The sequence below is a fragment of the Harpia harpyja genome, chromosome W (assembly GCF_026419915.1).
Source record: "Harpia harpyja isolate bHarHar1 chromosome W, bHarHar1 primary haplotype, whole genome shotgun sequence".
NCBI classification, from domain to species: domain Eukaryota; kingdom Metazoa; phylum Chordata; class Aves; order Accipitriformes; family Accipitridae; genus Harpia; species Harpia harpyja.
The window spans coordinates 414,409-551,332 of NC_068968.1; the positions used below are offsets into that span (position 1 = coordinate 414,409).

General features: G+C 43.2%; 1 protein-coding gene across 5 annotated transcripts; it reads right to left on the minus strand.

The window, feature by feature from the left end:
* Positions 1-53,472: 53,472 nt before the first annotated feature.
* On the minus strand, positions 53,473-107,295 carry LOC128136098 (NAD kinase 2, mitochondrial-like). Of its 5 annotated transcripts, none has more exons than XM_052775213.1 (13): positions 106,842-106,945; positions 95,211-95,311; positions 81,537-81,625; positions 81,091-81,179; positions 77,849-77,930; positions 73,072-73,155; positions 70,555-70,691; positions 69,426-69,504; positions 61,615-61,710; positions 59,367-59,422; positions 59,230-59,283; positions 58,641-58,764; positions 53,473-56,367 (listed from the first exon to the last, which is right to left on the minus strand). In XM_052775213.1, the coding sequence occupies exons 3-13, from the start codon at positions 81,560-81,562 to the stop codon at positions 56,229-56,231; spliced, it is 966 nt and encodes a 321-aa protein (XP_052631173.1). In that variant the 5' UTR covers positions 81,563-81,625; positions 95,211-95,311; positions 106,842-106,945; the 3' UTR covers positions 53,473-56,228. The 5 variants fall into 5 exon arrangements, 3 of the variants coding, with proteins under 3 accessions (XP_052631173.1, XP_052631172.1, XP_052631174.1); XR_008233254.1 differs by lacking the exon at positions 95,211-95,311 and adding an exon at positions 57,096-57,499 and having other exon boundaries at positions 56,249-56,367; positions 106,842-107,295; XM_052775212.1 differs by lacking the exon at positions 95,211-95,311 and having other exon boundaries at positions 106,842-107,295.
* Positions 107,296-136,924: the final 29,629 nt, after the last annotated feature.

The following is a 136,924-nucleotide window of genomic DNA, read 5'->3' on the forward strand; positions in this document are numbered from 1 at the left end:
GCTCAGTTTGCTATATTTATTTTAAAAAGGTTAAGGAGAGTCTTCATTATCATTAACAAGTGTCCACATAAAAAAACCATATTCTTATAGTGAATGGCTCTTCAATTTACCAGAAGGCATAAAATACTAATTACTGTATAACAAAGCTAGGCAAATTCATAACAGGCAGATCTTTAACTTCAGTTAGGATTTTTAAAATTTACCTATTTTTATTTCAGTTCTACTTCACCATGTGAACAACTTGTGCAGGTGTGTAGCGGACTTTTTATCACTTGACATTCTGATACCAAATTCTCATCTTTGTGAAATATTTTGATTAAGCAGAAGTTACAAGAATGTTGAACAACTTACCAGAAAATTTTGGTAGATCATGTTCTCATAACTGTCCCTTTGGGCCTTGAAATATTTGTATCCAGAGGTAGTTTTATTAAGGTGTTTCTTCCTTTTTTGGAGCCAGTCTGCTGCTTCACTGCTGCATTGACCTTGGTACACTGTGACTTCCCGGTGCAGAGCTAAAGACAAGCTGTGACTGAGTGCAAGAGCTAGGAAATGATTGATAGATGGAGGAAAATGGAAGGAATGCTCAGGAGGTTCACCCCCTCCCTTTCACTTTATTGTATCTGTGTCCACAATCCAGTGAGGTATGAGAATATTGGTACTGTTGTGCTATAAATATATTTAAAAGAATAGTGAGGTTATGTATAATTATATTCATATTTTATATCACATGCTATAAGAAATGTGTTCTGAATACCTTACTGACTTCCAGACCATTATTTTTCAGTGGAATCTGCTGTCAACTACATTAGAATATGTTGAGATTTGATAGTAGGTACTTGCAAAAAGACCTACTTCTTTTCTCTTCTAAAAGAACATTCTCCTCTACATATCAGAGAAGCATTTGGGATTTGGCACCTAATCTCCATTATATAAACCCTATTCTACAGGGTATTTATGTATGTGTCTTCATAGATTAGATTACTCAGTCATGGCCATTAGGGCCTGAATCCAGAACTAAAAGATGTGAGTGCCTTAAGTGCAACCTAAGGAAATGCTGAAGTCCTTGTGAGTTACCTATAAAGCCTTATCCAAGCACTTAGGTGCCTAAGAGGCCATAGGCACCTTTGGTTTTGATAGGCTTTTATCTCTTTTTCAAACACTGTTTGCTTACCCAATTGTATGACCCTTCAGTGTAGGCAGTCCCTAGAGCTAGGACCAGAAACCTAGGATGCTTATCTCTTACAGTAAAGGTCTCCTTAGGGAAAGAAATCTCCCTTCTTTCTCAGTCTTTATGGTTTCCTGAAAACTGGATTGCTTTCTAAATGTTGTTTTCTAACTTCAGCAGGAGAGATGGAAGGTACCTTCCCCCGATGTGGGCCACAGACTATAATGTTAGGCATTTTCCTAGGAGGCAAGAGATATGGTTTGAACTGATTCAGGCTGAAGAAGGTCTTGAAGCCACATCTTTCACTTTCTAGCAAACAGTTTAACCACTACTACTGCTGCCATTTTTTGAAGACAAGAGTAGGACACATCTCCATTTCCAAAATAGATTGTATTGTGAGAAATCTGGCTTTGTGAATATCACTTCTTGAACTGAGCACCTGAAGGGAAAAATGGTAGGACATGACATTGTTATAACAGTCTTCCTTTAAGAAGGAAATCCTTCACCTCTTTTTGGTAGCACCAGAGAAATTAAAGAGGACTTGCAATTTACAGTTGTTTACTATAAACTGAACATATAGATGAGTATAATGATTTAAAGGTAATTACTACATCATTCAGACTGTTTAGACATCATCTTAAAACTAATAACTTGATTATTAAATATGCAATAGTGAAGAAATAGTATCTCTGTGTAATTATAATAGTACAATAGAAATAACTAGAGGTTGTAGTCTGAAAATTAAAAAATAAAATTATCGACAGCACATTCTATAAAACACAGTCAGTAAATTTGCTTTACCACTATCATTGTCAAGATAATGTAATAAACAGATAGAGGATTTAATATAATTTGGTTAGCTAATTTTAACAGGTTTGGCTGTAAGTGCTAACTTATTCTTATATTTGATTTCTACTATATTTGCTGTAGCACTACATTGCAGGAATAAAAGCTAGAATCTGTACACAAATACAGCTGATGAGATAATGTTGTCAGTAGAACATCATATAGTCTCAATTAGAAGAATTTATCTTTCTGTTCCACAAAGCAATTTTGGCCTTGATTTATATTTGTGCAGTTCACAGATATTATTGTAAGCCATCATCTATACTACTGAGGGTCTAAGATCAAAATTACATATGCACATACCCCCATGCACACACCCCAGAATGCTACTAGACAAAAATAGAAGAAATACCAAATAACCAAATTAGTTGGTGCTATTAAATATATATTTTTAAGTCTCCCTGGAAAAGGTGGGCTTCTTTTTGCATGAGTGCTAAAACTGCATCATTTTCATGTCAAATTAAACATGGTGCACTATGTCAAAAATATGACATGGGAAAAAGAGTACAATCAAATGGTTTCTGACAGCAGGTATTCTCCAGCTTCAGTTGAACACTGTGTAACATGTATTACATTTCCTGGGAGGATTTCACTCTATCAATCAACAATAGTAGCCTAATTAGTAACCTAATTGAGAAGCTATTTAGCAATATCCACCTAAATTGGCCATTAACTTCAGTTGCCCTATGATCATAATTCTTATTTGTAGAAAAAGAATTAATAATAATAATAAATATTCAGTAATAACTATTGCAAGAGCAAGCCACTAGCAAAACTTCTTTTGACTTCACATGTCAATTAGACTCTGTAACAAAGAATGGAAGAAACATTTGGAGAATTTGGGCACAAGAAACAGCTGCTGAATCTTGAAGTTAGGGTGTAGCTATTCAGGCTGTCATAACTTTTAGTACTTTAAGGATTTTTGGTGTTTATACTAAGGTCTGAAAGAAATACAAAATGGAAAATGCTAGTACATGTACTGACCAGGACTGGATGCAAGTCCCTCTGATTGATTGTCCTGGTTTCAGCTGGGATAGAGTTAACTGTCTTCCTAGTAGCTGGTACAGTGCTATGTTTTTGAGTTAGGTATGAGAAGAATGTTGATAACACTGATGTTTTCAGTTGTTGCTGAGTAGTGTTTAGTCTCAAGTCAAGGATTTTGCAGCTTCTCATGCCCAGCCAGCAAGAAAGCTGGAGGGGCACAGGACACAGCCAGGGCACCTGACCCAAACTGGCCAACAGGGTATTCCATACCATGTGACGTCCCATCTAGTATAGGAACTGGGGGGAGTGGGGGATCGCCGCTCGGGGGGACTAGCTGGGTGTCAGTCGGCGGGTGGTGAGCAATTGCACTGCGCATCATTCGTACATTCCAATCCTTTTATTATTACTATTGTCATTTTATTAGTGTTACCAATTATCATTAATAGTTTCTTCTTTTCTGTTCTATTAAACCATTCTTATCTCAACCCACGAGTTTTACTTCTTTTCCCGATTTTCTCCCCCATCCCACTGCGTGAGTGAGCAGCTGTGTGGTGCTTAGTTGCTGGCTGGGGTTAAACCACGACACCGGTGGTGGGGAGAGTGAAGGAGTGGCTGCGCGGTGCTTTGTTACCGGCTGGGCTTAAACCAGGACACTCCCCCTCCTCAACTCGACAGGGGAGAGAAAAATATAACAAAAGGCTCGTGGGTCGAGATAAGGACAGGGAGATCACTAAGCAATTGCCATCACAGGCAAAACAGATTTGCCCTGGGGAAATTAATTTAATTTATTGCCAATTAACAACAGAGTAGGATAATAAGAAATAAGAACAAATCTTAAAACACCTTCCCCCCGTCGTGGTTTAACCCCAGCCAGCAACTAAGCACCACGCAGCCGCTCACTTACTCCCCCCCCCACCCAGTGGGATGGGGGAGAAAATCGGGAAAAGAAGTAAAACTCGTGTGTAATGAACTGGTTAACTTTGTTCATGAAATCGCATGTGGGGGTAGAGACATTCCTCGCTTATCTAAAACCACAGTATCCAGTTAAGTACCGATGATTAACGAAAGACGTTCCACCTAACAAACAAATGACGGCGCAAACACACACACAATGCAGAAGATACCAGCCGCCACCTGAAGGCAGATTACGACCACCTAGCAACTGACGACACAAACACACACACAATACAGAAGATACCAGCCGTCACGTAGACAGAAACTAAAAACTGTATAAATAAAGGAACTCTTCCCCATTTTCGGCGCGAGCCTTTGGCGGAGCACTGTCTCCCCGGCCGCCCAGCGCTGTTTTGCTCTCTTATCGCTTGCTAATAAATTCGATCTTGTCATTTAATACAAATTGGCTCCTCCAATTTGTCACGAGCGTCTATAACATCGTGGGTTGAGATAAGAACAGTTTAATAGAACAGAAAAGAAGAAACTATTAATGATAATTGGTAACACTAATAAAATTACAATAGTAATAATAAAAGGATTGGAATGTACGAATGATGCGCAGTGCAATTGCTCACCACCCGCCGACCGACACCCAGCTAGTCCCCCCGAGCGGCGATCCCCCACTCCCCCCAGTTCCTATACTAGATGGGACGTCACACGGTATGGAATACCCTGTTGGCCAGTTTGGGTCAGGTGCCCTGGCTGTGTCCTGTGCCCCTCCAGCTTTCTTGCTGGCTGGGCATGAGAAGCTGCAAAATCCTTGACTTGAGACTAAACACTACTTAACAACAACTGAAAACATCAGTGTTATCAACATTCTTCACATACCGAACTCAAAACATAGCACCATACCAGCTACTAGGAAGACAATTAACTCTATCCCAGCTGAAACCAGGACACCCCCACTCCTCCCTTCTTCCTGGGCTCAACTTCACTCCGGACATCTTTACCTCTTCCCCCCAAGTGGTGCAGGTGGATGGGGAATGGGGGCTGCAGTCAGTTCATAACGCATTGTCTCTGCCACTCCTTCCTCCTCATGCTCTTCCCCTCCTCCAGCGTGGGGTCCCACCCACGGGAGACAGTCCTTCACAAACTGCTGTAGCATAGGTCCTTTCCACGGGGTGCAGTCCTTCAGGAACGGACCTCTCCAGCGTGGGTCCCCCGTGGGACCACAGGTCCTGCCAGAAGACCTGCTGCAGCACGGGCTCTCCATGGGGTCACAGCTTCCTTCAGGGCACTTCCACCTGCTCTGGCGTGGGGTCCTCCATGGACTGCAGGGGGACAACCTGCGTCACCGTGGTCTTCACCATGGGCTGCAGGGGAATCTCTGCTCCAGCGCCTGGAGCACCTCCTTCCCCTCCTTCTTCACTGACCTTGGTGTCTGCAGAGTTGTTTGTCTCACATATTCTCACTCCCCTCTCTCAGCTGCTGTTTTTACCCCTTTCTTAAATATGTTATCACAGAGGCGCTACCACTGTCACTGATTGGCTCAGCTTTGGTCAGCAGTGGGTCCATCTTGGAGCTGTCTGGAACTGGCTCTGTTGGACATGAGGAAAGCTTCTGGCATCTTCTCACAGAAGCCACCCCTATAGCCTCCCCCCCCCAAAAAACCCCTTGCCACGTAAACCCTATACAAGTTTGTTATGCTATTTATTATATTTCCCAGGGATATGGCTATGATATGTTTTATTTGGCCCAGTACTCAAGGAATAGTAATTTACTTCCTTTTACTATGAAAATCCAACAAGCAGGACAGGAAGGCTGGTGTTACAGGCTAATCAAACATGCAAATCAATCTCTTCATATTGATAGAAATAAAATAGATAGATAAGGTAGGGCTAAGTCGTAAAAGTCTTAAAAATGAAACTATAGAGAAAGTGAAGGACTACCAAGAACAGAAAAGGGGGCACAGTGTTCAATATGAAAGTCAGAAAATGAACTACATGGCAGCATTCTGAATATCCATACAAGGGCACGATTGCATTTGTCAAGGCCACAGATGTGTTGTTGCAGTAATCAAGAAGAGATTAAATCATCTTCCAAATAGCTCTGTGGAATGGAAAAAAAGGCTATATCTTTGAGATGTTTTCCAGAGGAAGGTAACAAAAATGAAATGTACTCTGGCTATGGAAAACCTTTGTAATTGAAAAAATGTCCCTGGGCTGTGAGTCTGAGCAACAGGCTGAAAGGTAGTAAATTTGGAGGTGATCAGGAATGAAGGAAAGGAAAATGAGAGATGAGAGAAGAACTAATTGTGCAATCTTAAGGCAGTAGCTAGTCATTCAGGAATGGATACCATTACAGATACTGGAGGAGAAATGTATGTCCGAGCTGTTGGCATAGAGACCTCAGGTGAATTTATGTTTGTGGGCACCCTGTGTACATAGGGAAGAAAAGAAAGGGACCAAGCATTGCATACTACTATATTGTAAGTTGGAGAAGGGATGAGAAGCATCCCTTGAAGGATCCGCTGAAGAAGCAATTAGAAGGAAAAGATATTCAGAAAAATCACAGAAGCTAGTTTCGGATACGGACAATGTCAAAGAAAAGTAAAATTATGATTGTAAGTTTGTTCTGATTAGCAAGAGGTCATTATAAAAATGCATAGGCAAAAAAAAGCATTAAATAGGTTTAAAATACATCAGTGTAGATCAGTGACACTTATGTTTAACTTTATCATGTTGCAATTGGAGTCTTACAACCTCAGGGTCTTATATGCCAATGTATAACTTACAGTAGTTGTTGCTGTTTTATACAAGTCATCATCTTCATAGCAACTTGTGCATGTTCTGGTGCTATTGTACTCCTTCACTCATTGCTGGATTAAGATTTAATCCATCCTAAAATTAAATTTTGTAAACTCCAGCCTAATGATGGGAATAGAATGAAAGAACTAACAGAATATTTTCTTTTGCTGAAAACATCACTGTGTCAATGAGCGTTGTGCCCTGGCAAGCGTGAGGCTGAGTAAAACGCAACACACCTGTCAAATTGACCTTCAGCTTTCAGTTTAGCTGCAGAAGTGATAGTGCATGATAATCCTAGTATACTTTAAATGAATCCCACACAAGGTAGAAAAAGCAGAATGTGGATCTGTCATCTTTTAAAAATTATATTGGCTTTTCAGACTGGCTAGCTAGTAAATGATTTATATGAGCAAGAGGTCATTGGAAGTCCTTACCTAGAATAAACCAGTCCAGAGTCACTCTCAGTCAACTGCTCATTGACTGAGATGATGGTATAGTATTGTAACATTTATAAAAGTCATGAACCATATTCTCCCCTCAGTTATACTTGTATAACTTGATCCTTATGGGTCCCTTCCAACTCGAGATATTCTATGATTCTATGAACTCTGGCATATATAGTCAGTCACATAACTCTTGAATTAGTCTAGCAAAGAATGTTTTATTTTATCCTTCCCATATACTGATCTTCATGATTTTCAGAATATTCATCTCCACTCATAGAAAGTGGATAGCAGTCCGAAACTATGCATTTGTCCCACAGTTGTCAAAGGCTAACAACTACTTTTTAAAATCTTCTTTGTCACTTAATACTAAATCCAAAGGCTCAGAAGTTTTCTATTGATTTCAAAAAACTATCCTGTCTCCTTAATACATGGCTGGAACTCCACCAAACACTAGTTTGCCCATCCTCCCTTTTTACGAAATACAAATTTAATAACATCCATAACACAAAGAAATGTCCAAGCCATACAAAACATGCAGGGACTTACTGTGTCCAGGAAATTCTCTATATTTCAGACATGCCTCTAAAAAGAAGGAAAGATAGATGGGACAGACAAATGTGTTAAATAATTTGTCTTATGTAAAGGATCTGTAAGTATGAAGATGAGCACAGAATTATTGTTACCAATGGATAATAATAGTTGGTAGATCATTTTGCTACAGGAGACATTGTACTACACAGTATCTATACTGCAAGCAACATTTCCTTTCTGTGATCTTGCTAACAGAAAAAAAGATAATGGAGCACAGCTTGTCCTGAAATGCCTGAATAATTATTTCAAAGCAAGATATTGGGAGGCAAGGTCTAATAAATACTGCAATTGAACTCATCCAGAGAACAACTAGATGCATTATTGACTATGCATGCACTTCAGGGTCTTGCAGTTTACATATCAGCATTTGCACTAAGTAATAAACCTACGAAAGTCTTAGCATAGCTGTTTAAAATATCTAAGCAGAAGTCATTTATTCCAGCAATTAAAAATAAATATGGTCATGAGGTTACCACAACAAAGGATATTTAGTTCAGTAATTTAAGGCTTCTATTAAACACTGCATTCTCAAGATGACCTCTAGCTTCCACTCATTAGATAATATCAGACAATTTTTTTGTTAAGAATTGATGTTTCTTTTGCACATCAGTGCACACTGGATAATTTAGAAAAAATATATATTGATTAAAGGAATAGAGTATGCTTTTAGTAGCTTTTGATCTGTGAAAGCTGCCAGTCTAGCTGGCGTTAATATAGCTAGTATATAAAACAAAGAGCCTATACCTCCATATAAGTACTATTTATCTCACTTTTATTAGGATTTTCCTTTTCAGTCTGCAGAAATTTTGACTAGTGAAATGCCAATATTATAACCATCTTTTTATATTTAGTTTATTAGGAAATAAGCTCTTCACCCTGGATTCCTTTAGCCCATTGAGGTATTTGTGGTAGTGCAGGAGCAACCTGCAATGTTCTCACATGAATAGCCTCTGCCTCCCTGCCCCCAATGCTCCACACCCTACCATTGGGTAGATACCATTGCCTGCCTGCCAGCACATCAAATCCCAGTATATTTCCCTCATAGGGGCTTAAAGCCACCTCCACAGCTGTCATTCTTTTCCCCCCCCCGGTAGCCAAAGTTGGGTTTGAGCTATGGGGCATTTTTCTGTCGCCCCTGTTACTCCTCTAATGTTTATAGCCTTTCTTGATGGCCTAATTCCCAGCTCACTAGCTTGTCGCTCATTTAAAACACTAATTTGGGATCCTGTATCAATTAAGAATTCCAAACTTATCCGTTTTGGGCCCACAGGAATGTGTATGTAAGGCTCCTTATCAGCAGACCATTGGCAGGTATTCACCATGCGGACTGGGCGGCCTGAACCCCAAACCACAACTTCTAGTTTTTTAGCCCTTCCAGTTCCCCTCGCAGTGCCGCGAAAGGGTCCCGTTTCTCTTCCCGAGGGGGCGGGGTTGCTGGCGCTTCCCTTTGGTCTCTAGCTTTCCCCTCCAGCAATCCCACCCCCGGGTGCCGCCGGCGGACTGCCCGTGCAGCACGGCTCGGGCTGCCCCCAGTGCCGGTGCCTTCCGCCAGAGATCATTCCTTTCGGGATCGTAATTCCGGTCCGCCCGCCCGCGAGATCAAGACCGCTCGAGGGGGCGGGGCTTACAACTGGCTGCCCGGACCTTCCTGCCGCCCTCCGTGCCACCGCTCGGCTCCGTCCATCCTATCTCGCGCCCGTAAACTACTATGCTGTGCAGTACTTCCTCCCAAGTCATCACATGCGCGGCCGGCCCCTGGGGGTTCTGTCGGTTACGATCAATGGCCCCCTGGATTCTTTCTCTGAGGGACTGGACGTGTATTTTTAAAGCGTCCGGCAGACCTCTAATGAGGGGTCTGAGGTGGCGGGGATCCACCGGTGCAGTCATCGGTATCCCTTGCTGCCCTCTATCATACATGGCCTGAACACAGGCGGCTTTTTGCACTCCCTCTGTTAACTCCGACAGTCCCTTTACCCGGATAGTAATAGGTTCTCCTCTCTCCCTCGGGTGCACACCCCCAGCCCAGTAAGCTACTCGGGACGTTATTGACCGATCCCCCGGCAGTCCATCATTCAGAAATACTCCCGGTCCCCAGTAATTTCTTGCTTCATCATCACTCAACAGTATCCGGTCCCCCCCCCCGTTAAAGAAACTCTCCACAAATAGTTTTGGTTTCACCCGGCTTGCGTGAAAACTTAGCTTGTAACTCACTGAGTTCGGGCCCTGACCAAGGAGTTGTGCGAACAGTGGTTCGGGGGTTCCCACCGTGTGGACCCGTGTGCCTTTCTGTTTTAATAAGGGGTCGCACTTCTCTTTCTTGAAATTCCTCTACCTCTTCAGAGCTGTTTCCATCAGAGTCTCCCCAAATGTTCCCATCCCAATCCTCAGGGTCCATATCCGTGATTAACTTTCTGATTTGAGTGATGCTGGGGGTTTTTTTTGCTTGTGCCAGCATCTTTTCAATCTTTTTTTCCAAAAAACGCGTCCACTCCTTCCCTTTCCTCAATTCCACCCTCAAACAATCTATTTCTCCTTGCTTTTTAACATTATCCCTTTTCAATTTATCCATTTCCCCCTGCCATTGAACAAAATCACTCTTTTGGTTTTGGGCTTGAATCAAGCAGGCGCCCAGGACGGCGCACATAATACCTTTGCCTTTACCATCCCGACAAGGTCCGCGGCACAGTTCTACTCTCTCCACGACCGCTGCCGGGTCGGACCACTTCTCCTTCACCCAGTCCAGACCTGGGGGAGAAGGGCTGCAGCCGTGCCTCCGTAAGAATTCCTCCATTAACACCATCCTGCCGACTACGCCAATTTAAAATGTTACGGATGCACGACTAACCAAATCCAACAGGTGTTAAAACTCTGATTTATTCTTCAGCAAAAGTTAGTTAGAAGTCCGGTAACATTTTATAAAACCACAGGCTCAATGACGTAAAGAGAATTAATACTACACAGCCGACTTAAGAATCCCCAAGATTTAAAGTGATGGCTCAAAACACGCGTATCACTCACCTAAAAGCTGAGGGCTCTCTCCCTCGAGGAGTTACCTCGGGCGGTGCCCCGGCCCGAGGGGGAGTCCCCGACTGCAGACCCGCTGCTCCCAGGAGGACTGCCAACGTGTCCTCCGGGGGGACCCCGTTTCTACCCCTGTCGAATCTGACCTGTGGTCATTTAATTCTATTGGCCAAGAGGGTCACCTCGGTGTACCTGGCGCATCTTGACTGGCCAGTTCAAATTTCAACCTGCAGCCTCCAGGGTTTCCTTCCCCTTCTCCCTTCCTGGAGAAGTTTCGTTTCCTGCTGGCAGGATGGGGGGGGGGGGGCGGGATGTACTGCCACAGTATTCCAAGAATTTCGACTTTTTAAGAAGGCACTTCTGGGAAGAATCTTAGGCCAAGGAATTCACGCTTATGTAAATGCACTTCCTGAAAATTATCCTGAAGCTATTCTCTGGGTTGGTGTTTTTTCCTCCTCCCCATCACAGACCATTATCTTCTGATGCAGAACATTTAGCTCTGAACTGATACCCATTGCCTGAGCCTGAAAAGTATAACATATCCCTTGAGAACATTATGAGTAGGACGTGAGAATCACAGGATCTGAGGATTTCCAATGAGATAGAGGAGCATAAAGGCAAAGAGTTTGCTTGAACAGGTAAACTAAAAAGTTAAATTACTAGGTAGCAAAGCTATCTGGTCACTAACCTAATAGCAGATGTTTGAAACCTTCAGGTAGCTGATGATCAGCTAGTGCTCCATCACGGAGTCATTCAGGGCTAGATCATCAAAATATCTGGTAACATGCACCAATATATGCTGGGGGCCACTGAGCTGGAAAGGAGCTTTGCAGAAAAGGACCTGGGGGTCCTGGTAGACAGCAAGTTGAACATGAGCCAGCAACGTGCCCTTGCTGCAAAGGCGGCAAATGGTATCCTGGGCTGCATTAGGAGGAGTGTTGCCAGCAGGTCAAGGGAGGTGATCCTTCCCTTCTACCCAGCACTGGTGAGGCCACATCTAGACATCTGGAGTACTGTGTCCAGTTCTGGGCCCCTCAGTACAAGAGAGACATGGACATACTGGAGAGAGTCCAGAGAAGGGCCACAAAGGTGATTAAGGGACTGGAGCATGTCTCCTATGAGGAACTGCTGAGAGAGCTGGGACTGTCCAGCCTACAGAAGAGAAGGCTCAGAGTAGGATCTTATTAATGTATATAAATACCTGAAGGGCAAGTGCAAAGAGGACAGAACCACACTCTTTTCAGTGGTGCCCAGTGATGGGACAAGAGGCAATGGACACAAACTGAAACACAGGAGGTTCTGTCTGAACATCAGGAAAGACTTTTTTACTGTGAGGGTGACTGAGCACTGGAACAGTTTTCCCAGGGAGGTTGTGGAGTCTCCATCCTTGGAGATATTCAAAAGCCATATGGACACAGTCCTGGGCAACCTGCTCTAGGTGGCCCTGCTTGAGCAGGGGATTTGGACCAGATGACCTCCAAAGGTCCCTTCCAATCTCAACCATTCTGTGGTTCTGTGCAAGTAGCTTGGCAAGCAAACTTAAGAACCAGGATGGAGATATGCTGAGGAAAATAGTCAAAGCACAGCTCAAACCACTATTTGGTTTTTTCCAATGTCTAGTATTTTATGATTTGTACCATAGATGAAGTATGAAGTTCACCATAGTCTCATAAAAGAATTTAATTTGGACCTTCAAAATAGAAATGCCCTAAGTGGGCCACTGCTTTATACCCTTTTCTTCACCCACTTGAAGATATTTTCAGCTGTCTCCCAAATGTGTTCTTTTCCCCCTTTTTCTACCCTATTACACACGCTGTCCCCCCAAACCCAAGCCTCTTTTTTCCTACTTATCCAAAAAAGCCAGAAGATGAGTAGTGGGATTTCAGGGAAATATGCTGGCTTGTTACTGGAAGGAGGTGTGTAAAAACAAAAAGAGATCACATATGTAGCTCACTTCTTACCATAGCTGGGGAAAGGGAAAGGTGGACAGATAGGGTGGAACTGAATATGGGTTTGTGCTAGAAATGGAACCAATTAAAAGTTTATTTTTCATTTCAGAACATATTTCCCCAAAGTGAAGGTGTTAGATGTGTTGTTTTGGTATGGGTTGAGTTCCTTCTCTCTCTGTCAGGGCTACAAGAAGCTCCCAAAGAGCACTAGTGGTGGTGGGTATGTGGCAACAGGAAAGAGAATGCATTTGAAGGGGCACAAACAGGATAGTAAAGAACTTGGGCACAGAGGGAAGAGCATAACAGGAACAACAGTCTCCCATAGTTGTTGTGTTTGCATCTTAGGTACCTTGTTTATTGGAACTTTCACAGTGTATGGTACAACCCAGTACATTTAAACACCTTGAGCATAATTTTGCTATAGCCTTGGAATGAGGCTTTTCAAAATTGGATGTGAATCTGATAGAATTGGCAAATTGTTGGGGCATATAATGAAAAGAAACACCAAATAAATCAGCACTGCCTGATGCCAGAAGCTAGTCCAACTATTTGAAGAGTAGAAACAGCAACATTATGTCTGTTACCAGAGGCTTTGTAATCTTTAAAAGCCTGTTACAAACATTAATTGAATCTCACTGTATCTGTGATAGTAAAATATTGATGTGAGATGATTAGCAGAGACACAAAGAGGTGAAGGGCTTGACTTTCCAAGGTACAAAGATGCCTAAGACACAGGTTGTCTCCTATGGGGAGTTTGATAAGCGCCTAATTAATTTCAGTGGCAGTTAGGCTCCTGGAAGCTTTTGAAAATCCCATTTTGCACCATAGGTAATTCAATGTTTTTGAAAATCTGGCTTCTTGTGACTTGCCTAGTCATGTATGAAGTTAGAGGTAATCAGACTGGGGGAAGTCTGTCTTGGAACAGCTGCACTGATAACATTCCCTAGCATGACTTGGATTAAGCTGCACCTTTTCTGGAGCTGATATTGGCCTGAATTGTACCACAGAGAGTAGCTCAGTCAGGCTCAGTGCAGCTACTAATAGACTGCATCTACATGATAGCTTAAACTGTATTTTAATGCCAAGAAATGCTTAAGGCATTTTACATTAACAAAGTCTCAAAACTTGCCTTTCTTGAATGTCTACTGCCTTTCCTGAAGGTCTAGGCTTCCTACTGGAACGACAGTCACTTATAAAGTAGTCCTGACTTGAGTTCTGGCTATGAACATGTTTCTTCATGTGAATATAGTGTGACTCCATTTCTTACAGACCAAGTAAATGGCTTCCTACTAGCGCTCCTTTTTGTTCCTCTTCCACATCAACCCTGTCCCACAGCCCTTCCAAAAGAGTGCCATTGACACATTCTCAAACCCATAGAATCTTTTCTGAGATGCTGTTATGTTAAAATATGTTGTGTGCAATTGTATGTAATTGATCTCTGCTCCCAAAAGCCCATCAAGGAGACTCATCAGCTTTTTCAGAGGAGTGCAGGTAGATTGTTAATATTGGAATATCATGGGCCACCTGGATGGGCTTAATGGAGGTTAAAATGTACAGTTTGTGTGCAGAATTGTAGTGCTTGACCCCAGAGCTCATCTACATTCAAGTAGATCTAGCCCAGACATTTGCATTTATGCATATAAGATAGTACAGCTGCTCGATGAGGTACAAACATCCTCAATGTAGTGAAAACTTATATGATAGAGCCATAAATTGAATTCCTGAGTCTTTTTTCCAGTTTCTCTGATTTCTGCATTAACAACAAAACACAAATCCTCTTGTGACCGGTACCCTCTGCTCCTGATCCCTGGTAATATGGTTACCATAACTAACGCCATTTTATAAGGCAAACAGACATTCTCTGTGACTGAGCTGGTCACGTATCAGTCCCCTTTTCCCTCTTCATCAGGCCTTGAAGGTCCTGTGCACCAGGCAGACTTCTTCTCCCCCTCCCTATCAGCCTCAATGTTCCTGGGTGCCAGGCTGACTTCTTCCCTCCTTACTGGCCTTGAAAGTCCCAGGCACCCAGCCAACCAGGTGGTGATGACCCCGTCACAGAACAGGGAAGCGTAACAGCACACAGAGCACTGTCTATAAAATCAAGCAGTTACAAGTCCTAAGTAGGAACTTGGACCAGAACTGCTGCTGGATGGCAAAACCCGTGATCCCCCGGTGGTCAGGGATGCCTCCACCATCATCTGCTTCCTCCGAGGATTGAGTGAGTGACTCATATTCTTTTACATGTTTTTCAAGTCTAGATTATGATTGTTATATTGATATGGCAAGCCAAGTATTAATATTTGAACTGATCTGCAAAGGGTCCAGGTGTGTGGATTGTCTGGCTCATAGTTCACAAATGAGTTTCACCATGTCTAGTGCACACAGGCGACTCATGGGGGGTTACAAAAGTGACCCAGCCTTGGGTTGCCTTGAGGCCCTGTCTCTCTGCAGAGATGACTCACGGGGAGCTGTGTAGACAGCTTAGCCCTGGGCTGTCTGATAAACCCTAAAGTAAACAGGGCGGTGGCTGCACCATTCAAAGAACCAAAACCTGAACTGAGCCTTGAAATCCCTTAACAAATAGTATAGAATCATAGAATCATAGAATCATTTCGGTTGGAAAAGACCTTCAAGATCATCAAGTCCAACCATTAACCATTCCCCCTAAACCATGCCCTGGAGTACCCTATCCACTCGCTTTTTGAATACCTCCAGGGATGGTGACTCAACCACTTCCCTGGGCAGCCCATTCCAATGTTTGACAACCCTCTCAGTAAAAAAATTTTTCCTAATATCTAACCTAAATCTCCCTTGCCTCAACTTGAGGCCATTTCCTCTTGTCCTATCTCCAGACACCTGACAGAAGAGACCAACACCCTCCTCACTACAACCCCCTTTCAGGTAGTTGTAGAGAGCGATAAGGTCTCCCCTCAGCCTCCTCTTTTCTAGACTGAACAACCCCAGATCCCTCAGCCGCTCCTCATAAGACTTGTGCTCAAGGCCCCTCACCAACTTTGTTGCCCTTCTCTGGACACGCTCAAGCAGCTCAATGTCTTTCCTGTAGTGAGGGGCCCAAAACTGAACACAGTACTCGAGGTGCGGCCTCACCAGTGCCGAGTACAGGGGAACAACCACCTCCCTGTTCCTGCTGGCCACACTGTTCCTGATACAGGCCAGGATGCGATTGGCTTTCTTGGCCACCTGGGCACACTGCTGGCTCATATTCAGCCAGCTGTCAACCAGCACCCCCAGGTCTTTCTCTGCTGGGCAGCTTTCCAGCCACTCTTCCCCAAGCCTGTAGCGCTGCATGGGGTTGCCGTGACCGAAGTGCAGGACCCGGCACTTGGCCGTGTTAAACTTCATACAATTGGCCTCAGCCCATCGATCCAGCCTGTCCAGATCTCTTTGTAGAGCCTCCCTACTCTCAAGCAGATCGACCCTGCCTCCCAACTTGGCGTCGTCTGCAAACTTGCTGAGGGTGCACTCAATCCCCTCATCCAAATCATTGATAAAGATATTAAACAGAACAGGGCCCAACACCGAGCCCTGGGGAACACCACTCGTGACCCGCCGCCAACTGGACTTCACCCCATTCCCCACTACCCTCTGGGCTCGGCCATCCAGCCAGTTTTCCACCCAGTGAATAATGCACTTATCCAGGCCACAAGACACCAGCTTCTCCAGGAGTATGCCATGAGAGACAGTATCAAAGGCCTTGCTGAAGTCTAGGAAAATAACATCGACAGCCTTTCCCTCATCCACTAGGCGGGTCACCCGGTCATAGAAGGAGATCAGGTTGGTCAAGCAGGACCTGCCTTTCGTAAACCCATGCTGACTGGGCCTGATCCCCCTCTTATCCTGGAGCTGCCGTGTGAGTGCTCTCAAGACAAACCGTTCCATAATCTTTCCCGGTACCGAGGTCAGGCTGACAGGCCTGTAGTTCCCCGGATCCTCCCTCTGACCCTTCTTATAAATGGGAGTCACATTGGCAAGCCTCCAGTCCTCTGGGACCTGCCCTGTTGACCAGGAACGCTGATAGATGATGGAGAGTGGCTTGGCAAGGACCTCAGCCAGTTCCCTCAGTACTCTTGGATGGATCCCATCAGGTCCCATAGATTTGTGAGTGTCCAGATGGCATAACAGGTCCCTAACTAATTCCTCCTGGATTAAGGGGGGTATGTTATGCTCTTCATCCTTACCTTCCAGCTCATGAGGTGGAGTACCCTGAGGATGACTGGACTCACTATTAAAGACTGAGGCAAAGAAGGCATTAAGTACCTCGGCCTTTTCCTCATCACTGGTTGCTACGTTCCCTTCTGTATCCATTAAAGGATAGATATTCTCCTTGGGATTCTTTTTACTGTTAACATATTTGTAAAAACATTTTTTGTTGTCCCTTACACTAGTGGCCAGATTTAGTTCCAGCTGAGCAGTATGCCCTGAGTCTCAATCCAACCACTATTCAGTTGCCTGAGGAAGCAAGGTAAAAAAACCCCCCAAACCTGGAGGGTTTCAGCTTCAGTTTCAAATGACAACCTTGTGTATTCAAACAATCACAGACCAATGAAGGAAAGATAAGGGGAAACTCCACTCAGATATACATAATCCATTTAGGCATATATCATAATCCACTCAGACATAGTCCTACACACCATTCCACAAGTCAGGGGATAAAAACTCTAAGATTCAGGCTGGAAATGGGGGGGAGTCACTTCTCTAACTATACAGTTGGCTTGCAAAGGAAATCCTTCCCCCCCTTGATCGGGACGCCGGTCAAGGTAACTTCCCTGGGATTGAGAGCCCTTACCTGGAGGGGTAAGTGAATATTGTTTATGCTTTAAGTTTGTAAATGCGTTTGTGGTTGTCTGTGAATCGCTTGTGGTTGTAATAATGTACTACTCTTGCCTTAAAAAATTGTAATAGTGCATTCCTCCATTGTATCTGTAAAACCTGCAATAGTGGCATGTTAAGTCTAAGTGAAGTTCAAATAAGTTGTTTGCTTGAACCTTGCAGTTAAGTCTGCGAGTGAAGTTCAAATAAGTCGTTTGCTTGAACCTTGCAGTTAAGTCCTTTTCCGTCACATTACCAGGTGATTAGGAACCATAAGCTAAGCTGTGCTATAAAATTCTGTGCTACACAACTTATAAAATTGTGCTACACTGATTCTGCTTGTAGAAATCCTGTGCTATTCTGATCATAAATTCTATGCTATGCTAATCATAAAATCCTGTTAAAAAAAATAAAGCTTTAATTGTAACTACAACTTAGTGATGTCATCATTCTGCCCAGGATCCCCAAAAGAACCTGTTTTTCCCTGTAGTTTCAGGTGACACCTCTGAGCACTGTTCAAACATGAATTAAGCAAGAAGGTAAACAACCCTTGATTAGCATTTTAACAGAGTTTTTGGGCAACATTTTATACATCTTGTGGGACACAGCTGGAATCTATTCAGAGTGCCCCAAAATGAGCTTGATAACAAGCTCATAACAATTTGTTGATAGCCGAGATGCTGATTCATAAGGTGCTTGTTACCATTTCATAAGTGATGTATGAGTCACAGATTTAAATAAATTCAATATAATAAGTATTGGGGAGCAAGTAAATCTGATTAATGCTCATGAAACTAGCCCAACAGCTCCTGCACTGCCATTCTGCTTTTTCTCATTTGTCTAAGACCACTGTATATGCAAAACCAGCAGTGCAAGCAAGATAATTGGAGCATAAAACAGAAACACATGCACTCTTCTACGTATTAATAAGTTAGTGGGTGTGGGAGGGAGAGAAAGGGAAAATAAAACAGGCCTCAGATAATGCCAGAATGACTGAAGTGATGTACTGCTGAAATTATAGTCCTTTGAAGTATGCTCTGGGTGAACTAAATGCACAGCACATGGCAAAAAAAAAAAGTGTGGCAACTGTTATGGTAGAATTTGTCTTGATTAAGGCTCCATATGAAAGGATAAATCTTCCTAAATAGGAATAGGAGTTCACTAAATTGAAGCCAAATATTCAGTATGTCATTTGAGTTCAGGAAGTGAACTAAACATGAGTTTGCATAATGTATTCGGAAGGACTATATTACATTAGGAAAATGTACAATGTCTATATACTTTCTGAAAATAAGATACAGCTGTTGCTAAACTCAGATCTAATTGTTGCTAAACTCACTGTTTACATTTTTAAAAATCTGAAGCCTGAGCCTGATGGAAAACTACCAGACAAGACTCTTAACAAGCAACAGCAATGAACTATGTAAACATTGTCTTGTGAGACAGATATGTAAGCACATGGTAATCTTTTAATGGAACTTTTCGAGAACGGAATGCAAGGCCACTATGAGATAGAGGCACAGGATGCCTCAAGACTGCACAGGTGTCCCTGAAACCCATCCAAGGATTATGATGTGCATGTGGAGATGGGTGGTTACTTATGTTAATGAGTTCTCGGAAAGGTCATGAATATGCTAGTTATTTCTCGGAAATTTTATGAATATGTATGTATAGCTTGCATATAAATTGTGTAACTGACTTGACGCGGCGCGCATATTAGGAGGAGTGATCCCCTGTGCATCCAGCGCTGCAATAAAGAATACCTACTTAATAGTCAACCTGACTATTGAGTTCTGATTTCGGCTTTTCACGGCATCAATCAAATCATATTTATTCAGAGTGTGGTCTTAGCATCACTAAAATGTATTAAGATCTTTTCATCACTTTGCCAGGCTTGGGTTGTGTTTCTGACACCATCTGTATCATCAGCCCTATCTAGAATACACTAATATTATGAGGCATGACAGAGGATGATGTTTCCAAAGTGGCTTAAGTGTGAATTGACTTGCTCTTGCTGACCAAACAAAGGGCTAAAACCTGATTTGCTTTGTTATATATGGATTAATTGTATGTGAGAAAAGGATTTAACCAAAAATACACTTACATACTTCAAATGAGCCTTTAATTAAAAAAACAAACACAAACTCAACAATGATCCATCCATATACTTTGAACAATCAGACCAAAACTGGCATGGATTCATACCTGCTGCAGATGCCTATGAGTCACAGCAGAACAAAATATAGCCCAAAGATTTAATATCCATAAAATATGCTAATTAAATTACTATTTTTCCTATTACATGGAGGAGTTATTACTACATCACAGTTGATAGTTACATAATAGGAGATCTGAGGCTAGTGACACATTTTGCAGTCAGTTGGGCAGGCAAATAGAGCCAGAGTTGCCCCTAGAGTGCCTATAGGTTCATGATACTTCTTCCAGAGGTTTCATTTTTGTGTTGATGTAATTCATTGACTGTGGGGTCTTTTCCATCCTCTATGAAGTAGTGATTATTCCCCCACCTACTCTTCAGAGTAGTCTATCAGCTGATCTGATTTTAATCAATAAAGTTTTGCATCTTTGTTCGCTAACATTACCAGAGGCACTTGGCCATTGACATGATTAAATTCAATATTAACATGCTGCCATTCATCCCCAGCAAACTTCTCATGAAGTCAGTAGAATTACATATGTTAATTCTGTATACGTATATTTGATGTCTTAAAACATAAACTTGGAATAGAGGAAACGAGCAAATATAAACAAATGATGCTTTGTGTTCTTCCGTAGGGTTTGGGGGTCTTTTGTGGTCACATCTGTGGAAGCGTGCAAACTTTATACTCCAAGCAAATTTTAACAAGGTAAGCCACTGAAGTAAAGTATTTGCTAGAATATACTATGTCGTGGTGCCCTGGTTTCAGCTGGGATAGAGTTAACTGTCTTCCTAGTAGCTGGTACAGTGCTATGTTTTGAGTTAGGTATGAGAAGAATGTTGATAACACTGATGTTTTCAGTTGTTGCTAAGTAGTGTTTAGTCTCAAGTCAAGGATTTTTCAGCTTCTCATGCCCAGCCAGCAAGAAGGCTGGAGGGGCACAAGAAGTTGGGAGGGGACACAGCCAGGGCAGCTGACCCAAACTGGCCAACAGGGTATTCCATACCATGTGACGTCCCATCTAGTATATAAACTGGGGGGAGTGGGGGTGGGGGGATCGCTGCTTGGAGACTAACTGGGCATCGGTCGGCAGGTGGTGAGCAATTGCACTGCGCATCATTTGTACATTCCAATCCTTTTATTATTGCTGTTGTCATTTTATTAGTGTTATCATTATCATTATTAGTTTCTTCTTTTCTGTTCTATTAAACCGTTCTTATCTCAACCCACGAGTTTTACTTCTTTTCCCGATTTTTCTCCCCCATCCCACTGGGTGGGGGGGAAGTGAGTGAGCAGCTGCGTGGTGCTTAGTTGCCGGCTGGGGTTAAACCACGACGCATGGTTTAAGTGCAGTCGGCAACAAAGCACCGCGAAGCTGCTCGCTCACTATTCCCCCCCCCAGCCCCCGTGTGATGAGGAGGAGAAAATATAAAGAAACGCTCATGGGTCGAGACAAGGACAGGGAGGGATCATTCACCAGTTATGGTCACGGGCAAGAGACAGGCTCAACTTGGGGAAGAAACAAAATCAATTTAATTTACTACCAATCAAATCAAAACAAGGATAATGAGAAGTAAAACCAAGTCTTAAAACACCTTCCCCCACCCCTCCCTCCTTCCCAGGCTCAACTCCACTCCAGGTTTTCTCTACCTCCTCCCCTGAGCAGCGCAGGGGATGAGGAATGGGGATTGCAGTCAGGTCGCCACACATTGTTTCTGCCACTCCTTCCTCCTCGGGGGAGGACTCCTCACTTTTCCCCTGCTCCAGCATGGGGTCCCTCCCACAGGAGACAGTTCTCCACGAACTTCTCTGGCATGGGTCCTTCCCACAGGCTGCAGTCCTTCAGGCACAGACTGCTCTAGCGCAGGCTTTCCCATGGAGTCACGGCCATTTTCAGAGGCACTCACCTGCTCCAGCGTGGGGTCCTCCACGGGCTGCAGGTGGGCATCTACTCCACCATTCACCTTCATGGGCTGCAGGGGGACAGCCTGCTGTCTCACCACGGGCTGCAGGGGAATCCCCTCCTCTGGTGCACCTCCTCCCCCTCCTTCTTCACTGACCTTGTGAACACCTGCATAGGTGTTTCTCTCACATTCCACTCCCCTCTCTGCTGCAGGTTTCCCCTTCTTAAATATGTTATCCCAGAGGCGCTACCACTGTCGCTGATTGGCTTGGCCTTGGACAGAGGCTGGTCCGACTCGGAGCCGGGGAATCTTCTAGCATCTTCTCACAGGAGCCATCCCTGTAGCCCCCTCCCCTGCTATCAAAACCCTGCCACACAAACCCAAAACACTATTGGATGAAAATTTGAATTTTTACTTATTCAGAATGCGCAGGGCCCAAATTTTGCAGGTGTAAATCAGCACAATTCCATTTAATTTATTACGGTCATCTCATTTGAGCCCCCTGATAATTTTGCATTGATTTTTTTTTTCTTTTTTTGGGATCATCCAACTTACCTGTACTTGGCTAGAAGTCTGTCATATTGCTTAGAGGGCTATATCGAACATGGGTGGAGAGGAGATGTGATTGTGATATGAGCCAGAGCAGTCAAAAAAAGATGGTCTTGGAGAAAAATAGACATATAAGGTACCTGAAAAGATTTGGTTTTGCATCTTAATCTGACCACAAAGCAGAATTAAGAGATTCTGTACAGGTTTCCTTTCTATTACTCTTTAAAATTCCATAGAAGGTGGAACATGTGACAAAGACCCAAAAGAGAAAGCACATAGTAGCTATTTATTGTGGAAATTTCAGTTATATATGGTTCTTTTTTAACAGAAGAAGTGTCTTCAGAAGCTCCAAGTGCCCAAATTATGTCAGTCAAGTAGAAAAATGGGTATCCAACTACAGATTTTAGTAATGCTCTTAGAAACCCTGGTTATAATGATATTGCTCAATAATCATTCAGTAGACTTACTGCACTCTTGTGAGGACTACTTGCTCCCTGCTGCTATTCTCACTGTCGTGGTTTAACCCCAGCCAGCAACTAAGCACCACGCAGCCGCTCACTCACTCCCCCCCCACCCAGTGGGATGGGGGAGAAAAATCGGGAAAAGAAGCAAAACTCGTGGGTTGAGATAAGAACGGTTTAATAGAACAGAAAAGAAGAAACTAGTAATGATAATGATAACACTAATAAAATGACAACAGTAATAATGAAAGGATTGGAATGTACAAATGATGCGCAGTGCAATTGCTCACCACCCGCCAACTGACACCCAGCTAGTCCCCAAGCGGCCATTCCCCGCCCCCACTTCCCAGTTCCTATACTAGATGGGACGTCACATGGTATGGAATACCCTGTTGGCCAGTTTGGGTCAGGTGCCCTGGCTGTGTCCTGTGCCAACTTCTTGTGCCCCTCCAGCTTTCTCGCTGGCTGGGCATGAGAAGCTGAAAAATCCTTGACTTTAGAGTAAACACTACTGAGCAACAAATGAAGACATCAGTGTTATCAACATTCTTCGCATACTGAACTCAAAACATAGCACTGTACCAGCTACTAGGAAGACAGTTAACTCTATCCCAGCTGAAACCAGGACAGTATCTACCCCTTATTCTATACCACTGACGTCATGCTCAGTTCCCATACCTTTAGTTACATCCTGGTCAATCATTATCACCTTTTCCATCCCTTTGAGACATATGAGCAATGAGATATATATATATGTATATGTATACACACACAGAGATATCATTCCTTTAGTTTATGTGTCGTGTTCATAAAACGTTCGTTGTGTTCATTTAGTTCCCGACTCTGGGCTCCATCTGTCATACCAGTCTTTCTAGGCAGGAGGGATGATGCAAAGTCCTCTCAGTCGGCAGAGCAGAATTGGGCTTCAGTGCGGTGTGACGAGCAGGTGACATTTGGTGCAGCAGGAGGATGGTGTGCACCGTTGGATTGTTGCATGCTGGAGTCAGTTCTGGTTCCATCACTACTGCGCTTTGCTCACTTTTATCACAGTTCATTCTTGCTTGATCTAAGTGATTCTTACTATAGTACTATGGATATAGCATATAACAATTATAGTAAGGATAACATACACTAGCAGGGTTATACAGCAACTAATATAATACAGTTTAATTCTGGCTATTCTCACCTAAAATCAAATCCCCTTGAGGCACACATCGGACTTCCCCATCTTTTCGCATCACCCACCAAGTGCACCCAGACCCTTGAGCAAAAGCAATCCCACAAATGGGTTTACCTTTGCCTGAGGCAGGACTAACCCAGACTGTCTTCCCTAACATATTTTTTATGTGCACTACAGGGACTTTATCCCCTTCTACAGTACGTAAAAATTCTGACTGGGCAGGGCCACCCCAATTGGCAGATCCTCTGGTGTTGACTAACCAGGTGGCTTTTGCCAAATGTGTATCCCAATGTTTGAAGGTTCCACCCCCCATTGCTCTCAATGTAGTCTTTAACAGTCCATTGTATCGCTCAATTTTCCCAGAGGCTGGTGCATGATAGGGGATATGATACACCCACTCAATGCCATGCTCTTTGGCCCAGGTGTCTATGAGGTTGTTTCGGAAATGAGTCCCGTTGTCTGACTCAATTCGTTCTGGGGTGCCATGTCGCCACAAGGCCTGCTTTTCAAGGCCCAGGATAGTGTTCCGGGCGGTGGCATGGGGGACGGGATATATTTCCAGCCATCCGGTGGTTGCGTCCACCATTGTAAGCACATAGCGCTTGCCTTGGTGAGTTTGTGGGAGTGTGATATAGTCAATCTGCCAGGCTTCCCCATATTTATATTTCAGCCATCGCCCTCCATACCACAGGGGCTTTAACCACTTCGCTTGCTTAATTGCAGCACATGTTTCACATTCATGGATAATATGTGCGATAGTGTCCATGGTCAAGTCCACCCCTCGATCACGAGCCCATCTATATGTTGCATCTCTTCCCTGATGGCCTGAAGCATCATGGGCCCACTGAGCCATAAATAGCTCACCCCTATGTGGCCAGTCCAGGTCCACCTCAGCCACTTCAATCTTGGCAGCCTGATCCACCTGTTGGTTGTTTTGATGTTCTTCAGTGGCCCAACTCTTGGGTATGTGAGCATCTACGTGACGTACTTTTACAACCAGATTCTCTAGTCGGGACGCAATATCTTGCCACAGTGTGGCAGCCCAGGTGGGTTTACCTCTGTGCTGCCAGTTGCTCTTCTTCCATTGCTGTAACCACCCCCACAGGGCATTTGCCACCATCCATGAGTCAGTATAGAGATAGAGCACTGGCCACTTTTCTCTTTCAGCAATATCTAACGCTAGCTGGATGGCTTTCACCTCTGCAAACTGACTGGATTCACCTTCTCCTTCAGCAGTTCCTGCGACTTGTCGTGTAGGACTCCATACAGCAGCCTTCCACCTCCGATGCTTTCCCACAATGCGACAGGAGCCGTCAGTGAACAGGGCATATTGCCTCTCATTTTCTGGCAGTTTATTATACAGCGGGGCTTCTTCAGCACGCATCACCTCCTCCTCTGGCAACATTCCAAAATCTTTGCCTTCTGGCCAGTCCATGATCACTTCCACAATTCCTGGGCGACTGGGGTTTCCTATGCGAGCCCATTGTGTGATCAGTGCAATCCACTTACTCCACGTGGCATCAGTTGCATGATGTGTAGAGGAGACTTTCCCTTTGAACATCCAGCCCAGCACTGGCAGTCGGGGTGCTAAGAGGAGCTGTGTTTCAGTACCAACCACTTCTGAGGCAGCTCAAACTCCTTCATATGCTGCCAATATCTCTTTTTCAGTTGGAGTATAGCGAGCCTCGGATCCTCGATATCCTTGACTCCAAAACCCCAGGGGTCAGCCTCGGGTCTCCCCAGGTGCTTTCTGCCAGAGGCTCCAGGTAGGGCCATTCTCCCCAGCTGCAGTATAGAGCACATTTTAAACATCTTCTGCCCAGACTGGCCCAAGGGCTACTGCATGAACAATCTCCCATTTAATTTGTTCAAAGGCTTGTTGTTGTTCAGGGCCCCATTCAAAATCTTTCTTCTTCCGGGTCACTTGATAGAGAGGGCTTACAATCAGACCGTAATTTGGAATATGCATTCTCCAAAAACCCACAACACCTAAGAAAGCCTGTGTTTCCTTTTTATTAGTCATTGGGGACATAGCTGCTATTTTGTTGATCACATCCATTGGGATCTGACGATGTCCATCTTGCCATTTTATTCCTAAAAACTGGATCTCCCGTGCAGGTCCCTTGACCTTACTTTCTTTTATGGCAAAACCGGCTTTCAGAAGGATTTGGATTATTTTCTTCCCCTTCTCAAAGACTTCTTCTGCTGTGTAGCCCCATACGATGATGTCATCAATGTACTGCAGGTGTTCTGGAGCTTCACCTTTTTCCAGTGCAGTCTGGATTAGTCTATGGCAAATGGTGGGGCTGTGTTTCCACCCCTGGGGCAATCGATTCCAGGTGTACTGGACGCCCCTCCAAGTAAAGGCAAATTGTGGACAACAGTCTGCTGCCAGAGGGATTGAGAAAAATGCATTAGCAATGTCAGTTGTAGCATACCACTTGGCTGCCTTTGACTCTAGTTCGTATTGAAGTTCTAGCATATCTGGAACAGCAGCACTCAGCGGTGGCGTAACTTCATTCAGGCCGCAATAGTCAACTGTTAGTCTCCACTCCCCATTAGACTTTTGCACTGGCCATATGGGACTATTAAAGGGTGAGCGAGTTTTGCTGATCACTCCTTGGCTCTCCAGTTGGCGAATCAACTTGTGGATGGGAATCAGAGAGTCTCGGTTGGTGTGATATTGCTGCCGGTGCACCGTCGTGGTAGCATTTGGCACTTGTTGTTCTTCAACCCTCAGCAACCCCACAGTCGAAGGGTCTTGAGAGAGACCAGGCAGGGTAGACAGCTGTTCAGTGCCCTCCATCTCCAAGGCAGCTATACCAAAAGCCCACCGATACCCCTTTGGGGCCTTAAATTACCCTCTCCTGAGATAGTCTATGCCAAGGATGCACGGAGCCTCTGGACCAGTCACAATGGGGTGCTTCTGCCATTCATTCCCAGTTAGGCTTACTTCAGCTTCCAATACAGTTAACACTTGGGATCCCCCTGTCACACCAGAAATACAGATGGGTTCTGCCCCTTTATAACTTGATGGCATTAGAGTACAATGTGTGCTGGTGTCTACTAGAGCCTTATACTCCTGTGGGTCTAACGTGCCAGGCCTACGAATCCACACAGTCCAATAGACCCGGTTATCCCTTTCCTCCACCTGGCTGGAGGCAGGGCCCCTCTAATTCTGGTCAGAGTATCCAGTATTCACTTCTCGTAAAATTGGCTCAGGAGTCCCTTCAAGAGGATCAGAAATAAGATCAGCCCTTCTACTCTGTTTGGAAACCGGAGCGACATTTTTCCTGGTAGAATCCCCTTTTGTGGTGGTTTTTCCTTGCAGCTCACGTACCTGTGCATTTAGGACCGAGGTAGGTTTTCCATCCCATTTCCTCATGTCCTCTCTGTGGTCACATAGGTAAAACCACAGGGCACCTCGCGGTGTGTACCTTCTATATTCTCTCTCTTGGGCAGAGGAGCGCTCACTCCTAATAGCTGAGACATTGGTCCTTACAGCTGGGGAGTAGGACATATCCTCTTTGAATTGCTGGAAATCCTCGGACAGCTTCTCCACAGCCGAAATGCAGGCTTGTAGGGAGGAGGAGAGATTTTCTTCGTATTGACGGAGTTGGCGAGGCACTTCATCCACTGTCGGTGCCTCTTCGTCTTTCCAGGTCATTATTGCCAGTGAGTTGGCATAGGACGATGGTGTGCTCCGTACAAACTTCCGCCACATGGGTCATGTGCATTGGACTTCGTCTGGATCTTTGGGTAATTGTGGGTTGTCCGGGTCATAATGAATCGTCTCTAGCATGGCTAATTCCCTCAGATATTGGATACCTCTTTCCATGGTGGTCACTTGCTTGATTGACATATAACATCTTCCTTAAAGGGGTACCTTTCCTTCACACTTGACAGGAGTCGCCTCCAGAGGCTGATGGCTTGTGTCCCTTTTCCAATTGCCTTGTCAATGCCACCTTCCCTGGCAAGCAATCCCAGCTGCTTGGCTTCCCTACCTTCTAATTCCAAGCTATTAGCCCCATTGTCCCAGCATCGGAGGAGCCAGGTGATAATATGCTCACCTATACGGCGGCCAAAATCTTTTCGCATATCCCGCAGCTCACTCAAGGATAGGGATCGGGTTATTACCTCTGGTTCTGCCTCTTCCTCCTGTTCCCGTGATGACCCGGGTTCACCTTCATCCTTCGCTAAGCGAACTGATTTTTTTGTATATTTCTTTTTATGTACGGGGGCAACTGATACTGGTGCAGGTTGGTCCGCTGGTTCAGTTGCAGTACCGCTCGCCAGGTTTTGGATAACCGCAGTGTCTGTTGCCAAGGTTTGGGTAGCAGCAGTGCTCGTCGCCAGGGCTGGAGGGACCACAGTGCCTGTTGCTAAGGTTTGAGTGACCGCAGTGCTCATTGTTTTGTTGTTAGGTCCAGAGACCTTCTCTTCCCCTTGAGGGTACTGAGTGGTGTTGAACAGGGCTCGATAGGCATGGGCCAGGCCCCAGCACATTGCAGTGATTTGTATCTCTCTGGAGCTGCCGGGGTGACAGCATACCTTTTCCAAATATTTTACTAGTTCTTCCAGATTTTGCACTTGTTCAGGGGTGAATTTCCAAAACATTGGAGGTGCCCACTTCTCTAGGTACTTGCCCATAGTACCCCACACACCCTGCCACTCATAATTATCCAGCCTCAGGGCAGATCTCTGGGTGATCTTCTTAAATAGTTGTTTAACCTTAAACAAGAGCTGAACCACATTCAGGAGCATGCTAATTCCTAGCAGTAGGGCTAGGACCATGCTGGTCCCAACATCCCAAGAGTATTCAAATTTTTCAAAATTCTCAAACACCATTGTAACTGGACTGAAGGAGAAAGGAGAAGGGAAGAAAGGTACCCCACCCATAGACTGGTTTTCCAAGGAGGAAAGGTAAATGGTATAATTATTAATAGTTTCCCACAGATGGCTCCCAGAATATAAAGGTGACAATGCTGAGTGCAAGTACCGGATTAATCCCACAGCCGATGACTTTATCATACCATAAACCAGTGTTACACAATACATCAAAGCGAAAACCTTAATCCACCTCCCACGGATGATAAGCAGCAGAAGAGGGACTACATACAGCAAGTGAGGTGATACATAACAGAACTTTAAAAACGAGAGCAACAACTCTAAGAACACATAAATCAACATAGTGACCAGCGACTATTAGACCAATATAATGAATGCTTATAACAAATTTGTTTTAACAAGCTCTGGTCAGGTTTGTCGTTATCTCAACCCTTCGTGCCCCACGTTGGGTGCCAAAAAGGACTGTCGTGGTTTAACCCCAGCCAGCAACTAAGCACCACGCAGCCGCTCACTCACTCCCCCCCCACCCAGTGGGATGGGGGAGAAAAATCAGGAAAAGAAGTAAAACTCGTGGGTTGAGATAAGAACGGTTTAATAGAACAGAAAAGAAGAAACTAATAATGATAATGATAACACTAATAAAATGACAACAGCAATAATGAAAGGATTGGAATGTACAAATGATGCGCAGTGCAATTGCTCACCACCCGCCAACCGACACCCAGCCAGTCCCCGAGCAGCCATTCCCCGCCCCCACTTCCCTGTTCCTATACTAGATGGGACGTCACATGGTATGGAATACCCTGTTGGCCAGTTTGGGTCAGGTGCCCTGGCTGTGTCCTGTGCCAACTTCTTGTGCCCCTCCAGCTTTCTCGCTGGCTGGGCATGAGAAGCTGAAAAATCCTTGACTTTAGAGTAAACACTACTTAGCAACAACTGAAAACATCAGTGTTATCAACATTCTTCGCATGCTGAACTCAAAACATAGCACCGTACCAGCTACTAGGAAGACAGTTAACTCTATCCCAGCTGAAACTAGGACATTCATGAGTATGGAAAATCTGCAGAGGTCTGATGGCTCTGTAGCTTGCTGGGCAGGCTATTTCAGGATGTTTCACATGAACTTACTGTTATCAATTAATATGTATAATATGATTGAAATAACCAGGGAGCTGCTGAAGTCCTCTGTGCAGCCCCCATCAGTTAATATTTAAAATAGTGAAACAATAACTAGACATGATTTAGGGTTTAGGAACTGACTACTAGACAATGGGGCTTTATGTTTATGTCAGAAAAGGTAATGGATTGTGGTCTGGTCAATAAACCTTGAAGAACCGCTTGGAACTGCCAAGATTAGAGAAGAAGTAGGTAAAAGGTAATTCCTACAGGGGGAGATTGCAACCACCTACTCAAATGATACCACCTACTCAAAAGAAGACAATGAAGGAAGAAGACAGAGTCTGCGCACTAATTTACATGAGAGGCAAAGAAGAAAGAACCAATCATTAAGGGAAATAACAATGAATATGTATTAGTGAAGTGTATAAATGTGAGGATTTTTGAGACAAGGGTGTGCTGTCTTGAGACCCGTTCATGCACATCAATGAAATTAATTTGAAAATACCTCAACTCTGTATGTTATTGGCTTGCACACCGGGTAAACGAACCCCATTTGAGGGACAACATTACTGCTTGAATTCTTTTAGGCTTTTTTTCCCCCACAGACTCCTTAGTGGTGGCTGTGTACCAACCCATAACATAGTTCTGTGCTGGTTTTCCCTTTGTTTTTGCAGGATCCCTCCTCCCCATGGGCAAGTCCTGCTCATTCACCACGTGAAAATGGTATAGATAACCGCTTGCTGAAGAAAGATGCCTCTAGTAGTCCAGCATCTACAGCCTCTTCAGGAAGTTCCACTTCCCTCAAATCCAAAGAAATTAGTTTGGTGGGTATTATAAGCAATCTGTTGTCCAGAGAAATGTTCTTTTTGTGGGTAAGGTCTAACTCTTCCTTCTCTTGCAACTATATTTGGCAGAAAGCATATGGCTTTAAACATTTGAAGCTGAAATAGATTACTGTTTTTTCCAGACCTTTACAGTACTGGTCAGCCTTCTTTCTCTGCAATAATTTCTGCTTCATGCTGATTTCTTGCATTTCCTGCATTTATGTCAAACGAGTTGCAAATTTGTTGCATAACACAAGATTCACTTAAGCATTGCTTTTTTCCCTTGAGCAATGGCTTATGTTTTAACCCCTATATGGATCTGCACATAGCCACTAAGAAGTTCTCCAGGCTCCTCTCACATTCTTCTAAATAAACTGTTACTCTTTGAAGACTTTCATTCTGCAGTATCACTAATAATTTGATCAGATTTTCTGTAGCCTTTAATTATCAGAATTTTTTTATACTATCAGCTGTAGTGGTACTTTGCTTTTCTACTTAAATTTGTTGTGTCCAATAATATTTGAGACAATAATGATTTCAACCTAAAATATTTTGGTAATGCCAACTGTATTGTCCTGAAGAAAAATTAGCTTATGCATTTTTTTCCATGCCAATAGAAGAAGGAAAAATAACTTTCTACATTTCTTTGCTTATTTTAATTTTGGCAATAATCAAAAAGATCAGCATTTCTCTCTCACAAGTTAATGTTGTCAGCATTGTGTGGGTTTATGAAAATTGGCTGACGGAGTAGGTAGTAGGTGACCAGCATCCCAGCTGCTGTTGTGATACATTGTGTAATATGGCCTGAATTAAAAATAATGCTAATTTAATTTGTTTAATGATACCAGCATGAAAAAGCCAGCACACCTATTCTGAAATCCAGCATACCAACTCCTCAAAGTGATGTGCCAACCCCAGGCACTAGTGCAACTCCGAGACTTCATCCAGGCCTTGGCAAGCCTCCAACAATGGACCTTCTGATTAACCAAGCTGGTAATGCACTGCCTATCATGTTTTTATGGTTTCAACATTATCTTTTTTACATACGTAGTTCTATGTGAATGTTAATTAAATTTATTGCTTTATTCTTGATATTAAACAAGGCTTGATGAGAAGCAGATGTTTGGATTATCAAGAGTTTGAATATCTTTCTATCTTATCTTTTCCTTTGTTTGCTTTTGTCTTTATCTTTTTTTTGCAAATAAGACAGACTGCAATGTAAAAAGACTTCTTAGTTTCTGGTACTTATTCTGAATGCAGTCTTTTCTCCAACTCTTTGTCTGGGATTACTACTGTTTGCTGCAATGTAAATCTTGACAAATGCAGGATGAAGTTTACTTTTGCTGTTCAGGCTGGTACAGCACAGTTGCTTCAGATGTGAGCTGTGTAAACCATGTCTGTCAGCCCTACTCCTTAATTTGGCAAAGGAGATATTAATGTAACCAGGGAAAGTATTAGACATGGAAATAGTCAATGTTAGAAGAGCTTGTTAGAAGTAATCAGCAAGTTCAGACTTTAGTAGGTCTTCTTTACACTTAGTGGGAAGAGGTGGTAGTGATGAAATATGGCAATGTTTCTTGTCAGTGTATGTGTGTGTGGGAAGGTTAGGTATTATAGGAAAAAAAAAGTGCTGTTTTCTTCTCTGCATGCAGGGAAATATAAATAAAACTACTTGATTTCATTATTCTGCAGCTGCAGGTTTGCAGACACCTTTGGCAGTACCAGAACCATACCCTGCTCCATTTGGAATGGTACCTCATGCTGGCATGAATGGAGAGTTAACCAGTCCAGGGGCAGCATATGCCAGTCTGCACAGTATGTCCCACCAGATGAGTGCTGCTGTAGCTGCTGTGGTTGCCTATGGAAGATCTCCTATGGTAGGCCATATGTTCTTTACAATCTCAGTCATGTGGGTTATGGTTCACTGAGAAGAGCTATATGCTTCATTTAGCATTGTTGAACTCCCAAGTTATGAGAACGCCAAAGGCTTGACTGCTTTATTGTGTGGTGTTTCATTTTGCTGCATGCCTGGAGAAACAAACTTGCACCTTGAAAACAAAGAATCTCATAGTTTTTATGTATGTTTCCTTTTTTGTTAGCCTTCAGCAGTGCTTTGGTTTGTTAATAAATGCCAAACTATTTATGCTTTAAATGAAAAGGTAGTTTTGGTAGCTACAAAGCACTTCATTGGTGCTCTGGACATCTATTTTTCTCTTACTGAGTCAGATTTCTGTGCTGTACAGACATCCCAAATTAATCTTGAAGCACATACAAGGAGAGAGAAGTAGAGAAAAAGACTTAATTTTGATGGAAATCAGAATGAGAAGTTGGTAGGTACATGTCTTGAAGGTCTGTGGTAAGGTGTGTTAAGAATAGTCCTTGTTGCTGTTGTGGGTGTAATTGATACTGAAAAGCCAGTCGTAGAAACTCTCTAAGACTCATTTTGGAGTTTTAGAAAGCAGACATTCTTTATTGCAGCGCTGGATGCACGGTGGATAATTCCACCTAGCGTGCATGCCACAGCTTCAGCACAAACAGGTTATATAGAATAACTAATTGCATATTAATCAGATTAGTATACATATACATTAAAATTATTGTAACTGATTATCATAGTACTGCCTACATCCGATCATGCAGAATGAAGGATCCATTTGAGTCGAAGGGCTGCTTTTACAACCACTGACCCATTTGAAGTTCTTGTTGGCTGTCTGTGGCAGTACATCCCGCCCCCCCCCCCCCATCCTGCCAGCAGGAAACGAAACTTCTCCAGGAAGGGAGAAGGGGAAGGAAACCCTGGAGGCTGCAGGTTGAAATTTGAACTGGCCAGTCGAGATGCGCCAGGTACACCGAGGTGACCCTCCTAGCCAATAGAATTAAATGACCACAGGTCAGATTCGACAGGGGTAGAAACGGGGTCTCGTTGGAGGACGTGTTGGCAGTCCTCCTGGGAGCAGCGGGTCTGCAGTTGGGGACTCCCCCTCGGGCCGGGGCACCGCCCGAGGTAACTCCTCGAGGGAGAGAGCCCTCAGCTTTTAGGTGAGTGATACGCGCGTTTTGAGCCATCACTTTAAATCTTGGGAATTCTTAAGTCGGCTGTGTAGTATTAATTCTCTTTACATCATTGAGCCTGTGGTTTTATAAAATGTTACCAGACTTCTAACTAACTTTTGCTGAAGAATAAATCTGAGTTTTAACACCTGTTGGATTTGGTTAGTCGTGCATCCGTAACACTGTCCTTGAAGTCTTTATTCTTGTCCTTGTTCTTTGATCTTGAAGCTTAATGCAGGTTCAATCACATGTGGTCAGTTTCAACATTGTTCTCATCTAGTGTACAGGAACATCTAGTCATAAGAGCCAAGAACTGCAAAACTTATGAGGAACTACCTCAACTAGTTAATTGCTTGGCTATACTTTTGTCTGTTGTTTCAATCATAGTGTTAGTATAAGATTTCTAATAATTATTTACCAAATCTCACTTTTACAGTCACCTAGCAGCAAACCAGTTTCCACGGCTGGTACAAAATATTAAAACCATCAAAATATTTAGACATACCATACAGAATGTATGGAAATATGCTATCAATTCCCCCCTTTCTGTTTGAGGCTACTAATTCTTTTAGTAGTCTCACTTAAACATAGATTGTGTCACAGCTCGTTTAAGACAGCTAAAAGCGACACAGATTATAACAACGATGGTAACTACTTCTCTTGCTTTGTTGGTGCGACAAGGGAAAGCCTCAGGCCACCCAGTAAAGGTATCAACTAGAACTAGGATATATCAATATCCCTCTTTTTGAAGCAATTCTGTAAAATCAATTTGCCAATATTTTCCTGGAGAATTTCCTTGCTTAGTAATTCAAAAAATGATTTTATTATTGGTTTTGGGATTATTACGTATACAAATTTCACATCTACTTGTAATTATTCGAATACTTTTTGTCATATGTCTATTCAAAATACACTTTTGTAAATGCTTAACAAGGTTTTCTGTTCCCCAATGTACTTTGTTATATTCAGCTCGGGCAATTTCTGTCATTATTGTGGGTGAGACTATTATTTGACCTGTCGGTGTTACAGACCATCCTGTTTCATTTTTGTTAGCCTGCAATTTAATAATTAATTATTCATCTTTTTCATTATAATTTGGAGCTTCTTTAGGCAAATTTACATTTTTCTCTGGAACTAGTGCTAGGATGCCTTTTTCTGCAGCCTCTTTAGCAGCTTTATCAGCCAATCGGTTACCTGTTTCAGGGACAGTCCTACCTGACTGATGTGCTTTACAGTGCATTATCGCAACTGCTGTTGGCTTTTGAATGACTTATAACAATTTCAGTATTTGTTCTGCATGCTGAATGGTGGTTCCTTGTGCAGATAACAGTCCTCTTTCTCTCCATATCGCTCCATGCGCATGTATTACTCCAAAAGCATACTTTGAGCCTGTCCAAATGTTGATTCGCTTTCCTTGACTTAGTTCCAGTGCTCGAGCAAGAGCTATCAATTCAGCCTTTTGGGCAGATACATTCGAAGGCAAAGCTCGTGATTCAATTACCTTTTCAGTAGTGGTTACCACATATCCTGATAAACGTTTTCCTTCACGGATGAAACTGCTTCGGTCGGTATATAGTTCCCAATCTGTTTCTTCCGGTGGCGCATCTTGGAGATCCGGTCGGCTGGAGTAGACTTCTTCAATTGTCTGCAGGCAGTCGTGTTCCAGTTCTCCTTTAACTTGATCAGTTGTTGAAAACACAGCAGGGTTAACAATGGTAGTAGTTTTTAAGTAAACATCATCTTGCTCCAGCAACACCACTTGGTATTTCAGCATTCTACTAGGGGATAACCAATGCCCCCCTTTCTGTTCGAGCACAGCAATTACTATATGGGGAACATACACAGTAATTCTTTGTCCTCAGGTGAACTTTCGAGCTTCATGGATCAATAGCACAGTTGCAGCAACGGCTCTCAGACAACCAGGCCATCCCAGACTCACATTATCTAATTGCTTCGAGAACTAGGCCACAGCTCGCCAACTTGGTCCCAGATATTGGGCCAGGACACCCAGAGCTATACCTTTTCTTTCATGAGTAAAGAGTTCAAATGTCTTTGTGAGATCTGGCAGGCCTAGGGCTGGCGCCTCCATTAAAGCCTGTTTTAGTTCTTTGAAAGCAGCTTTCCTGGCATCAGTCCAATCTATAAATCCATTGTTTGAGATTTTGAGCTGCTCGTATAAAGGTCGGACCAGCAAGCCATAATTTGCAATCCACAGGCGACACCACCCAGCCATTCCCAGAAATGCTTGCAATTCTTTTAGAGTCTTAGGTTCAGGGAGACGACAAATTGCCTCCTTTCTCTCAGTTCCTAATTGTCTCTGTCCTTTCAGGATTTCAAAACCCAAATAGGTTACTTCTCTCTGGGTTATTTGGGCTTTTTCTTTTGACACTCGATATCCACTGATTCCCAAAAAGTTCGAAAGGCTAATAGTTAACTTTGTGCATTGTTCTTCTGTCTCAGCTGCAATTAACAGATCATCCACATATTGCAACAAGATTCCTTGATTATTGTCTTTCTTCCAAATCTCTAATTCTCGTGCCAATTGATTTCCAAAAATGGTAGGGCTGTTCTTAAAGCCTTGAGGCAAGACTGTCCATGTATATTGTGGTTTTTTCCCAGTCTCAGGATTTTCCCCTTCAAAAGCAAAAAGCTCTTGACTATTGGGATCCAAGGGAATACAGAAAAAGGCATCTTTTAAGTCTAACAGTGTGAACCATTCTTGTTTCTCTGTTAGGGTTGTTAACAAAGTATAAGGATTTGCTACTTCTGGGTGAATATCTTGTACTATTTGATTTATCGCTCTGAGGTCTTGAACTAATCTGTAATCTTTTCCATTAGCCTTTTTAACAGGCAAGATTGGGGTGTTATATTTGGATTCACATTCTATTAACAATTTGTACTTTAGAAATTTTTGTATTATCGGTACTAACCCTTTCTGACTTTCCAGTTTTAGGGGGTATTGTTTAATTCTTACTGGACTCGATCCTGGCTTTAAATCAATTCTCACAGGCTCTGCTCTTTTGGATTTACCGGGAACCTTCCCCAGCCCAGACGACTGGAATTACAGCATTATTTACTTCGACTGGTATGATCTTCTGCCTTCAGTAACCGTCCTGTAACAACAAAGCCACTGCCTCGATATGTTTAGTTTCTGGAATTAAAATTTTAATCTCGCCATTTTTAAATTTAATTTCTGCCTGCAATTTCTCAAGTAGGTCTCTCCCTAACAGGGGTTTAGGAGAATTTGGCAAATACAGAAACTGATGAGTGACCCATTGTTTTCCTAATTTCATTGTCAAAGGTTTAAAGAAGGGTCTAGTTTCTCGTTCATCTGTGGCACCAACACCACTAATTTCCTCAGAACTTAATTCCCCCTCTAAGGTATTTAAAACTGAAGAGGTGGCTCCAGTGTCAACTAAAATTCAATTTTCTGTTCTCCCAGGTTAGCTGTAACCAGAGGTTCTGCTGGGAGACTCCCCTCCAGTCCCCGTCAAATACTTTCACTCAGCTTTCCCAAGAAAGGGGGAACTTGCTGAGATTGCGCAGTCGAAATTGGGATCACTTGTGACCTTGTAGGTCTCGGGACATTCCCCTTTCCAGTGTCCTTCTTGTTTACAGTATGCACACTGATTCGGTCCCAGGGGCTGGTTTAATCCCACTGGTGACCCCAATCCAGTTCCTCTCCCTCGTCCCATTCCTCGACCACGTCCCCTTCCTCGGGGGATAACTCCTCTGCCTCTTCCCATGCCAGCTCCTACTTCCAGAGCAGCTACTAACCTTGCATTCATTTTACTCTGTAATTCATCTCTATTTCTATATGCCACCCAAGCAACTTCTAATAATTTTCCCCAATCTCGAGAATCTGCTCCTTGTAATTTTTGTAATTTCCTTCTGATATCATCAGAGGATTGTCCTATAAATAAAGGAGCCAATTGAGCTTTTCCTTCTTCAGACTCAGGATCCAGATTAGTATATTTCCTAGCAGCATCTTTTAATCTACTCAGAAATTCAGTGGGAGACTCTTTTCTATCTTGTTTAATTTCATATAATTTAGACATGTTAATTGCCTTAGGCATAGCAGTTCTAATTCCGAATAGAACCCATTTTTGATATTGATCTAGCAGTCTTCTCTGAGCCAAATTATTAGGATCCCATTTGGGATCTGTAGATGGAAAATTTTGTTCCACTGTTCATTTTAATACTCCAGAAGCTACTTGTGTTTCTACCTGGGTTTTAGCAGTTCTCTGGATCATTTCTCTTTCTGCACTATCAAAAAGTATATCCATTATTACTTGTATGTCCTTCCAATCAGGATCCTGAGTCTGAATCATTGTTTCAAAAGTGTGGGCTGTTTGATCAGGGTTTTCTCGATAGCTCCCAGCTGCTATTTTCCAATTATTTAAATCCACAATAGAAAAGGGTACTTTAATAGTTGCCACACCCTCAGTCCCAAGCGCCTGACGAAGAGGAGCTTGAATAACTTCGCTCCGTTTAGCTCTTGTTCGCCCTGCGACAGGACTGTTCATGGGCTCTCTTTCATCACTATTTCTGGGAACAGCTCTAGGTGGGGCCCTTCAAGATCCAATTATCATTTCAGTATCATCCTCTCGTTCTTGCTCATATAACTTTAAACATCTTTGCCCAATACTACATGCAGAACAACACCTTTTGAGCTTATTGTCACCTTTTTGTTTTTCTCTTTTTCCAAAGATAGTGTAAAAGGATCGCTGGGTGGCATATTAATTCCACAATCCTTTTGCCACTCAGGATGATTCTTTAAGGTAAAGAACAAATCACAGTACTTAACTTCATCCCATTTCTGCTCACGTCTCAAAAATAACATAAGTTGTAACATGGTGTTATAGTGTCCCATTCACAGGCCACTTTTCCCCTTCATCAAGTTAATTACCTTCCTAGTAGCTGGTACAGTGCTATGTTTTGAGTTCAGTATGCGAAGAATGTTGATAACACTGATGTTTTCAGTTGTTGCTAAGTAATGTTTAGTCTAAAGTCAAGGATTTTGCAGCTTCTCATGCCCAGCCAGCAAGAAAGCTGGAGGGGCACAGGACAGAGCCAGGGCAGCTGACTCAAAGTGGCCAACAGGGTATTCCATACCATGTGACATCATGCCTAGTATATAAACTGGGGGGGGGGAAGCTGGCCAGGGGCTGCTGCTCGGGAACTGACTGGGCATTGGTTGGTGAGTGGCGAGCAATTGCACTATGCATCACTTGTTTTGTATATTCTAATTCTATTATTATTATTATTATTATCATTATCATTATTTTCTTCCTTTACTGTCCTATTAAACCATTCTTATCTCAACCCACGAGTTTTACTTTTTTTTTCCCGATTCTCTCCTCCATCCCACTGGGTGGGGGGAGTGAGTGAGCAGCTGCGTGGTGCTTAGTTGCCCGCTGGGGTTAAACCAAGACAGTCCTTTTTGGCACCCAACAGGCCCAAAGGGTTGAGATAATGACAGATCTGACTGGAACGCGTTAGAAATTTGTTATAAGCATTCATTATATTATTTTAATAGTTGCTGGTCACAATGTTGATTTATTTGCTCTCAAAGTTCGTGTGCTTGTTCTTAAAGTTGCATTATGTAATACCTTACTTGCAGTATATGCTCCCTGTTGTGCTGTTTATCACCCGTGGGAACTGGGCTGAAGTTATCATGTTGTTGTGCTTTGTAACACTGGTTTATCATAGACTCATAGAATCATTTAGGTTGGAAAAGACCTTCAAGATCATCGAGTCCAGCCATCAACCATGCCCACTAAACCATGTCCTGGAGTACCCCGTCTATGCGCTTTTTGAATACCTCCAGGGATGGTGATTCAACCACTTCCCTGGGCAGCCCATTCCAATGCCTGACAACCCTCTCAGTAAAAAAATTTTTCCTAATATCTAACCTAAATCTCCCTTGCCGCAACTTGAGGCCATTTCCTCTCGTCCTATCTCCAGCCACCTGACAGAAAAGACAAGCACCCACCTCACTACAACCCCCCTTCAGGTAGTTGTAGAGAGCGATAAGGTTTCCCCTCACCCTCCTCTTCTCTAGACTAAACAGCCTCAGCTCCCTCAGCCGCTCCTCATAAGACTTGTGCTCCAGGCCCCTCACCAGCTTGGTTGCCCTTCTCTGGACACACTCTAGCAACTCAATGTCTTTTTTGTAGTGAGGGGCCCAAAACTGAACACAGTACTCAAGGTGCAGCCTCACCAGTGCCAAGTACAGGGGAACAATCGCTTCCCTGCTCCTGCTGGCCACATTATTTCTGATACAGGCCAGGATGCTGTTGGCCTTCTTGGCCACCTGGGCACACTGCTGGCTCATATTCAGCCAGCTGTCAACCAGCACCCCCAGGTCCTTTTCTGCTGGGCAGCTTTCCAGCCACTCTTCCCCAAGCCCGTAGCACTGCATGAGGTTGTTGCGACCGAAGTGCAGGATCTGGCACTTGGCCTTGTTGAACCTCATACAATTGGCCTCGGCCCATTGATCCAGCCTGTCCAGATCCCTCTGTAGAGCCTTCCTATCCTCAAGCAGATCAACCCTCCCTCCCAACTTGGTGTCATCCGCAAACTTGCTGAGGGTGCACTCGATCCTCTCATCCAGATCATTGATAAAGATATTAAACAGAACTGGCCCCAATACTGAGCCCTGGGAACACCACTTGTGACCAGCCGCCAACTGGATTTAACTCCATTCACCACAACCCTCTGGGCTTGTCCATCCAGCCAGTTTTTTACCCAGCGAAGAGTATACTTGTCTAAGTCGTGAGCCGCCAGCTTCTCAAGGAGTATGCTGTGAGAGACAGTGTCAAAGGCCTTGCTGAAGTCCAGGTAGACAACATCCACAGCCTTTCCCTCATCCACTAGGCGGGTCACCTGGTCATAGAAGGAGATCAGGTGGGTCAAGCAGCACCTGCCTTTCATGAACCCATGCTGGCTGGGCCTGATCCCCTGGTTGTCCTGCACATGCCGTGTGATCACACTCAAGACAAACTGTTCCATAATCTTCCCCGGTACCGAGGTCAGGCTGACAGGCCTGTAGTTCCCTGGATCCTCCTTCTGACCCTTCTTGTAAATGGGCATCACATTGGCAAGCCTCCAGTCCTCTGGGACCTCCCCTGTTGACCAGGATTGTTAAGTTATTTTCTTAAATATGTTATCATATAAAACAAAAGTTTTATCAGACTTTTTTTTCCTTCTCTACAGGAGCATTTTTAAGAATCCCAGTTGGATGCAACTAAATCTCTGTGGGTGCTCAGGGTTTTCTGCAGAAGCCTTGGAGTTGATGTTGAGCAGCTGTTCTACATAAGACAAAAATAGTTTTTGCAATTCCTGCTTACTGCTATTCCTGAGAAAAAGGATCCTTTTCATTTTTTTCCATAGGCATCCCAATTGTAATTGTCTCTAATTTTTTTTTTTAATGAGCCTGTTTGTTTTCCCAAATGCCTAACAGTTGATTATTAGCTTAATAGTCAGATAATTTCTTTCCATCAAGCTATTTTCTTCTTTAATAGCAAAGCTGTACTTCAGTAGTTTTTTCATGAGTTTCCTTAATCATCCTTAAAGGAAGTCTTGTTGGTGGGCAAAACCCATATACGTCCTTTTGATTATCATGTAAATTTAATTTTTCTCAATGAAAGCAATATGTGATCCTCACAAAGCTCCCTTTGCAATCAGAGAGTACAGCGCGAATGGCAGAAAACTGTGCCCTTCCATCCATGATAGAATAATCCTTCAGTAACCTTTTACTTTATGAAGCACTGTGTTCAGATTGACAGTTCCAGTGATTAAACCATATGCTGGCAGGAAGTCACTGAACTGAGCCCCAATCAATCTGGGATTTATATCCTGATCTTTCCACTGACTTCCTGTGAGATGTTGGACAATTTACTTAATCTTTGCTTCAGCAAAAGCATATTTTTAATCAAACTGCTGCAAGTTCATGGACAAACAAAGCCTTAATATTTCTCTGCCTCTCAGGGGTAGATAATGCTATCTATTGCTTGGTCTGATTACTTAGATCATGAGCTCTTTAGAGAATGGCACTCTGTATAGTGCACAGCGAATAGCAGATGGCAAACCTGATGTGGGCTAGGAATGCTAGTGGCAACCTAGGACCATTGCTTTTATGACAGTACAGTATGCATTGGCTTCACTGCTGTGTGTTCTCCAGTGATATTCTGGGAGAGGGAGAAAGCTTCTAATTTCTTTTAACTGTTTGTTTTTTCATTTACATAGAGATTGCCAGCTAAAGGCTTTAGTTGTGCTGTTTTCTGTGTCTTTGTCCTCTGGTTACATCTACAACACCTGCACACAAAACAAATACTTTGTCCCAGCCCCGAATAGTGATACGCTATAGGTAATCAAGCATGTAAAGAGAATTAAGGTCACAACATGGCCAATGCTTATATAAAACTATAAAGTATTTTATGCTAAATAGGATTAATTGGTCATCTGAATAATACTAATAAGGGATAGCCAAAGGCCTTTTTTCCTCTCAGTATAAACATCTGTTCAGTAGGAACAGATTCAGGTCACCAACCAGAAGCAAGATGAAAAGACAGTGTCTCCTCTTGGCAGTCCCCTGAGAACACCATCTTACTTCCTAAGAGATTATTGAAACATTATGGTTGGAAGTGGCCTTGGGAAGTCACTTCAACTCCTTGCCCAGAGCAGGGTCTAAATTCAGCACTGGCCAGGTTGAGGAGGACTTTCTCTGCTTGGGTCTTGAAAACCTCCAAAGACAGATTCCACAGCCTCTCTGGGCAACCTGCTCCAGTGCTTAATTATTGTCATAGTGAAATTTGTAGTCATGAATACAGGAATGTGGTAGTAGGTGTATTACAGTTTGAGTTCTGATATTTATCTAATACAGTTGATATTTTTAAGGCAAAAACTTGTATTTCAATCATTCTTCCAAACAACTCTTTGTTCATTTGTGTGTAGGTTGGAGGAACTGAACTTGTCCTGGTGTGACTTCACAGCCACCCATGTCAAAGCAGCAGTCAATCATGTTACTTCAAAAGTAACCCAATTAAATTTAAGTGGATACAGACAGAATCTGCAAATATCAGGTAAATAGCAGCATGGCATATATTTATCCCACTATGGGATAATGCAGCAGGCTTTATATTTTCTTCTGGTTGGCATACGCTGTGTGTAGTAGAAATATCATGCACTAACACTGATTTTGTGCTCTGTATAGCTTGATGTTCTTGCTGTCAGAGAATCTTCCTCATGTCTCTGGCTCAGCCATGAGGGGTGAGATAATTTGTCTTCTGAATTTAAAAATAGTCAGGTGAAAGCTCATTTCATCTTCAGTTGAAAGGTGTATAGCCTGCACTTCCGAAGTAAGCCCTGGAAGCAAGATACACTGGATCCCATATTCCACTGTGAACTAGCCTTCCAGATACTGTGGGAGGGAGCTCAGTTCTTGAAGCCTTCTTAAGGCTTCTGCTATTGTTGCTGCTGAAGGCAACTTCCTAAAGAGAAGTCATAATAACTACTTGAGTTTCAGCCTGACATGATGTCCTACAGATACCAGTTAATTTGGAAGGCAAATAATCTCAGCAATCAACATAACTATTCACTTGCTAATACTTCTAGGAGGGAAAGCTGGGTAAAGTTTCAGGGTAAAAGAAATTGCAGAAAAATCTGGATTTGGGGAGAGGGTACAACAAAATGGACAGGAGCATAGATAAAGGGTGAAATGGCTTTGGTGATGAAGAGAAATTAATTTTCTCAATGAGCAAATGTGACAACAGGGCATTGGCTGATAAGCAAGTAGGTGGCACACAGGCTGTGACCTCCCTTTGATCTGTTTAAATGTCACACAGACCTCAGCATGCATTCCCTTGTGGGGAAATACACCAGTCTACTTTTTATCTCAGCTCTAAAACCATAAATAAATGTGCTACATAATCTCCAAAGCAAGAATTTGAACCTTCTGTTGGTCTGACCATTAGAGACAATGTGCAGAGCTTTTCTATTTGCAAAACACTTTCTATGAGTAATTTTACTGTTTCAATGAAACTTATAAGGCATATGATTTGAAGAGTTTACTAACCATCATAATTTAAGTATTGTTTTCTTTAGTTTTTGCATGTGAAATCTGAAATACCAAAATCTTCTTGTATGTTGATATTGACCTTGCTAATACTGGCCTTTTAGATGATATCTGAGTCATAGGTGATTCTATGCTATTTGCAGACAATGAAAAAATGGTCTCAAGAATTTACAGTTTAAATCAGGAAAACCATAATTTTCTGTCATGAGAGAAGAACTTTCTGTGGGTAAAAATGGAGACCACCTAAAGTACTTGATGCTCTAAAACTGTATTTGAAGTGTGGAAAGTTTTCGGTGTTTTTTTACTACGTGTAAGAATTTCAGGCATCTCAACTTTACTGTGACTCAGATTTCTGCAGCAATATGATTTGAATTACTCACTTGCTAAGTTGCTGGTGTGTATTGGGTCTAGCTGAGATGGAGTTAATTCTCCCCATAGCAGCCCTCATAGCACTGTGCTCTCCATTGGTAGCTAGAAAGGTGTTGATAACACACCAGTGTTTTGGCTACTGCTGAGCAGTGCTGGCACAGCATCAAGGCTGTCTCTCCAACATTTTTGCCCCCCTCAACGGCAGGCTGGGGTGGGCAAGATCTTGGGAGGGGACATAACCAGGACAGCTGACCTAAACTAACCAGACAGATATTCCATACCATATGACGTCAGCTCAGCTATAAAAGCTAAGTAAAGGGAGACAAAAGGGGGGGCATGTTCGTCTTCCGGAGCAACCACTACGCGTACTGAAGCCCTGCTTCCCAGGAAGTGGCTAGACATCGCCTGCTGATGGGAAGTAGAGAATAATATCATTTGTTTTTCTTTGCTTTCGCGCGCGACCTTTGCTTTCACTTTATTAAACTGTCCTTATCTTGACCCACAAGCCTTTTGTTATATTTTCTTCCCCCTGTCCAGCTGAGGAGGGGGAGTGATAGAGTGGCTTTGGTGGGCACCTGGCGCCCAGCCAGGGTCAACCCACCACAGTCCTTTTTGGCGCCCAACGTGGGGCTCGACAACGACAGCTTTGCATTAAGCATGCCATAGCTAGTTATTAAGTGGCAAGCTCCTGTGCAGGTCACGGAGCTTGTTGGCTGCTTGCTTATCTCTATCTTGCTGAGTTTGGGAACATGGTAATGCAAATAATGGCTATGTGCTTTGTCCTGGCACTGATGGCTTTGCTGTGTTGTGGGAGCTATCTTGTGGAGGAGATGAGGGAATACATCTCCCTCTCCCTACCGGGCATTGATGTGAATGGCTTTATTATGCAGGCTCCTGAGGTCCTTGTTCACCCTTATGTGAGCTGTTCAATACTAATAATTAATACTGGTGGTATATTATGGGTATTGTGGAATCTGGTCTCGTCCTGGTATAAGAGAAGACAAGTTTCGGGTGAGGCAATACTGAAATGTGCCCTCAAGCGACCAGTCCCTGGGTGGCAGGGTATATGGAAGGATTTGGGCAGGTTCCTAGAATGGTTATCACCTCCCATAACCTGGGACTTTACACCCGAACAGGCAAGTAACCCTGGCAAACTGACGCGCCACCTGATAGAAAGGTGCCTTGCCTACCCCAATGAAAACCAGCAGCTTCTCGCACTGTACTGGGGCCTGGCCTATGCCTACCGAGCCATAGTTCAACACTCTCAGAGGACCACGGTTGAGGCAGGGACCCAGACTGCATCTGAGGACACCAAGCTTGAGATAGGGACCCAAACAACAATAACTACAGTAATTGCCCCAATAGTGAAAAAGAAACAGTGGACAAGGAGATCAATGGGTCCATATCATCAATTAGTAAGGGAAGAAGAGGAAAGGTTTGATCTAGAAGCCGGTCCTTCAACAAAGAAATTGGAGGAAGGAGTGAGGGAACTTAAACAGGAAGTGGAAACTACCCGGTCCCTGACCTCCTCAGAACTTCGGGACATGCGAAAAGACTACAGCCGCCAGCCAGGTGAGTGGAATGCTGCCTGGCTGCTCTGATGCTGGGATAACGGGGCCAACAGTCAGCAATTGGAAGGCAAGGAAGCCCAAAAGCTGGGATCCCTCGCTAGAAACCGGGGAATTGAAAGAGGAATTGGAAAAGAGGCAGCAATTTGCAGTCTCTGGAGCCGGCTCCTCTCAAGTGTGAGGGCAAGGTATACATTTAAGGAAGATCTTGTGAACTCCTCAGGAAAGCAGACTACCGCAGATGAAGGCATCCAGTACCTGAGAGAGTTAGCAGTGCTGGAAGTCATCTACAGTGATCTATATGGTGAGGAGGTCTCAAAAGATCCAGAGGATGTCCTGTGCACACGGGCCATGTGGAGAAAGGTGATTCAAGGTGCCCCAGCGTCATATTCTAACAGCTTGGCAGCAATGTATTGCCCAGATATGGAAACACCAACTGTGGAGAAAGTGTCGTCTTGGCTCCAAAACTTTGAGGAAAATCTCTGTGTCTCCTCATCCCTACAGGACAGTGCCTTGGCTCTTAGGGACGCTCCAAGAAATCAGTCCTCTCCTGCCCCGGTCAGAGGGAAAGGGAGCCTGAGGTGTACACCGTGTGGTACACTCTGGTTCTTCCTGCACAACCAAGAGGAGGACATGAGGAAGTGGGATGGTGAACCCACCTTTAAGCTGGAAGCCCGTGTACGTGAACTGAGAGGGAAGACAGCTGTTAAGAAGGGGTCACCCAAGAAGGCGGCTGTCAGCGTAGTTGCTGTAGAGGCCCAAGAAATCAATCAGCGATCCTCCAGGCATAGAAGAACTGAAACCACCTCCCTTGACTCTGGTGAGGGGACTTCTGGTCTGGCACCGCAAGGGTCAGACAGTGAATACTCTGATGAGGAACAGCAACAGAGGGTCCCTGCCTTTGGCCAGGAGGAGGAAAGGGATGACCAGATATACTGGACTGTGTGGACTTGATGGCCTGGCACATCAGACCCACAGAAGTATAAGGCTTTGGTAGACACTGGTGCACAGTGTACGCTGGTGCCATCAGGGTACAGGGGCACAGAACCCATCTGGATCTCTGGAGTGACAGGGGGATGCCAAGAATTGTCTGTATTGGAGGCTGAGGTGAGCTTAACAGGGGACAAGTGGGAAAAGCACCCCATTGTGACTGGCCCAGAGGCCCCTTGTATCCTTGGCATAGACTACCTCAAGAGAGGGTACTTCAAGGACCCAAAGGGGTACCGATGGGCTTTTGGTGTAGCCACTGTAAACACAGGAAGATCAAACAGCTATCTACCCTGCCTGGCCTCTCGGAAGATCCCTTCATTGTGGGATTGCTGCGAGTTGAAGAACAGCAGGTGCCAATCGCTACCAGGACGGTGCACCGGCGGCGATATCGCACAAACCGAGACTCCCTGGCTCCCATCCTTGGGCTGATTCATCAACTAGAGAGCCAAGGAGTCATCAGCAAGACTCATTCGCCTTTTAATAGTCCTATATGGCCAGTGCGAAAGTCTGATGGAGGGTGGAGGTTCACAGACTATCGTGGCCTGAATGAAGTGACACCACCACTGAGTGCTGCTGTACCAGACATGTTAGAGCTCCAATATGAACTGGCATCAAAGGCAGCCACGTGGTATGCTACAACTGATATTGCCAATGCATTTTTCTCCATTCCTTTGGCAGCAGAGTGCAGGCCACAGTTTGCTTTCATGTGGAGAGGTGTCCAATACACCTGGAATCGACTGCCCCAGGGGTGGAAGCACAGACCTACCATTTGTCATGGACTAATCCAAATTGCATTGGAACAAGGCAATGCCCCTGAACATTTACAATACATAGATGACATCATCGTGTGGGGCAATGAGGCAGAAGAAGTGTTTGAGAAGGGAAAAAGAGTAATTCAGATTCTTCTGAAAGCTGGTTTCACCATAAAGAAAAGCAAGGTCAAGGGACCTGCACAGGAGATTCAGTTCTTGGGAATAAAATGGCAGGATGGACGCTGTCATGTCCCTATGGATGCGGTTAACAAGATGATAGCAACTATGTCTCCACCAGCTAACAAGAAAGAAACACAAGCCTTGTGGGGTTCTGGAAAATGCATATTCCAGGTTATAGTCAGCTTGTGAGCCCTCTCTATCGAGTAACCCGGAAAAAGAACTATTTTGAATGGGGCCCTGAGCAACAACAAGCCTTTGAGCATATCAGATAGGAAATAGCTCATGCAGTAGCTCTTGGGCCTGTCCGGACAGGACCAGATGTACAAAATGTACTCTACACTGCAGCTGGGGAGCATGGTCTCACCTGGAGCCTCTGGCAGAAAACACCAGGAGAAACCCGAGGTCGACCATTAGGGTTTTGGAGCCGGGGGTACTGAGGATCAGAAGCCCACTACACCCCGACTGAAAAAGAGATACTAGCAGCATATGAGGGGGTTCGAGCCGCTTCAGAAGTTGTTGGTACAGAAGCATATCTTCTCTTGGCACCACGATTGCCCGTGCTACACTGGATGTTCAAAGGAAACATCCCCTCTATACATCATGCAACCAGCACTACATGGAGTAAGTGGATAGTGTTGATCATGCAATGAGCTCGACTGGGGAAATCCAACCGCCCAGGAATTCTGGAAGAGATCACAGACTGGCCAGAAGGCAGAGATTTTGGAGCATCGCCTGAGGAGGTGGCTCGTGCCCAAGAGGCACCACCATATAATGAGTTATCAGAAGATGAAAGGTGTTATGCTTTGTTTACTGATGGATCCTGTCGTGTGGTAGGGAACCATCGGAAGTGGAAAGCTGCTGTGTGGAGTCCCACATGACAAGTCGTTGAGGCCACTGAAGGAGAAGGCGAGTCAAGTCAGTTTGCAGAAATGAAAGCCATCCAACTAGCCCTAGACATTGCTGAACGAGAAAAGTGGCTGGTACTCTACCTCTATACCGACTCCTGGATGATGGCTAATGCCCTATGGGGGTGGCTACAGCAGTGGAAGACGACCAATTGGCAGCGCAGGGGTAAACCCATCTGGGCAGCTGCATTGTGGCAGGACATTGCTGCTCGTGTAGAACACATGACTTTAAAGGTACGTCATGTAGATGCTCACATGCCCAAAAGCCGTGCCACTGAAGAACATCGAAATAATGAACAGGTAGACAAGGCTGCCAAAATAGAAGTAGCTCAGGTGGACCTGGACTGGGAGCGTAAGGGTGAGCTATTTGTAGCTCGATGGGCCCATGAGAGATCGGGACATCTAGGGAGAGATCATAGAATCACAGAACATATAGATGGGCTCATGATCGAGGAGTGGACCTGACCATGGAGGCCATCACACAGGTCACTCATGAATGTGAAACATGTGCTGCAATCAAACGAGCCACCAGAGTAGTCTCCCTGGAACAGAGGGTGGCGGCTGGGCTTTCGATATGGCGAGGCCTGGCAAATTGACTACATTGGACCACTGCCAGGAACACGCCAAGGCAAGCGCTACATACTCATGATGGTGGAAGCAACTATTGGTTGGCTAGAAACATATCCTGTAAACCATGCCACTGCCTGAAACACCATCTTAGGCCTCGAAAGGCAAATTTTATGGCGACATGGTACCCCAGAAAGAATTGAATCAGACAATGGGACTCATTTCCAAAATAACCTCATAAGCTCCTGGGCAAAGAAACACGGCATCGAGTGGGTGTACCACATCCCCTATCACCCGCAAGCGTCTGGAAAAATTGAGAGATATAATGGACTGTTAAAGACTATGTTGAGAGTGCTGGGCAATGGGGCACGGAAGCATCGGGATACAAATTTAGCAGAAGCCACTTGGCTAGTTAACACCAGAGGATCTGCTAACCGTCCTGGTCCTGCCCAAACAAAACCCCTACATACTGTGGGAGGAGATAAGGTCCCCGTAGTGCACATGGAGAAGTGGCTGGGGAAGGCGGTGTGGATTTCTCCTCCCGTGGGAAAAGGCAAACCCATTCGTGGGATTGTCTTTGCTCAGGGACCTGGGTGTACTTGGTGGGTAATGCGGAAGGATGGGGAGACCCAGTGTGTGCCTCAAGGACATTTAACCTTGAGGGAAAAATAATCTGTGATGTGAGTTGTATGTTGTAGGAAGTCATGTAGCAGGAATGACCTGAACTGCAGAGGAGTGAACTTCGCAGGGAACCAGACAAGTGCATCGGTGACCCAAACCAAGCCGGTGTTGGTGCCCAACAATCGAACATACTGCTTCTCCTGTCCTGACCACTCATCTTGATGGATGGGGCCCAAGTCATAACCTGTGTGTGAACATCTGGAGGAGTGGAAGAAGCCCATGGAATATCTATCTCTTAAAGGACAGGGGATAGTAATTAATAAGAATGTATAAATCTGTATGTTGGGTATAAAGGTGGTTTAAGTATGTAGTTTCAGTTGTAAGTGTTGGTAAGAAGGGATTTCAGTAATGAGAATTAAATACAATGGCGTGGTTAGAAGATATATGCGTATTAAATTATGTGGGACCTGAGCATGACGCAAATGGTATGGAATAAGGGGTGGAGATTGTATTGGGTCTGGCTGAGATGGAGTTAATTCTCCCCATAGCAGCCCTCATAGCACTGTGCTCTGCATCAGTAGCTAGAAAGGTGTTGATAACACACCAGTGTTTTGGCTACTGCTGAGCAGTGCTGGCACAGCATCAAGGCTGTCTCTCCAACATTTTTGCCCCCCTCAACAGCAGGCTGGGGCTGGACAAGATCTTGGGAGGGGACATAACCAGGACAGCTGACCTAAACTAACCAGACAGATATTCCATACCATATGACATCAGCTCAGATATAAAAGCTAAGTAAAGGGAGACGGAAGGGGGGTATTTTTGTCTTCTGGAGCAACCACTGCACGTACTGAAGCCCTGCTTCCCAGCAAGTGGCTAGACATCGCCTGCTGATGGGAAGTAAAGAATTATATAATTTGTTTTTCTTTGCTTTCACGCGTGACCTTTGCTTTCACTTTATTAAACTGTCCTTATCTTGACCCACGAGCCTTTTGTTATATTTTCTCCCCCTGTCCAGCTGAGGAGGGGGGGTGATAGAGCAGCTTCAGTGGGTACCTGGCACCCAGCCAGGGTCAACCCACCACATGGTGCAACTGACTTTTGAGGATATTTCTTTGGACTAAGTGGATCTATTTTGCTGAGGATTTAAAAAAGTACCCGTAAGGTATCTTGATAGGCAGACTATATGCTGTAAGTCTAAATGTATATCTTTTTAACAAAAAGTTGTGTTTCAAACATGGGGTTCCAGTAGAGAAGATGTAAATGAATGTACATGGAAGTGAATAGGCTGTATAAAGCATGTTCATCTTGTTACTGAAAGATGGGCTGACTGTGTGTGACATCTTCAGATGTTAAAACACTGGTGGAAAGATGTCCTTCTCTTGTCCATTTAGATCTAAGGTAAGAAGACCTGTGCAGCTAGTCCTTGAATCCTTATGGTTCAGAGGATTGCTAATTCTATTGTTGCGCAGTAATTATAGAGCAATAATGCATGATTATGTAGGATTGCACAACCAGAAAATGCTTTCTATGCTAAACCTACAAAAGATTTGCTATTTGGCATGACCTAATCTGGAGCAGGTAACTAAGATTTCTGTTACCTCAGCATAAATGTTACATACATATAGGATTTGTTAACTAACAAGTGATTGTAGTTGAAGGAAGTAAGCAGCAGTATAAAGGAGCTATAGTGAAGTTTTTCTTTACCAAGCCACAAAGATAACATCTATTTTTAGCATTCTTTATTGTTAGCAAAATATAGGCTGAAAAGCCCATTTAGAATAAGCATGGGTAAAAGTAGATGCTAGTTATCAATTGTTTCATGTTATGCTGGTAGGTTTTCTGATTAAATGTTACAGAACATTAATGTAGCTTCTGTGAGTTTGAATGTCATCTCAGGTAAAACTTCTTACAGAAGTTCTTTTTTTAAAGAATGAATTTTTCAACTGCAACTAGTAAACTAGCAGAAGTCTTGCAGGAAGAGGGCTCAAATGGTTCTAGATCTCAGACCAACAACAAAACCTGGGACTGCAGCATAAGAGCAATGAAAGGAATAGATCCTTTGGTGCTATTTTATAATAGCTTATGTTTAGTATCATTTTAGTATAAATTTACTACTTTAATCTGTAACACTAGACTGTGGTGGTTAGTGTTGTTTGGGTTTTTTTAAAGTCATCATCAGTGTCCTCCTGCATAAGCCTGGAATGTTCCAGCAGGTATAAGCATTAGTTTAGAAGTCCTAGGGCAAAACTTGTACCCTGTAAGCACAGGTAGGGCATGAATGTGCTTGCAGTAAGGAAGTGGTAAATTTATTTGTGGATGTTTAAGGTTACACTACAGCATTACTGTAGGGCTGTTGCATAGGTGTAGTGTTTTCCCATCTCAATTTGAAGAAAAGAGCTCAGGAATAAATATTTGGTAGTATAGAACAGATTAGTTACTGTGGAAAGATTGTATGAGTATTAGAAGTTGATATTTAACTTGGTTTTCTATAGTAGAGCAAATACAGCATTATCTTGTCAATCTGTTCTAAGCTTTTTTTTTTTTTTTTTAAAAGAATAAAATATTTCAGTTGGAAGGGACCTACAACAATCATCTAGTTCAACTGCCTGACTACTTCAGGGCTGACCAAAAGTTAAAGCATGTTATTAAGGGCATTGTCCAAATGCCTCTAAAACACTGACAGGCTTGGGGCATCAACCACCTCTCTAGGAAGCCTGTTCCAGTGTTTGACCACCCTCTTGGTAAAGAAATGCTTCCTAATGTCCAGTCTGAACCTCCCCTGACACAGCTTTGAACCATTCCCATGCATCCTGTCACTGGATACCAGGGAGGAGAGATCAGCACCTCCCTCTCCACTTCCCTTCCTCAGGAAGCTGTAGAGAGCAATGAGGTCACCCCTCAGTCTCATTTTCTCCAAACTAGACAAACCCAAAGTCCTTAGCCACCCCTCATAGGACAATAGAATCCTCATAGGATTAATTAAATTTAACAGGGAGTAAGTAACACAAGTCACTAATCAGCTTGTGCTCCTTACAAAGGGGTTAATGGACAACCTACCTTGTGAAATCTGGAGTGGAGAAGCAATGAGAGGTTGGAGGATACCAGATAGTCTACTGCTTCAGTTTGCAGCCTTAGGTTTATGCCTTAAATTACTTCAAGAAAAAGAGTAAATCTTTGCAGCACAGCACTATTGTAAATTCTTCTTCTCCCTATACACAATGTAACCCCATACAACTTTTCTTGTATTTAATGAAGATCTAAGGAATTGCTCTATTGGACAAAACTGATGGATGGGAGGACACTTTCCCTGACCTGCCACCAACTTTGTGTCATGGGTTAAAAAAAAAGGAGTGTCTAAACAATGGTGGTTTAAAGGACAGGGTATCACCAATACATGTAGCATTCAACAGACTGCTTTAAAACCCTGTACAAAATTGGGATAGTAACATGGCTTTAGCTAGGAGGAATAGTCCTGAACTTGTTGTTTTAAATACCAGGTTCAGTGCTGAAAGAGGACAAACATTTCTATTGCAGGTTTGTTACGATGGCAGCTGTAGCAAACACATAATGGAAGTCCTCTGAGTAAGGTGCAGCACTGACCTTTTCCTAACTGAAAAGGTTAGTTGGTAGCTCCAAGCAATCCATACCAAAAACTGCCACATAGATAAGTCTCTATTTTACCTACGGAAAGAAAGCATGAAGGCTTAGAAACCATTATTTAAAACAAACTGCATAGTAAGCGAGAGGAAGCTGAACACATGAAACATTTTTGAAAGTTGAAATAAGGCACAAGACAGCTACATGTATCTAAGTTTTTAATTTTTATTACATAATGTATAAACACCACTTTTTTTAAAAAAAAAGCAAAGAATGACAGGTCTAGTTTAGCAGAACACAGAATTGTGGACTGGCACTAAATGAAGAGACCATGGATTTGATTCAGCAGGTAGAAGAGGTACAGAGTTCAGTGCCAGTCCAGGCAGATTAAATCAGTGTTAAACCAATACTCAGTCCTTTCACAGAACACTGTCTACCAGGTAAGTTGTCTGTATTGCAATCCTTTGTAATAAAGCATCCTTAAAAAGGATTCTACAAGTCTTTAATTAAAAAAAGAAAAAAAGGTAGCTTACTGTTTATCTATTATAGATCTCTGAATCATCCTAGTTATTTAAATCAAGCATTCACCAGTAAATGCTTCAACAGAAGTGCAGTTAAATACAGACACAAAACCAGTAGAGGCCACTCATGAGTAGGTCAGGTTTCCATTTTCCTAAGTAACAGTTAGGAATTGAACTGTGAAATCTCTTACTAAGCCCTAAACCAGATCATACTTTGGGTCTCCAGGGCTTGAAAACATTGCCTTTTAGTCTCAGCATTCAGAATAAGGAATGAGAGACATCTTTAAGAGGTATGCACCCTGATCAGACTAATCAGTCTCCATTAAAACATTACAGCACACAAATGCATCTAAATAAGTAGGGGACAGAGTTTCTGCCATAAATTTGTCTATGCAGGTATTCAAGGACATTTTCAATACCTAAACCTCTGATCTAACACAGTAGTAAAGTCCTAGAAAGTCATAAATTAGCGTTACTGGCATTGGGGGGGGTGGGTTTTTTTGTTTGGTTGGGTTTTTTTTAATCTTAACAGCATATTGACTAGTGTATTAGACAGAGGCACATAAACTATCCTTAACTGGTTATAGATGGATTAACTAAAACACCCTAATCTCTGTGCAGCCAACTTTCTAAAGAAAGATTAGTCTTTTGCATCTTCACCTTTAGGCCAGTTTTGCAGATTATTTTAGACATTAAGAGCTTTATTCTGATAGTTCCTGAACTTACCAAGTTTTGAAAGAATATTTGGCTACTTTGATTTTCCCCTTCTGGTCTGCAATCCAGATGACTCAAGCAGATACTCAGTCTGCAGCACACTTAAAAGGTGAAATGTATACAAATAGTGATAAGCTTATTCAAAAAGCTCCATCAGTGTCACATTTTTCTAAAATTGAATGGCCTGGTCAAATCCATTTCCTCCAAATTCTGTTTCAGAGTAAATAAAAAACCTAAAGTAGTAAATAGTAATATAGTAGTAGAAGCAAAAAAACCCATAACCCTTTATACACTTCTTCCACCTATAAAGGTCAGTTTACATTTTGTGATTGGCAATAAATACAGATTGGCCACATTGGAGAACATTCCCATTAGACCTGAGAACCTTTGTTACAGGAATCTCTTCACTCAAAAGTAGTTTGAGGAAAACTCACTTTTGGAAATAGATCTGTAGTAGACAGGACAAAAATAATTTGTTTCAAGTCATGTTGCAGAAGAGTTCCTGCTGTAGTAGTCTTCATTTTGTCAAAATCTGCCCTCTCATCTATGCATTAATCAGCACAAACTTTCAAAGGCAAAGTTCACAGTTTGTCTAAAACATTATCTAAAAAGTCACTTCCTCTTCTATAATCAGAGCTTTTTTTCCATTATCAACTTGCAACAGAGGCATATAAAATTAAAATTAATTTTTTGCCAATTAAATATCAGTAGAATTCAGCACAGGATTGTAAAATTAAACTTTCTGGAGAAGTTAAACTCATACTTGGAAAACTGGGAGACATATAGGTATTAACTTGAGCTCCAACTACTAACTAGCACCCAGCACATCCCATTCTTCTTCAGTTATAAAGAAACTCAGAACCTAAAATTCCAAATCATTCAACTTCTTAAGGCCAAATATCTTTCTTAAGGATAGCCACCTGCATACACTACTGTGACTGAACACCTGCTAGCCAGCTAATCCATTCAGTGAAGGAGTATATCTTACTTCAACATATTTTCTATAGTTTGTATATTCCTATTAAAGGGCTCAAGAAAACCCTTGGGTTTCAAGTCCCTCTCTATCCAAAGAGAAAAGGTAAGAGCTACCTCATTCAAGATGTGAAAAGAGCTTCTAGAAATTAAGCCAGACTTTACTTTTGATGTAAATCTACAAAGTAGAAAAAAAATACTGGAAGAGGAAAAAAAAAAAAAAGCACGTCACAAGTTGTATGAAACTAGAGAGTTATAAAATTTTTTTAAAAGCATACAAAAGGTTTGTATTTCCATTTTGATTATGTCAACAGCAGGACTTACCAAAATCTATATATCCTTGCATCAAATCGCTAGATTGACAGTCAACTTTTCTATAAAAGTATATGTATGAAATGTATGAAGGTGTTTAGTTTCATCAGTCCCAGACTTACTAAAAAAACTGTGCATCTGAATATTTAATGCTACTGACTTAATACTTGAACCCATCTATCTGTGTTTGAAAAGATGTTCTTTTATGTTTGCCTTACGGGTTAAAAATGTTGAGGTAAGACTTCAAATATATTTCCTTTACACCAGATGCAAAAAGAACTTAAATATCAGGCTAAGATTTCCCCAACAGAAAGAATGAAAAGCATCTCAAGCTTCCTCCAAATGCTCTTGCATCCAAAAAAGCCAACTTCCAACTTAATGCAGCATTGTGATGTGCTGTCTCCAGGAGTTCCCTCTCTGGATCCAGAATTGTTTCAGCAGAAGACACTAGGGTCCTTCATTCTTCCAGCAGAACAGTGCACAGTGCATCCTCTGTATCAATCATTATTGAAGCTATTGCCCCATCATTGAACTCGAAAGATGTTCCTCCATCTACAACCATACATGCATCCCAACAACGGGAACGCACACAGACTCTGCAAAACCCCAAAAAATAAGTTTTTACAAAATAGCTTTAAAAAATTAGGTATTTCACACAAACACTTATCTGAACAATGAGACTGGTTCTTGGACATTCCTTTGTGTGGATCAGTAAATGCTTAATCACACAGGAGTATGCTTAGAGAAGGATTTAGCATAGTACTAAGCACTAGAATCCCCCAACCTATCAGTACTTTGTATAGACATAGCAAAGAGTCCAGAGAGAACTGAAGGACCTGTTCAAATAGAGACTATTACTCCAAGAGTCTGAGAACAGCCTGTAACATAACACTTGATATTGAAAGCGGCAGTTTAGGTGTATTTTTAAGCAAGCTACTGATTATCCCATTTAATAGTGATTTGCTTAATCTTTCACAGAAAAGTTTTATATTAATTTACAATTCTAGTGTATGGTCTTCATGTTAAGTGGAACATGCAGTTTCAACTAGCAATGCTTGAGATTCAAATAATTTGGATATTAATATAGTCTGTTTTGTTACATTAATCATTCACAGAGAGAAGGGAAAGTCACTTCAAACACAAAGCTGAAGGTCAGAATGCTAACCAGGCAACATCATGAATAGGTATGGCAGCATATTACTGTCAATATTAGGGTTTTACTACTATATCTTTAAGCTAATAAATTTAAGCTTATAAAATTTAAGGCAGCTCTTCTACAGCTAGACAAGACAGAATAAAGCTAACCACCATATTCTTCACTTACCTTTAAAAAGAAAATTAACTCAACCATTGGGATTTATCCTTTCAAATATGTAGAAAGTGAAAACACTATTAAATGAAGAGTTCTCCAAACTTTTTTCATATTGCTAGATGGGAACTAGTAGTGATGCCAGAGCAGCTGCAAGACTTCAGTCTCACATGGATGTGCTTGATTGTTCCTGACTTAGGCCTTGGTCTAGACAATCTTCTGATCTCCAAAATTTAATCAACAGTTATCCAGTGACTTAAATATTCATGAAGACACATCTATCATAAATATGGAAAGCTGGGAAGCATGGCCACAGTGTCAAAGCTTAATTGGTCTGCACATCATTAAAACACAGCCAAGTCTGGACACTGCAGAAGAACGTGGAGGCATGCTCCACTCCATTTCACTCTGGGCAGCTACTATGTCAAAAAAGATAAAGAACAACAGAGGGGAGACCTCTAGTATCAAGAGCTAAAGACCAACTGTGACAGGCAGCAAATTCTACTCCAAAAAGGAAAAATGGGCAGATATCCCTCATAGGTATGCAGACATTTGTTGCTCCAGTATAGTTTTTACAGCATATCCCATGCTGAGGACTCCAAATAAGACAAGACTTAGTCCTGGAGAACCCATGGATGAAAATGCAATTATTTGTTCCTATTTTAGCCTCTCCTCTTACAATCTCTTAAGATTTTCTCACCCTTGAGACCTCCCAGATCAAAATGACTAAGCAGCAGTAAACATTTAAAGACATGACTCATACACAGTAGGCCTCTAATATCATAATATTTAGCCCCTGTAGACAGAGATGTCCTTTATTACCAGGTCATAAAATGTTTTTGCAACACTGATGTGGCTCAAAAGGAGTGGAATTTGAGTCTCTCTCCACTCAAAGCAGGCCTTACTTGAAAGACAGGTTAGGTTGCTTAGGGCCTTGCCCAGTCAAATTTTGACTATCTACAAGGACAGTAATAGCACAATCTCTGGGTAACCTATTCTACTGCCTGACCATCCTTACTGTGAAAAATTTTTCCTTTTATTTTTATCAGAATCTTACATCCCATAAAATCATGGCTGTTGCTTCATATTCTGCTCTGAAAAGAGTTTAACTCATCCTCCTCTGTAACCATCCATTATGTAGCTGAAGACAGCAACTGGATTCCCCCTGCTTAGTCTTGTCTCCTCCAGGCTAAACAAAAGCACCCTTTGAGTCTCTCCCTTATACACCATGTGTTTTGGACCCCTAATCATCTCAGTGGCCCTTTCCTGAATTCACTCCAGTTTGTCAATGCCCCTCTCATACTTGGGGAAATGGCACACACCCAAAACTGGGAACAGTGAGATTATTTTATTCTGTAAGACTGTGCGTGGATCAAACATTAAAAAGGCATAACCCAACTTGGAAACTTTCTTCCTATTCTTATGAGGACAATACTCAAAAGCCCCTCAAAACACAAACTGGATGTTGAAACACTTCAAGTGAAACTCCTGGATTACTCATACTTTGACAAACACACAGAATGAAATAACTCTTCAGTGACTGCTGCAGCCAATGCTTACTTTGAAGAGAAGCCACGCTGCCGACTACTTGAGAGAACTCTGTTTACAATAGGTTCTCGAATACTGAAAAACATCTTTGGTTCTTCTGGACTGTAGAGCAGGGAGTCATTGAAATCATTTGTTACTGTAAATAGAGAAATCAGCCATTAGTTTTTCCAGAGAAAATTAGTTATTCTCAGAAACACACATTCCTCCAGAAAAGAGCAGCTTCCCTATCAAGAGGGAATATTGAGTCTTGCCAGATGTTTGATAGCCTTCACCTTCAAAATAATTTAATTTTACAGAAGATTCCTTTCAGTTCTATTGCATGACTAACACTCACCAGCCCTCTTCATGTGATTAAGTACTGTTTCAAATCTTAGGAGAACTGAAATTCTCCTGAAGATCTATACATATGAAAATCTAAATAAGTGCTTTCATATTGAGTCAGACATTTTTCACCAAATGTGCCTACTAAATAATGGTTGTAAGAAAGACTAATATTGCAAGAGCACTAAAATACTGAAAGCAGCACTGAGTACTAGAGTACTATCAAAATGAACTGGTCAAAGTTATGATACCTTAAAGAAATCTTGCCTTTTTCACTAACCTTTTTGTACTAGTTCTGTGTTCAACGGCATATTCAAGCTTCCATGCTTTTTAGCTGTTGAGCCAAGAGAAAGAGCCCCAATTAGATAGGAGTATCTTTATATAAACTTAGCCAGTAGTGCCACACTCTTCACTCACCAATCTTAAGGATCTCTTCAACAGCTTGATTTGCTACCTTGTTAATATTATAGGACCTAGACAGAGAAGTAGAAGTCTTGTTTGCTAAGCAATACAATTTGGGAGGGGAAAAAAAACCAAACCAAAACAAAACAATCTTGCATACAGATGAAGAACCAGGCTCCGTAACAAGAAGAAAAAATAAATAAAGAATTCTATTAACTGTGAGCTGACATCAGTCTCCAAAAAAATGCCTTAAAGTAACTCTTGATTTGACATCTACCTGTGGTTTTGTAAACCTTAATAAACCATTAAGTAAAGTCTTCAGGAAAAAAAAGCATGATACACAGGCTGTAGTCTCCTTATCAGTAATCCTCCTGCCTTAAAACCCCAATAATTGGTGATTTAAGTCTGCATTAGAAAAATTGAAACATGACAGTTCAATAGATTATGTGTTTTTATCCCTTCTATCCACCTCTTGCTAATTAATTCCTTCTGTTAGCTCTAATTTATGGGACCCAACGCTTCTTTACAAATATTATGCCTCTCTGTCCATACCATAAGGTGTGGGCTTGAATCTCACAAGAATCAGTGTATATAAAAAAGGAACAGTTAGATCAGACACTTTTGCATTTGCCACATTTGGATGCATGACAAGTCAGCATAAAGCCTCAGTCTGAACCAAGTCTAAACTCCAATAAAAGTCTCCCTCCTGTACCCAGGATCAAAAGGGATTAGGTACTAATCACAGCCTCCATGCAGCAGTACTGTGAACATCTCAGTTGCCCAGGTCTCAGCCCAGCACTTCTGTTGTGGCAGTAAAATACCGCAGACTGCAACAGACGTCCACTATACATCTAACAGACTACAGAGCTGAGAGTGGTTGTTCAAAGCTCTTCCTCTTACACTCACTGCCTACCTGCAAGCCTGAACAGATGCTTGGGAAAAATGGAGATGCACAGTATGAAATCATTCTCTCTCAACTACATATCCTTTTATGTAAGTTTTGACAGCTGAAGGAAGCACTTGGACATTTAAATGCATCTCAGGCTGAGGAGGTCTGAAATCCCAAGAGAGCCCCTAACCCACAGGCTAAGGAAGATCACCCCACTGAGGCTTGGCCTCAAGTTTAGAAAAGTCCAGCAGTACACACTGATTACAGCAACGAAGATGGGCAATCCTGGAATTTGGTCCCTGGTTCTGGGATTGCTCAGTACAGAATGTATAATCAAATGAAATGCATAAGAACAGCTTTGAACTAAGACTATAAGCTCCCAAGGTACTAAATACTAGGAAAGTTCCCCTAGCAGTCTGCCAATTTCATCCTTGGCAGCCTCCAGGACCAAGTTATGCTGACTGAATACAAAATTCTGAATTACAAAGAAGAGTAAACCCCAGTAACCATGGTTACAGCATGAATATTCATTTTTTAATTTCATTAAAAGCTTTGGGTTTAGTTCATCTTAGCTTGTCACATAAATCCAGGGCCTGTTGTACAACTTTAAACTATAAGCACAGCCAGATTTCCAAATGAAAGAGGCTCTCACTGCACACATCTCTCATCTCAAAACTAAATTGATTAGACAGTACTGCAGCTTGTTTAAACTGAAGTTAAGAAAATTTACCCCTTTGATTAAGCTAGCACAGCTCCACTTAGATATGCCCATCTTTAAGGGGAATATTTTGGCAAAGAGACTGTGCCCTTTCAATTAAGTTTTAAAGAGGCTTGGAAGGAGAATGGACAGTAGATGTGCCAGAGAACATTTAATACTGTTTCCAAGTACATGTTTTCCCAATTCTTCTTAAAGCTTAGATTTTTATAAGAGTTTTCTGAGGTACTTCATCTAAACATTTTAATTTTAGCCAACAAGAGTAGCTCAGACACCACCATCCCCACACCCCAATATGCTCTGCAAGTCAGACAGAGAAGAGTCTCTTTCCCTCACCACCTCTAACCATTCATCTCCATGTGGGACATGCAACTCTTTCACCAAAATTACACCTAAGGTAAACTTCTGTCTCAATGCCTCAGCTCCTCATCCTTTCAACTCTTCTTTCCATACCTACAAGTGAGGGGTGCTCTGCTCTTCTCATACACCTGAGGCAGCTTTGAACCATACCAACAGTGAGAATATTTGGACATAACTGACATGCACTGACTTACCCATAGCTTAAGAGAGTCTCAGTACAGACAAAATGCTTAAGCTAGATGGACCTATTTTGCTTATCTGAAACAATATTTTATATCAAAGCAGCAACATGTACTTACCATGCTTTTGATCCTGTTCCAGTACACACATTAAGCCCTGAACTCTTCTGTTTTTCCCAAGGACCATCATCAACTGATATCTCATAATAGGAGGCCCTATGAAGCGAGAATTTAAAACTTGGTTTGCAGGACTTAAAGTTCTCCCTGAATATGACAGAATACACAGCCTTATCAGGCACAAACATTTTGAGGGGCTAGCTTCAAATCTGGATGACAATTTCACAGGCTTTGTACAGTGTTTCCGATTTGGCAGCCACTTTGGATTCACTGTTTTATAGCAGTTTTTATAATGGACAAAAGTGATTTGCAGCATGAGCTTTTAGGCAGTTTTTCTGCAGCTACTTTTACAAATGAAATGCCATGCAAAGAACTCATATGGGAATAGCTTTGTATACAAGCAGGGTTTTCTGGACTTATAAATGAAACTACAAATACATTACCTTCCTTACATAATTGTTGAACTATCACATAAACTGTGTTTATGCTGTGATTGGGTCTCAAAAAATTACATCAGGGAACACTAAGAGGTAAGGAATTCCAACATCAGTAAGTAATAGCATGGCTTCAAGCTGAATTCTTTATCACTTCAGTAATTAAAAATCCACTGTGATTCTTCACACACAGTTTTACAACACTCAGCAGGCTTAAGTTTCTCTCCAGGGAAAATTCTTCATAAAACTCAAATGTAGTAAGTCTTGGGGCACAATCATCATTCTGCATGGTATTATTCATATATCAGGGGATTCCTAATGTTAGGCCTATGGCAACCAGACAATCTCTCTCCATAAGCTTCATAACATCCAGGTGTATATTTATGAACTAAAGTTGTTGATGTTCATAGTGCCTAATCCAAACAGTATGATATAGTCTTCAGATTAATAGATACCCTCTTAGAAAAACGCCACATTCACTGTGTTTGGCATGACTGAGTTCCACCCTTTTTAGTAAAAGGAGCTTACTGAGCTGTTTTAGGTGATGAACTTCAGTCTGGATCGACTAAGAATACACCTCTTCCATATTTGGTGTCAAACAATTTAGGCTCTTAGTAACTAAGAGCATTGTGTTTACTCACTCTTGAGAAGATGGGAAGATTAAAGAACTGGAAGCAAGTTAAGAACACAGATGCACAGCTTGATTCAGTTTAAGAATTTTTGCAAGCTGGGTATGAAAGGGTTTTTTTCCTTCAATTTCCTTGTTTAACTGACATGCAGAATAAGCCCTTGGAAGAAGCACTGTTGTGGACACATATTTAGCTAACAGTCGCAAGAGCGTTCCAGATGCCTCTAGAAGGCCTTGAACAGAATAAACAAGAAGACAAAAAAAGAAAGTTACCAATTAGAAGAACACAGGTGCGCATTCCACTATAAAGGGAACTCGGCACAACCAACCTCAATTCGGCAGTTTATCTTGACCAATTAGATTGAGACAAGTTTCGCATGTTTTAGTTAATATAACCAATTATGTCTTATGTTTATGCGCGTGTACAGAGTTAGTATAACCAATTATGCCTTATGTTTATGCGCGTGGACACTATATGCTTGCATGCAGCAACCAATCAGAGCTTTTAAGGAACTTAGAGAATTGTATAAGAATGATCTGCTATGCTCAATAAACTGGCGACTTTGATCATCATATTGGTGTGCTGTCATCCGTCCCCGCATGGAATTTCCCTACATCTGGTGACCCCGTGTGATGGGTTAACCCTGGCTGGACGCCAGGTGCCCACCAGAGCTGTTCTATCACTCCCCCTCCTTCTCAGCTGAACAGGGGAGAGAAAATATAACAAAGAGCTTGTGGGTCGAGATAAGGACAGGAGAGATCACTCACCAATTACCATCACAGGCAAAACAGACTCAGTTTGGGGAAAATTAACTTGATTTATTACAAATCAACCAGAGTAGGGTAATGAGAAATAAAACCAAATCTCAGAACACCTTCCCTCCACCCCTCCCTTCTTCCCAGGCACAACTTCACTCCCGGATTCTCTACCAACCCCCCAGCGGCACAGGGGGACGGGGATGGGGTTTACGGTCAGTTCATCACACGTTATTTTCTGCCGCTTCATCCTCCTCAGGGGCAGGACTCATCACACACTCTTCCCCTGCTCCAGCGTGGGGTCCCACCCACGGGAGACAGTCCTCCACGAACTTCTCCAAAGTGGGTCCTTCCCACGGGCTGCAGTTCTTCACGAAATGCTCCAGCATGGGTCCTTTCCACGCTGTGCAGTCCTTCAGGCACAGACTGCTCCAGTGTGGGCCCCCCATGGGGTCACAAGTCCTGCCAGAAAACCTGCTCCGTGGGCTCCTCTCTCCACAGATCCGCAGGTCCTGCCAGGAGCCTGCTCCAGCGCAGGCTTCCCACGGGGTCACAGCCTCCTTCGGGAACCCACCTGCTCCGGCGTGGGGTCCTCCACGGGCTGCAGGTGGATATCTGCTCCACCGTGGACCTCCATGGACTGCAGGGGGACAGCCTGCCTCACCACGGTCTTCACCACGGGCTGCAGGGGAATCTCTGCTCCGGCACCTGGAGCATCTCCTCACCCTCCTTCTTCACTGACCTTGGTGTCCGCAGGGTTGTTTCTCTTACATGTTCTCACTCCTCTCTCCGGCTGCCGAATACCGCCGTCCCAACTTTTTTTCCTTCTTAAAAATGTTATCACAGAGGCGTTACCACTATCACCAATTGGCTCGGCCTTGGCCGGCGGCGGGTCCGTCTTAGAGCCGGCTGGTATGGGCTCTCTCGAACACAGGGGAAGCTTCCAGCAGCTTCTTACAGAAGCCACCCCTGTAACCCCCCCCCCCCGCTACCAAAACCTTGCCACACAAAACCAATACACCCCGACGTGATCCGGTAAGGAACAAGAGGGGAACGCTAACAACTGAAAAGGCAGGGGAGATTGCCGCGGATGCCGGTGGGCTTATAAGAAAGCACCGGGCTGCTCGAGAGAGGCAGGAATCATAAGCTTACGTGATAAAAGGCGGCATGGGTATCGCAGCATCTGCGAAGGAAAAGGCAGCTGTAAAGACATTTATGAGGCTGGTTAAAAAAACAGACACGGATATTAAAAAGGACAGAAACCTTTTAATTAGTGCGGGTACAGCTTTTGAGCTTAGTACCTGGGAAGCTATCGGAACCTCCCTATGGGATGAAATTAGCGATAGGTCTAAAGAAGTTAAAGGTCTTGGAACTTTATGGAAAGTAATTAAGACAACTCTGCAAGAAATGAAAGCAGATCATAAAGCAGCTGCGTCTGCTTTTGCTGCTCTCTCTCCCACCGCAAGCAAAGGAGAAACGCGGGGAGAAAAACATAATGCAGCGAGAGAGACTTTTGGCTTCCCTGGAGCTTGTCTGCCTGCTCCTGTGCCCTTGACTTCTACTCCACTCCCTGGGACTGCCGATATTAATCAGCCATCTGACAGTTCCCAAGCCTCCCTAACCGTATGCTTAAAGGAAACCCTACAGAATCAGGAAGCGAGTAAAAATCCGCCTACGAGAAAACAGCCCCCAGAGATTGCCGCTCAACATGAACAAATTATACCTAGCATATACCCTCCGTTGCCTCCGTCTACGCCTGGATCGCCTCAAGAGCATGAAGAGGGGCCGGAGCCTACTTCGCAGCAGTTGCAGTCAGTAATAGAAAAGCTGGCACAGCTGGAGGCTGCTGTGAAGCGAGAAAAACGGCCAACCGTATCCTTTGATGCACCCCCTTTACCCCCCCCCTCGCTTTCCTCCTCCTCGCTGCATTTGGCCTGTTATGGGTGACACACATAAGTGACGAATGGATGATCCAACAACCAAAACAGAATGTATGGGTAACTTTGGCAAACATAACGCATCAAGAAGCTATATGTCTTTCTGTCGCTACCCCTGAAAACCCTTTTTCTACCTCTTTGGTGGGGTTACCTCTAGACACCTGGCCAGATCCAATGCCTGAATTTTCCCTTTGTACTAACCCACAATCCTGTGTCGATAATTGGGACGGTGTGTATGCACACCTGCCTCAAGTAATGCAAGAACCTCAAGAGTTAGAGTTGTTAGGATCAGTCATCATGAATGCCTGTGTGATGTTTAATTACACCTATAACACCACTCGAAAGGGTCAGAATGTAAATGCTATTTTGCCTGTATATAGAAATGCTACAGCTTGGTGTAACTATATCTATTCCAGAATATCACGCTCTTTTTTCTATTCCAGCTGCTTTACCTGCAGGGATGTTTTTAATTTGTGGGGATAGAGCGTGAGGGGGAATTCCATCGAAACTTAATGGGAGGCCATGTAGCCTCGGACAACTTACATTACTAACACCTGATATCAATATGATTCACAGTAAAAAGGCTCACGATAACTAACACAGGGTTAAGTAGATGACTAACAAGTTTAAGAATTACGAGATGGTTGAAAGATTTGCTTATGCATGGCTTAGTTATTTTAATTGTAATATTAGCAGTTGTAATGATTGTACCATGTATCATAAAAATAGTTGAATGTATGATTGCTTGCACAAAAACAAAAAGGGGGAATTGTGGGAGATTTCATGGAAAATGGGGGACAGTTCTTTGAGCCTGATTATTTAGAGTTAGCATAAGTAGGCCACAGTTAGCATGAGTGGGCCAGAGTACGTGACAGCTGCAGTATGAAAGGACTTTGAACCACCAGAAAAACAACGGACATGAGGAACTTGGACAGTGGAGCAATTAATAAACAAGATAACAGAACTGCAGAGGCAAGAAGGGGCTGCAAGAGCTTTAACGCAATTAAAAAAGCTGTCATTTCGGCTTAGAGCATTTAGCTGCAGGATGGGGACTTAGGAGTTGGTTTGTATCTTTGTTAAAAATCGGGGTTTCTTTTATTCTTGTGTATTTTATTAGGTATAATGTTGCTTTTACTGTGTTTAATTAATTGTGTCCATAGATCTTTGCAAAGGGCAATACAGCAGGTGTTAATTGATAAAAAAAAAAAGAAAAAAGGGAGTAGGGAATCTCTCTCCACAAGAAAAGTTAGCTAAAGCCACTTATGTTTTAAATTTTCTAAATCGTTGGTCTGATGCAGGTGGTCCACTGATATTTAGACACTTTTTATCCACATATCAGGAGCGGCCGGAAATTAGGGATACAGGCCCACGATGGACTCCCGCTCGATTTGTACGACCATCATCATCTGGAAGATCCTAGATGGTGTGGCAATATGAATACCACCTCAGCCAAAAACTAACGTGTAGGTCACCTTGGCCAACATAACAGGTCAAGATTCTCTGTGCATTGCAACCGCATCACAAAGCCCATGAACCAGTAGACAGGATGGCTATGACTCGTGCAGCGCGCCTGGCCAGCGAGCGCATGCGTCATAGGCTCCCCATGTTGCAACCGAGGCGGATTTTGGCACCCGCTGGCCACGTGCGCTGAAATCCGTTCCTCTGCAAATGTATAAATACCGGGATTTTCCAAAGAGCATCGGGCTGGTGTATGGCAAGGCCATCGTTGCCTCAGTGGGGACGCCCATGTAAAGCTGGCACCTACCGATTGCTGGGCTGAGTTTGCGGCGCAAGACGGCACAAGAATGTACAGATGGTCCATCTTCCTCACAGTCCTCGGATGGATGTAGTCATGGATACCGCCGCAAGCCAAATAAAACATCTGGATGACCCTGGCTGACGTGACCGGACAAGATTGCTTATGCCTCTGTACAGCAGCACCAAGCAATCCCTTTTTCACAGGTTTAATAGGGGGTTCCACTGGCATCAACGAAGTTTAAGAACTTATTGATGGAGACCCCTGTGCAGCAGGTCATGGACTCAATGGATGGGAATGCCTGGTTTCCACGGATCGGGCATTCACCCTCATTGCCACCCCAGGAATCACAAATTCTGGGGTCCCTGAATACAGATTGGTGTAGTATTATCTGATTTACTGTTAAATGTAGATAGTATTAGACACACAACCTTACAAAATAGAGCTGCTCTTAAATCATTAGTTAAGATAGTTTTGATTTATCTCGTAGTGTTTTTTTGTATTTTAATTTGTGTGCCTTGTATGTTGCAATGTATTTAAAAATTAATTGATAGATGAAGTAAGGCTGTGTTAATTGACGAAAAACAAAAAAGGGGGGAATTGTTGTGGACACATATTTAGCTAACAGTCACAAGAGCGTTCCAGATGCCTCTAGAAGGCCTTGAACAGAATAACCAAGACAACAAAAAAAGAAAGATACCAATTAGAAGAACACAGGTGCGCATTCCACGATAAAGGGAACTTGGCACAACCAACCTCAATTCGGCAGTTTATCTTGACCAATTAGATTGAGACAAGTTTTGCATGTTTTAGTTGATATAACCAATTATGTCTTATGTTTATGCGCGTGTACAGAGTTAGTATAACCAATTATGCCTTATGTTTATGCGCGTGGACACTATATGCTTGCATGCAGCAACCAATCAGAGCTTTTAAGGAACTTGGAGAATTGTATAAGAATGTTCTGCTATGCTCAACAAACTGGCGACTTTGATCATCATATTGGTGTGCTGTCATCCGTCCCCACATGGAATTTCCCTACAAAGCACCTAGAGTCATTTTGTCTTAATATACAGCAGACTTGTGTATTTGAACCTTACAGAAGGTTCACCTGTGTGACATCATTATTTAAGTCTTCAAGAGTAAGGCCCTATTAACACAAAATTTATTACTAGAGATTTGTTCCTACAGGCACTGTGTTCCCCCATGCTTCTCAAATATACTGGAATCAAAGACCACAATGTATTTGTGACATTCAGAAGTAGAGGGCTATTGTAAAGTGTTGGAAAGCAGCTTTGTGTTCCTCTATCACTGTATGTTAAAGAAACTTTTTAGAATCTTGATAAAATTAGGTTTGATTTGGTAGAGAGCAAAATTTGTATCTCAGACTAATTGCTTCTGCCAGTCTGAGGTTGCAGTCCAGGTGGAAGATAAAGCACTCATGGAACACTTATACTGCTTCCAGCAGCAAACACAGTGTCCCAGGCACTGTACAAACACAAGACTACGTTACACTCTAAAGTTTAAAAAAAAAAAAAAAAGATATAGAATAAAGGGAAAAGGAATATAAAATACAAGTAAAAATTCAGCCAAGTCCTGACTAAGGATCATGTTTTAACTCCTTTCCCACAGCCCCAATCACATTCCCCACATCCTTCTTGTTATAGTTTGGCTAACACAAGTGTATTGATCTTCAGGACAGAAAGGACAGTCAAAGGTATCCCAGATAATGCAGTACCAGGATCTGATACAAACTGGTTTCTTAAAAAGAAGAAATAAGTATTGGACATTTTCCCACAATAACAAAGCTTCAGCCAAAGGAAGGCTGATACCTTTGCCTCTAACGACAGAAAGGCAGGGAAAGAAGAAGTTACTAGGATTTCAGTTTGGTCATGCTAAAAGTTTATGAAAAGATAATTAAGAAGATATGCAGGAGAGGAGACAGTTTAAGGACAGATATTTAAATCTTCAATCCACTATAAAGATAGTAATTGAAGGTATTTGATTATGTAAGAACTAGCCAGGAAAGGAATAAAACAATGAAGAAGCAAGCAAGCAGCCAGGAATAATGAAAGATGGAAAGGCCAGACAGGAAGGTGGAAAACCAGAAGTTAACATCACTGCATTTAAATCTCTGAATATACACTTTGTAATCAGCAACAATACAATCAGTGTTATATATTCATGGACTAGAACAGAAATTTGACAGCAAAGACATCCCATCACTGCATTGCCCATTGCAATGTCATAAAAAGAAATTAAGTCAATTGTGCCTTGCTGCAACAACAAGCAATTAAACATACCTGGATGAAAGAGATTCCCCAATGAAGACTTCATTGAGTGCTCTCACTGGTAAAAGATGTGGACCAGAAATGTCAGATCCTGCAGATATTGAATATAACAGTTATAAATCATGGCTCTAAACCCCAAATTTTCAAAAACAATTCACAACTCATTAGAGGACACACTCTGCTGCCTGGGTTTGCATTCTAGACCTATCGCTCCATCTTCTTCAAGGACTCGCTTTTTCCCTTTACTGGAGACTACAAGTATTTGAACCAAAGTCAATAAGGCAATGACACTTATTTTCAGACACTGCTTTCCCCAAAAAAACTCGTGGGCAACCAGACAGATTGAAGTCTTCTCTTCTGTCACTCTAACCTAGTTAAATTCACTGACAATGACTTAACAGACATTTCTGATAAAGTTCAAAGAATTACACTTTATACCACAGGGTAATTAAGGGGGATTAACAAATTGTTCGTGTTGACTAAGGACTTCTCACTGAGGAAATGCAGGGCTAGACACAGGTTTAGGATAGAACTGTGCATCTTCAATCCATCATAAAGAAAACAGTTGAAGGTGTCTGATGACCAAGGAATTACCCAGGAAGAGATTCTAACTTCTAATTTCTCATTTGCTTGCAAGCAGTCTGTGACAGCTTTTTCAATTGAGGTAACCTACCTCAAATTTAGCACAAGTTAAGAACACGCACACACACTTTTAGTGTGGAACAGCTAAACGCATGGTAAATTATTCACGTGGTAACCTGAAGTGTCTATAGTGACCCTAAGATATACCATTTTAAAAGAGTTCAGGTATTTTGCCAGCAGATAATACTATTTAAAAACATCTCTATAAATTAACTGTTAATACTGAAAACTAGTTCTAAGTTTACAGTCCAGAATAAACATATAGAAACTAAAAATACTCCCTTCTTAAAAAAAAAAAAAAAACCAACAACAAAAAACACAACACACCCCACAAAAAACCAAAACCACCTAGTCTGGGTCTTCAGCTGACAAGAACCATCTCTCCCTGCCTCTCAAATACAGCAACCAGACTTCAAATACTTCAACTCTTACAAAACTTTATCTCCTATTCCAAGTTATCATAGCAAAGTGATTATTCTTGTCACAGATTTTAACCTACTTTGATCCTGGAATCTTTCATTTATGTGAGCCCTGCTGTGTTGCTCTTGGCTTAGCTGCTGTTCATGTAAGTCTACAGGGGTAGGGTTAATACCAGTTCCTTCAAGATACAGTCGGATTCTTTGCTGCCACTGCCACCTTAGAGAGGAGAAAGAAGATGGTATCAGTAGCTGAAATATTTGTTACAGAATTAGATAGGATCAGAGAGTCTTCACTCTCAAAGCAGACCATCTTAAGATTAAAAGTTAAATATATTTGAAGTCACATTTCAAGTTTTATAGCTTCTGCTATCACTTCTAAATTCAGAAAGTTAATCATACTAAAATGTAAAACACTTTACGCTTACTAATTTGCTACCTAATGCTTTTTTATATGCATAAAGTAAGAGGACACTGGCCAAAAGTAGTCTACAAACATTACATTATACATAACAACCCATCTTTTTAGGCACGTGATTCTAACTTATGAATTCATGACTGATGCAATGAGTTTGAGAACAAGCAGCTCTCAGGAATTTATACAGCAATACATGCTGTATTTTTACCATCTTTTGTTTGTATTTGCAGATGTCCAGAAAAGCAGCTCTATCTACCTCTTTATACATAAGGGCCACAAGCATCCTCTCATTTTAAGAATCTCTCCTGGCCTAGGAACTTTAAGATGCTTAAGAGGAGTTCAAATTAAGAAAGAGAAGGATATAAAAGGCATTGTTCCTTAAGCTATTACATCATTTTTTTCTACCTTTTTCCTAGAGAAGATATCAATTCCTTTTTCTTCTTACAATTTAGATATTATATAAAAAATAGTAATCATGGTTTTGATTAAGAAAGCAAATCACAAGGAAGTGTTTTGAGCACATCTTTTCCCAGTTCACACTGTTGATATCCAGGTGACAGTAACCAGCTTACATGTTTCCTGAAATTACAGCAAGGAAGACTTACACATTATATGAATACATTACTAGTTTTCCCTCATCGTCACTAGCTTCCTTACAATACTCATGTCAAAACCCCTATAAAATTAGAAAATGGGACTGTACTCCTATTGTACCCCTATTCTGAGATCCTGTTACACTGTTTACCATCAAAAAAAGAAACATGGGTAGTCTGATATAGTTTGTCCTTTATAAACCAATGTTGTTGGTTGTTTCATGGGACAAGGTAAGTGCTTACACAGATTGTTGCACTAAAGTGGCTGACACACACTTCAAGGATAAGGACAAGGAGAAAAGACAATCCCCCTTTTCCAGTCTCTGGCACCTCACCATCCTTATGGAACTCTGAGCTACCAAAAGCTCTTTCAGACAGGCTGATCCACTTATCCACCCATTTTAAAGTTTCCTTAGGTCCGAATAAGTCTGGGAACTGCCAAGCCAAACACCCATTCAGGTCCTTGCTTAGGAATACCAGTTCTTATTATTCTGAAACAGTAACTAGGAAGATCCTTTCTGTTTCACTCTGGTGAGGCTTCAGCTTCATAATGAGCAACAACAGGAGTGTCAGCAACAACAATATAACATCCAACAAAACATTAGAAGTGGCTAGAGTATCAAGGGAAGTTATGTGCATCAACACTACCAGTTTTACCTAAACAACTTAGCATGATGGAGAGTTAAAATATTCTGTTTTCTAAGTCTCCGAATATTTGATTTGAAGGTACCTTTTCATTTAGTAATACCCATTGAAACACCTTCAGTTATTTATAATCAATCCTGATGAATGTATTCACCTCATTCTACAACTTTTCTATGGCACAAATACAGTTACACTTCAAGCTACAAATTAAATATCCTAGAAGTAAAAACAAAAAACCCAATTGCAATATATTTTCATGTGAATGACTTATTTCTGTTTGATGGTTTGCCATCATGAAAGTATCCTGGAATGTTATTACACCACAGAACAATGTCTCTTTTTAAGAATTATTGAAAAAAACCCTCTTTCCTAGTCTGTCCTTTAAAATTCAAATTGCTTCCTTCTCAATTCAAGGGAAATTCTTCTATTTTAAGAATATCTAGTATTGAAAACATCAAGCTATCTTCAGCATAAAGAAAAGCTTTGCCTAACATTAATCTAGTAAAAAAATTTAAGCCACTCTACTGTAATCATCAAAACCCCAGATGCATCACACTGACCATTTCCTAACTGCATAGGCTTCATTAGCTTCTATTAGTATGACCCATCACAAGTGCTTCTGAGTGTTAAAATAAGTAAACCAATACATCCTTTACAAGAATACAGTTCCTCATTTATGTATTTGCTAAGTCAGAAAAGGAGATCAATTACTGAAGGTCATACCAAAAGTCTTTTTGCAGGAATTGGTAGTCAATTTCATCCTTTATATTCCAATCCCACTCTCAACCACAAACCCATTTTTCAACACTATAAACATCTACACAGAATTCACGATTTGAGGCATTAAGTTTTTACTAAGCATCATCTCCTTAGGAACTGCACATCATTAAGTATTTTCCAATCATAATATGTTTTTTTAAAAACCAATGATCAGTGAATCCTACCTGAAATCACCACGATAAAGCTTCTGTAGTGCTTCAGGAAATGATTGCGTGTATCTCGCAGGCAAGCATAAGTGACCCTCCGATCTGGAATCAAAAAAGGACAATGAAAATGACAGTATAGCTATTAGGATTTGGTCCCTTTAAAAAAAAAAAAAAGCAAGCAGCAGCTCTTTCTGTTACATAAAGCAAAGCTAGACTTTGACCTTTATGAACCTATACTATTCTTTACATACATAGCACATCAGCAACAATATACCTCAGCTCCTGGGGCATACATATGTGAGACATCAGAATCTTTCTCCCACATTTCCCCTAAAAACTGGCTGTTCAGCTAGTAATCCTGCAGGAATACGTAGGTACTGATATAGTTCACGTCACTATAGTTCTAGGCAAGGAATTCAAGCTTAATAAACCTTGCAAGTTAGAAAGAATATTTCCTCAATTTACACACAAGTTAGTGATACAAAACAGGTAAGTAACATGCCTAAGATCAAAAGAATCTCAGGTCAAAGCCAGAAGACTAAACATTGTTCCCCTTTCATGAGGGATATTTGATAACTTGAAGGCACTTTGTTATTAGAACCCTGCTATTCAGGCTTGATACTTGTCCTAGTTTAACCCCAGCCAGCAACTAAGTGCCACACAGCTGCTCGCTCACTCGCCCCCAGTGGGATGGGGGGAGAATCATAAGGGTAAAAGTGAGAAAAACTCATGGGTTAAAATAAAAACAGTTTAATAATTAAAAAGACATTTAAAAAAAATTGTAAGAAAAAAAAAGAAAAATAAAACCCAAGAAAAACAAGTGATGCAAATGAAAACAATTGCTCACCACCAACTGACCAATGCCCAGCCAGTCCCCAAGCAGCAGCCCCCCCACCAACCTCCACCCCAGTTTTATTGCTGAGCACAACACAATATGGTATGGGATATCCCTTTGGCCAGTTGGGGTCAGCTGTCCCAACTGTGTCCCCTCCAACTTTTTGTGCACCCCCAGCCTCCTCACTGGTGGGACACTGTCTCTCACGGCATACTCCTTGAGAAGCTGGCATCTCGTAGCCTGGATAAGAGCACTATTCACTGGGTGAAAAACTGGCTGGATGGACGAGCCCAGAGGGTAGTGGGGAATGGGGTGAAATCCAGTTGGTGGCGGGTCACAAGTGGTGTTCCCCAGGGCTCGGTGTTGGGCCCTGTTCTGTTTAATATCTTTATCAATGATTTGGATGAGGGGATTGAGTGCACCCTCAGCAAGTTTGCAGACGACACCAAGTTGGGAGGCAGGGTCGATCTGCTTGAGGGTAGGGAGGCTCTACAAAGAGATCTGGACAGGCTGGATCGATGGGCTGAGGCCAATTGTATGAAGTTTAACAAGGCCAAGTGCCGGGTCCTGCACTTCGGTCACAACAACCCCATGCAGCGCTACAGGCTTGGAGAAGAGTGGCTGGAAAGCTGCCCAGCAGAGAAAGACCTGGGGGTGCTGGTTGACAGCCGGCTGAGTATGAGCCAGCAGTGTGCCCAGGTGGCCAAGGCGGCCGACGGCATCCTGGCCTGTATCAGGAACAGTGTGGCCAGCAGGAACAGGGAGGTGGTTGTTCCCCTGTACTCGGCACTGGTGAGGCCGCACCTCGAGTACTGTGTTCAGTTTTGGGCCCCTCACTACAGGAAAGACATTGAGCTGCTAGAGCATGTCCAGAGGAGAGCAACCAAGTTGGTGAGGGGCCTTGAGCACAAGTCTTATGAGGAGCGGCTGAGGGATCTGGGGTTGTTCAGTCTAGAAAAGAGGAGGGTGAGGGGAGACCTTATCGCTCTCTACAACTACCTGAAAGGGGGTTGTAGTGAGGTGGGTGTTGGTCTCTTCTGTCAGGTGTCTGGAGATAGGACAAGAGGAAATGGCCTCAAGTTGAGGCAAGGGAGATTTAGGTTAGATATTAGGAAAAATTTTTTTACTGAGAGGGTTGTCAAACATTGGAATGGGCTGCCCAGGGAAGTGGTTGATTCACCATCCCTGGAGGTATTCAAAAAGCGAGTGGACAGGGTACTCCAGGGCATGGTTTAGGGGGCATGGTTAATGGTTGGACTCGATGATCTTGAAGGTCTTTTCCAACCGAAACGATTCTATGATTCTATGACAGTGTGAGGAACAGAAAAGGCCTTGACACTGTGTAAGCACTGTTCAGCAGTAACTAAAACATCAGTGTGTTATCAACACTATTTTCAGCACAAATCCAAAACATAGCCCCATACAAGCTACTATGAAGAAATTTACCATTTTTGGTTTGGATAGCGTTACAGTAATGTAGAATACCTAGTCACAGCATTTGAAAAGTTTTGGAAGAGGAATAAGGTATGGAAAGAATTAAAACTTTTTGGCCACAACTTTCCTATCTATTAAGATTAAATTAACTGGTAATATCAGAAGCAGAAACCTAAATCTGGAAATCTCAGCAGACAGAGCTTTGGTGAATTCTGAGGTTTTACTTGCCATCCATTTGAAGGTTATACCAACCAGGCAGCACTAATACACTGCATCCACCTGCCCAAATCAATCTTATGGCTAGGTGGATGCAACTTGTGTGTTTATAAGAGGACAACTAAATGCCATTAATCAGCTGAGAAGGCAGCATCCTCTGAGGTTTGTGTGACAGTGTGCTTCCCCCCACCACCCCAACCTGACCTGTATTTCCCATAACCCTGCTCAAGTGATAACCACCAGTGGCAGTTGTAATGGACGCATCTGGTCATGATGGCTGCATCCAGCTCAAAGTAGATTCAGGGGAGACAGATAACACAATAGACAAGGGCTAATTTGAGCAATGCACTCACCTAACCACAGTACTGGTCAATGTCTGACTCAAGCCAAATTTGGAAGAAGCTAACACCTGTAGTTGGTATGCAAATATGACTAAGTCAATTATCTTACTCCATAAATAGTGGACAGCCCAGGGCCTGTGAGAGACTGAAAGAGTTAATGTCTCAAAAATTGTGGTGGGGCAAGTTCTGCATAACAATGAACTAACCACAGGTGAGAAGTCAGTTAGCAACAGGGCATGGAGGGCATGCCAGAGGGTGCACAGTTCTGTGTTCTGATACACTGAGCAGGGCAGCTCACCATATATGGCCAAAGGTCAAAGAACGGTCATGCCTGCAGGGAGGGAGAAGTTACTCCCCAAACGACCCCCAAGACCACCAACCCATTTCCCAAAGGTTCTGGAAGCACAAACCTCACGTGACAGCTAATTAGCCTAATGAGTTCGAGTGCCTGCCCGAAGGAGGGGCAAGGAGATTATGAAAGGGCACAAATTGAAGCTCCATGTGCACATGCCCTCCAGAACTGGACATCTAAACTGGCTGGACCAATGCTGGACCCAAGACTGGTGAAATCTTTCTCTTTTCTCTCTCTGTCTCTCTTTTTCCTTAATCCCTACACCTCATCCCTTATTTTACATAAACTGTTGACCAAGTCTGGGACTAAGAGTGGATCTAGCCACCCCCCTAGGCTCCTCTCTGAGAAGGAGTCTAGAAAGCAAGAGGGTCCACACTGAACCTCATGACTCAACAGAAGGGCTCTCCTTATTGTCTTCCCTGAACTGATCCCCAAATAAGCAAGGCTTACAGTATATGTTCGGTGACATATGGTTAGCACGTGTTACACAGTTTACTGACATAGTTTCATGCCAATTCTTGTTGTGAGCGAATAAAAGTTGAGTTTTGTGAGTTAAAGGATCCCTGGTGTTGTTTCACCTTAATCCTGACCTGGGAATCAGCAAACCTGAGTCATCGTCCTGAGAAATTGGGACATGACAGGGCCTGTTGAGCTCTCCTGCACAGCAGCAGGCTGCACGCCAGGATCTCCCCTTGAGTAGGGACGCCTCTCAAGGTTACTGCTCGAGGTTGAGAGATTCCTTGCCACAACAGATACTCGGTAAGTGAATTGGGAATAAAAGCGCTGAAACTTTGAAATCTTAGCTAAGTGATATAAAGGATTTATTGTGCATATATAATCCTTTAGACATAAACTGTTGACCAAGTCTGGATCCAGCCACACCTAAACTCCCCTCTGAGAAGGAGTTTAGAACACAAGGGGGTCCTTTCTGAACCTCATGACTCAACAGGAGGGTCTCCCTGACAGTTTTGTCTGACCCTGTCCTCTATGCAGTAAATACTCAAATGTACCTTGCCATTGAACCTTGTTAAACCACTGTCACATTTACCATTGAACTTTAACACACTGTCTTACGTCAATAAAATATATTGTTGCTTCTCTCTTGCAAGTGAAGTGCATGACTCCATCCGTGACAATATGGCATGGTTTACATGAAAAAACCAGAACAAACTTCATTTGAGGCCTTATCAGATTTCCAATAGGATTCACCTTCGTAAAGAAATGAAGTTTCTGAACGTTCAAGCACCACACTTGTTAGTTGCTTTGTTAAGTCCCTTTTCCTGTCACTGTTCTATACTGCCATCTCTAGCATCAAGCTTCTGGTTAGTAATACAAGTTAACTAGCTCCAAGTGCTGTTACACTGGTATGTGAAAACAGCTGTGGCAGTTTAACACAGTCATGCTCATCCAATATTACTTAGTGTCCTCTCAGATGAGACAGAAAAACTCATTATGGAAACTTTTCTAATAAAACAGCAGGTTCACTTGATATCTACAATCCACTAAAACAGACATTTATGCTACCAAATGCCACAGGCATGTAATGTACATCATGAAAACAAATGCATACTGTGCCTGATATTTAATAAAGCATTGCTTTCCCAAATGTGTTTTTACCTCTCAGGATCAGTATTTACTCCAATAACTGGTTTAAATTTATCAAAGACCTTACTGGCTGCCAGCAACATTGTACCATCACCTACAGAAAAAGCAAAACAAAAGTTAGAAGTTAGTTTCACTTGACATTCTAGTATCCCAAACAAAATAGTCTCACACATACTGCAGCATTACCATTACATGCTTTTGTATCAACAAACAACCAGGTAAGCTACACAAAAATAAAATGGGACCAGAAAACTACTGACACCTTGTATTGGGTTTGCATAGCAAGGCTTTGGTAGCTGGGGGGGCTACAGGGGTGGCTTCTGTTGTCCTAAAAGCGGATTTGTTACCTGGTGTGCAATAGACTAATCTCACACACTCAGGAGAGATATTGCTTTATTCTGCGCAGGGTGCCCAATGGACTTTCCACAAATCAAGCACACCAGATTCATCAGGTGTGTCTCTTTTATACAGTAACACTTGCATCTAATTTATTAAACTACTCCTACCTAGTACATATTCAAACTATCTAATGCATATGCATAGGATTACATAACCATGACACATCAGATGCCTTCTCCGCATGCGCAGGGGTCTCGGGTGGTCTTCAGTGGTCATTTGAGGAGGTATCCCCTCCTTACTTTGACTGCTAAGTCACTCTGCATCAGGTCAGTGGTTCATTTTCCTGCCAAGAGGGACACACCATCAATCGGGAAGAATAGAAAGGATCAGAATTGGTGCTCCAGGTAAGGCACCATTAATCAGGAAGAATAGAAAAGATCAGAATGATCTTGGCTAACTAAATTTAAAACAGGAATTTCTGATCTACCACAGGATTTTCTGTATCTGACATCACTGTGAGAAGCTGCTAGAAGCTTCCCCTATCTATAGTAGAGCCAATGCCAGCCAGCTCCAAGTCAGACCCACCACTGGCCAAGGCTGAGCCAATCAGCAGCAGTGGTAACACCTCTGTGATAACATATTTAAGAAGGGGAAAAAGTTGCTGCGCAAGAGAAAAACTGCAGCCGGAGAGAGGAGTGAGAACATGTAAGAGAAACAACCCTGTAGACACCAAGGTCAGTGAAGAAGGAGGGAGAGGAGGTGCTCCAGGTGCTGGAGCAGAGATTCCCCTGCAGCCTGGGGTGAAGACCATGGTGAGGCAGGCTGTCCCCTGCAGCCCATGGTGGAGCAGATATCCACCTGCAGCTCCATGGAGGACCCCACGCCAGAGCAGGTGGATGCCCAAAGGAGGCTGTGACCCCGTGGGAAGCCTGCACTGGAGCAGGCTCCTGGCAGGACCTGCAGCCCCGTGGAGAGAGGAGCCCATGCTGGAGCAGGTTTGATGGCAGGACTTGTGACCCCATGGGGGACCCATGCTGGAGGAGTCTGTTCCTGAAGGACTGCACCTGGTGGAAGGGACCCATGCTGGAGCAGCTCATGAAGAACTGTAGCCTGCGGGAAGGACTCATGTTGGAGAAGTTCATGGAGGACTGCACCCCATGGGAGGGACCCCATGCTGGAGCAGGGGGGGAATGTGAGGAGTCCTCCCCCTAAGGAGGAAGGAGCAGCAGAGACAACATGTGATGAACTGACCACAACCCCCATTCCCCATCCCCCTGTGCTGCTTGGGGGAGGAGGTAGAGAAAGTGAGAAGTGAAATTGTGCCCAGGAAGAAGGGAGGGGTGGGGAAGGTGTTTTAAGATTTTGGTTTTATTTCTCATTACCCTACTCTGATTTGATTGGCAAATTTCCCCAAGTCAAGTCTGTTTTGCCCATGATGGTAATTGGCAAGTGATCTCTCCCTGTCCTTATCTCGACCCATGAGCCTTTCATTATATTTTCTCTCCCCTGTCCAGCTGAGGAGGGGAGTGATAGAGTAGCTTTGGTTGGCACCTGGCATCGAGCCAGGGTCAACCCACCACACACCTTTTAAAGCAGAGTAGTGACAACTGAATTCAAGATAACAAATGTGATTGGAAAAAGTACTATTTATCTGACACACCCAGGCAACTGAATTTGGCAGAAGCAAGTTTGAAAAGAGATTTATGGAAGTTTCTGTATGTTTATGAGCTGGTAAGAGAAATTCTTTTAGAAAATAAATTTAGAAAGTATCACTAATCAAAGCCACAAGAGACAGGGAACAATATCAAGTTTTACTGTGAATCACATGAAAACAATTACTTTAGTTCCATCTCAGTTGTTCTCCTAGAAGGCACAATTTAAAGGTCTTATTTGGTCCCAAACAGGCATCAAAAAGTAGTCTCAGATAAAACTGCTGAAGTAGAAATCTTATTCTTTCCTGTCTGTTAAACAGAAGGGCAACTATAATCTGAATCAGTCTTTGCACCAAGATATAAGATGCAAAACTGTTGACTATGTACCACTTCCCAGTTGCTTGCCTCATTCATAACCATGACAGACATTGCCACAGCCAAACTGGCAGAGGAAACATTCCCACCTCACTTTAATCTCCAATTTAGAGGAGTTCTTTGAAGTCTACAGGAGTATATTAGGATGTTTCAGGAATGAACACATATCCCTTTCTACCCATTCGGAGTGGTAACCAGTAGCTAAGGGCAAAGTGAACCAGTGGTCAAGTCTAACTGCCACAGATGATCAAACATTAAGTTAGAGTCTAGCAACACACTGCAGTATTTGCAGCAAGTCACAAAAGTGAAACTGAATGAACTGCTGTAATCCAATGTTATAAAGAATCAGTCCAGTTATAGTTGCTCTGTTGGTTCATTTAAAAAGCTCTAAACAGTGGCACGTGCTGCTCAGAAGTTGCATGCTTTTACCTGTACCATCCAACTAGTTACTCCAGTCACTGGAATTAAGTGTGAAAGCAAGACAGTCAGTTTGGGCAAGGGAAGGAAGAGGTAGCATGTTAGTCTCCACTCCTATACCTAAAACCGGAGAGTAGGGTTTAGGGCTATGTATAACCACATGACAGCAAGCATTTTATCCTCTTTAGTTGAAAACTATAGTAGATTCCACAGTTTATACTGTTTTACATGAGATAATACTAAACTTTTCCAAAGTGTCCATGCACTGGCACACGCTTTAGTGCTACAACTTTAGATACCAGAGGGAGAGGATGGTCACCACCACTGCATTTTGTCGTGTTTTCTGACAATTAGATCAGCAATTTGTTTTCAAAATGTGCATACCTCCAGATGCTTCACACACTGCAACTTTTTAAAAAATTATCTATGAAAACATACTGAAACAAATACTTCCCTTCCATAAAGTCATACCTCCTGCTGATATAACAGCATCTGCCCACCGAACTGTCTCTTCATTATATTCTCGACGTTCAACAAGACGAACTTCTATCCTCTCATTCCTATAAAGTACAGGAAAAAGCCTGAATGTGTCCTATATTGTTCCTTGTCACAACCTTCTGAAAAAAAGTGACGCAAAATTAAGAACTAATTACAGTGGTATTTGGTTTACAAGCATTTGACCCTCACAAATCCTTTACATCTTTTTCATTTGTTTTCAAGATGATAATGCACTGCGTTAGTTAACTGAACTGAGGTAGCTCATATTACGATTGTTTCAGGAATGATTGTTCATCTGCATCACCTTGTTTTCAGTATTCCTATTTTATTAGGGCTTGTAACAGTTTTCTTTCATTGTTTTACACAATCCATGGATATTTGCACTGTTTCTTAAATTCTCAACACCCATACATTCTTACCGTAAACTGTCTATGACATGTTCCATGTTTTTTGTATGAATGCGATGCCGCTCCAGTAGACCAGCATAGTTAGATCCCTTCAAGGCAAGCTGTAAGACAGAAATTGATTTTGTAGTAGTTAATCACTACAATAAGTGCTCAAGTAATACAAATAGAAGTGTCATGGTTTAAGCCCAGCCAGCAACTAAACACCACAGGGCCGCTCGCTCATTCCTCCCACCCCCCTGGTGGGATGGGGAGGAGAATCGGAAGAAAAAGGTAAAACCTCATGGGTTGAGATAAGGACAGTTTAATAGGACAGCACAAGGAGAGAAGAAATAATAACAACAATACTACTAATAAAAGAATATACAAAGCAAGTGATGCACAATACAAGTGCTCACCACCCAGAACCTGATGCTCAGCCCATTCCTGAGCCTCGATCCCCTCCTCCCCCTGGCCAGCTCCCCCAGTTATATACTGGGCATGACATCATATGGTATTGAATATGCCCTTAGCTAGTTCAGGTCAGCTGTCCTGGCTGTGCCCCCTCCCAGCTTCTTGTGAAAATTAACACTATCCCAGCCAAACTCAGGACAAGAAGCTATAAAAAAAAAAAAAAAAAAAAAAAAAAAAAAAAAAGGCAGCACATATTTTATCTCAGTAGACAAACGTGCTTTTGTAAGCATTCCATTAGTTACATCTATATATACATGCCAGTCAGCTTACATTCACTAGTTTATTAAACTGGTTACATGGCCACAGCAGCCAAGAGTCACAGACCTTTTAAGGGCTCTACACAAATATGCAAACAAATATGCTATGCTGACTTCTATGCCACTTCAGACACTTTGCTTTCCCTGAATTTGCTAAATAATTTGAACTCTAAGTAAATCTACATAAAATAGTTATATTAACTACACTCCTCTGTCATGTGCTAAAAGCACCCAGACAAACAGTTACCTAATTACCTGAAGAGTTATAACATTGTGCTACAGAGAAAGAGGACAACAGAAAAAGCAACAGGAACAATAATTAAGAAAACAGGCATCTTTGAAATATGTAGAACATTAACCTTCAGATTGTATTTGAGCTAAAATGGAAGACTGCCAAGTGGTGACAAAGGTGACATTTCCCCTGCATCAAAAAAAGCTTAAGGACAACCCATCTACTGCCTTTGATATTGGCCCCTGGATTATAGACCAGATTTTTCAAATTTGTGTCAATAACAAGACAAACGGTATTTAGCAGTTGCATTCTAGCATCATTCTTCCTGGAAGCCAGAGAAATTAAATACTTAATTTTGACACACTATTTAGACCATGGAAACATTTCACAGTTCACACAGATAGACTCAAGTAAGCAGGCAGGTAAGGCTTCTGGCTGAAGATTAGTTTTTTTGGTTTGTTTTTTTTTTTTGCAACAGATTTCTGTGCAAGTAATTCAGTCACCATCTGTATGCATTCATTCTTCACCTCACTTAGTCTGCCCATTTGGGGCTGGTACTGCCAAATATATGTTTGTATGGAGATGAAGCAAGTAGAAGAAAGGGTAAAAATGTTAAGCAAATGGAGTTAATAAATACATTCATAACAAAAGAGATCCTGCTTTGAGCAGTAGGCTAGACTAGATGACGTCCTGAGGTTCCTTCTAGCCTGAATTATTCTATGATTATATTGTCATTGCTTCCTTTTCCCCAATCAGTTAAAACCAATTTACCAGCACAGAAACAAAACTTCTCCTAGAGTTTGTGTAGAGAAATTCATCTGTGCCAGAAGCTTTGAATAGGCACTTCCAGCAATTTATTCACGTGCCTTTACTCAAAGTTGCACACCCTTCTAAGAGCAAGTACATTGTGCAAGACAGCCACATCTAATCTTATTTCCATAGAGACTCCCACACCACAGAACTCCACAGCAAAGGAGAGAAGACTGGCAGGATATGACAATTCCAGTTAATTGCAATCCAATACCCAACAAATGCAATCTTTCTTCATCTGACACCTGTCAGTGTCAAGAAATCCAACCACGAGCTAAGTGCAAAGACAGACTCAGTGCTGAAGAAATTATAGAAAAGAATGGAATTGGGCATTCTGGAACTGCATTGCTGTCCTGCTCAGCGTGTTTAGAATCAGTGATTAACTTGCAGGAACAAAATCTATAGCTGGTCTTCCAGCTGGGATCAGGAAACCATCTCCAACAGAAGGGGCTCCTAGAATTTGCCTGGGTGTCACCAACAGCACTACAGGCAGACAGTAGTAGTTGCCAGCTGTGCTTAGTCACACACACAGATAAGCATGCGGGTGATCAGAAAACATCCAAAGCTTTCAGGTCATTTCTATGAAGCTTGTTAGTACCGGTTTACCAGGGTAAAGGGTGTTAAGTCCTATTAATAGCCTCACACACTTTAACCCCTTGTTTCTACTCCCCAGCTACAATGCTTGTGCACTCCCGTACACCTCTTGCTCCTTGAGAGCCCATGGTGTTGCACTGGGAACTTGAACACTGGCGCTGTGGGGAGGGAAAGGGTAAGCAAGGCTATGGCCAGTTATAGTACTGCCCATTGCTGGGTCTGTTGTCAGCCTCACATGATCCATTTAGAGCAGAAAGAAGAAAGTGGAAAGGAGAAAAGAAGGTATTTGCCACCCACAGACAATATCTGCTGCTGAGCGCCACAGGTCTAATTTGTTAAAAGAAGATTTTCAATTGCACATTTGAAGCAGAAATTGACCTTGCTTTACTACCAGAAAGAACAAGAAATCCACAGCAAATAACCTCTGCACTCAACAACAACAAAAAAATTTAAAAAATCAACTGTGTTACTAAAATCAGGGCTCCCATTCATGCCTCCTCTAGAAATATCTGCTGCGAATGAAACACTGTTGCCAAGAAGCACCTGACAAGCAGACAGCTGCTGCAGCATGTGTTTTTCAGGCTGTTATTTCCACAGACTATTACTTCCACACACAACAGAAACTGCAAACTCCATCTTGCAATTTTATTTACCTCATTTATTTGGCTAATTTGTCAGCATGCTATCTTTCAACTTGGTCAAAGAGAACTTCTCAGAACAATGACAGCATAATGTATCTCTGTATGATCATTTGCAGGCTTTTGAGACACCATCATCAGTGGCAAGCCTACAGCTAACATTTCATTGGCATTACTAGCAAGAGGTGGTATAGGTAGTTTCATTGCTGTGGAACTGAGTGTTCTATAACTTAGATTTGTCTTAGGTGTGTTATTTCATCAACAGCTTCAGAAAGCAGAAGAGGATGCTCGTCAAATAAGCTGTCAGTATCCTGATAACTGGCTGAACAATTTCCATGGATACTTCTATTCTTGCTAAGAGCAGCATTACAGAACACATATCTAATGTGTAGAGGTCTCCTCTTTGAATTTAGCTCTAAAACAAGCAAGCAGGTATCACTACACAACAAGACAAATGAAAAGTTAGCCATTTAAACTCAAGGCCCTGAGCTACATCTATGAGGTTAATGAATCGTCCCAATTTGCAAAAGGCTCCAGAGATTAAAACAGTCTGCTCATCTCTAGCTTCATCCCTCTAGCTCAGATATCAATAACAAGTTCATTCACATAAGAACTCACAAAGCAACAGCCTGCCTGAGCCCAACCACAGTAAAGTATATTAAACATAAATGCTAATCAACTGCTTTTCACATAACTACTCCAAAGAACCAGAGAAATGCTTATGGCCCTCGTGGTCAGAGACCACAGCATCACAGAGTTCTTGAGGTTGGAAGGGACCTTTGGCAGTCATCTAGTCCAACCCCCCCTGCTCAAGCAGGGTCACCTGGATGGAGCTGCTTGCGCAGGACCATATCTGTGTGTCATGGATTAACCCCAGCCAGCAACTAAACACCACGCAGCCGCTCACTCACTCCCCCCCACCCAGTGGGATGGGGGAGAAAATTGGGAAAAGAAGCAAAACCCGTAGATTGAGATAAGAACGGTTTAATAGAACAGAAAAGAAGAAACTAATAATGATAATACTAATAAAATGACAACAATAATAATGAAAGGAATGGAATGTACAAATGATGTGCAGTGCAATTGCTCACCACCCGCCAACCGACACCCAGCCAGTCCCCCGAGCAGCGATTCCCCGCTCCCACTTCCCCATTCCTATACTAGATGGGACATCACATAGTATGGAATACACCATTGGCCACTTTGGGTCAGGTGCCCTGGCTGTGTCCTGTGCCAACTTCTTGTGCCCCTCCAGCTTTCTCACTGGCTGGGCATGAGAAGCTGAAAAATCCTTGACTTTAGCCTAAACACTACTGAGCAACAACTGAAAACATCAGTGTTATCAACATTCTTCACATACTGAACTCAAAACATAGCACTGTACCAGCTACTAGGAAGACAGTTAACTCTATCCCAGCTGAAACCAGGACAGTATCCACCCCTTATTCTATACCATTGACGTCATGCACAGTTCCCACACCTTTACTTACATCCTGATCAATCATCATCACCTTTCCATCCCTTTAAGACATATGAACAATGATATATATATATATGTATACACACACAGAGATATCATTCCTTTAGTTCATGGGTCATGCTCATAAAATGTTCATTGAGTTCATTTAGTTTCCAACTCTGGGCTCCATCTGTCATACCAGTCTTTCTAGGCAGGAGGGATGGTGCAAAGTCCTCTCAGTCTGCAGAGCAGAATTGGGCTTCAGTGCGGTGTGACAAGCAGGTGACATTTGGCGCAGCAGGAGGATGGTGTGTATCATTGGATTGTTGCATGCTGGAGTCAGTTCTGGTTCCATCACTACTGCGCTTTGCTCACTTTTATCACAGTTCTTTTCTTGCTTGATCTAAGTGATTCTTACTACAGTACTATGGATATAGCATATAACAATTATAGTAAGGATAACATACACTAGCAGGGTTATATAGCAACTAATATACAGTTTAATTCTGGCTGTTCTCACCTAAAATCAAATCCCCTTGAGGCACACATCGGACTTCCCCATCTTTTCGCATCACCCACCAAGTGCACCCAGGCCCTTGAGCAAAAGCAATCCCACAAATGGGTTTACCTTTGCCTGAGGCAGGAATAACCCAGACTGTCTTCCCTAACATATTTTTTATGTGCACTACAGGGACTTTATCCCCTTCTACAGTACGTAAAAATTCTGACTGGGCAGGGCCACCCCGATTGGCAGATCCTCTGGTGTTGACTAACCAGGTGGCTTTTGCTAAATGTGTATCCCAATGGTTGAAAGTTCCACCCCCCATTGCTCTCAATGTAGTCTTTAACAGTCCATTGTATCGCTCAATTTTCCCAGAGGCTGGTGCATGATAGGGGATATGATACACCCACTCAATGCCATGCTCTTTGGCCCAGGTGTCTATGAGGTTGTTTCAGAAATGAGTCCCATTGTCAGACTCAATTCTTTCTGGGGTGCCATGTCGCCACAAGACTTGCTATTCTAGGCCCAGGATAGTGTTCCGGGCGGTGGCATGGGGGACGGGATATATTTCCAGCCATCCGGTGGTTGCGTCCACCATTGTAAGCACATGGCGCTTGCCTTGGCGAGTTTGTGGGAGTGTGATATAGTCAATCTGCCAGGCTTCCCCATATTTATATTTCAGCCATCGCCCTCCATACCACAGGGGCTTTAACCACTTCGCTTGCTTAATTGCAGCACATGTTTCACATTCATGGATAATATGTGTGATAGTGTCCATGGTCAAGTCCACCCCTCGATCACGAGCCCATCTATATGTTGCATCTCTTCCCTGATGGCCTGAAGCATCATGGGCCCACTGAGCCATAAATAGCTCACCCTTATGTTGCCAGTCCAGGTCCACCTGAGCCACTTCAATCTTGGCAGCCTGATCCACCTGTTGGTTATTTTGATGTTCTTCAGTGGCCCAACTCTTGGGTATGTGAGCATCTACGTGACGTACTTTTACAACCAGATTCTCTAGTCGGGACGCAATATCTTGCCACAGTGTGGCAGCCCAGGTGGGTTTACCTCTGCACTGCCAGTTGCTCTGCTTCCATTGCTGTAGCCACCCCCACAGGGCATTTGCCACCATCCATGAGTCAGTATAGAGATAGAGCACTGGCCACTTCTCTCTTTCAGCAATGTCTAATGCTAGCTGGATGGCTTTCACCTCTGCAAACTGACTCAATTCACCTTCTCCTTCAGCAGTTCCTGCGACTTGTCGTGTAGGACTCCATACAGCAGCTTTCCACCTCCGATGCTTTCCCACGATGCGACAGGATCCGTCAGTGAACAGGGCATATTGCCTCTCATTTTCTGGCAGTTTATTATACAGCGGGGCCTCTTCAGCCCGTGCCACCTCCTCCTCTGGCGACATTCCAAAATCTTTGCCTTCTGGCCAGTCCGCGATCACTTCCACAATTCCTGGGCGACTGGGGTTTCCTATGCGAGCCCGTTGTGTGATCAGTGCAATCCACTTACTCCACGTGGCATCGGTCGCGTGATGTGTAGAGGAGACCCTCCCTTTGAACATCCAGCCCAGCACTGGCAGTCGGGGTGCTAAGAGGAGCTGTGTTTCAGTACCAACTACTTCTGAGGCAGCTTGAACTCCTTCATATGCTGCCAATATCTCTTTTTCAGTTGGAGTATAGCGAGCTTCGGATCCCCGATATCCTCGACTCCAAAACCCCAGGGGTCAGCCTCGGGTCTCCCCAGGTGCTTTCTGCCAGAGGCTCCAGGTAGGGCCATTCTCCCCAGCTGCAGTATAGAGCACATTTTTAACATCTTGTCCTGTCCGGACTGGTCCAAGGGCTACTGCGTGAACAATCTCCTGCTTAATTTGTTCAAAGGCTTGTTGTTGCTCAGGGCCCCATTTAAAATCGTTCTTCTTCTGGGTCACTTGATAGAGAGGGCTTACAATCAGACTGTAATTTGGAATATGCATTCTCCAAAACCCCACGACACCTAAGAAGGCCTGTGTTTCCTTTTTATTAGTTGGTGGAGACATAGCTGCTATTTTGTTAATCACGTCCATTGGGATCTGACAACGCCCATCTTGCCATTTTATTCCTAAAAACTGGATCTCCTGTGCAGGTCCCTTGACCTTACTTTCTTTTATGGCAAAACCGGCTTTCAGAAGGATTTGGATTATTTTCTTCCCTTTCTCAAAGACTTCTTCTGCCATGTTGCCCCATACGATGATGTCATCAATGTACTGCAGGTGTTCTGGAGCTTCACCTTTTTCCAGTGCAGTCTGGATTAGTCCATGGCAAATGGTGGGGCTGTGTTTCCACCCCTGGGGCAATCGATTCCAAGTGTACTGGACACCCCTCCAAGTAAAGGCAAATTGTGGACGACACTCTGCTGCCAGAGGGATTGAGAAAAATGCATTAGCAATGTCAATTGTAGCATACCACTTGGCTGCCTTTGACTCTAGTTCGTATTGAAGTTCTAGCATATCTGGAACGGCAGCACTCAGCGGTGGCGTAACTTCATTCAGGCCGCGATAGTCAACTGTTAGTCTCCACTCCCCATTAGACTTTCACACTGGCCATATGGGACTATTAAAGGGTGAGCGAGTTTTGCTGATCACTCCTTGGCTCTCCAGTTGGCGAATCAACTTGTGGATGGGAATCAGAGAGTCTCGGTTGGTGTGATATTGGCGCCGGTGCACCGTCGTGGTAGCAATTGGTACTTGTTGTTCTTCAACCCTCAGCAACCCCACAATCGAAGGGTCTTGAGAGAGACCAGGCAGGGTAGACAGCTGTTCAATGCCCTCCGTCTCCAAGGCAGCTATACCAAAAGCCCATCGATACCCCTTTGGGTCCTTAAAATACCCTCTCCTGAGATAGTCTATGCCAAGGATGCACGGAGCCTCTGGACCAGTCACAATGGGGTGTTTCTGCCATTCATTCCCAGTTAGGCTTACTTCAGCTTCCAATACAGTTAACTCTTGGGATCCCCCTGTCACACCAGAAATACAAATGGGTTCTGCCCCTTCATAACTTGATGGCATTAGGGTACACTGTGCGCCGGTGTCTACTAGAGCCTTATACTCCTGTGGGTCTAACGTGCCAGGCCATCGAATCCACACAGTCCAATAGACCCGGTTATCCCTTTCCTCCACCTGGCTGGAGGCAGGGCCCCTCTAATTCTGGTCAGAGTATCCAGTATTCACTTCTCGTAAAATTGGCTCAGAAGTCCCTTCAAGAGGATCAGAAATAAGATCAGCCCTTCTACTCTGTTTGGAAACTGGAGTGGCATTTTTCCTGGTAGAATCCCCTTTTGTGGTGGTTTTTCCTCGCAGCTCACGTACCCGTGCATTTAGGACCGAGGTAGGTTTTCCATCCCATTTCCTCATGTCCTCTCCATGATCACATAGGTAAAACCACAGGGCACCTCGCGGTGTGTACCTTCTATATTCTCTCTCTTGGGCAGAGGAGCGCTCACTCCTAATAGCTGAGACATTGGTCCTTACAGCTGGGGAGTAGGACATATCCTCTTTGAATTGCTGGAAATCCTCGGACAGCTTCTCCACAGCCGAAATGCAGGCTTGTAGGGAGGAGGAGAGATTTTCTTCGTATTGACGGAGTTGGCGAGGCACTTCATCCACTGTCGGTGCCTCTTCGTCTTTCCAGGTCATTATTGCCAGTGAGTTGGCATAGGACGATGGTGTGCTCCGTACAAACTTCCGCCACATGGGTCGTGTGCATTGGACTTCGTCTGGATCTTTGGGTAATTGTGGGTTGTCTGGATCATGATGAATTGTCTCTAGCACAGCTAATTCCCTCAGATATTGGATACCTTTTTCCATGGTTGTCCACTTGCTTGATTGACATATAACATCTTCCTTAAAGGGGTACCTTTCCTTCACACTTGACAGGTGTCGCCTCCAGAGGCTGATGGCTTGTGTCCCTCTTCCAATTGCCTTGTCAATGCCACCTTCCCTGGCAAGCGATCCCAGCTGCTTGGCTTCCCTACCTTCTAATTCCAAGCTATTAGCCCCATTGTCCCAGCATTGGAGGAGCCAGGTGATAATATGCTCACCTATACGGCGGCCAAAATCTTTTCGCATATCCCGCAGCTCACTCAAGGATAGGGACCGGGTTATTACCTCTGGTTCTGCCTCTTCCTCCTGTTCCCGTGATGACCCTGGTTCACCTTCATCCTTCGCTAAGCGAACTGATTTTTTTTGTATATTTCTTTTTCTGTACGGGGGCAACTGATACTGGTGCAGGTTGGTCCGCTGGTTCAGTTGCAGTACCGCTCGCCGGGTCTTGGATAACTGCAGTGTCTGTTGCCAAGGTTTGGGTAGCTGCCGTGCTCATTGCCGAGGCTGGAGGGGCTGCAGTGCCTGTCGCTGAGGTTTGAGTGACCGCAGTGCTCATCGTTTTGTTGTTAGGTCCAGAGACCTTCTCTTCCCCTTGAGGGTACTGAGTGGTGTCGAACAGGGCTCGATAGGCATGGGCCAGGCCCCAGCACGTTGCAGTGATTTGTATCTCTCTGGAGCTGCCGGGGTGACAGCATACCTTTTCCAAATATTTTACTAGTTCTTCTGGATTCTGCACTTGTTCAGGGGTGAATTTCCAAAACATTGGAGGTGCCCACTTCTCTAGGTACTTGCCCATACTACCCCACACACCCTGCCACTCATAATTATCCAGCCTTGGGGCAGATCTCTGGGTGATTTTCTTAAATAGTTGTTTAACCTTAAATGAGAGCTGAACCACATTCAGAAGCATGCTAATTCCTAGCAGTAGGGCTAGGACCGTGCTGGTCCCAACATCCCAAGAGTATTCAAATTTTTCAAAATTCTCAAACACCATTGTAACTGGACTGAAGGAGAAAGGAGAAGGGAAGAAAGGTACCCCACCCATAGACTGGTTTTCCAAGGAGGAAAGGTAAATGGTATAATTATTAATAGTTTCCCACAGATGGCTCCCAGAATATAAAGGTGACAATGCTGAGTGCAAGTACCGGATTAATCCCACAGCTGACGACTTTATCATACCATAAACCAGTGTTATACAATACATCAAAGCAAAAACCTTAATCCACCTCCCACGGATGATAAGCAGCAGAAGAGGGACTACATACAGCAAGCGAGGTGATACATAACAGAACTTTAAAAACCAGAGCAACCACTCTAAGAACACATAAATCAACATAATGACCAGCGACTATTAGACCGATATAATGAATGCTTGTAACAAATTTGTTTTAACAAGCTCTGGTCAGGTTTGTCGTTATCTCAACCCTTCGGGCCCCACGTTGGGCGCCAAAAAGGACTGTCGTGGTTTAACCCCAGCCAGCAACTAAACACCACGCAGCCGCTCACTCACTCCCCCCCACCCAGTGGGATGGGGGAGAAAATCGGGAAAAGAAGTAAAACCCGTGGGTTGAGATAAGAACGGTTTAATAGAACAGAAAAGAAGAAACTAATAATGATAATGATAACACTAATAAAATGACAACAGTAATAATGAAAGGAATGGAATGTACAAATTATGTGCAGTGCAATTGGTCACCACCCGCCGACCGACACCCAGCCAGTCCCCCGAGCAGCGATTCCCCGCCCCCACTTCCCCGTTCCTATACTAGATGGAACGTCACATGGTATGGAATACCCTGTTGGCCACTTTGGGTCAGGTGCCCTGGCTGTGTCCTGTGCCAACTTCTTGTGCCCCTCCAGCTTTCTCGCTGGCTGGGCATGAGAAGCTGAAAAATCCTTGACATTAGCCTAAACACTACTGAGCAACAACTGAAAACATCAGTGTTATCAACATTCTTCTCATACTGAACTCAAAACATAGCACTGTACCAGCTACTAGGAAGACAGTTAACTCTATCCCAGCTGAAACCAGGACACTATGTGAATAGATTTTCACAGATAGAGCCTCCACTACCTCTCTGGGCACCCTGTTCCCATGTTCAGCCACTAACACAGTGAAAAATTATTTGCTGATGTTCAGAAGGACCCTCCTGTGTTTCAGTTTGCACCCACTGCCTCTGGTCCTGCCTCATATCCGTCTTGGGCTTAGCGACCATGAAATGATAGAATTCTCAATTCTTGGGAGAGGCAAGGAAGGTGGTCAGCAAAACCACCGCTATGGACTTGTGGAGGGCAGACTTTGGCCTCTTCAAGGCACTGGTTGAGAGAGTCCCTTGGGAGACAGTCCTGAAGGGCAAAGGGGTCCAGGAGGGATGGACATTCTTCAAGAAGGAAATCTTAATGGCTCAGGACCAGGCTATTCCCATGTACTGCAAGTCGAACCGCCGAGGAAAACGACCGGCCTGGCTGAACAGGGAGCTTTTGCTAGGAGTCAAGAAGGAGAGTTTATCATCTCTGGAAGAAAGGGCGGGCAACTTGGGAGGAGTACAGGGATCTTGTTAGATCATACAGAGAGGAAATTAGAAAGGCAAAAGCTCAGCTAGAACTCAATCTGGCCACTATCGTAAGGGACAACAAAAAATGTTTTTACAAATATGTTAACAGTAAAAAGAATCCCAAGGAGAATATCTGTCCTTTAATGGATACAGAAGGGAACGTTGCCACCAAAGATGAGGAAAAGGCCGAGGTACTTAATGCCTTCTTTGCCTCAGTCTTTAATAGTGAGTCCAGTCATCCTCAGGATACTCTACCCCATGAGCTGGAAGGCAAGGATGGAGAGCAGAACATACCCCCCTTAATCCAGGAGGAATTAGTTAGTGACCTACTACGCCATCTGGACACTCACAAATCTATGGGACCTGATGGGATCCATCCAAGAGTACTGAGGGAACTGGCTGAGGTCCTTGCCAAGCCACTCTCCATCATTTATCAGCAGTCCTGGTCAACAGGGCAGGTCCCAGAGGACTGGAGGCTTGCCAATGTGACTCCCATTTACAAGAAGGGTCAGAGGGAGGATCCAGGGAACTACAGGCCTGTCAGCTTGACCTCAGTACCGGGGAAGATTATGGAACAGTTCATCTTGAGAGCACTCACATGGCAAGTCCAGGACAAGCAGGGGATCAGGCCCAGTCAGCATGGGTTTACAAAAGGCAGGTGCTGCTTGACCAACCTGATCTCCTTCTATGACCAGGTGACCTGCCTAGTGGATGAGGGAAAGGCTGTGGATGTTATCTTCCTTGACTTCAGCAAGGCCTTTGACACTGTCTCTCACAGCATACTCCTTGAGAAGCTGGCGGCTCACGGCTTGGACAAGTGCACTCTTCGCTGGGTGAAAAACTGGCTGGATGGACGAGCCCAGAGGGTTGTGGTGAATGGAGTTAAATCTAGTTGGCAGCAGGTCACAAGTGGTGTTCCCCAGGGCTCAGTATTGGGCCCGGTTCTGTTTAATATCTTTATCAATGATTTGGATGAGGGGATTGAGTGCACCCTCAGCAAGTTTGGGGATGACACCAAGTTGGGAGGGAGGGTTGATCTGCTTGAGGGTAGGAAGGCTCTACAGAGGGATCTGGACAGGCTGGATCAATGGGCTGAGGCCAATCATATGAAGTTCAACAAGGCCAAGTGCTGGGCCCTGCACTTCGGTCACAGCAACCCCATGTAGTGCTACAGGCTTGGGGAAGAGTGGCTGGAAAGCTGCCCGGCAGAGAAAGACCTGGGGGTGCTGGTTGACAGCCAGCTGAATATGAGCCAGCAGTGTGCCCAGGTGGCCAAGGCAGCCAACAGCATCCTGGCCTGTATCAGAAATAGTGTGGCCAGCAGGAGCAGGGAGGTGACTGTTATGATGGTTGGACTCAATGATCTTGAAGGTCTTTTCCAACCTAAATGATTCTATGATATCCAGGATCTGAATGCCATACTGAAACAATCACAAATACTGCTTCTTAAAAGAATTCTGCAATACCAATGATAAAGAGTAAGACAGACAGACCACCACTTTCTTTTTACTTTAAAAGAGCTGAAAGCAAAGATCAGACAGTCCAGTCACTGTGCGTACCATCTCCCCAAAGAGAGCCTGGGAGGAATTTGTGACATACAGAAAATCTCAGACTGCAGGACAGCCTGACTTCCAAGCCCACCGATAGGACAGGCCCATGAACCAATGCCAAACTTCAGTCTTACCAGACCCCTCAAAAAGGCCCTTATGTTTTAGCTTCTGCATGAAGACAACTTGCAAATTCTACCCTTCAGAGGAAACTCTTATTTACAATTGTCATAGCCATCCTTCAAAAAGGGTTTGACAGGCCACTCTCCGCTTTCAACATCTAAGAGCAAGTACAACAGTCTCCCCACTTGCACAGAAGAAAATAAGATGCAAAGGGAATTAATTGTCTCCCTCAAAACCTTCTCTATAACAGTTAACACTACAACTAGAGCCAAGAAAGATGAGCAGAACGTGCTCTATGATGGAGTTATTTTTCCTTATGAACTTCAAGGAGAAAAGGCCTAGACTGAATGCCTAAAAAAAGCTCTTATCTTTCAGCCTGATCTTTTTTAATGAAAGGATAATTTTTCACAGAGCTCCTTTAACAGTCATTTAGGCAAGAGACATTTGCTTGACTGCCTTCCTTTTGGAGTCTTAACTCTCATCTTTGACAAATCTCACATCACTGGGTTTGAACTGTGGGACTGTTGTTCTGGAATAATGCTGGCCCTCAAGTAACAACATTGCACAATTAGGACATGGCTTATAGCAACAAATACAAAAGCAACACAAAGCCAAGCAACATCCAAATACCTGCTGTTGTCTACATACATGGATTATGATCCAACATTCGGAATGATGGCATTTTGTCTTCCCAAGTAACCGTTACACATGATGAGGCCCTGCTTTCCTGGGGATGGCTGAACATCTGCCTGCCAATAGGAAGTAGTGAATTATTCCTTGTTTTGCTTTGCTTGCACAGTTTGTTTTAGCTATTAAACTGTCTATCCCAACCCATGAGTTTTCTTACTTTTATCCTTCATATTCCCTCCCCCATCCCACTGGAGGGGGAGTGAGCAAGCAGCTGTGTGGTGCTTAGCTGCCAGCTGGGGTTAAACCACAACACTCATGCAGGAGTTAAACTAAATATCTGACTAGAAGATGGGGGAAAAAAAAAAAAAAAAAAAAAAGGCAGCATAGATCTAGAAACAATTACTCTCTCAAATTTCCACAATGAACTTGCCTACACACACACCCCAGCAGGAAAACAAGAACAGATCACTGCTTTCCAATCTATCAAGTTTCTACAGAAAGAACCACCAAACAAATGGATTTAGAAAGCAACAGCTAAACACAGAAGTTTGAATTTTAACCTGAAGAAAAAAAATACTATGACCACTATAGGTAAAAATCATCTAGCCATTTCTAAGCAGAGCACAGCATTATTAAAATTCTTGTAAGTATTTACCCATGTTCTCTTGTGGATCCAAATGTACAGTGGAACATTTGAAGGTAGTATCTTTACATTGTCTCTCTAGATTAACCACATCTCCCAAGTATAGACAGCTAGTGCTCTCAGTTTTAAAAGAAACAAGCATTTATTTTGACAGGGCTATGGAAAAAAAAAACCTCTTCTTTTTCCAAGTGTTAAGTTTTGAACTAGAAACAGCTTTGAATATAGCATGTTGCTTCAACTAATACACTCTTTTTTACTTCCCTGACAAATAAGGAACACTGACTAAAAAATTGCTTTAAGTGCCAAAGTCTAAGACTGACAATCCATAGTTGCATGCAAGTAGTTTTCCTATGTTCTAGTGTTAACTACTAGTTAAGTTAAATCTTCATCTGTCACGTTAAAAACATATTCAGTTTTCCTCACAGGTCAGGCAGACATTGAACTTTCTCATTTCTCCTCATCTGTATTTAAGAGCTCCGATCGCATATTAAGCTTTCCTATTTTGTAATGCAAAAATAATCCACATACAAATAAAGTGGGATTAAAGCATGATTCAGTTTCTGAACCTTAAAAAAAAAAAAAAGCACAAAAGACAAAGAAAAATAAACTAAGCAGTTAACCATGACAGAACCTGCCCAGTAGAAATCTGTACCTTGGAGGCCCATTTCAAGTGCTCCACAGAAAAGGGCCTGCTAGAAGCACAGCCACAGCAACCTTGAACCACAAACCTGAACCTTCAGTGAGTTTTCCAGCATCAGCTGGAACTGATGGGAGAGTTGAATTTGGTGGCTGTATACAACAGGTGTCCAGGTTTGGATATGACACTAACCTTCACAGTAAGTGTTGGACAGCATGCCCACTCTCAATTTCTTCTAACTAGAAAGGAATTAAGACAAATACCATTTATGAGCTTCAGTTGCTGTATTTATACTAATGACCCTGCTTTCACAGAAGTTGCTCAACTTCTTAAACTTCTCAAACTTCTTAAAAGGTGAAGTGTGTTCTCCTACTTACTTTTGCATTAGAAACTCTAAATGCATCAAGTCTGATCTTACATGGTTTTGCTAAAGGAAAAAAAATTAAAAGTGAGATGGTAGGGTCACCACATTTGGGGAAAAAAAAAAAAACAACACTATTCAAATTTAAGTCTTTATTGAAAAATTCCAGACTCAGTGAATTGATGCTTTGTTTGATAAGCCTCTGGCTGAACCTTTTACTAACAACAGGGCAGGCTTCAGCAGAATCATGCTTGCAGTACTAGTGGATTAAACCATTTGGGACACTCAGCTCTTTCAGGGACCTGCAGTCCAGGTAATTGAGACCAGCAGGAGTGCTCCAAGGCCCTCGCTGAAGTGAACCTGAGAACCAGTTTCACTGAGCAGCAGCAGGTCCTAGGTGAACTTAAAGCACATTGGTTTCAGATAATTTAATAGTTAAAAAATGCAATCCACAAACTCAATGCCTTGTTTACAAGATGGCTTTAATAATGAGCATTTGCCTTAGCTAAAGTAGCAGAGAAACATGCAGCTTCCTAAAACAAAGCCCTACTAAGAATCAGCACAACCTAGGCCCCAGGTTCAAATTCTCTATAAAGCTTTAAACATGAATCAAGTCTTCAATTTCAAATTACTGCCGAGTTGCAAGCTGCAGGCATTAAACGCAGTTCCTCTGGGTTATTAGATATCATACAGACCATTAATTGCTTGCTTATAAAAAAATGTGGTAGGTTAACCCATATAGTAGGTCAGTACCTACCATAAAAGAAAGGTAGTAGGCTGGTCCTACCTGACCTGTCTACTGTTGACTGCTGAACTAACCAGTTGTCAATTGCTCAGAATTGTTCCTAATAGTTTGGCCATTTGCTAGGTTTCTACCAGTTTGGTACTTCACCCCTCGTGCTGTAAAAGCCCAGTAGGCTGCTTTAGCTAGGAAATTTTTTTTTTTTTTTGCTTATACTTTCCTCACTGTTTTCTTCAGCAACTTAGACCCCTCACTTTCATTATATAGTCACAGAAGCCTTTCAAATGTTGCCTTTATATCTGCAATAGAGTAATGATCATAAAGTGTTTTGCATATTGCAGCATTTTGTATTCCATTACTTCTGTAGTAGCTGACTTCAATAATTTCTTCACTTGGTAAATGAAACTGACAACATTATGTTCCTGAAGCTTTATAAAAATGCTGCTTTGGGGCAAGAGTTCGATCTACACATGAAGTAAAAGTGCCATAAACCATTTTCTAATTCTTCATCTACCACATTAAAGTATTATTGTAATTTTAACCACAATTGAAGAATACACAGTGGTTTGTAATTCAAAGACTAATGCAGAGCAAATTGTGTTAACTATAAACAAATCAGTAACTATTTTCTGCACTAACAGGTTTCTAGAAATCCAGTGCAATCCAGACAATTCAATCATTCAGTTCTCATTACTTCAGCAGGACACTAACATAACAATATCATAAATCACAACTAGCTAAGTACTTTAATATTAAAGTCACTTCCAAAAAGCAGCCTTTTTCAGCTGTATAAAGTACCAGATGCTTGGTGAGATAGTCCATGAAGTTTAGTTTAGCTACACTGAAATGCCCTACTTCTGCATCTATTTGCTATATATGACTGAGTATACTTGAATGGGGTGCTGGAAAAAACCAAACACTATGGAAAAAGGAATTACTCCATTCCATCCATTTGTTTCCATTTTCCAGACTCCTCCTATGACAGAATGACAAACTAGAAGGAACTTTTTAATAAAGCAGAAGCAACTAAAGTTACTTAGCATTGATGCGAGTATATCAAATTTCAAATGTAAAGATAAACAAATGCACACTGTGGTTGTGTAACTTGAACAACATTTAATACCCATCTCAGTTTCCAATGGACTAGCTCAAAATTTTTATTTCTAAAAAAAGTGTCTTTAGCTTTATATAATCTTGGTGTACTACAGTCTGTCTTGACTTCTGTATGCTTCAAATTCAGTAGATTGAGACAATTCCCCCCCCCCCTTTTTGGGAAGAGGTAGAGCCAACTATAGTCCTACCAGTTTTTAAATGCTTTATGCATTCCCTAGAAGAAGAAAATCTGCAAGAATAATTCACATTACAAAATAAGCAACCAGAGATTGGTAGTCTGAAATCATCAGAATGATGAAAAGCTTCACGGTACCACTTCATTCATTAAATAAGTTTCCATTTAAAGATACTATCTTCAAATGTACCACTGTACCATTTGGATCCACAAAAGAACACAGGAATAAATACTTAACCCAATACTTACTGCTTTTTAGAATAGCTCAACTTTTTTTTTTTAATTTAAGAAAACTCAAGGTCTTCTAAATTTTTTAAGAAAAAAAGACTCTGCTGAGTTATCTGATTTCATTTAAAAATTAGAATTCAGTTGAACTTTTTCTTTCTGCTACCTTCCTTGCATCTGTAAAAATCCTAGTGTTTTGAAAATATTTAAGTAACCTCTTCTAATGAGAGTTCTAGTGGATCGCAGGCATCTGGATTTAAGTACAAGCCTCTAAAACAGAAATCTAAGAACAAAATGCCTGGCTAGTTTCCAAAAGTGTACCTTGGAGCAGTGGTGTGAAATTCACAAACCCAAAAGGCTGGCAGTTAGGAAAGGTAATTCAAAAGTGATACAAAAAAATACATCTTTCACCATTTAATGTAAAAGAAGGTAAAGAGTTTTTTCTGTAATAAAAAAATCATTTATCAAGTTTGAGGTAAAATAGTATATTTCCCAAGAGAGAATTTTAAGAAACATGAAAACTTTAATGCACAGATTAGTAACAGCTGGTGCTGTAAGCATCTAAATTGGGGGGGGGGGGCTGCTTACACACACACCCCCCCACACACAATTCTGTGGGTTTTGTTTTTGTGTGCAAGAACATACAAGCTCCAACTGAAGCTCTCCTACCTGTTGGGAGATACTCCTTCCTGACCAGCCTGGCTCAGTATGTTGTTGGTGCCCTATATTAAAGATGAGTTCACATTGTGCCTGTTTCAGAGGAGGCAATACCCTGCTAACAGGATACCTTTTCTCTACCCAGATACCAGTTTTCAAGAAAGCTGTATGAGCTTCACATTTCCGAGATGACCATCCCTGCCAATTTGTTGCAGTGGTCCAAAAGAGCCAAAACTTGTTTCAAACCTCCAACTCCTTGCTTTCCCTCCCCACTCCAAATAAAGGCACATAAAACAGTCACAGTAGAGTATCAACTGTAGTCCACACTGAATCATTTTCTTCCAATTAAGACCAAAATGAACATAACTTTTCATTTGACAAGACATCTTCAAAGGTAATTAAAACTGCATATGAAGTGCTAATTTTGTTGACCTTCCCTAAACACCCTCCAGCAGCGAGAAGTTAGCAATTGCATCTCAATTCTGCTATCAAACAAAAAAATAGGACTCAGGAAGTTAGCTTTATCTATTACTGGGACATTAAGTTCTCTTAGTTTATATAAGGACAACAGCAATGCTTGCTCTGTATAGGTTTTCTGAGAGCGAAATAAGCAGTTGTAAGTGTCCTTGAAATTCTTTCAGGACACACAGTAGCTTTCAGTATTAGTTGACTGGATCATTGTCCTGGTTTCAGCTGGGATAGAGTTAACTGTCTTCCTAGTAGCTGGTACAGTGCTATGTTTTGAGTTCAGTATGCAAAGAATGTTGATAACACTGATGTTTTCAGTTGTTGCTCAGTAGTGTTTAGACTAATGTCAAGGATTTTTCAGCTTCTCATGCCCAGCCAGTGAGAAAGCTGGAGGGGCACAAGAAGTTGGCACAGGACACAGCCAGGGCACCTGACCCAAACTGGCCAACAGGGTATTCCATACCATGTGACGTCCCATCCAGTATAGGAACGGGGAAGTGGGGGCAGGGATTCGCCGCTCGGGGGACTGGCTGGGTGTCGGTCAACAGGTGGCGAGCAATTGCACTGCACATCATTTGTACATTCCAATCCTTTCATTATTGCTGTTGTCATTTTATTAGTGTTATCATTATCATTATTAGTTTCTTCTTTTTCTGTTCTATTAAACCGTTCTTATCTCAACCCACGGGTTTTGCTTCTTTTCCCGATTTTCTCCCCCATCCCACTGGGTGGGGGGGAGTGAGTGAGCGGCTGCGTGGTGTTTAGTTGCTGGCTGGGGTTAAACCACAACACTGTCATTTCTGGTAAGCAAACTGTAGGGACTTAGGAAAATTACTAGTATTTTTATTTAACTTATAGCTGGTAACTGCAAGTGTTAGAAATCCAATAGTCTCTTTAAATCTCATGAAGGCAAACAAAATTGTTCCTTGTGTAATTCGATGCATGGAATTTATTGATGCAACACTTTTTAAAAAAGTGCTGGGTCATTTTGGGGCATTTTTCTTTCCCAATATTAGAAATCTCTCATTTTTATAGGGCTCTAATCTCCCTTCTGAACTAAAGGCTCTGAAAACCTGTACAACAGCATTCAGAGCACTTAATCACACTTTTCAGAATAGTTCAGAATTAGAATACCAATTATGATAGTCAGATGTGTTTAAATACAGTTATCAATAGATTTAAGACTCATTTGTAAGTGTGTAAGAGCATTTGCCACAAGATATATTAAAAATAACCACCTGGAGCAAGCAAGCATAACATGTATGTAGAGATGCAATGAAAGATTTAATCTTTTACAGATCTACTAAATACTCTTTCAAGAGTGTTTGCCCTTGCTCTCCATCTCTCCCCCATCTGTTCTGCTTTTCTGCTGTCTAGACTGTTTATTCACCTCGCCCATCTCTATTTGCACAGAGAAAGAATTCAGGAATTCTGACCTTGCAACCTTTAATAGTGTTTGTATAGTACAACTCACTTGGTGTGTCCAAAAAAAAAAAAAAAAGCCACAGAAGTATTTAGGCCACAGCTGCTCAGGGCCTCTGTTTTCTATTAAAAGTGTCAGACAGCCAGTTTTGATATTCAGATATTCTGCTTCTTGAAGTATGCTATGATTTATATAGCATATCATATATATGATATGATTTCTATCATATTTTAATATATATTGGTGTATGCCAATGATTCATCTTCAGCCTCCTTAAATATGGAACAAATCCTATTTAATTAGAGGCCCAAAGGCACACATGCAGTGTTGCTTGTGCATTAAGACAGAAAATGCAGTAAGTCACTTAATATGTAAACACACTGATTGCAACAGCCAAGTTCAGGTCTGCTCTCCTGTCTCAGTGATCATGCACAACTGATTAAGCCTACAATGATCATTATTTGTGCTATACTAAAATCTGAAGCTTTCAAGTAGAGATGTCAGTTATCTTCCAAGAACTTGCAAACATCTCTTCTGCCCACAACTGGTAGGCAAACAAGCCCAGGTACAGCTTCCCAAATCTAAGCCTCCAATATTGCCCTGAAATTGAATTTTTGTATTTAAGATAACCAGCATCTGGACATCTGAAGATCTGTGACAAATGACAAAGGCACCATGCCCCTCTGCTGGTATGGGCTCCCTCATGCCACAACACTGCCACTCCACAAGCCAGATCTAGGGTCACCTGAGCTTGAGCCCCTGCAATATAACATCATCAGGTGAGCTAAGCTTTTCCTATACACTTCTGCTTTCACTCTTTGCTGCTACCCCAATAGCAGCCTTTCACACGAGCCTCAATTCCTACCCTGCTCTCTGTATGGCTGTTCTGCATGACTGAGCTCCCACACCAGATTCATGACTGCTTCAAATCATGACCTTCAGGATAAATTGAGCATCACCCTGGGTAGCAGCAGTAGGGACTCGCTGCACATCCAAGGACAGTGTCTGGTCTGTTCCTCAGAGACCAGTAGTCTTGGGACCAGCTTCTCAAGCCTCCCCAGGAGAAGCAGGGACACAGGGAACACAGAGTGCCACTAACCTCAGGAAGCAAAAAACATCACGATCCCAAGCTGCCCGCAAAGGATACGACACAGAGAGGGAAGGACACTTTGCAGCACTCTGCTGAAGAAGTGATCTCTGTCTACAGTAGAGAGGGTAAGAGTCTCCTGAACCTTCATCTAACATATTTACTGAGAATGCCGTTAGCTCAGAGTTTGAGGGAAAAAAAATTGAGACCAGAGCCATAGCAAAATGTAAATACAGAAATTTTTTACAGGTCAGCTAAAAAAATGTGAAAAACAGAAATTCTCCTTACTGCACTGACTCTCTTATTTCCTATTTCAAATATATAATTTCAGAAGAGCTTTTCAGTGTGTTATTGCACAAATCTCTGTTTTCCCACCCACGCAGCAAGAACCTAACAATATTGCTAAACACAGTTAGGCAAGTTAGCGTTGCCAGGTAGACAAAGCCTATGAGTTTTATTGCTGCAACTCCTCACGTAGAGGTATTTTGAGAGGAAAGCTAGATTTAAAAAAGCACCAGTTTTCTAGAATAAAAAAAAAAAATGGAGAATTAACTTCTTATACCTGCAAGTTTCTCCAAAAGGACAAACTCTAAGGTGCTTCTGCAACTACTACAATCAGACACTGTGCATTTACAGGTGGTGGTGGTGGTTTGTTTGTTTTGTTTTTTTTTTTAAACACATCTTCAGACTGATACAAGTTACCAATCCTGCAAAACATTCATTTGTGTGAGAAGAGAAACTGCAGCTATCACTACATCCAATGGAGAGCACCTTTAGGGATGTTCAACACTCACTAACCAATTCACTATTCCAGTCTTGCCTGTACACAAGCAGTTAAGGAAAGGTGAACAAACAGGCCATTTTGGTTTTCTTGGTTTTAGCTGTGCACTGAGGACAACCTGACTCTCTATACTTAACACCAAGAAATGCTTCCTCAATAGAAGCTTAAACAGAGACAGAAAAGCAGTCTTACAGATGAGCTGAAAGAGACATTGCTTTTCCATAACTACCATATGAAAGGAAGTACAGGGACATTTTGGCAACAGGAACCTACATTGTAGGTAAGAATAAGAACACAAGGTGAAGTTTCCACATTAAACTTGATATCATATGAAATTTGATTAGAGAGCTTTACAAAACATGTAAAAATGTTTGGACAGGAATTCCATACGAGATGGATGACCAACTGAAGTATACAGGAAAAACAGAAGAACTATCTTACTTTAGATACTGTACTTTTTAACCTAGTTCTTTACAAAGGAAGGCTATACAAGTGTATTGGGTTTGTGTGGCAAGGTTTTGATAGCAAGGACTACAGGGGTGGCTTCTGTGAGAAGCTGCTAGAAGCTTCCCCTATGTACAATACAGCCAATGCCAACTGGCTCTAAGACAGACCCCGCAGCTGGCCAAGGCCAAGCCAATCAGCAACAGCAGTAGTGCCTCTGTGATAACTTATTTAAGAAGCTGGGGGGGAACTGCGCAACAGGAGCAGCAGTGAGAAGAGAGGAGTGAGAATATGTGAAACAACTAAGCAGACACCAAGGTCAGTGAAGAAGGAGGGGGAGGAGGTGCTCCAGGCACCAGAGCAGACTGCCCTGCAGCTCATGGTGAAGACCATGGTGAGGCAGGCTGTCCCCCTGCAGCCCATGGAGGTCCATGGTGGAGCAGATATCCACCTGCAGCTCCATGGAGGACCCCACGCCAGAGCACCCCCATGGGAAGCCCACACTGGAGCAGGCTTCTAGCAGGACCTGTGGAGAGAGGAGCCCATGCTGGAGCAGGTTTGATGGCAGGACTTGTGACCCCACGGGGGACTTGCACTGGAGCAGTCTGTTCCTGAAGGACTGCACCTGGTGGAAGGGACCCATGCTGGAGCAGTTCGTGAAGAACTGTAGCCTGTGGGAAGAACTCATGTTGGAGAAGTTCATGGAGAACTGTCTCCCGTGGGAGGGATGCCACGCTGGAGCAGGGGAAGAGTGTGAGGAGTCCTCCCCCTAAGGAGGAAGGAGCAGCAGAGACAACATGTGATGAACTGACTGCAACCCACATTCCCCATCCCCCTGTGCTGCTCAGGGGGAGGAGGTAGAGAATTCAGGAGTGAAGTCGTGCCTGGGAAGAAGGGAGGGGTGGAGGGAAGGTGTTTTAAGAATTGGTTTTATTTTTCATTACCCTACTCTGATTTGATTGGTAATAAATTAAACTAATTTTCCCCAAGTCAAGTCTGTTTTGCCCATGACAGTAATTGGTGAATGATCTCTCCCTGTCCTTATCTCGACCCATGAGCCTTTCATTATATTTTCTCTCCCCTGTTGTCCCAGTTTCAGCTGGGATAGGGTTAATTTTCTTTCTAGTAGCTGGTATAGTGCTATGGTTTCGATTCAGTACGAGAAGAATGTTGATAACACGCCAATGGTTTCAGTTGTTGCTAAGTAGTGTTTAGACTAAAGTCAAGGATTTTTCAGCTTCTCATGCCCAGCCAGCGAGAAGGCTGGAGGGGCACAAGAAGTTGGGATGGGACACAGCCAGGACAGCTGACCCAAACTGGCCAAAGGGGTATTCCATACCATGTGATGTCATGCCTAGTATATAAATTAAGGGGAGTTGGCCTGGGCAGGGGGGGATCACCGCTCAGGAACTAACTGGTTATCGGTCAGCAAGTGACAAGCAATTGCATTGTGCATCACTTGTTTTGTATATTCCAATTCTTTTATTATTATTGTCATTTTATTATTGCTGTTATCATTTTTAGTTTCTTCTGTTCTATTAAACTGTTCTTGTCTCAACCCATGAGGTTTTTTGGGGTTTTTTTTTTCCCCCCCTATTTTCTCCCCCATCCCACTGGGTGGGGGGTGGAAGTGAGTGGCTGCATGGTGCTTAGTTGCTGGCTGAGGTTAAACCACAACACCTGTCCAGTTGAGGAGGGGGAGTGATAGAGCATCTTTAGTGAGTACCTTGCATCCAGCCAGGGTCAACCCACCACAACCACTATATCATTTGTCCCTGCTACATAAGTGCATTTGAAAGTTTACTCCAAATGCAGTAAGTGAACAGAGGTCTAACATTTCCCATTGTAGGAGACCAAAGACTAGACAGACCCAAATTAATGGTCTTATTCAGAATTAAGACAGTAGTATGAGCTCATGACCTGGTCTGCACAGACTGCTGACAACCAAAGTAACTCCAGCAGGTACCGTCCTTTAGCCCACCAGTGGCAGATGACACAGAGCACTGAAAGGAGACAGTCACAGGGTACACATAAGACAGGACAGGGTCACTGAGCTTGGTGGAGATGAAGACACAAGACACTGGGTACACATATCAACTCTTAAAGATACCTGCTTTCCTTAGTATACCTTCATTAACATAATAGCCACTGTTTTTGTACTGAATGTTTCTTAAAGACCAGATAAAAAGGCAAGACAGACAGATGTGAATGAGAGATTTAGCTGTTTAGCTAGAGGAGTTCAAAAAAAAACCTGAAGGATGAAGTGAGGAAGCAAGACAAGGATACAGAGCAAAGGAGCAGGAAGAAACGAGAACAAGTCCTCTCTAAGCCTCAGAGGGGATTTTCACAACATAGTGTTTTCCTCAGCATGCACTTCCCTAAATATAGTCTTTATATTACACTTTACAAAAAAAAAAATTGTAGCTTGCTGAACACTACTGGAATTACTCCGGGAATAAAACCCAAACACGCTTACTACACAAATACCTCAGCAATTTGCAGTAGATGAATAAAGGGAGGTTAAGCTCATAACCCCTCTCCTAGCCTACCGCAGCGAGCAGCGCCGCTCACCACCTCACAGAGACGGGCTTAAGGGCCTCGGGAGGCGGCGAGATGGACACAACCTCCCGGCAACGGCCGACCGCGGGGAGAGCGGCCGCACCCTCGGCCCACGGCGCCGCCCCACGCACCAAAACAAGGGGAAGCCTCGGGCCTACTCCGGACACCCCTTCCCCACGCACACGGCCCAGCAGGCCCCTCCAGGGCCTGGGCATCGCCTTCGTAACTCCTCAAACCTCCCCGCGCCCGGACACGTCCCCACAGCCCAGCCCCACCGCGACCCCAGCGGTAGCGCCCGGGGAGGCTGGGACCACCGTCCCCTCCCACCGCTCACCAGCTGCTTAAGGTCCTCCTCGGAGAGCCCAGCGTAGCGGTACCGCTGCTGCTCGAACTCGTACCGCGTCGTCTTCACCACCACCGCTACCCGCGCCGGCCAGAATCCGCCACCCGCCGCCTCGAGCCTACCGCAGCCCCGTCGCCGCGGCACGCACGGCCCAGGCCCCACCACCGCACAGCGGGCAGCGGGGCTCAGGCCGCAGGAGACGAGGAGACGCCGGCGAGCGCCACCGAGCAGCGGCAGCCCCGGCAGGGCAGAGGAAGCCCCCACCGCCCGCTGGCAGAGCAGCGAGGAACAGCGGGCTACCACCCGGCTGACAAAGCAGAAGTAGCCGTAGAAAAAGCCCCGGAAAGAGGACATCGCCCGAGCTCGCTCTCCCCCAGGGCAGGAGCCTGCAGCCAGCACGCACAACGGCTGCTCCCACTCAGCACACGTGACGCGGTCGTGCCGCAACACCCCGCCCCTCCCCGCGCGCAGGCGCTACCCCCACCAATGCCGAAGAACGCCGCAACGCGTCTACCCTTCGCGGGAGTGGCGGGGAGCGCTTCTGAGCTGGGCCTGGTGCAGTGTGCACATGCGTCCTTCCCGACCAACCGAGCCGGCCCGAGGAAGGGAAGGAGGGGAGAGTGTGTAGCGAGTGCTTGCCTTCTAGTGCTTTGGGAGCATGGACTGCGCGTGCAACTGGCGCACAGCGTCTTCCCCCCGCCATCTTTCTATGCCCCCGGCTCTACCTCCTCGCGGGTTTGGCGGGTGGATTGCGCGCACCTGGTGCTAACGGCCGTTGTGAGGGGCTGGGTCCTCTCAGCTGGGCTGCTTTGGCTCCCCTGCCTCAAAGGGACACCTCCTGTATCCCTTCCTCATGGTCTTCCGTGCAGCTCTTTTCTGTGCTAACAGTTTGTAAAACAAAGCCAGTTGCATCCTCTGTTTTAACTCATGGAGACAGGACTTGGTATTAAGCAGACTCTGGAAATCCTGAGGTGGACCTCAGTGAGGTGCCTTGCTGGGAAGCTGGCTTGCTTCAATGTTAAATGTCTGAGGAGAAGGATTTGGAAAGTTAGAAAAACACAACAGGTCCTTTATTTAAAAAGGACTAAATACTGCATCATGTGAGGATCTGATGAGAAACATGTAGTTTGAAAGGTCCACCTCTTATTCATGACTATTCTGGTCTTTATTACATTTATTACAATGTCTGAGGAAGCAAAGAAAAAGGCAATATGGTGAAAGCAGCAGGCTTGGGAAAAGACCTGTGCAGCAGCGCTGTGAATGCATGTGAGCAGGACAAGTCTGCATTTTGCAAGTCCAGGGGAAAAAATGAAATAATAGATCCTAAGCTACTTTTTAATATTGTAAGCAAGCTCTCTGGAAATACTGTTGGTTGTTTGGGGTTTTTTTATATCAGTGTATTGGTTTTGTGTGGCAAGGTTTTGGTAGCGGGGGGGGTTACAGGGGTGGCTTCTGTAAGAAGCTGCTGGAAGCTTCCCCTGTGTTCGAGAGAGCCCATACCAGCCGGCTCTAAGACGGACCCGCCGCCGGCCAAGGCCGAGCCAATCAGCGATAGTGGTAGCGCCTCTGTGATAACATTTTTAAGAAGGAAAAAAGTTGGGACGGCGGTATTCGGCAGCCGGAGAGAGGAGTGAGAACATGTAAGAGAAACAACCCTGCGGACACCAGGGTCAGTGAGGAAGGAGGGGGAGGAGATGCTCCAGGCGCTGGAGCAGAGATTCCCCTGCAGCCTGTGGTGAAGACCATGGTGAGGCAGGCTGTCCCCCTGCAGTCCATGGAGGTCCACGGTGGAGCAGATCTCCACCTGCAGCCCGTGGAGGACCCCACGCCGGAGCAGGTGGGTTCCCGAAGGAGGCTGTGACCCCGTGGGAACCCCGTGCTGGAGCAGGCTCCTGGCAGGACCTGCGGATCTGTGGAGAGAGGAGCCCACGGAGCAGGTTTTCTGGCAGGACTTGTGACCCCGTGGGGGGCCCACGCTGGAGCAGTCTGTGCCTGAAGGACTGCACAGCGTGGAAAGGACCCATGCTGGAGCAGTTCGTGAAGAACTGCAGCCCGTGGGAAGGACCCACGTTGGAGAAGTTCGTGGAGGACTGTCTCCCGTGGGTGGGACCCCACGCTGGAGCAGGGGAAGAGTGTGATGAGTCCTCCCCCTGAGGAGGATGAAGCGGCAGAAAATAACGTGTGATGAACTGACCGTAAACCCCATCCCCGTCCCCCTGTGCCGCTGGGGGGTTGGTAGAGAATCCGGGAGTGAAGTTGTGCCTGGGAAGAAGGGAGGGGTGGAGGGAAGGTGTTCTGAGATTTGGTTTTATTTCTCATTACCCTACTCTGGTTGATTTGTAATAAATTGAGTTAATTTTCCCCAAACTGAGTCTGTTTTGCCTGTGATGGTAATTGGTGAGTGATCTCTCCTGTCCTTATCTCGACCCACAAGCTCTTTGTTATATTTTCTCTCCCCTGTCCAGCTGAGAAGGAGGGGGAGTGATAGAACAGCTCTGGTGGGCACCTGGCATCCAGCCAGGGTTAACCCATCACAATCAGTATTAATAACTGCCTTTTCAGGTGTTATCTTTCACACACAGTACTTCTACACTGAATGCTTCATTTATGCACGTTTTTCTAATTACTCACTTTGTGCCTGTTCTTTCCCTGGGGGAAGTTACAGCTTCTCACTGTGGGGAAAGATTGAAGCAGCAGCTTTTTACCTGTCAGTGCAGCACTCTTCTGCAGTGCTTTGCTAAATACGAGTCTTAGGAAATCAGACTAGCTAAAGCCATTCAGCCCTTCCTTACTCTTGTATAACAGCACAAAAGCTCCATCCAGTCTTTACTGACAGGTAGGAGGATTTTTTTATCTACTGATTAACTTAGCCTTGAAGGAAACTACCACAAACCAGATTACCAGGAAAGTAATTAAACATAACTAATTCCCTTGCTAAACAGAAAATGCCTCATTCAGTATAACCATTAATTTTTGGATTGTACAAAGCAGTAGATAATACAAGATCCTGGAGACCAAAAGGGATATAAGAGGTTTTGAAAATTTACAGCTCTGTTCTGAATGGTATCTCTTTTATAACTTATTTGACCGTTGAGCTGCTCCTCTAGGATTCTGTGCTTCAGACATTACTTATTTATATTGAACTGTTTTGATCTTTGAAAAACAAATCATCTTCAACCTCTAAGGCAAGCTTGAATATGGAGCAGTATTTTACCCTGAGGCCATGCGATTATCATGTTATGGTATTTTGGATTAATGCCCACAGCAAGCATTATAAGCATAAAATATGAAAATATATATTTTAAAATGTAAATTCAAAACAGTATATGATATCTTAATGTTCTGGAAGCAGAGCTGAGGCACAGAACATGAAGTGATTCATCCAGGGTTCCCAAAAGGAAGTCTGACAGACTAGCTGAAGGGTACACAGATCATCTGACACCCCATTCTGTATGTGGAAAAAGGTTTAAACTTTCCATAACACATAAAATAGAGTTTGTGGAATGTTACTCACAGTTTACACCTTACTCTGTAGATGGACCTACTTACAAAATGTTCAATAGACACTACTTAACCTCTCCCTTACTGCACCTTTTGATTTGAATGTATACCCGATACACAGGAACAAGACACAAGTATCTGTCAAATGACACTTTGCTTATTTTGAAATATATTTACAATTTGTGACATATGACACGTGTTCATGCCCCATCTTCAATGACTTCAGAGCAATACACCCAGTGCATTAATGGACAGATTAGTTCATAATAAGCATAGACATTTTAGCCTGGTATTCTTATAGGATACGAGTATGGAGCAGGGGTGAATTCCCACTTTAATAATTTTTTAAACCCTTGGCTGACCACAACAAAATTTGTTTGGGGCACAGAATACTTAAAAATTCCTTATGGAAATGGACACCTCAGTACTGCCTGCAGCAAGGAAAATGCTTAGGAGTAATACCCATTTTAGTACAATACATGAGGTAAATTTCAAGACAAATCCATAGAAAACCAGGCATCCTTAGCTTTACACTCTTCAAATTATGTAATGGACTTACAAAATACCCTATATAATAAAATTATCTATTCTGTGTTACAAAAACAATGTAACTGGAAAAATGTCTATGTAAAAACTAAATTATTCCTAAGTTGTTACACTAGCTGCAAAACTGGTAATGCACGACTGTACCAGCAGTTTTACATAGGTTGTTCTCCAAATGTAGCTTTTTTTCATCCAAAAGAATTTATATATTGCTTCTAGTGCAGTTACAATCTAGGACAACTGCTCATTTCTACTCCTTATTAAAGTCTGTAATGACCTCTTGTGGTTATTTAATTAATAACTAGTTATATAATTAGCTAATCCAATCATTTACATTCTCTAGATTTTCTTTATATGCTCCTAAGTACTACTGATAGCTGAAAATGATAGTGCTATCTTTGTGTTGAAAATTATAATGCTATCAGTGTTAGTTGCATTCACAGAGGAGGAGGTAAACAGACCATCATGGTAACGTTTCACAAAACTGAGTCCTCAAATTTTGAGCCCAGCTGACCACAGCTGTTAATTCTGATTATTCAGAGGAAAACTCCAGACTAACACTTAGAGAACACGTCACTTGTTCAAGACATCAAAATCTTACAAGGCAGGTACATGAATACATTAGCAGGTATATTCTGATTTAATTTCTGATCCCAGATTCTATCCATGTGTGTTTGCATTTTGCTTGCAACGTATGTACCCTCATCAGTGATTACATAGTTGGGTCATATAATTTGCTTCATAAATTCCAAAATAGAGGAGGATTCTTCAGAAAAAACAAAATAAATGCAGTTATTCTTATGAATACAAATTATTGATTTTTTTTCACACAAAACCAATGAGAAGGGGCAAGCTTTCATGTCTACACTTTCATTAGAATGTGTCTTAATTAACAGAAATGTACTATTCTACTTTTCTTCCCAGTCTTTGTTTATGCAAAGCAAACTACACCATCTAACACAACTGACTTCAACATTTCAGAAGCAATTTGAAAATGCTCAAACAGCTGCACACATTTAGTGTTTCTGAAAGATGACTCTGGAATCTGAATTCCACTTTTTAGAGAGACTGATGCCTTGAACAAAAGCAGGAGAAGGAAAATTTTACTGTATTGCTGTAGTGACGAACTTTTGCTTGCTTGAAAACTTCAAAATTTTGGTATGTACTAATTAGATAAGAAAAACCTTGAGCTTTGTCAATGGTATGCGCTGCTGGAGGCGCCAACAGACAGGAGGCCTCGGGCCTGATGTGCCTTGGGCCCTGATGATAAGCTTTGAGTTCTGCTGGGTTTTTGTAATTAAAACTTGCCAAGGCCAGCTAACTAGGAGAAAGAGATGACCCACACTGCGCGTGATCAAAGGGTGGACACTATGTAAATGATAATATGAATATGTATGACTGGAATAATATAAATTTTGCTTGCTGTAGGTAACGGTGTGCACGATAGGTGGAGCGATCCCCCGTGCACCCAGCGCTGCAATAAAGAATGCCTGCTTTCTAAAACTCCAAAATCGAGTCTTAGAGAGTTTCTTTGACCAGCTTTTTTTGGTAACAATTTGGCACCCCAGATGGGACCCTGCCTTTGAACATCGACGGCTCCGTGGGATCTCTGGACCTCCAGCCGGCACCGAGGATTTCTCGGGGAGAACCTCTGATCCCCGGACCCAAAGATTTCAAGGCAAGTCCCCTGGAAAGGTGAGAAGGCATTCTTTCTTTTCCCTTGGGGTTAGAGTCCCCTGACTGTCTGGGGTTAGAGTCCCTGGACTGTCTGCCTCATCAGAGAGAGGGCTCCTAAAGCCCGCAGAGGTTGGACTAGGTGCCTGCGGGGGTTAGAGTCCCCTGACTACCGGGTTAGAGTCCCCGGCTCTAGAGTATCTACGGGGTTAGAGTCCCCGGCCGGCCGGCTGGACCGGTAATAAGCTTGCTTGGGGTTAGAGTCCCCCCAACCAGTAATACTGTTGTGATTGTACAGGGTTAGAGTCCCCGGCCAGTTGGACTGGTAATACTGCTGTGGTTGTGAATGATATAATTGTGCCTGGTTATCGGAACTTGGTTATTGGAAATACAGATTTGTTTTGTTTGCTTGGATCATTTAATTGTTCTGTTATTCATATTTAATATGGGTGGGGTCCCGACAAGGGAAAATTTGATTAAGTATTGTAATCAATGCTGGCAACTGTATAAATTGGATGATGGGGAAAGTGGCCTATGAATGGTACGTTAAATTATAACACCTTATTATAATTAATGTTATTCTTGAGGAGAGAAGGAAAGTGGGATGAAGTGTTGTATGCGGATATGTTCTTTACTTTGAGGAGACATCCGGAGTGGCAAAAGGAATGCGGTATAAATCTTGCACCTAGTGATCCCCTCGTTTTAGCTTTGGAAAAGGAGAAGGGTGAGTTAAATTTCCCTGAGCAGAACTAGCACAACAGGCTAGGAAAAAAAATAAAAAATCAAAACTGGGACTAAAACAATGTAGGAGACTGAGCCGTTTGTCAGACAGAGCTCTGAAATTTAATAGAAGCCATTAGGGCATGTGGAGAACAAGAGTAAATTGGTAAATTGGACTAAAAGTGCAAGAATGCAGGCAGAGACCTGACGAGCATCCCAGTGATTTTTTGGAGACTCAGACAAGCTCTGCTAACAAAATTTTAATGATGCACTCGCAATTAGTGTCCTTGTGGGTCAAACGGCCCCGATTTAGAGAAATAATTTGAGTGTTGCTGTGTTTGTATACGATGAGCATGAAGAAAAGCAGAAAACTGAGCAGAGGAAAAAAAAAAGAGGAGCAAAGCAACAAGAGGCTGATTTACTGGCAGCCGCTTTTGCAAGGAATTTACAAGTGAGATAAGGATTAGGAATGTTAAAAGAAAAAGGAATCAAGTGTGTTTGTGGCTGTGCTGAGAGAAGTGTTTGAAGTAAGCAGTGAGAGAGGACTGATAGGGACCGGAGGAATATCTCCCCCAGTGGGACCCCTGGTTATAGCTAAGCTGGGAGATGAGGAAATAGAATTTTTAGTCGACACTGGGGCTACATATTCGGTCTTAAATACACTAGAAGGAAATTTAAATAACAAAAGCGTAAATGTCATTGGTGTGACAGGGACTCATGAGACCTGGCCATTTTTCAAATCCCTGAAATTTAAACTTGGAAAACAATGGGTTACTCACCAGTTTTTCTATTTGCCAAATTCTCCGAAAACTTTATTGGGTAGAGATTTACTTGAAAAGGTAGAAGCTGAAATCAGATTCAAGAATGGGGAAGTTGAAATTTTAATCCCAGAATCTAAATATGTCGAAGCCATAGCCTTGTTGTTACAGGATACAAATCCCAAAAGGGACAAGATACCTCGAGAAATAGAAGATGCAGTGATTCCCATCGCTTGGGCAGGAGAAGTTCCAGGAAGGTCTAAGAGAGCGGAACCAGTAAGAATTGATCTAAAACCAGGATCGTCACCGGTAAGAATTAAACAATACCCTTTGAAATTAGAAGCGAGAACTGGCTTGGTACCAATAGTTCAAAAATTCTTGAAATGTAAGTTGCTGGTAGAATGTGAGCCAAAATACAATACACCTATCTTACCAGTAAAGAAAGCTAACGGAAAAGATTACTGTTTAGTCCAGAATCTTAGAGCAATAAATCAGATAGTACAAGATATACATCCAGTAGTCACAAACCCGTATACATTACTAACTACCCTCACCAGTGAACAAAGCTGGTTTACGGTTTTAGATCTGAAAGATGCCTTTTTCTGCATCCCTTTGGACTCTAAAAGTCAGGAGCTTTTTGCTTTTGAGTGGGAAAATCCTGAAACAGGGCGAAAGACACAATATACTTGGACAGTTCTACCACAAGGCTTCAAGAATAGCCCAACTATTTTTGGAAATCAGCTGGCGAAGGAATTAGAGATTTGGAGAAAAGAAAATGGACAAGGAACTGTGCGGGAGCATAATAATGGACTCAACGACAGATCAATATGATCATAGTTGAAGACCCTTTACTAGAGCATCAGACATCATTTTTATACATTGGTTACATCCGTACATGCGTTTAGCTATTTTACTATTGGTTACACACATTATTCACGCGTTTTCCACGCGCCTAGTTACACTTAATGATTGGTTATATCAACACTGTACACACGCATAAACATAAGACATAATTGGTTATACTAACTAAAACATGCGAAACTTCTCTCAGTCTAATTGGTCAAGATAAACTGCCGAATTGAGGTTCTTTGTGCCAAGTTCCCTTTATCGTGGAATGCGCACCTGTGTTCTTCTAATTGGTATCTTTCTTTTTCTGTCTTCTTGTTTATTCTGTTCAAGGTCTTCTAAAGGCATCTGGAATGCTCTTGCGACTGTTAGCTGAATATGTGTCCACAGAACTGTATTACAATATGTAGATGACATCTTAATTGCAACAGAAACTCAGGAAATTACTGTGTATGTACCACATATGGTAGCCACGGTTTTGGAACAAAAAGGGGGGCATTGGTTGTCCCCCAGCCGTATGCTGAAATACCAAATGGTACTACTAGAACAAGATGACATCAATCTCAAGACCGCTTTAGTTGTAAATCCTGCAGTGTTCTTCTCCACTGATCAAGTGGAGAGCTCACCAGAACATGATTGCTTACAAACTGTAGAGAAAATATATGCTAGCCATCCGGATCTTAAAGATGTTCCGTTAGAAAATCCAGACTGGGAGTTATATACTGACAGCAGCAGTTTTGTTTGTGATGGGAAGAGACCGTCAGGATACGCTGTGACAACCTTAGATGGCATAATAGAGGCACAAGCCTTATCTCCCAAAACATCAGCCCAAAAGGCAGAACTAATAGCCTTAACCCGAGCATTGGAACTGAGCGAAGGGAAAAAGGTTAATATTTGGACAGATTCTAAGTATGCTTTTGGAGTTGTACACGCCCATGGAGCCATCTGGAAAGAGAGAGGACTACTATCAGCACAAGGAACTGAAATCAAGCATGCTGCACAAATACAAGAACTATTAGAGAGTATTCAAAAACCGACGGCGATAGCCATAATGCATTGCAAAGCCCACCAAACAGGAAAAACCCCACCAGAAATAGGTAATCAATTGGCAGATGAAGCTGCCAAAGAGGCTGCAGAAACAGACATCATGGCATTATTACCAGAAAAAGAAATAACTTTACCAGAAATACCACCTAAATATGATAGTAAAAATGTTAAATTAATAAAAGCCTTACAGGCACAGGAACAAACAGATGGGTGGGCTGTTACACCCACAGGACAAATAGTGATCCCACCCTCATTAATGAGAGAAATTGCTAAACGAGAGCATAATAAAGTACATTGGGGAACTGAAAATTTAGTAAAACATCTTCAAAAGATAGTTATAAGCTGAGCAATGACAGAAATTATCCGATCCATCATGGGAAAATGTGAAATTTGTTGTAAAAATAACCCAAATACTAGCAATAAATTGATTTTGGGGGTTACAAAAGGAGGAAATTCCCCAGGAGACTATTGGCAAATTGATTTTACAGAACTACCTAGAAAAGGGGGATATAGATACATCCTTGTTCTAGTTGATACTTTTACCGGATGGCCAGAAGCTTTTCCCTGTCACACCAATAAAGCCAGAGAAGTAACTAAGATCTTGTTAAAAGAAATTATCCCGAGGTTCGGTGTTCCTTTAGGAATGTCCTCAGACAGAGGACCACATTTTGTTGCTGAAGTTATAAAACAATTGAGTAAAAACTCAGCCATAACATGGGATCTCCATACTCCTTATAGGCCACAGTCAAGTGGAAAGGTAGAAAGAATGAACTATACACTTAAATTGCAGATTGGAAAAATATGTCAGGAAACATCAATGACTTGGATACAAGCGCTACCTTTAGCACTGTTAAGAATCAGAATACAACCTCGTGGTAAAACCAGTTTGAGCCCTTATGAGTTACTTTATGGAAGGCCTTACCAGGCCCCACATATACCAGGAACAATCCACATTAAAGGGGCAATGGACTTGAATAATTACTTAATGTCCTTGGGAAAGACTTTACAGGAATTGCGGAAGTACGTGACAACAAGCAGGCCCTTGGAACTGGATACACCAGCCCATCCATTTGAACCTGGAGACTGGGTCTACATCAAGTCGTGGAATTCAGAGCCGCTGACTGAGAAGTGGAAGGGACCATTCCAGGTACTCCTGACTACTTATACAGCTGTCAAGGTCCAAGGGAAAGGCCCATGGATTCATTACTCCAGGATTAAGAGGGCTCCAACCTCATGGACAGTTGAACAAAAGTCTCCCCTTAAACTGAAATTGAAAAAGTTATGACTGATTTTCATGTTTTGTCTGTAACAATTATGGTAGCAATGAGTCAAGTGTGCCAGATATCATCTTGGGATCTGAACTTCCATTTAATCTTAACACAGAATATAACTTGAATACTCTGCAAAAGTTATTGTTGGATTTGTACCCAAATGCCAACCTCCGGACAAAGCCAAGTCCTACCCTTGATAGGAGTGCCACTGCCAATAAATGTATCATTATTTAACAATCCACAAAATGGTAAGGGACATCCAGACAATGCATGGTGGCCAAGCCTCTCTGGATCCCTTGGCTTGGAGTTAGTGAATTGGAAAAGGCAATAGTAAATATATCAGCTGTAATAGAGGACATTGAAAACAGAACCACTGATGCCATACAGGCATTACAAATTGAAATATCTAGTTTGTCTCATGTAGTGATGCAAAATCGAATGGCTCTTAACTTACTACTGGCTTCACAAGGAGGTGTTTGTACAACTGTTAATACGAGCTGCTGTACATATGTAGATCAAAGTGGCAGAATTTCTACTGATCTAGCAGAGATTTGGAAACAAACAAAAATCTTACATCAAGTTACAAAGGACAATACGTCCTGGGGATTTGAGGAGTTATGGCACAAACTTACCTCATGGCTACCTAATTGGACTTGGTTGAAAAATCTATTCATTATTGCAATAATTGTAATCTGTGTATGCATCTTAGCCTGTGTAATGATTCAATGCTGTAGCTGTTGTAGTCGAATGTACATGAAAATTAAGTTTGGGTATTGAGGCTTTGGATTTGTAAGTCCAAAGTCTCAATAAAAGGGGGGGGTTGATGCCTTGAATAAAGGCATGAGAAGGAAAAATTTTACTGTATCGCTGTAGTGACGAACTTTTGCTTGCTTGAAAACTTCAAAATTTTGGTATGTACTAATTAGATAAGAAAAACCTTGAGCTTTGTCAATGGTATGCGCTGCTGGAGGCGCCAACAGACAGGAGGCCTCGGGCCTGATGTGCCTTGGGCCCTGATGATAAGCTTTGAGTTCTGCTGAGTTTTTGTAATTAAAACTTGCCAAGGCCAGCTAACTAGGAGAAAGAGATGACCCACACTGCGCGTGATCAAAGGGTGGACACTATGTAAATGATAATATGAATATGTATGACTGGAATAATATAAATTTTGCTTGCTGTAGGTAACGGTGTGCATGATAGGTGGAGCGATCCCCCGTGCACCCAGCGCTGCAATAAAGAATGCCTGCTTTCTAAAACTCCAAAATCGAGTCTTAGAGAGTTTCTTTGACCGGCTTTTTTGGTAACAAGACAACTGCTGTAGAACAGGCAATGTATGGGTTTTTTTCTATATTTTCCTGCCAGCATGCTCCAGTGTTAAATTCCCATTTAGGGAAAAGAGGATGCTCTTTCCCTCCCTGTCCATTTTGTACAGACTGTAAGTAGCATTGAAAGCTACTGCAAATGTGCTAAATGTTTTCCCTGTATTCATTCATTCAATAGAGACATTACCAAACTCTTAACTTCATACAGTTTGCCAAAACTAATTCAGAGGTCACTAAAGATCATGACATAAAAAACTGAGTGACAAGATTTAGGAAGAGATACAAAGTTTTTTGTTGTGAACACCTCCAGAACATAAAATAAGCCATTTAGCTATCCTATCCAAGTAAATTTTGCCAGAAACTCATAATCTTAGTGGCAGATATGTGCATATGTATCCTTAATTATGAATTGTTAGTTTTCCCTCCTTTTGAAAATTATTCCTGTACTAATACCTAAGAGCTTCCAGCTCTGTATCCCTTATGTATATAAATTAATCACTGGGATTTATTAGATATTTTGTATGCAGAAGCCATGTTCTGTAAATAAATAAAAAACATTCATCTGAAAAAACACAGAACAGATTGCTCCATAAACAGCAAAATTAGTGATGTATAGTTTCATATGGATTTGGGTCACATCCCTACACCACTCTTCAGGCCACAATAATCCCAGGTATCCATCCTTCCATGGTTTTCCTCGCTCCTCCCTCCCAGCAAATGCTGCAGCTTGTTCAGAACCAGGAAAGTGCCACTCAGCCCCACAGAAAATACCAAGCTTACCCTGAAGCTTTTTCCTCAAAGGATACCTTCCTCTGAGTTCTGTCACTCAACAACTGCCAATTTTCATGAAGAACTTAAATTGTCTTTACGCTTTCTACCTTCCATCAATTTTTTCTGAAACTGAACATTGGGCTCAAAGTTGGTCTGACAGATAGATGGACGGAGTACTCAATTGTTTAAACTTTGTTTCATTAGGAAAACAGGCTCAAAATACTGCAGCATGGAAGGAACTGTCTGTAGGAAGCTCTAACTAGGACACAAAATCAGACAACTAGTTAGACGGAAATTAAAGCTGTAAGAAAATTGTTTATTGTTTGGGCATAGAAATTGTTGCTCCATCTGTCATAAAATGACAAACTTTACATTTTCAAAACCAAGTTAATATATTACATATTAGCATACCTTTAGTCTCGAGAAACAATCAATTTTAGTGTAATGAGACTAAACAGAATAAATAAAGTATTAGGATTTCAAGAGTAAAAATTCATAGCATAAATGTCTGCACATTTATGTATTTACATGTCCTCTATTACCACAGTATCCAAACTCTTCAAAATAGTTAAACATCTCTTTTCCTCCTCAGCTTTTAGATGTAGCTTCATGTTTAAATGTGTGTGTTTGTGCATATACTTATGTATATATGTAATGATCTTGAGAAAAGGCAGATCAAAAGGGAGTTTGTTTATTTGTGACTGATAATAAGCTTTGTTCCTTATACTGTGGGAGCAAATTACAAAGTTTAAATCCTATGTCTGCAAAAGTTCTGTTGCGCCTGCTCTGGAACTGCTCCTTCATTTGCCAAGGATTTTACAGCTGTAGTAGAATTTAGAGGTAGTAGGATTTAGAAGGATATCATGACACTCAGGTGCTTAAATCCTATTTAATGGAAGGCTTTGATTATCAGGACAGACTTTGAAATCAAACTCTGCATTCAGTGCATAACCAGCTGAACTCCAGGGCAAAGTTATCACCATGACCTGTTACTAAATACATAGGGCTTTTGTGTTTTACAACTGCTGAAGTTTTTATAACATGGAGCTTTGTTCCTGAGTATGAGTTGCAGCAATGAAATATGAAGGTCAGTGATGCAAATATTGTTGTGGTCAGGAGTGAGGCTGATAGAAAAGGACACAATGTACAGCTAGTCATGGAAAGAACATTTTGTTATCAGCAGGCTGAGAAGTCAAAGAGGATCCCAGTGCTTCACTATTTGAGACAGATGCTCTATTGTGAAGCACTTCACTTTTCCTGAAAACAAAAAACCAGTCCCACTTAAGCTTACTGTCATCCAGATGCTAAATCAATGTCAGACAAGTGCTAATTTTGGCAGGCTATTTAAGATTCAGCATAATCCAGATACTAGTTCAGCTCATGTGGATGCTAATCTTGACGGGGTATTGAGAATTCTTCCAACTTCATACATACATTCAAATGGGAAGATTAAATTGTAATTTGACTCTTCAGGTGTGATGCAGCTTTTAAGGTTGAGAATTAATTAAAAGGACTTCAAATATTTCAGAACATTTTTTCAGCTCTGAGGATGACAAGGAAATAATATTTGCTAACCAACAAGATACAAAGCAGCAGAGAGTTGCAGCAGAATGACTACAGACATATTTTCTCTATCTGTTGACAGAATGAATAGAAAACACAGATGTATTGGCTTTGTGTGGCAAGGTTTTGGTAGCGGGGGGGGGTTACAGGGGTGGCTTCTGTAAGAAGCTGCTGGAAGCTTCCCCTGTGTTCGAGAGAGCCCATACCAGCCGGCTCTAAGACGGACCCGCTGCCGGCCAAGGCCGAGCCAATCAGCGATAGTGGTAACGCCTCTGTGATAACATTTTTAAGAAGGAAAAAAAGTTGGGACGGCGGTATTCGGCCGCCAGAGAGAGGAGTGAGAACATGTAAGAGAAACAACCCTGCGGACACCAAGGTCAGTGAAGAAGGAGGGTGAGGAGATGCTCCAGGCGCCGGAGCAGAGATTCCCCTGCAGCCCGTGGTGAAGACCATGGTGAGGCAGGCTGTCCCCCTGCAGTCCATGGAGGTCCACGGTGGAGCAGATATCCACCTGCAGCCCGTGGAGGACCCCACGCCGGAGCAGGTGGGTTCCCGAAGGAGGCTGTGACCCCGTGGGAACCCCGCGCTGGAGCAGGCTCCTGGCAGGACCTGCGGATCTGTGGAGAGAGGAGCCCACGGAGCAGGTTTTCTGGCAGGACTTGTGACCCCGTGGGGGGCCCACGCTGGAGCAGTCTGTGCCTGAAGGACTGCACAGCGTGGAAAGGACCCATGCTGGAGCAGTTCGTGAAGAACTGCAGCCCGTGGGAAGGACCCACGTTGGAGAAGTTCGTGGAGGACTGTCTCCCGTGGGTGGGACCCCACGCTGGAGCAGGGGAAGAGTGTGTGATGAGTCCTGCCCCTGAGGAGGATGAAGCGGCAGAAAATAACGTGTGATGAACTGATCGTAAACCCCATCCCCATCCCCCTGTGCCGCTGGGGGGTTGGTAGAGAATCCGGGAGTGAAGTTGTGCCCGGGAAGAAGGGAGGGGTGGAGGAAAGGTGTTCTGAGATTTAGTTTTATTTCTCATTACCCTACTCCGGTTGATTTGTAATAAATCGAGTTAATTTTCCCCAAGCTGAGTTTGTTTTGCCCGTGACGGTAATTGGTGAGTGATCTCTCCTATCCTTATCTCGACCCACAAGCTCTTTGTTATATTTTCTCTCCCCTGTCCAGCTGAGGAGGGGGAGTGATAGAACAGCTTTGGTGGGCACCTGGCTTCCAGCCAGGGTCAACCCATCTCAAAAGAGGTAGGCACCCTGCAAGAGCTGCACAGTGTCTAAGTTAGAGAACTGTCTATCCAATAACTTTATGTGGAATTTATGCATATTAGCAGAGCAACTCAGTACTCCCATGTGCTGAATTTGTAACTCCCTGTAGTCAAGGTGCTTAAAAATGAGCTGACACAAGACTATGTCTGCACAGATACCTGACACAGGTATGCCAACATACAGGAAAATCCCAAATAGATGGTTGAGATCTATTAGCAAAGGAGGAAGAAGTAGTGGCAACAGTTTGCACATTATGTTACTCATTTCAGAACACACCCTGGACACAGGTATATTGGGTGCTAGGTCCTCTTTATCTACAGGGGTCAGGTACAACTTGTTGCCTACCAGGAGACCATTCTCCCATACTGGGCTATTCTATATGCCTGGCTAATGGGAATTCTCCATTCTGTTTGTTGAAGCAGATCTACCACACAGCAAAGAATGTAAGGTTTACAAGTCTAAGGAGAGGAAAAACAAAAGGGGAGAGTCATGCAATTGTCTGAGACCAGTGGCATTTCCCTCAGAAGGGAACACTCTAGTTCTAATCATTCACGCATTGTCATATCAGCATTTTTCATTATTTTATTTGTTAAATTATTTAGTGAGAAAATTTTTCATATGTGATAATAAAGAATTCTGCTGATCTTTCCTCAGCCAGATATTACAAAGACAACTGGAGGCAAACATAGTTACAATACTTAGCAGATTGTGGTGGGCTGACCCTGGCTGGATGCCAGGTTCCCACCAAAGCTGCTCTATCACTCCCCTCCTCAGCTGGACAGGGGAGAGAAAATATAATGAAAGGCTTGTGGGTCGAGATAAGGACAGGGAGAGGTCACTCACCAATTACCATCACAGGAAAAACAGTCTCGACTTGGGGAAAATTAATTTAATTTATTACCAATCAAATCAGAGTAGGGTAATGAAAAATAAAACCAATTCTTAAAACACCTTCCCTCCACCCCTCCCTTCTTCCCAGGCACGACTTCACTCCTGAATTCTCTACCTCCTCCCCCTGAGCAGCACAGGGGGATGGGGAATGTGGGTTGCAGTCAGTTCATCACATGTTGTCTCTGCTGCTCCTTCCTCCTTAGGGGGAGGACTCCTCACACTCTTCCCCTGCTCCAGTGTGGCATCCCTCCCACGGGAGACAGTTCTCCATGAACTTCTCCAACATGAGTTCTTCCCACAGGCTACAGTTCTTCACGAACTGCTCCAGCATGGGTCCCTTCCACCAGGTGCAGTCCTTCAGGAACAGACTGCTCCAGTGCAAGTCCCCCGTGGGGTCACAAGTCCTGCCATCAAACCTGCTCCAGAGTGGGATCCTCCCTCCACAGGGCTGCAGGTCCTGCCAGGAGCCTGCTCCAGCATGGGTTTCCCACGGGGTCACAGCCTCCTTTGGGCATCCACCTGCTCTGGCGTGGGGTCCTCCATGGAGCTGCAGGTGGATATCTGCTCCACCATGGGCTGCAGGGGGACAGCCTGCCTCACCATGGTCTTCACCCCAGGCTGCAGGGGAATCTCTGCTCCAGCACCTGGAGCACCTCCTCTCCCTCCTTCTTCACTGACCTTGGTGTCTGCAGGGTTGTTTCTCTTACATGTTCTCACTCCTCTCTCCGGCTGCAGTTTTTCTCTTGCGCAGCAACTTTTTCCCCTTCTTAAATATGTTATCACAGAGGCACTACTACTGTCACTGATTGGCTCAGCCTTGGCCAGTGGCAGGTCCGTCTTGGAGCTGGCTGGCATTGGCTGTATTGGACATGGTGGAAGCTTCTAGCAGCTTCTCACAGAAGCTACTCCTGTAGCCCCCCAGCCACCAAAACCTTGCCGTGCAAACCCAATATATTGAAAAATGAATTAGCAATGAATGAAATGGAAGAAGAGATTTGCTTGATTTGGTCAGCCTGGAAGTTTGCTGTCTAGTCTAAATTCATCTCCTCAGCTCACTTTGTAGTCAGTGGGAAAAGATAAATACTTCCCAGAGACTTATTGATCCCATCCACTCTCAAAATCTGTTTAAAGATTAATTGTTCTGTTTCTCTCCACTTAGATTTACAGAGCAATTCATTGGTGAAAATATCCAAGCTGTAACTGGTCAAATACAATCTGATAAAAATATCAGGTACAGTAACTTATTCTTTATGGACTTTATGAAATTAATATCTCTACTTGAAAGTAAAGCAATTCAATTAAGAATTTAAGAAATATTGGAATAGATGTCTATACTGAATCTGTAAAATGGTAGAAATACCTCTACTATCTTATACAGTGTCCTTATACAGCATTAACATCCTGTGGATGTTATATTGAATAATTCTGTGTGAAAAATTCTTACAAAAATGTTTTGCAAACATATAGAATCACTTTAATGTTCATTAATGCTTTGCTTATGTATATCATATTTGCTTTCTTCTTCAGTCTCTAGTACTAACGATAATTCTGATTTATGTTTTCATGTCTTTTACAGTGTCATGAAATATATAGCATAATCTAGGGAACTGTGTTAGTTCAGTTTAACAAGAAGGAAATTGCCTATATTAAGAAAAGGAAGAACTATCATCGCTTTTTCTGAGACAAAATAGGTAGAATGGAATGAAATAAAATACAGGCATACTTTCTAATTGTATTTCTTGTAATGAAACAGTCACTGAGAACTTACGCTTCTTAACATAATGTAGTCTTAAGGAGAAGTAATCTCTGAAACTGAGTTACATCAATAAAAATAAGATGACTTATTCACACATCCTTCAATGAAAATCAAATCATGAAAATGAAAGATTTAAACAAATGCTCTTAAGTATGCAGGATCTGATCTCTTGTATCCAAATGGATGTTTCTATGCTGATATTTAAAACTGACCTCATCCTGTTCAAAACCCATAAGGTATATTTTTCTTCCTGTTTTGAAAATGGGAGTTCCAGGGACAGGCGTGTGTAAGATGTGAATGCATGTAAAGTGAGACTTGGATACCAGTAACTGAAATCTATGCAAAATTAAAACCTCGTGGCTCTGAGAATAATAGAAGAGATTAAGATAAGCAGGAAATGCTAGAAGTCATCCAAAAAGCACTTGAAAGGGATTGTTAGAACTGCTGTCAGTAACTATTTGGACATAAATGAAAGACAGAAGCTTAAACTAAACAGTCAAGAAAAACCAGCACCTGACACTCATATCTCAGAATCTGTTTGCTGGCTGCCATCTGAATATTTGTATCAGAAGTCTCTGCAAATCTGTGCTCCTACAGTGCTTTGACATTCCCTTTCCCCTCATTTTTTTTCCCTAAAAGAACAAAGAGTTCTTATCATCAATAATTCTGGAAAGGAATCAAGCTCCATCCAGAGTTTTCAAGTTACCAGAAACTTTTTGTAAAGTCAATAGAGACTATTTAGGAATTACAGAGGGAATGTTTGATTATCTGGTAGCAATCCATGGAGTTCTCAGAGCTAACAATTTTCCCATTTTCTAAACAGAAAAAAGGTATTTGTGAGAAAATCTTATACAAGAGCATCATGCTTTGTTTAGAGTACTGAATGCTACTGAAATGTAGTTAAACAACAAATGATAATCAGAACAAGCACTGTAAACTGCAATTCTATTTGCCAAAAGGGGGAAAAAAGACTTGTTCCCTTATAAGCAGTCACTCATAGCTGTTACTCGTACATTACTTGATTCTTGTTGAATAGTTGTTAAAAGGAAGAGTTTATAATATAAGGACAGTATGTTACTCGGTTGAAGAGGGAAACTAATGCTATGAGCAACAATTCAAACATGCCTGCTGTAGTCCTTCTATTAGAAAATCAAATGTAATTGGCAGTTCCTGTATCCACAGTAGCAGTTTGGCACAAGCAAGTGAATTCACCCCAGAAATGTGACTTGTCTTTTGCTAAGATAGGAGAGCTTTTGTCCGACAGCAGTTTCTGCCTTGCTTTCTGCAAATGTGACCCCAGACTTCTTGTGGGCTGTACTAACAGCTTCTAGAGTAGGATTAAGTCAGCAACTTGCCCCTTATGTCTTGTTTTAGTTGCATTCTTCACTTTAAGGAGCTTACATTCTTGTTATTTTGAAGAAAGTTGCCAAAACTGTGTAAATCTTGACTTGCAAATTTTCTAGTGAGGTAGTTGTTACAGCTGATCAAGAATCGGTGTTTTAAATGAAGTTAACTACTGCATAATAAATATCTTAGTAAACACATTAAGTCATTAGTAACTACCTAAGCGCTGATGTGAATGGACTCAACTTTCACTTATTCAAGTAACAACTAGTTTCTCAATACCTCTAGTCATTTCTACTGAAATATACTGAAGAACCTTTAGCCAAAGCTTGACAATATTAAAATGTCTTAACCCTCAGCCTTTTGTCAAAAGAGTATTCCGCTACTATAAAGATGTGTAGATACTTGATCTAGCAAAACCTTGCATTTTAACAGTAGTAAGCCAAAATACTAAAAGGAATTACCCTCTTCTACCTGAAAAAGGGTATCTATAACAGAAACTGTTATAGATATATAGGCAGCATGAAAAAAAAGTACAATTTTCATTGCTTAAAAGAAAAAACCCTGAAAGAATTACAGCATTCCCAGGAAAATTTCTGCTTACCAGATCCACTGCTGCTCACTTGAGTTATTCTTTCATCATCATCATTGCTATCACAGTTTAATGGGTGAAAAGCTATTTCTGACTCTGTCTACTTGATTAGCATCTGGTTCTTGCTCAGCAAAGCTACACAATGTCACAAGGCGGTGATGTACTGCTGCATACAGGTATCCAGCATCTTTTGAGCTTGCCTGCAGAACATAAAATGCATACAGTCAAAACTAACCAAGAAAAATCTCTATTTTTCACAGACAAGCTGACTGAAAAATTCTTAAAAGTAATAAAAGAGCTGTATTTTTTCCTTTTTTATCAAAACAATCCATGTAAGTTTCACACTTCATAATTCATTTCAGAAAATAAATTTAAATGTCCAGTTTCTTTAAGTGGTCTGAGTTTTATAATATATTGCTGTTGATTATTTTCTCTATAGTTACAAGAAACACAAGCTTAAAACTTATTATTTCTCCTGAAGAATGGCTCAGTTTGTACTGAGTACTTGATATTCCAGACAACTCCTGAATATGCTTCTAGAAGTAATAAAGCATTGAAATGTTGATATATGTATTGCATTTTGGCTTAAAGAATAAATAAGACTTGTAAAACTTAACTACAAAAAATTATTCATGATTATAAAATTTAAAGATACCATGAACTCTGCTGCTTTAGTTGAACAGAAGTTGGGCATCATCAAGAAGGGTGTATACGGAGGGGTTAAAAGATGGAATTTTGGTCCATGGATGAACACTGGGGGAGAAGTAGATAGCCAAGAAAAGCGCAGTCAGCACAGAAAACAGATGGTTTATTGCTCGTCGTTTGGAATGCTGACCACAGAGATAAGAAAGCTGAGCAATACTGGGGGAGGACAGGCAGCAGGCTGTTGCACGGTACAGCTGTGAGCATGGTCGTCGTGCGACTGCTGGATTATGACAATATGCTGCATGTACAAAAGCCATGAACCAATAGACAGGATGGCTATGGCGCGTGCAGCGTGCCTGGCCAGTGAGCGCATGCGTCATAGGCTCCCTATGTTGCAACCGAGGCGTGTTTTGGCACCCGCTGGCCACGTGTGCCGAAACCCATTCCTCCGCAAATGTATAAATACTGGGATTTCCCGAAGAGCATCGGGCTGGTGTATGGCAAGGCCACCGTTGCCTCCGTGGGGACGCCCACGTAAAGCTGGCACCTACCGACTGCTGGGCTGAGCTCATGGCGCAAGAATGTCCGGATGGTCCATCTTCCTCACGGTCCTCGGGTCGGTATGTTAATTTGCTTTACAAGATACCCTTAGCATAACGCATGTCTGTAGTTAATAAATGCTTGCTTTTTCCCTTATAGTCAGTGTGTGTGTGTTCACCTTCTCGGGAATCCTTGAAACCACCCTAAAACATAAATTGGCGACGAGGATGGGATTCCTGTAAAGAAGGAGGCACACAGACACAAGTGGGTGGGACGCGGATAGTGGAGCCGGTAGCTATCTGTCGGTTGCGCCACTTGGTTGTGCAGGGAGTGAATGGAAGGCTCTCCGCATGAAGGATTAGAGAGAAATCCGATAACAAGGTGTACCGCGGGACGGAGTCCTTGTTGCTTGAAACTGGAAGCAAAAGTTGAGCAGCTGGAGAATCAGTTGCGGGAGCTTAAAGTGACTACAGTCATACAACAATGAACCAACCGTAAACCCCCTTCCCCGTCCCCCTGCGCCGCTGGGGGAGGGGGGTAGGTAGAGAATCCGGGAGTGAAGTTGTGCCTGGGAAGAAGGGAGGGGTGGAGGAAAGGTGTTCTGAGATTTAGTTCTATTTCTCATTACCCTACTCTGGTTGATTGGTAATAAATTGAGTTAATTCTCCCCAAGTTGAGTCTGTTTTGCCTGTGACAGTAATTGGGGAGTGATCTCTCCTGTCCTTATCTCGACCCACGAACCCTTTGTTGTATTTTCTCTCCCCTGTCCAGCTGAGGAGGGGGAGTGATAGAACGGCTTTGGTGGACACCTGGCGTTCAGCCAGGGTCAACCCTCCACAGTCTTTTTTAGTGCTGAAGCCCGGGAATATGAGGAATTTGAGATAAGGATAGTAACTGAGAGGGGTAACGGGCAAAACATGGACTGAACGCAGCTAGAGAGTGAAGAGCTGCATGACAAGTAAGGAAATGTTTTTTGTTGTAATTGTGGTGAAGGGATGAGGGGTGGATTGTGTGTAAATTGTCCACTTTTTGTCAGTGTGGTAATGATATTATTTTGATTATGATGTGGAGAATTCTTTTTTGTTGATGTGAGTGAAGTTTGTGAAAACTGTGAAGATTTTATGTGATGAATGTAGATTTTAATGATAATTCTTAAATATGTGATGCACAGAGGCGAGGGGTGGAATGTATTGGCTTTGTGTGGCAAGGTTTTGGTAGTGGGGAGGGGGTTACAGAAAGGCTTCTGTGAGAAGCTGCTGGAAGCTTCCCCTGTGTCTGACAGAGCCAATACCAGCCAGCTCTAAGACAGACCCGCCACCGGCCAAGGCTGAGCCAATCAGCGATAGTGGTAGCACCTCTGTGATAACATATTTAAGAAGGAAAAAAAAGTTGCTGGGAGCGTATTTGGGCTCCTCCAGGACAGGGACATCTGTGTATTTCATGTGGACGCACACACGAAAGAACAATCTGAAACACATTTGGGGAATGCACAAGCCAATGCCCTCACAAAGATTCAATCAGTAAAGCTAGAGGAAGAGAGTAACACTGCGTTGGCACGGTGGGCCCATGAAAAGGCTGGTCATGGAGGAAGGGACGCCACCATAGCATGGGCTAAGGCCCAGGGTGTACAACTTTCAGTAAAAGATGTTCAAACATGTATTGCTCAGTGTGAAACTTGCCAACTGCTAAAAAGACATCCTTATTTAGATCAGCCAGTAGGGCGCATACGTTGGGGCAATACTGGGGGTGAGGTATGGCAGATTGACTATGTTGGGCCTTTGCGGGAACATAGGCGACAGCGCTATATCTGCATAGCTGTGGACACATATTCGGGACTAGTAGTAGCAGTTCCCAGCTGCTATAGTAATGCACATACCACAATTAAATGCTTAGAAATGATAGAGCTCTATTATGGTACCCCTGTAGAGATCCAATCTGACAATGGGACGCACTTCAAGAACACCAGAGTAGCACAGTGGGCCAGTGACCGAGGAGTCACATAGACATGGCATCTGCCTTACCACCCCCAGGGGGCGGGATTAGTAGAGCCCACTAATGGATTACTGAAAGAGCAGCTGAAGCGCTTGGGGGGTGGTACGTTCACTGGGTGGGTAGACCATCTAACTGAAGCAGTACGCATCTTGAATAACCGTATCATTGGCCAGAGCTCGACCCCCATGCTACGCATGAAGCAAGGGCAGATCAGAACCACAAAGGTTGCAAATCCAGGAATATCCGTTCTACAAGGGACGGCCTTCACGGCTACACCCCAGGGTGGTGGATACGCCATACAAAGTACTACAGATATAACCATGGCTAGCCAAGAGATGCGGTGGTTTCGTACCAACGTCACGCTGTATCCAGCCTCCGGCAACTGTCTATGTTTATTGTGTTTGACCCCAGGGCTCTTGGCCTGGGGCCTAGTGTTACTGAATCCAACTCAGGAATCTGGAAAAAGACCACTCATATTTGGAATTAAAACCACCTCCTCGCGGGCGGTGATCCTACCTGCCGCCCCATGGGTTTTGGTATATCATGTCCTGAGTGCACCACCAACTACAGAGACCACGCAGTGGTTCGCTGGGGCGCGGGTATGGTATCGGCCCCCGTTAGGACAACCAGTTGCAGCCAAAGTTATAGCTGCTGATGACTCACAAGCTGTAACTATCGTGGTGCAGGGAGAATCTGCATGGCGGTGCGTGCCAGCACAGCACTTAACACGACGGGAGTAGGGTATAGGCTATGTTTCCCCCCCCCCTTATGTTCACAGATGGACGCAGTCATGGATATTGCCACAACCCAAGGAAAACATCTGAGTGACCCTGGCTAATGTGACTGGACAAAATTCCTTGTGTCTCAGTACAGCAATTCCTAATAATGCCTTTCTCACATGTCTAATAGGGATTCCACTGTCATCAATGGAGTTTGAGGATTTGTCGATGGTTACCATACGGCCAGTTATAAATCCAATGGACTGGAATGCTTGGTTTCCATGAATTGGGCATTCACTTTCATTGCCACCCCAGGAACTGCAGACTCTGGGGTCCCTGAATGCAGACTGGTGTACCTATTTTAGTTACACTGGTAAAGAGAGTGCATCATGGTGGGTTAATGCCACACTACCAAGATATTCCAACACGTTGCTCTGGTGTAACACCACCTCCAAAGGTGTTACGAAGAGTTTTTCCATGCATATGTCTTTGCCATTGGGACTGTTTTTGATATGTGGTAACCAAGCCTGGCTAGGAGTACCACAAGCCATCAAAGGAGGCCCATGTACCCTGGGCCGACTCACCTTGTTAGCCCCGAATGTCACTCTTGTGATCTGGAAGCAGAGAAACCATACTCAAAAATCACAAGAAATACATGCATTTGATCCCAACTGTAGAGATAACGTGGAGTTTTGGGACGCCCCACGGATTATCGCAGCATCTGTGCTCGCACCTGGGGTAGCAAGCGCTGCAGCCCTGTCTCAGCTAAACAAACTGGGATGTTGGCTAGCCAAATATAGTAACTCCACTAGTTTAGCATTATCTGATTTACTGTTAGATGTAGATAGTATTAGACATGCAACCTTACAAAATAGAGCTGCAATTGACTTTCTATTACTTGCTCATGGACATGGATGCCAAGACTTTGATGGACTCTGTTGCATGAACTTGAGCAACCGCTCCACATCTGTTCATGCACAAATACAGGAGCTACAAAGGCTAAGTCACCAACTTGTCGTGCAAACAGGTTGGAACCCCTTTGCAGGGTGGACATGGGGGTGGCCATGGCTACGACAACTCATCTTAGGTTTTGCTCTTGTATGTCTTGTATTTTTATGTATCATGTGTTTTGTCCCCTGTATTATTCAACTAATACGACAAATGATGGATACTCTGCTGCAACAACATGTCATACGAATGGTAGAATATCGTCGTGTTCCATCCACGGACCACGCAGTGGCATGTATACGGAGGAGTTAAAAGATGGAATTTTGGTCCATGGATGAACACTGGGGGAGAAGTAGATAGCCAAGAAAAGCGCAGTCAGCACAGAAAACAGATGGTTTATTGCTCGTCGTTTGGAATGCTGACCACAGAGATAAGAAAGCTGAGCAATACTGGGGGAGGACGGGCAGCAGGCTGTTGCACGGTACAGCTGTAAGCATAGTCGTCGCGCGACTGCTGGATTATGACAATATGCTGCATGTACAAAAGCCATGAACCAATAGACAGGATGGCTATGGCGCGTGCAGCGTGCCTGGCCAGCGAGCGCATGCGTCATAGGCTCCCTATGTTGCAACCGAGGCGTGTTTTGGCACCCGCTGGCCACGTGTGCCGAAACCCATTCCTCCGCAAATGTATAAATACCGGGATTTCCCGAAGAGCATCGGGCTGGTGTATGGCAAGGCCACCGTTGCCTCCGTGGGGATGCCCACGTAAAGCTGGCACCTACTGACTGCTGGGCTGAGCTCGCGGCGCAAGAATGTCCGGATGGTCCATCTTCCTCACGGTCCTCGGGTCGGTATGTTAATTTGCTTTACAAGATACCCTTAGCATAACGCATGTCTGTAGTTAATAAATGCTTGCTTTTTCCCTTATAGTCAGTGTGTGTGTGTTCGCCTTCTCGGGAATCCTTGAAACCACTCTAAAACAAAGGGTATTGAGAACTAGACAGGGCAGCATTTTGCCAGTACATAAAACCTTTGAGCAGCCATGTCCCGAGTACTGTGTTCCATTCTGGTCATCACACCTTCAAGGATATAATAGAATTAAAGAAGGTAAAGAGAAGGGCACCAAAAATTATCAAGGGTATGGTACAGCTCCTTATGAAGAGTTGAGACACTTCAGACTGAAGAGAAGGATGAAAGGGGGTATAACTCAGGTTTTCAAAATTATTAAAATGGTGGATAAACTGAATATGGTACAGTTGTTCCATCAGACTGTTGTCCCTGTCCTGGTTTCAGCTGGGATAGAGTTAACTGTCTTCCTAGTAGCTGGTACAGTGCTATGTTTTGAGTTCAGAGCGAAGAATGTTGATAACACTGATGTTTTCAGTTGTTGCTCAGTAGTGTTTAGTCTCAAGTCAAGGATTTTTCAGCTTCTCATGCCCAGCCAGTGAGAAAGCTGGAGGGGCACAAGAAGTTGGCACAGGACACAGCCAGGGCACCTGACCCAAACTGGCCAACGGTGTATTCCATACCATGTGACGTCCCATCCAGTACAGAAACGGGGAAGTGGGGGGCGGGGATTCGCCGCTCGGGGGACTGGCTGGGTGTCGGTCGGCGGGTGGTGAGCAATTGCACTGCGTATCATTTGTACATTCCAATCCTTTCATTATTGCTGTTGTCATTTTATTAGTGTTATCATTATCATTATTAGTTTCTTCTTTTCTGTTCTATTAAACCGTTCTTATCTCAACCCACGGGTTTTGCTTCTTTTCCCGATTTTCTCCCCCATCCCACTGGGTGGGGGGGAGTGAGTGAGCGGCTGCGTGGTGTTTAGTTCCTGGCTGGGGTTAAACCACGACAGTCCTTTTTGGCACCCAACGTGGGGCACGAAGGGTTGAGATAACGACAAACCTGACCAGAGCTTGTTAACACAAATTTGTTATAAGCATTCATTATATCGGTCTAATAGTTGCTGGTCATTATGTTGATTTATGTGTTCTTAGAGTGGTTGCTCTGGTTTTTAAAGTTCTGTTATGTATCACCTCGCTTGCTGTATGTAGTCCCTCTTCTGCTGCTTATCATCCGTGGGAGGTGGATTAAGGTTTTCGCTTTGATGTATTGTGTAACACTGGTTTATGGTATGATAAAGTCGTCGGCTGTGGGATTAATCCGGTACTTGCACCCAGCATTGTCACCTTCATACTGTGGAAGCCATCTGTGGGAAACTATTAATAATTATACCATTTACCTTTCCTCCTTGGAAAACCAGTCTATGGGTGGGATACCTTTCTTCCCCTCTCCTTTCTCCTTCAGTCCAGTTACAATGGTGTTTGAGAATTTTGAAAAATTTGAATACTCTTGGGATGTTGGGACCAGCACGGTCCTAGCCCTACTGCTAGGAATTAGCATGCTTCTGAATCTGGTTCAGCTCTCATTTAAGGTTAAACAACTATTTAAGAAAATCACCCAGAGATCTGCCCCAAGGCTGGATAATTATGAGTGGCAGGGTGTGTGGGGTAGTATGGGCAAGTACCTAGAAAAGTGGGCACCTCCAATGTTTTGGAAATTCACCCCTGAACAAGTGCAGAATCCAGAAGAACTAGTAAAATATTTGGAAAAGGTATGCTGTCACCCCGGCAGCTCCAGAGAGATACAAATTACTGCAACGTGCTGGGGCCTGGCCCATGCCTATCGAGCCCTGTTCGACACCACTCAGTACCCTCAAGGGGAAGAGAAGGTCTCTGGACCTAACAACAAAACGATGAGCACTGTGGCTATCCAAACCTCAGCGACAGGCACTGCAGCCCCTCCAGCCTCGGCAATGAGCATGGCAGCTACCCAAACCTCAGCAACGGGCACTGAGGTCCCTCCAGCCCCAGCAACGAGCACAGCAGCTACGCAAACCTTGGCAACAGACACTGCGGTTATCCAAGACCCGGCGAGCGGTACTGCAACTGAACCAGCGGACCAACCTGCACCAGTATCAGTTGCCCCCGTACAGAAAAAGAAATATACAAAAAAATCAGTTCGCTTAGCGAAGGATGAAGGCGAACCAGGGTCATCACGGGAACAGGAGGAAGAGGCAGAACCAGAGGTAATAACCCGGTCCCTATCCTTGAGTGAGCTGCGGGATATGCGAAAAGATTTTGGCCGCCGTATAGGTGAGCATATTATCACCTGGCTCCTCCGATGCTGGGACAATGGGGCTAATAGCTTGGAATTAGAAGGTAGGGAAGCCAAGCAGCTGGGATCGCTTGCCAGGGAAGGTGGCATTGACAAGGCAATTGGAAGAGGGACACAAGCCATCAGCCTCTGGAGGCGACTCCTGTCAAGTGTGAAGGAAAGGTACCCCTTTAAGGAAGATGTTATATGTCAATCAAGCAAGTGGACAACCATGGAAAAAGGTATCCAATATCTGAGGGAATTAGCTGTGCTAGAGACAATTCATCATGATCCGGACAACCCACAATTACCCAAAGATCCAGACGAAGTCCAATGCACACGACCATGTGGCGGAAGTTTGTACGGAGCACACCATCGTCCTATGCCAACTCACTGGCAATAATGACCTGGAAAGACGAAGAGGCACCGACAGTGGATGAAGTGGCTCGCCAACTCCGTCAATACGAAGAAAACCTCTCCTCCTCCCTACAAGCCTGCATTTCGGCTGTGGAGAAGCTGTCCGAGGATTTCCAGCAATTCAAAGAGGATATGTCCTACTCCCCAGCTGTAAGGACCAATGTCTCAGCTATTAGGAGTGAGCGCTCCTCTGCCCAAGAGAGAGAATATAGAAGGTACACACCGCGAGGTGCCCTGTGGTTTTACTTATGTGATCATGGAGAGGACATGAGGAAATGGGATGGAAAACCTACCTCGGTCCTAAATGCACAGGTACGTGAGCTGCGAGGAAAAAACCACCACAAAAGGGGATTCTACCAGGAAAAATGCCGCTCCAGTTTCCAAACAGAGTAGAAGGGCTGATCTTATTTCTGATCCTCTTGAAGGGACTTCTGAGCCAATTTTACGAGAAGTGAATACTGGATACTCTGACCAGAATTAGAGGGGCCCTGCCTCCAGCCAGGTGGAGGAAAGGGATAACCGGGTCTATTGGACTGTGTGGATTCGATGGCCTGGCACGTTAGACCCACAGGAGTATAAGGCTCTAGTAGACACCGGCGCACAGTGTACTTTAATGCCATCAAGTTATGAAGGGGCAGAACCCATTTGTATTTCTGGTGTGACAGGGGGATCCCAAGAGTTAACTGTATTGGAAGCTGAAGTAAGCCTAACTGGGAATGAATGGCAGAAACACCCCATTGTGACTGGTCCAGAGGCTCCGTGCATCCTTGGCATAGACTATCTCAGGAGAGGGTATTTTAAGGACCCAAAGGGGTATCGATGGGCTTTTGGTATAGCTGCCTTGGAGACGGAGGGCACGGAACAGCTGTCTACCCTGCCTGGTCTCTCTCAAGACCCTTCGATTGTGGGGTTGCTGAGGGTTGAAGAACAACAAGTACCAATTGCTACCACGACGGTGCACCGGCGCCAATATCGCACCAACCGAGACTCTCTGATTCCCATCCACAACTTGATTCGCCAACTGGAGAGCCAAGGAGTGATCAGCAAAACTCGCTCACCTTTTAATAGTCCCATATGGCCCGTGCGAAAGTCTAATGGGGAGTGGAGACTAACAGTTGACTATCGCGGCCTGAATGAAGTTACGCCACCACTGAGTGCTGCCGTTCCAGATATGCTAGAACTTCAATACGAACTAGAGTCAAAGGCAGCCAAGTGGTATGCTACAATTGACATTGCTAATGCGTTTTTCTCAATCCCTCTGGCAGCAGAGTGTCGTCCACAATTTGCCTTTACTTGGAGGGGTGTCCAGTACACTTGGAATCGATTGCCCCAGGGGTGGAAACACAGCCCCACCATTTGCCATGGACTAATCCAGACTGCACTGGAAAAAGGTGAAGCTCTGGAACACCTGCAATACATTGATGACATCATCGTATGGGGCAACACGGCAGAAGAAGTCTTTGAGAAAGGGAAGAAAATAATCCAAATCCTTCTGAAAGCCGGTTTTGCCATAAAAGAAAGTAAGGTCAAGGGACCTGCACGGGAGATCCAGTTTTTAGGAATAAAATGGCAAGATGGGCGTCGTCAGATCCCAATGGATGTGATTAACAAAATAGCAGCTATGTCTCCACCAACTAATAAAAAGGAAACACAGGCCTTCTTAAGTGTTGTGGGGTTTTGGAGAATGCATATTCCAAATTACAGTCTGATTGTAAGCCCTCTCTATCAAGTGACCCGAAAGAAGAATGATTTTCAATGGGGCCCTGAGCAACAACAAGCCTTTG

What these genes read in the sequence shown, in the direction of transcription:
- LOC128136098 (XM_052775212.1), bottom strand. Translation starts at nt 107,204, where the DNA reads ATGTCCTCTTTCCGGGGCTTTTTCTACGGCTACTTCTGCTTTGTCAGC. An exon ending in GGGGAATCTCTTTCATCCAG is followed by an intron (nt 61,711 to 69,425) that starts GTATGTTTAATT and finishes CTCGCTTCATAG; the next exon opens with GGCCTCCTATTATGAGATAT. An exon ending in CACAGAACTAGTACAAAAAG is followed by an intron (nt 58,765 to 59,229) that starts GTTAGTGAAAAA and finishes CTCTATTTACAG; the next exon opens with TAACAAATGATTTCAATGAC.